This window comes from Notolepis coatsorum, assembly GCF_963971535.1.
Source record: "Notolepis coatsorum genome assembly, chromosome: 8".
Classification (NCBI taxonomy): Eukaryota; Metazoa; Chordata; class Actinopteri; order Aulopiformes; family Paralepididae; genus Notolepis; species Notolepis coatsorum.
This window is the reverse complement of record NC_140172.1, coordinates 65,674,973-65,819,151: the sequence shown is the minus strand read 5'-3', so window position 1 is coordinate 65,819,151 and position 144,179 is coordinate 65,674,973. Positions and strand designations below refer to the sequence as shown.

The window sequence follows — 144,179 nt, the reverse complement described above, 5'->3', positions numbered from 1 at the left end:
TTTCAATGAAAACTCAAATCGCCAGCAAGCCATAAACGCTTCTGGAGAGCCGGCGTACAAGATGAGTTTTCCAAAGGCCAAAAAAGGTGGACACACAATAAAACCAAGGAAAATCCCAGCGACATTCAGTAAGTAAAAATATCAACATTTATTATTGCACACACATGACCTATATAAATAGAAAAATATTTCCACTTACAGTGGAATACAATAAATTGAATAAATAATAACCTTTTTAACATGACAAAACAAATAACAATTTCTCATTTACAGACTATGTCAACCAGCTGATGGCGCTACTCTTTGACTTCGTCCTTCGTGACCCCCAACAATATATCCAGGTGGTAGAGGCGATTGCCATCCCAGAACCTTTGTGCGCACAGTTCGACAGGCCTTCCATGGAAGAAGCGGTTGCCGGCTATGTGTCACGATTCAATCCTGTACCGGTCTGAAGCCAGTATAGACACCATCAACATCCGGAAATTCTGTGCGGATTCGAACCACGACACAGGATGGGATTACTACTCTCACTCTGCGGCCTAAGTAGCCGAAGCACCACGCGACAAAGCATCTGTACGCGATATATCTGAAACGGCTGAAGAAAATCAAGTATTATATTTATGCACAAATAAAATAAAATAAAAAGCTGGGAAATAACCATTTGTCATGTCATGTCATTGGACAGTAGCAAGCATTGATTATATGTGATGTGCAATAAGGATTAGATTGTGTTTGCAAGAAAGATTAGTATAGTCTGAGAGATGCAAGATGGAGAAACACCTGTAAAAAAATATATAAATCTGTAATAAATATTATTTACTTATTGATTCCGCTTTCTGGTATCCGGCCAAAATCTGCCTTGTAGATATTAGTTGCCATTTGGATGGTATAGGGGTTGAAGCACACTGGATCCAATCCCGGATGATCAACCATGCACAGTAGTCCAGTTGGTTCCTGGTTAATTCGACGTCTGACCTATATATATAGAAAATTAAATCGTTAGCCATATGCATGGTTTTCAGTGCTACCAAGATGCAAGTTTGTGTTACTACTTTACCTGTGGAACTTCCATGCAGCATACATTCTCAGTCTCTGTTGGCATCCGTTCACAATTTCCGCACGTGCACCTAGTAGATTTGAGGGTGAATGAAATTATCAATCAATGGAGGCCAGAGAAAGACTTTCGTCTTGTTTACATCAGGGTCCCCCAATTTCAATCGTCATGGTAACATATAGATAGACAGTACTGCTACATCTCTATATTTATGACATACTATATTTCTATTGCTACAGTATTGCTCAATACCAACAACTGTTATGATGGAGGCCAGAGAAAGACTTTCGTCTTGTTTACATCAGGGTCCCCCAATTTCAATCGTCATGGTAACATATAGATAGACAGTACTGCTACATCTCTATATTTATGACATACTATATTTCTATTGCTACAGTATTGCTCAATACCAACAACTGTTATGATGGAGGCCAGAGAAAGACTTTCGTCTTGTTTACATCAGGGTCCCCCAATTTCAATCGTCATGGTAACATATAGATAGACAGTACTGCTACATCTCTATATTTATGACATACTATATTTCTATTGCTACAGTATTGCTCAATACCAACAACTGTTATGATGGAGGCCAGAGAAAGACTTTCGTCTTGTTTACATCAGGGTCCCCCAATTTCAATCGTCATGGTAACATATAGATAGACAGTACTGCTACATCTCTATATTTATGACATACTATATTTCTATTGCTACAGTATTGCTCAATACCAACAACTGTTATGATGGAGGCCAGAGAAAGACTTTCGTCTTGTTTACATCAGGGTCCCCCAATTTCAATCGTCATGGTAACATATAGATAGACAGTACTGCTACATCTCTATATTTATGACATACTATATTTCTATTGCTACAGTATTGCTCAATACCAACAACTGTTATGATGGAGGCCAGAGAAAGACTTTCGTCTTGTTTACATCAGGGTCCCCCAATTTCAATCGTCAAGTACAGTTAGTGTCAGTCAGTACAATCTAACGTTAGTGAGTGTGTGTTTTCGACGGGCCGCGCGCGACAGAAGTACACAACTATTATATAACAGTAAGTAACTAATAGTGCAATTAATCAACTTACCAATCGGAAACGATGTAACGTAAGCCTCGATCGCTGTTGTTTGGGGGTTAGTGTCAGTACAATCTAACGTTAGTGAGTGTGTGTTTTCGACGGGCCGCGCGCGACAGAAGTACACAACTATTATATAACAGTAAGTAACTAATAGTGCAATTAATCAACTTACCAATCGGAAACGATGTAACGTAAGCCTCGATCGCTGTTGTTTGGGGGTTAGTGTCAGTACAATCTAACGTTAGTGAGTGTGTGTTTTCGACGGGCCGCGCGCGACAGAAGTACACAACTATTATATAACAGTAAGTAACTAATAGTGCAATTAATCAACTTACCAATCGGAAACGATGTAATGTAAGCCTCGCTGTAGCAAATCGCCTTCTTCTTCTTCTTCGGGATCAAACTGTGGGTCGCTCTCTGGATCCCAAACATAATGTACAGCCATGTTGTATTAGTTAGTAAAATCGGTATATGTTTTTGCGTGTCGAAATAAAAACCTGAAACCTAAGACCTCAGACCTCTACCTGGATGGAATGACGGGGAGATGGGCGGAGCTATTTGGTGGGTGGCTGTCACTCAAAGTGTGGGTGGAGCCAAGCCAATAATAGCCTGATTTCATGAGGCTGAAAAATGCTGGTTTTGAGTACAAGATTAGAAATATAAAACAATGCGGGCGGCTAGGTGGTGTAGTGGTCTAAGGCACTCGCCACCAGTGTGGAGACGCTAGGATTCGCGTGTTCGAATCCAGCTCTCCACATTGTTTTTCAGTTTGGCTGGTCGTCCGCAGTAATACACATTGGCCGTATTACGGGGAGGGAAAAACTGAAGGGTGGGGATCGAACGTTGTGAACAAGCGACTCCTACAAGTCGGTTGGTGCGCCTGCGCAGTAGAATCAGGAAGTGTCGGGGGCAGCGTGAGCCTCCCACGCGTTACTCCTCGACACTGAGAGGTCGAGCTGCGCAGGTGAAAAGATGCGACTGCTGTTACCTCAAGTACCGGAGGGGACTTGTGCTATGTATGACTTAGTCCACATTGCAGCCGGCTTGTGGGAGGCAAGAAACAGCGTTCGTGACAGGGGAGGGTTGAATTGGATGATACGAAATTGGGATGGGAGAAAAATATAGAAAAATGGGAGAAAAAGTGGATCAAAAAAAAAAGAAATATAAAACAATGATTATTTTTGGAATAAAAATTACACATGTGTTACATAGACTCACAGGAAGTGTGTAAAGTTGCCCAAATAGTGCTAGGAATAGCACTGCATGACACCTTTAAGTTAATATAAAACCATATAGTCACATTTTAGAATACAACTAGAAACACTGTCCTGGCCTGCTTCTAAGTTCAGTGGCCTGACAATTTTTTTTTTTTTTTTTTTTTTTTTATCATCTTGCTGCATCTGGCTGCTCGCGGCCCACCTTTGAGTCGCGACCCCGACTTTGGGAACCACTGTAATATACACGACCCCATTTTATTTAGGATATTTTTGTATCGTGTAATTTCAACGTGGAATTAAGGAATATCAAAATAAAATCACACGTTGTTGAACTTGATCATGCATATTTATTAGAACATTTAATTACAGCACTATGTTATCAATACACATTTATAAAACGAGGCATATTTAGCCAAAATATGTTGCCAGAACATAAAAGAAATAAATAAACCCCCATGTGACCCCACTGTCACCTACCCACGAGTCACAACCCCACTTTGGGTTGCGACCTGTAGTTTGAGAACCACTGCACTAGAGCACCAGCATGTCATTTAACCAATCGGGTGCATTCCACCGTGGGAAATGGGAAGTGCGACCAGAAACAGCAGTGGCCAATCAGAGCGTGAAACGCGAACGCGGAAGCATAAACCGGTTGCCTTTCGAATAGACGCGGAGGGCGTACATGCCTGCAACATTTAAACAACATTAATTTTGGATCTGCAAAACATTTTTTAAATGATAAATTGTGACATGTCTTGGCTTTTAGAATATCAAACACTTTCCGCCATGGCAGGCAGGGGCGTAGCTGGGGGGGGGGGGGGGGGGGGGTAGCTTAGGATGATTCCAAGGGCCCAGCACTGGGGGGGGGGGGGGGGGGGGGGGGGGCAAAAAAATTAAAAATTATTTTAACTAGACATCACTCGGGTATATTTATTGATGTTTGTTTCTGAAGTGTGTGTGTGTGTGTGTGTGTGAGAGATATATATAGAGAGAGGGGGGCCTATTGCATTGGTCCATTCATTGAAGATGAACGCAATGCGACATCCTTTACTAGGCTCACCCACCAACAGTGCAGGTGCTGAACTGCTGATCCGAATGTATAGGTAAAAACCATATTATGCGTTTTCACCAATAAATAAATGGCCAAATTTTTTTTTGCTTGCGCGCTTATGCGCGCTCGCATTCACTGGGGGCCTACAAATACATTTTTTCCTGGGGCCCAGAATATACAGCTACGCCCCTGAAGGCAGGGATAGGTTTGCATATGATTTCAAATAAACAAAGTCTTGGCCTTCAGAATATTTCGATTTTATCATCAAATTCAGATTATAAATGAATGGTTGCCGCTTGTAAAGCCATGATGACAAGCGGAGAACAGAGAAATTTAACAACTGCAGCACTGGGCTGTTTCTCCCCTCTTCCCCTCCCCTTTACTACAGGTGTCCCTGAAACAAAACCACGGATGAATGATACGTTTATAACACAGCAGGGTCAAGTTTCAAGATCAAGTTTCTTTATTAGTTGTCATAGTAAAATACAGAATACTTTTCCATGAAATGCTTTTTTCTGTATGAGCTCATGGGAGTGTGCTAGATAAAAAATAGATAAAGTATAAAATAGAAAGTCAAAAGTATGTAAACAAAAAGTGTTCAGTCAATATACATATATACAATATACAATACAGAGTGAAAAAAAAGAGTAACAGTGAGTTACAGTACAATACAGTATACAGTACAAGGATGAGGTATAATTTAGGGTAAGGTGCAATGAGGTATGAATTGTAGTGCAAATCTCTTTACCAATCAATATAAAGTGTGTTAAAGTGGGTAAAGTGTGTGTTACGGTGAGTGTTTATTTAAAGTGAGTGTGTACGTGTGGATGTGTGTGCTGTGAGTGTAGTTGATGTTTTGTTGTTACATAGTGTCATTGTCATTGAGCATCCTGATGGCCTGGGCCCAGGAGTTCAAAACTTTTAATCCCTATCTGATCAGATCAGATTTGGATTGTGGGTAGTTTAAAACCAAAAAACAGGATCAGGATCACTTTGATATCCGATCAGATCAGGAAATCAAATCCAAGCTTTAATCTGGATCAAATCTTCAAAACGGGTATTTCAATCCGACAACACAGGATTGGGATCAATTTGATCCCAAAAAACTGGGTGGATTTCCAGTGGATTACCAGAGCAAAATGTACTATACAATTTATTTAAAAATATGTTTCAATATAAATAAGATGGCAAAGTTTGTTAACTGAAATAATACACAATTCTTAGCAAATCTATTTTATTTTAAACTGTTTTGGTCACATTAATGGTGGCCTATTTTGTTTTCAACCAAATGCTGATGACATAATGGTTTATGCTCATAAAAGTATCACAACAAAGATTGTCAATCACAAATGTAATTTAGATTAAAGAAAAAATATCTTCAACAAAAAAAAGTCCATTATTCTGTCATCACTCATCACCTTCAGCAAACTGAAATCTCACTTAGAATTCAGCTCCTCAAAGCACGTCTGGATGATCCAGCTGCCTTTGAATGAATGTTTTTTTGTTGTTACCCTAGTGGGAGTATTTTTTTTTTTTAATTACAATTCCATTATGATTTTATGTCCTTTATGTATTTAACAATAGAATTAGACATTATAGATGTCTCTGCAATGTGATACTTGTCTTCCTTTTTTCCATATCCACTAGATGGAGATCGGTATGATTAAAGCACTGATATTCAGGATCTAGTCATCTTGAAAAGTCTGAATCTGGATCAGGGTGATCTTATCCTGGATTGCTTTGAAATACTGGGACAAAATCTGGCCGAGTTGTCTGATCCTGGATCACAAAAAATGGGATTTAAAAATCTGATCGGATCAGATGGGGATTAAAAGTTTTGAACTCCTGGCCCTGGGGATAGAAGCTCCTTCTGAGTCTCTCTGTACTGGCCATGAGACTCCGGTATCGCTTGCCTGACCGCAGCAGTTCAAATACATTACAATAGGCTCAAAATGCTCATCTTTTTCTTATTTGCCCAATAATGTTAACTGCGGGAAACACCCACACCCACACAAACCAACTTTCTTGTGTAACATTCCCTCACAGCTGATCCGCGAAAAAAATGCAACCCTTTAGTTAGTCTAATCAATAGGATCAATGAATTCACGTAAATAGTAAGACTGTTGAACACCAATATTATGAGAGGGGCAGCCCTAAAGAGCAATGAATTCTACTGATCAGCGAATACTTTTTGACAGCACCTGTTGATCCATGATGAGCTGGTGTGCGGGTGTGCACGTGGATATGGCCATGCACGTGGACATGTACAGTACATGCATGTGTGTGTGCACATAAGCATGTGCTCAAACATGACCAATGTGAGTATGAGCAAGCACATGGGAATGGGTGTGCCCGTGTGAGTGCCTTTGTTCCATGGATTGATGTGTGCAAGTGACAAAGGGAGAACGGTATAGTGTGTATATGTGTTTGTCAAACATGTGACAGTCAGTCATTATATAATGACTTTAATAATTAATATTTGGAGTAGAAAGACAATATTGATTGATCATTAGAAAGCTAAGAATCATCTGTCCAACAGTGTGTCAAAATATGTTTTGGGGTCAATGTGACTGAAAATGATAGAGCAAGTCACAATTCATTAATCAATACTTTTTTGGGGAAAAGCAATACTTTTATTCTGCACCTTTTAAAAAGCTGTATGAATGTATTATATATATATAAAAAATATTACTCTACATTAAAATGTTATCTATAGCACCTTTAATTGATCAACCAGTAGATATGCAGATTGAGTCATGGCAGGTTATTTTCTGTTTCAGTACAGATGCAGATTGAGTCATGGCTGGTTATTTTCTGTTTCAGTACAGATGCAGATTGAGTCATGGCGGGTTATATTCTGTTTCAGTACAGATGCAGATTGAGTCATGGCGGGTGCAGAAGCTCTGTGACAGGATTGAGAGCAGTGATTCAACAATAGAAGAGCTTAATTCCCTGGGAAATACTGTGGCTGTTTGCACTGAGAGCTTAATGTTTTTGAAATGTCATGAAGTAGGGCTGTTTCAAGATTGTTTGTGGCCCTACTCAAAATCTTTGTTAGAGGCCCCCCTATCTCATTCTGGTATAGGGGGGAAAATGCTCTGGCTTGTTTGCATTTCTTTAACCACAATTGCAGCGACGGTGCTCTTGCCAAAATAGTGTTGCAGATAGCGAAAGGGGAGGATAATTCTGACTGAAATAGTCGGTCAATGACATGCTTATACCAACAGTCTCATTAATATGTGGGCTACCTATAGTGGATGAAATCCACCAAGTGGCATAATAATAATGTATGCAGTTTTTCCTGTCCACTAATTAAAAACAAATTTAAACTAATGCTGTCAGGCGATTAAAAAAATGTATCTAATTAATTACAGGATTTGTAATTAATTAATCAATCTAATTAATCACATTTTAATCACATAACCATTTTACGCCTGATATTCTATATTCTATAATCATATTTCAAATTGCATGTGTCCGGATGGCAGAATTCAGTACTGTATCTACAAAACCTTCTGTTTAACCATCTTCCATTTATTCATTTGCTTAGATTTTTCAGGTCTGGTAAATTTTAGCATGGTGTTATTCACAGTCAAAGATAATAAAAAAAATTTGAATTGATATTCTCATTTGGTTCATTACAATTTACTCAAGCCTAGTAACAGACACAGGGCTAGATCCACAAAGAATGGATTGCACGATGCTAATTGCACCCTTACTTACAATTCATTATGAATTGAAAATGAGGGACCCTGATGTAAACAAGACGAAAGTCTTTCTCTGGTCTGCATCCCCTTAACAATTGTGTGTATTGAGCCATACTGTATTGTACCCATTCTGCAATATGTTAATAAAAAAGTAAAACGTGCAATCCATTCTTTGTGGATCTAGCCAACAGTATTTCTGACACTGGGAATACATTCCCTGAGATCCATAGATGTCCCTAGAATCAGATACCAAGAACATGCAAATGGATTTTTTTTTAAAAGTCTGTAAATGTTTATTCTATGTTATTATGGAATGAATGAGATATAAAAAATAAAATACATTTAAATATCTTTTTTTAAATTAATTTTGCGTTAATTTTCATAACGCGATAATTTGCTGTGTAATTAATTAATCTAATTAACGTGATAAACTGACAGCCCTAATTTAAACTTCTACCTAAAGCCATGAAAGATTAGTGCTACATCTGATTACCAGTTGTACATGGTCTCTCTGCTCTCTCCTCTGTCTCTCATACACATCTCTCTCTCTCTCTCTCTCTCTCTCTCTCTCTCTCTCTCTCTCTCTCTCTCTCTCTCTCTCTCTCTCTCTCTCTCTCTCTCTCTCTCTCTCTCTCTCTCTCTCTCTCTCTCTCTCTCTCTCTCTCTCTCTCCTCTCTCTCTCTCTCTCTCTCTCTCTCTCTCTCTCTCTGGGACATACCTACAGTATTAGCAACCCACTAGCATGCTACTGAATCCACCCATGTGGCTGTAGCAAGCTAACGTGAACTGTTACAAAGACAATGCAATGGCAATTTCTTTCCACAATTTAGTCCTGCCTGCCTCACCAACTGCAAACCATGCAGCTTCCAGGTTATGTTGGATTAGCCATGTGTAGCACTTGTGTCACCTATAACAGCTGTTCGCCACGGGCACAGTTCTATGTACGAAATGAGGAGATGAGTAAATATGCACAATATAAGAACAATGACCAGAGACAGTTATAATAATAACCGGAATTTATTAAATGCGCGCTAGCTAGACATACAGACATACAGACATATAGTAGTTCAAGGTAGTAGTTGTTTGAAGTATCCCTTTTAGGTTCTTTCTATAACCTCTCCTTTAAGGAGGGTTAGTTCGATATCAATTCCTAGATTGATTAAATCAACACATTAGGTTTGGTTCAGACGTCTCTGAGGTTATCTCTAGCTAAGCTAGATTCAAGGTTTGATATTAAACATATCCTTTTATCATCAGTAAACTCTATTTCAGTTTATCATTTCACCAGGTAAGTGTTTAAACATTAATTTAAACCTTTAAATGTGCAGGAACGCAAGTACCTTAACAGGTGAAATGCTCCTTTAAACTCTTCCTTGGAAGGTGTAACACAACAAAAGTACCATTTGAAATATTCTAGGTTAGGGGAATGCAATTACCTTTTTAGGTGAAATTACCCTTTATGGGTCCTTTACCGTCTGGAGGTTCAGTTTCCTGTAGTCTATGCATAGTCTGACATCGCTGTTCTTTTTCCTGACGACTACAATTGGCGACGAGAAGGGTGATTCAGATTATCGGATGACTTCAGTGTCGAGGAGCTGTTGAATGTGGTTGCGCACAGCTTCAATATCTTGAGGGTGTATAGGTCTCGCCCGATGTTTGAATGGCGTCTTGTCATTGAGATTTATGTGATGCTTTATCTAGTCAGTGCATCCGAAGTCAAGATCGTGGTGTGCGAAAACTTCTTGCATGGAGTTCAGTCGTTCAGTTATCCTCTCTTTCCACTCTTGAGGTACTGGAGAGTCTCCAAAGTCAAACTTGAGCTTTGATTTTTGGTTAGGGTCTGTCGATAGTTCTGCGTCAAGTGACTTGAGGGATTGGACACTCATAACTGCATGTATCTCGGCTATCACAGCCTTCGGGGACAGGGTGATATCGTGGTCGGACTCGTTCTTGAGGATGACTAGTATACAATGTGGCAGTTTTCGTGGTAGCTCTGCTAAGCCATCCGATACCAGTATTCCACCTGGAAAGGCTGTTGACCTTGGGGACTCTATCATCACCCATCTTCCTGCGTTGGTTGCTCTGCAATTCACTAATCCCTTGAGGACTTTGGTCTGACCTGGAGCGATAGTTTCATGGTCTTTGCATAGCCTCCCCAGTGATATGGACCCTATGCAATTTGCATACAGGACATACAGGTCCACTGACGACGCGGTCTCCCAGGTACTGCACAGCACCCTCTCTCACCTTGACCGCCAGAAGGGGGACTATGTGAGACTGTTGTTCATTGACTACAGCTCAGCGTTCAACACCATAGTCCCCACCAGACTGGTGGACAAGCTGATCGAGCTGGGTCTGAGCTCCGCTCTGAGCGCCTGGGTACTGGACTTTCTGAGTGAAAGACCCCAGGCGGTCAGGGTGGGGGGTCAGACCTCCAACACCATCACCCTGAGCATCGGGTCCCCCCAGGGCTGTGTTCTAAGCCCCCTGCTGTACTCACTCTACACACACGATTGTGTGGCCAAGTTCAGCTCCAACTCCATAGTGAAGTTTGCAGACGACACGGTGGTGGTGGGGCTGATCTCGGACAACGACGAGAAGGCCTACCGGGAGGAGGTTGAGGTACTGGAACGCTGGTGCCAGGACAACAGCCTGCTCCTGAACATTGGTAAAACCAAGGAGCTGATCGTGGATTATAGGAGAGGACAGCAGGAGACACACACACCACTGAGGATAAACGGGGCTACCATGGACAGGGTGAGCAGCTTTAAGTACCTGGGGGTCCACATCTCAGAGGATCTGACATGGTCAACACACATAGACACAGTCGTAAAAAAGGCGAAGCAGCGCCTCTAACACCTGAAACAGTTAAGGAAGTTCAGAGTATCGGGAAAGATACTCCAGTCCTTCTATGCGAATACTCCCTTGGCGCTGCTGTGATGGCTGCCTTTCTGATCGCTCCGACGAGACTGTGCTCTATTTTGTTAATTTTTATAGTATTAGGAGTTTTATTTGCACCAACTGTTGGTGCATTATATGTGTATGACCGTCAGTCAATCATTGACATTGGATTACGGGAAACTTACCAACTGGATTACTCGCTGGATCAACTTTCCGAACCACATCAATGGCCGGAAGAAATCCTCCGGAGACTAGGACCGGATCCTTTGTTCCTAGACCCCAGGAAAAGACGTCGAGGAAAAAGGTCTGGGATCCGAAACAGGCTGAGATCCAGACGACACCGTACACCACTTCCCAGTATATTGCTAGCCAATGTACAATCAATAGACAATAAACTGGATGACATCCGAGCAAGGATTCAATATCAAAGAGACGTTAGGGACTGCAATGTCCTTTGCTTCACCGAAACTTGGCTAACACCGGAGGTTCCAGATCACGCGATTCAACCAACGGATCATTTCTTTATCCATAGGAAGGATCGGACACAATCAGAGTCCGGTAAACAACGTGGTGGAGGTATTGCCTTCATGTTTAACAAAAATTGGAGTGATCCAACGAATGTGAAGGAATTATCCAACTACTGCTCCCCAGAACTGGAATATATAACCATCAAGTGTCGTCCTTTCTTCCTCCCGAGGGAGTTAACGGCGATCGTCCTGGTCGGAGTGTATATTCCACCGCAAGCCAACAACAACGCCGCGCTCTCCAGACTCCACGACGAGGTAAATAATATACAAGCGACGAACGTTAACGCCGCCATTTTAGTACTGGGAGATTTCAATAGCGCCAATCTGAGAAAGGTATTGCCTGATTTCTACCAGCATGTGACTTGCAACACCAGAGGCGGTAACATCCTAGATCACTGTTACACGCAATTTAAAGGTGGCTACAAGGCTCATTCTGATAGTGGCTTTGGCAAGTCAGATCACGCATCCATTTTCCTTACACCAAAGTACAGACAAAGAATTAAAAGTACTCCCGTAGTCTCGCGAGAGGTGCAGAAATGGGATGTGACGTCAGAGGACACGATCCGGTCAGTGTTCCACAACACAGACTGGATTGTATTCCGCGACACAGATAACATTAATGCCTACACGGAGACAGTGCTGGACTATGTCTGTACTAGGGTGAAAGAAACAATCCCCACTACCAAAATGAAAGTTTACCCAAATCAAAAACCCTGGGTAGACAAATCCGTCCGTGAAGCTCTGAGAGAGCGCACCAAAGCATACAATGACGGCCTAGTGGCAGGCAACATGAATGACCACAAGGTGGCGCAACACAACGTAAGGAGGACAGTGTCAGAGGCCAAACGGCGCTACAGGGATAAAATTGAACTCCAGTTTGAACAAGCTGACTCTAGAGCTATGTGGCAGGGGCTCAAAACGATGACAGACTACAAAGGCGCCTCCCTCAAACTGAACAATGACATCTCCTTAGCAAACGACCTCAATACCTTCTATGCGAGGTTTGATGCTGGTAATAACAACACCAGCTCACAAGCCTCGGCAATGGGGGGGGGGGGGTCGGCTGCTGATGGAGGCGCAGTGTTCAGGGTAACAGAGCATGAGGTGAGGCGGACCTTTAAAAAAGTGAATATCAGGAAGGCAGCAGGTCCGGACGGCATCCCCGGCCGCGTCCTAAAAGTCTGTGCCGACCAACTGGCCCCAGTATTCACTGACATATTTAACCTGTCCTTAGAACAGGCTGTCATCCCCACCTGCCTGAAGAAGTCCACTATTATCCCTGTACCCAAAAAATCCAAGCCTGCTTGCCTCAACGACTACCGCCCTGTAGCTCTCACCTCCATAGCCATGAAGTGCTTTGAGAAGCTAGTAAAGGGCTACATCTGCTCCTCCCTCCCCATCAACATGGACCCCCTGCAATTTGCATACCGCCCCAACAGGTCCACGGAGGACGCCATATCCCATGTGCTGCACACAGCAGCATCACACCTGGACAAGAGGCAGGGGAACTATGTGAGAATGCTATTCATCGACTACAGCTCGGCATTCAATACCATAGTCCCCTCCATACTCATAGCCAAGCTCAGGGACCTGGGCTTGGGCTATGACCTCTGCCAGTGGGTCTTGGACTTCCTGACTGGCAGACCCCAGGTGGTGAGAGCAGGCAACTGCACCTCCTCATCCATCACCCTCAACATAGGGGCCCCCCAGGGCTGTGTTCTGAGTCCCCTCCTCTACTCCCTGTACACACACGACTGTGTGGCTCAGCGGAGTAGCAATACAATCGTCAAATTTGCTGACGACACAGTGGTGGTGGGCCTGATCTCTGCCAACGACGAGAGGGCCTACCTGGAAGAGGTCAAGGTCCTGGCGGGATGGTGCCAGGAAAACAGCCTCTCCCTGAACGTCAGCAAAACAAAAGAGATGATTGTGGACTTCAGGAGGTCGGGGGTCAAGGACTACAGCCCCCTCAGCATCGACGGGGCACCGGTTGAGAGAGTCAACAGCTTCAAGTACCTCGGAGCCCACATATCCGAGGACTTGAAATGGACCATACACATTAACAGTGTGGTGAAGAAGGCACGACAACGCCTCTACTTCCTCAGGCGCCTAAGGAAGTTCCAAGTCAGCCAGAAGATCCTTAAGAACTTCTACTCATGTACAATAGAGAGCATCTTGACCGGCAACATCACCTCCTGGTTTGGGAATAGCACTGCAAAAGACCAAAGCAGACTACAAAGAGTGACACGTTCAGCCGAACGCACAATTGGAGGGGGGCTCCCCACTCTCCAGAACATTTACAACAAGCGTTGCAAGGGGAAGGCTAAGAGAATTATTAAGGACTCGAGCCACCCGAACAACTGCCTCTTTGAACTGCTGCCGTCAGGCAAGCGACACAGGAGTCTCAAGGCGAGCACAGAAAGACTCAGAAGTAGCTTCTACCCCCAGGCCATCAGGCTGCTAAACGAACAATGAATGAACACTACACAACAACAACCACCAAACACACATAGCACACACATCCACACGCACACACTCACTTTAAACAAACACACTGTAGCACCCACTACACACACTTTATAGCACACACCCACTTTAAACAAACACACTGTAGCACCCACTCCCCACACTTTATATTTATGGATGAAGGATTGCACTACAACTCGTACACCTTACTGTAAATTGTACCTAAAATTGTACCTCATCCCACTTCTGCTTTGCACTAGATAGTACTGTACATTAGTACACTGCATAGTATTGTGTATTGTATATTATATGGTAACTCAGAACATTGTACATATGTCTATACCGAACAACTGTGACCTCATTCTTCTTCTAAATTCATGCTATATTATGTTATTATGTTATTTGATACTATCTTGTCTAGCACAGTCTCTGGAGCGTAACAGTAAGAAGCATTTTGTATGAAAGTATTCTGTACTTCTGTATGACAACTATTAAAGAACTTGAACTTGAACTTCTACTCCGGAGCTATAGAGAGCATCTTGACTGGAAACATCACTACCTGGTATGGAAACAGCACGGCACAGGACGAGAAGGCCCTACAGAGAGTGGTGCGCTCAGCCGAGCGTACCACGGGTATTGCACTACCGCCCCTGCAGGTTCTATACAACAAGAGGTGCAAATCCAGAGCCTGCAGAATAATGAAAGACCCTCACCACCCCAATAACAGCCTGTTCCAGCTGCTGAGGTCAGGCAGACGCCTGCGAACCCCAGCTACTAGGACAGAGAGGCTTCGGCTCAGCTTCTTCCCCCAGGCCATCAGAGCCTTGAACACTGAACACTGAGTGCCACAGAACACTGAACTCTCCACACACAAGCACACATGAGCACACACACGACACGCACGCTGTACACGCTCGCACACTAGCAGCCACTTTAACATGAGCAAGCACACACTCATGCTGCACACGCCCACACTTATGGCCACAAAGGAAAGGTCACTTTAAAAATAGTATAGCAACAGTAACAGTGTATTGCACTACCAAAGGACCTAGCATGTCCTTCATGCTCTGTAAATAACTATGTACAAATACCGAGATGCCCTACTATGTTACCTGTTTATTGCACAATGTTGTTTTATTGGATTCTATTATATGTTGTACTACTGTATTGCACATCGTTGCGGGCAAGACCACCCGCATTTCATTGTATACTTGTATGCCATGACAAATAAAACTCTTGACTTGACTTGACTTGACTTGATGTAGTTTCACTTCGCCCATACTGGAATCCTCAGACTGTTTATGTCTGGCTCCAAGGGTTTTCAAGACTACCTTGTAGCCGTATGGCAGAGATTGGTAGATCTGAGATGTGGTGTCTGCGTACTGCTTGTACAGGATATCTAGGGCGTTTGTGCCTATCAGCGCTGATGACAGTGAGGAGCGCATATCAGGTACAATCAGCGCTAGGGTGGGCGCTTCGATGTCTACTCCGAACATGCTCTTGGGAAACTTGATTGTAGTCTTGACGTAGCCGAGGTAGGGAATTTCCTGACCGTTGGCTCCTTCCACTTCAAGCAGGTCGTATAAGGAGTGGATGGGTAGATGAGACATGTTCTCTTGATAGAAGGAATTCGGGATCGTTGTCACTTGGGAGCCTGTATCGAGTAAGCAGCTGCACTCTTTACCTTCTATGGTTACTTGTGCAGTGCATTTAGCTCCAACCAGTCCTTTTGGTAGGGCTACTTCTTTGGTATGGGAGGTCGAGCACATATTGGAGGCTCGCCACTTCCGTCTGGGACGTCTCTCTCGTGACTCAGTTCCCGCCTGTCCCTCAGCAGAAACTTAAAGTTTAAATCAGGCTTGGAGGCTTTGTTTTCAGCGTCCCATGCATGCTGTTTCTCCTCTAGTAATTTATTTTTCGAGACCACCAGAGAGGGGTTTGTTTCACTCTCGCAGTGGGGTCTTATGTGTCCGTCTTCTCCACATCTGAAGCAATACCAGGGTCTTGGTCTATTGCTCGTGTAGTTCTTTGGGTTTGGAGCAGTAGCGGCTCGTACTATCTACTGTTGGGTGGTCGCAGCCGGGGGTTCACGTTAGGTCGAGTTGAAAATGTAATGCTCTGAGATGCTCTGGAGCAATCTCTCTCTCTGTCTCTCGGATCAATCCAATAAAATAATTAACACATGTATATGTTTTCATTTTAAACAACTCACCATTCATTCATTATGCATCAGCAGCAGCTAAATTAATGTTATAGTTCACAACACAGAAGAGCGTTTTGAATCGCTAGCCTATTATCGTCTCAGCAAGCACAGTCAATACTTTCCGTAGCCGCATTTCTCGGAGACAGCTGTGTAGCGAGAGCGCGAGAGAGAGAGAGCGAGAGAGAGAGAGAGACTCACTGTTTAGTCGAAACGTCCAGGGCAGGAGGGCTTGATAAAGTGTATAATCCACTGTTGATGTATATCCAGACCACTGTCCACTGTCCAGACTGCATCCGCCATATAGCTTGTTAGCCAAGTGTTAGCTGTTAGCACCACACAACACAAGTACTTTGATGATTTCTTTGTCCATTTCCGCGTCGAACAGACTGCAAACTACCTGGCGTTCTATCGCCATGCTCTAAGACAAACTCTAACCTTAACCAACTTTGAAAGAGTGCCTAAGCTTAACCGTCGAAAGAACTTGCCGTCACGCTCTAAGAGAAATAGCTGCATCACAACAACACAACAGCTAGCATAGAGTAACTATCTACAGTACTAACCAGAAACTGGCGTTGGCCAATCAGAGAGAGCGTCTCCGCGGAATGCGGCTACGAAAAAAAAAAATGACGTCGGCCAATCAGAGAGCGTCTCCGCGAAATGCGGCTACGGAAATTCTAGACGCTGCTACGGCTGCTTGCCTAGACCGCTTCAAATCGCGCCCGGCTTCCAACATAATACATCATATTTCAACGCACAGCGCGTTACGCACTGATTGGCTGCGACGGATACAGCGATGACGCACTCAGAGCGCTATTGCGTCTAGCCCGGGCGAGAAATACGGCTAGGAGCCGCTAGGAGAAATGCGGCTATGCGCAGTGAGTCACTTCCTGTTCAGGAAAACGATTATTTTTTATTTGATATATTAACGTTATATTGTGCATTGGAAACACAAACATACTTAAGTTAAAATGAGTAAATATTATTGTTGTAAATTCCCCATTATTTGTTATCCTGTGTATTGTTATTTCCAGTCAGGCACTTCTTTGATGGCCCAGGGGTCCTATTATTTATAGTCTGGCATCTCTCTGGACAGCCCAGGGGTCCTAATGGGTTTAAATACAGCGGCCATCTTGCCGCCCATGTGTTCCATTGCTGTCTGCTTTCCCAGTGAGAGAGTGCGTTCATGAACTAAGTAAGTCACCAATAGCCTACAAATATAGTGCCTATGGTAATGATAGATACATGTCATATGTAGCCTGCCTTATGTGTTGAGATGCTGTGACATGCATGTGTGACTATGATTTGGTTTGCTACGTTGTGTTAATTCATGCTGCTAATTGAGCTATGCTAATGCCAATAATGCTATAGCATCTCTTCAGTTGTGTGTTCTGGATGCCATTGCATTCTGCCATTTACATTATGTTTGGTCCATGCGGCCAATGCTAATATGCTAGATAGCATCTTTTCAGTTGTGTGCATTCTGCCGATTACTTGTTATGTTTGGTCCATGCGGCCGATGCTAATATGCTAGATAGCATCTTTTACTGTGTGTGTTCGGGTTATGATTAATAAGTATGTACCTCTGTTAATTATTGTGTGTTCTGCTTATCTGTTGCAGAACACCACTCACTCAATCTTTGATTGCTCCATCCAGCCCTACGACCTGGATGGAAGCATTCTTGAGATATCGCTCAACAGAATCCTTAATAAATACGAAAGGACTGTTCTCTGTGTCTGCGTCCGCTCTCTGACCGGGGTGTGCCGTTCTGGATGAAGTGGCTCCAGCAAACTTTGCAAACAAGCATTATATCTTCAATAATTATTCATTTTAAACATGTTTATATTATTTATAGGGCTATAAAACAAAAAACTAATTTTTTTTCTTCTCTCTCTATTAACAGGGGGGTCGGCGCCCGAGCGCCCCCAGTGGCCAGCCGCCACTGGTTTGGAGTCTCTGACTTTTGGAACTTGGGAATACCTCTGTCAGTCGTCGGCTTCGGTTTAACTGATGCCGGGGCTTCGTGCTTGGGAGCTGGCCTCGCTTGTCTTTTCTTGTCGTCGTTCGGTATTCTTGTGAGCTGTGTCTGTAAGTCTGCAACTAGAGCCTTTAAACTTTGGACTTTAGAGCTGGTGTCCGGAATTGGCTGTGAAATGCATTCCTCTTCGCATTGGTTCCAGATGCCTTGGTAGTTACTCGATACCCTTGGCTTTGAAACTGCTCCACCAGAGGGAGGAACACGCTAGACCACTGTTATTCCCCGTTCAGAGCCGGCTACAAAGCGGTAGCAGCTCCGCCACTGACGGGGTCCACAAGCTCGAGCGATCACGACTCCATCTTGTTATTCCCCGCCTACAAGCAAAGATCACGTGATGCCGTCGTGTCACGTGAGACAAAGAAGTGGACTGACGAATCAGAGGCCACGCTCCGGGACGTGCTCGCAGACACGGATTGGAATATGTTCCAAGGCAGCGCCAGTGACGTCAGCGAGCTCGCAGACACAGTGGTGAGCTATATAACAACAATAGCTGATGGTATTGTTCCCCACGAAAAAGGTGCAGGTTTTCCCAAACCAGAAACCGTGGGTGGACAGTACTATTAGAGCAGCTCTGAACTCTCGCACCACCGCTTACAACCTGGGCAGAGAGTCAGGAAACATGGAGGAGTATAAGGCTTCAGTCTATACTCTGCGCAAGGCTGTCAAACTTGCTAAGAGGACATATGCTGATAAACTGGAGACACAAATGGCACATAACGACACAAGAGGCTTATGGCGGGGACTGAAGACAATAACTGACTACAAAGTCAGCGCCCCCTCAATGGGGAGCGACGACGCCTCTCTCGCGGACAAGCTCAACTCTTTCTACGCTCGGTTTGGTGTAGACAGTGGCGCTGCTAGCTCTCCGGCTAGTGACGTCACTGGCGCGCCGGCTGTTGTGGAGGGGGGGGGGCAACCGCGGGGGGGCGGGGACGCTCTCTCGTTGTCGGAACACAGTGTGAGAAGAGCATTTATGCAGGTGAACACCAGGAAGGCTGCTGGCCCAGATGGTATAACAGGACGCATACTCAAGTCCTGTGCCAACCAGCTAGCCCCGGTGTTCACCGCCATATTTAATCAATCCCTGGCGGAGTCAGTGGTCCCTGCCTGCTTCAAGATGTCTACTATCATCCCTGTACCGAAGAAACCCTCCCCAACATGTCTCAATGACTACAGACCGGTGGCACTCACCTCTGTGGTCATGAAATGTTTTGAGAGGCTGGTCAAGGACCACATTTGTGCCTCCCTCCCCAGTGATATGGACCCTATGCAATTTGCATACAGGACAAACGGGTCCACTGACGACGCGGTCTCCCAGGTACTGCAAAGCACCCTCTCTCACCGTGACCGTCAGAAGGGGGGCTATGTGAGACTGTTGTTCATTGACTACAGCTCAGCGTTCAACACCATAGTCCCCACCAGACTGGTGGACAAGCTGATCGAGCTGGGTCTGAGCTCCGCCCTGAGCGCCTGGGTACTGGACTTTCTGAGTGAAAGACCCCAGGCGGTCAGGGTGGGGGGTCAGACCTCCAACATCATCACCCTGAGCATCGGGTCCCCCCAGGGCTGTGTTCTGAGCCCCCTGCTGTACTCACTCTACACACACGACTGTGTGGCCAAGTTCAGCTCCAACTCCATAGTGAAGTTTGCAGATGACACAGTGGTGGTGGGGCTGATCTCGGACAACGACGAGAAGGCCTACCGGGAGGAGGTTGAGGTACTGGAACGCTGGTGCCAGGACAACAGCCTGCTCCTGAACATTGGTAAAACCAAGGAGCTGATCGTGGATTATAGGAGAGGACAGCAGGAGACACACACACCACTGATGATTAACGGGTCTACCGTGGACAGGGTGAGCAGCTTAAGTACCTGGGGGTCCACATCTCAGAGGATCTGACATGGTCAACACACATAGACACAGTCGTAAAGAAGGCGAAGTAGCGCCTCTACCACCTGAGACAGTTAAGGAAGTTCAGAGTATCGGGGAAGATACTCCAGTCCTTCTACTCAGGAGCTGTAGAGAGCATCTTGACCGGAAACATCACTGCCTGGTATGGAAACAGCACGGCACAGGACAAGAAGGCCCTACAGAGAGTGGTGCGCTCAGCCGAGCGTACCACGGGTATTGCACTACCTCCCCTGCAGGTTCTATACAACAAGAGGTGCAAATCCAGAGCCTGCAGAATAATGAAAGACCCCCACCACCCCAATAACAGCCTGTTCCAGCTGCTGAGGTCAGGCAGACGCCTGCGAACCCCAGCTACTAGGACAGAGAGGCTTAGGCTCAGCTTCTTCCCCCAGGCCATCAAAGCCTTGAACAATGAACATTGAGTGCCACAGAACACTGAACTATCCACACACAAGCACACATGAGCACACACACGACACGCACACTGAGCACGCTCACACACTAGCAGCCACTTTAACACTTTAACACTTTAACATGAGCGGGCACACACTCATGCCGCACACAACCACACTTATGACCAAAAGGAAAGGCCACTTTAAATTAGTATAGCAACAGAAACAGTGTATTGCACTACCAAAGCTACCTAGCATGTCCTATATGCTCTGTAAATAACTATGTACAGATACCGAGATGTCACACCATGTTACCTGTTACCTGTTATTGCACAATGTTGTTTTTATTGGATTCTATTATATGTTGTACCACTGTATTGCACATCGTTGCGGGCAAGACCACCCGCATTTCATTGTATACTTGTATGCCGTGACAAATAAAACTCTTGAATCTTGTTGAGGTACTGCCTCATGCGGCTTTCTTTGGAAGAGCGCTCGTCTTCTGCTGTGCGGAGTAACAGGAGGAACTCTGCAAAGGTAGGTGGGTTTCTCTTTCTCTGTTCTAACTGCAGCTCGGTTATCATGGTGTTGTCCCAGCAGCCTCTGATGAATTGTCTTAGAAGTTGCTGATCAAGATTGGTTGCAGCTACTCCTCCTCTTCTGTAGGTGGTGTTCAGCATCACCTGTAGTCGTGGAAGGTAAGCTGAAGGTTTCTCTCCATTGTTTTGCATTGTATGGAGGTACTTTGCAAAAAGGTCATCTCCATCTTCGACGGTTCCGAAGGCGGAGTCGAGAATCTCCAGGTACATTCCTGGGGGACATTCAGGTGTCAGGTGTCTTATGATGTCAATGGCGGGTGCCATGAGGCTATCTAGGAGTTTCCGGGACTTGTGTAGATCAGACCATTTTGTGTCTTTGAGGAGAAGCCCCACATTGGAACGCCATGTCTCGTAGTCTACTTCTCTGTCGGGCCGAGGTCTTCGCCCAGAGAAGAGTCTGAGTCTCAGTGATGCTTGGCTGTGCATAGCTGAGTCTTCATTTCGCACTATGTGCTCCACAATCATCTTTTGCACCTCAGGTGGGTTGACATCGGAGAGTCTCAGAGCAGGTTGTGCTTTCTCTTGAGAGCGCGCTGGTGAAGGAGACCGGCTGTGCTCTTGTCGGACTTGCTGCTCTGGGATTGTTCTGGGTGAGGGGCTAGCTTGTGTTGCAGCCTCTGGAACATGTTGGTCTGCCATTTCAAATAGTTCCCCACCTGTTTCTTCGTCGTATAATTCTCGTTCTGTTTCTTCGTCAGTTCGGGGTTCAGGATCGTTCAGGGTGAGGACGTCGCCGATGGTGGAGAGTTCTCTCTTGAGGACTTCCGCGAGGTCTTCGCCACTCTGCTTCGCTATCTCTTTTAGGTCTGAGAGATAAGTCTGTGTAGCCGTGTTGCTGACTACAGGTACATAAACGCTGGCTAAGTCTTTAATGAGATAACTAGCTTTAGCCGTGTTTAGTCTAATTGGAAAGTGCTTGCAAGGCTTCGCCACTTTCGTATTCTATAATAACACGTGGTTCTGGCTCTGACTTGGAAGGGTCTACGGGGAGCCTTCTACGAATGGAGCCGTGTTTCACCAGAAAATCATTTAGTTCATCGTCAGTGGTAATGTCGATTGTACCGCTGACTATGACTGAATTAGGGATTTTTACGCTGCTAGTTTGAACTACGTCCATCGCTACACGCTATTTAGGTTTCTGACTTAAAGACTGGTCCTCTTAATTGTGATATACTCCTCCTGGCTGGCTCGCCAAATTTATGTAGCACTTTTGTCACCTACTTGTAACAGCTGTTCGCCACGGGCACAGTTCTAGGTACGAAACGAGGAGAGGAGTAAATATGCACAATATAAGAACAATGACCAGAGACAGTTATAATAATAACCGGAATTTATTAAATACACATTTTGAGTAAAAAAATTTACTTTTAACATGTGCAATGTTCAATGAAATAGAAAAATAAATAATAAAATTTGTTGATTAATCCCACTGGTCACAATGGTGACCGTAATAATGTTTTTGTTATAAGGCTCTGCAAATGTTACTGAATGATGTAGCAATGTATTTCCAGCTAAATTGAAATAATAAACAAATAAAGGGTCTCAATTAAATATGTGGTAGTAAAAAGAACCTGTGGGAGGATTTCAACAAGATTGAGATTGAGGTCTAACTTGACTATAAGGATTTCAACAAGATAAATGCGACAACAGTGCAAAATATTTCACTATAATATTTCAAAGCAAATTTTAATTTTTAATTTTTTTTATGCTGTCCCCGTGTGCCTATGAAAATGCCCCTGCGTACCTATGCAGGCACGCTTGCCTAGGGTTGCCTACCCCTGCTCTAGGTTATGGGAATGCAAATACCATTTTAGGTGAAGTTACCCTTTAACCTTCTTTCCTTACATGAGAACCATCAGTGGTTCGAGTAGCAAATTAAATCAAATACAAAAATACAATATCAAAGTAACAAAAGGTGAACTGGGCCGAAGCCTTGGAATGTCCTTGTGCTCTTGTTCAATCAGTTCAAGTTCTTATGGTTCAAGTTCCTACAGTTCAAGTTCTTATGGTTCAAGTTCTTTCAGTTCAAGTTCTTTCAGTTCAAGTTCTTTCAGTTCAATCCTACCAGACTGTTGAAGCAACGGGGATTGTGCAACAGGGGTATTCGAATCAGGCTTGGGTTAGCCTTGAGCTATATCAGAGGTTCAATGGGTTGGCTCGCCATCTTGTGTCATCTAGCACAGTGGTTCCCAAACTGTGGTGCGCGCACCCCTTGTGGTGCGCGAGCTACCTCTAGGTGGTGCGTGACATGAAAAGGCTAATGGCGTTATTTTACTAATAAATATATAACTAATATACATTATTTCAAATGGGGATTTTCACTGTATAAATCATGAAATTCGCTTCGTCTGTGCTGATGCGCTCCGCTCTGCCTGGAGTCTGTCTCCTCAGGTCTCCTAATATGCGGGCTAACAGCGGGCCGATGACAGTAGCGAGCGTGAGCCAGTGGACTTAATAACTTCCTGCCAAAAGCGCGGGACCAGCGCGGGATTGTGGCACTTACAACATGCAGAGCTGGCTAAAAACAGGGAAACTGTCAGGTGAATCTAAAGTCAATAAAAGTAATGAAAGAGGACACGAGGAATTGGAGGCGAGAGAAGCGGAGAGCAGCGTTAGAGTGGAGACAGAGAGTGATGATGACAGCTGGAGCACAGACACAACAGCCCGGCCCTCCACCAAGAAAACAGGGTAATAATGACAACAATGTGTGTTCTATAATTATGATATGTGTGTAGTGTTCTGATAACGACTATTGGTGAAGCGATGTCGAGATTCATTTGGTTTGGCAGCGAGAGCTAGATTTGCGAGAAGCATGCAGCCGCAGAGCAGACAGTTGTGCGCGCACAGTGCAATACTCCAATTCAGCCATTGGCAATTCAGCTGTTGGGTGGGTGGCGCTGCTGAGCGGCCCCAGACCGGGATGAGAGCGCCGCTGGCTGCGGCTCTGCAGTTTCATACTACTGGTATGTTCTTCGTTGGGACTGGGAGGCGGAGATATAATAGTCATCACGCAACGTTTATATTTCACGATAATGTTGCCGTCTCTCTCTGCCAAATTTCTCAGTTATTCGCTTGATATAATTAATACAAATGTCCAATATAACGAAATTCGTTCGCTCATAAAAATGTGATTATAACACACTGCTGTTTATTAATGTCAGGCCGACTGCCCACAGACACCTATTTGATTTAAAGTCAGCAGCAGCACGGAGTCTCTGGACTTATTTATTTATTATTTTTTTATGTTTGCATTGGGCGAGCTAGGTCGGCAGGTGACAGGGGGTGCGCGGCCAAAAAAGTTTGGGAACCGCTGATCTAGCACACCGCCTCCTTCCCTCATGGGCACACGTGGAGATGGATGGACTCCTGGGCCCTCATTCATCAACGTGTTCTACGCACAGATTTGTGCTTACCCTGTGCGTACGATCATTTCTAAGCAAAGAGTGGGATTCATCAATTTCAACTTGAACTTGACTCCGTGCTTACGTCTACGCACAGGTCAGACCATGCGTACCTGGCGCCCAGTGGTAGAATATATTATTACAACAAGGAAATGAGCTTCTGTGCATAATAACACTGGCATGTTCTGTACGAACCGTAGTTCATTATAGTTCATTGTAAAATAGCAACAGTAGTGTAATTATGGTCAAAACCCTATAAATAGCATTTGGAATAATAGATCTTTCTCTCAGAATGAATGCAGCATGGTTTATATAGCGTTATCGGAATATATGGGGTGTAGGCTACTGACTGACTGCGCTCCGCGTAGCTTGATTGATTGATTGATTGAAAAGTTTATTAACAGATTGCAGAATGGGTACAGTACAGTACAGCTCAGTACATACAATTGTTAATTGGGGATGCAGACCAGAGAAAGACTTTCGTCTTGTTTACATCAGGGTCCCCCATTTTCAATTCATCATAAATCATAAAGTTCAACTCGTTATTATTTTGCGCAGACCGCAGAAACACGGGAACGTTTTGATTATATTTAAAAGGCTTTACGTTAAACGAAACAAGTGGAATTTCGAAGCTGTAAGCAGAATACAAGTCATATAAATATAGTGTTCTTCCCCCTTTTTACTGTATAAGAAAGAATAGAAAACGCATTGCAATGACACCAGATAGTGGACAGACTATGTATATGATGGGATTCAAGTTCGCGTTTTTGTTGATCATAGGCATGCTGTCAGAGTATGATATCTTAATCAAACATTCTAGAACATTTGTCGTCACAGATCATGTCCTAATAGAACATAGGCTATGGCATGGATCGTGATATTGTGTGGACTGTTATTATTACTGTACCGGTACCACCCATTGTGACAACAGCCTTGTGAGTCCCGCACACAAACATGATGGAATTCAAGTTCATGTATTGAAAGGCAGGCTACATCATACATGCAGTGAGATTCATTGTTCTTGTATATGCTCTCGTATTATTGTTTATATAGGCTACCCAATACTGACATCAAAATAGATTGTAGTATGCCTCTAGAAATCATATGCAGCAGGTAGGAAATTGACGGGAGATCCATCGCGATTTGGAATAAAATTGAGGAGAACTTTAATCCCTGGGTATTAATCAAACAACACGGGAAAAGGCAGTCATATTCCAGCGCGGTATTTATTAGTGTTTGCGCTGCCCAGGCAGCAATGGTTAATAGATATCATATCCGACATCACCGTAAGTGTACACGTCTGTCAGCCTGTCTCATGACACGCTTCCCTCGGCTTAGTCCATTTTTCCACATTTCATGGGTGTATTCCATTACCGTATATGGTTAATCGGGGCGTTTCTGGTATGCAAATACGTGAAAGTGTGCACGAGCCTCGGCGCAGAGCCAAGGTGGGATTCATCATGACAGGTGTGCGTAGAGCCTGCGTACGCACGTGTGATGAATCCCGACTTCCCTGTGCGTACACTGGTTCTACATTCCGTGCTTACGTGTGGAAATAGAACATGTTCTACGCACACATTGATGAATGAGGGCCCTGGGACTGCTCCCAGAGTAGAATGGAGTGCTGGGGTATCCTATAAAACCTGGCCAAAACCGCAGCTACAGCTACTTTACTGCAATGCTTCTTCGGTTTTGCAACTGGGGGAATCTTCTATAACTGTTTGATAACTGGTTTTATCATACTATTTAGTCTAGTTATTCAGCAACGTTATCATGCGTGTTGTATCAACGGGGATCTGTCTGCATCTGCGCAGTTCGAGGCTCTAACGTTGAGGTGCTGCGAGGCAAAGCGTGGCTGTCGTAACGTGGCTGTTACGTCATCACGCGAATTAAAGGGACAATCTGTAATTTAAAGGGCTTGGTACTCAATAATATCAACTATGTTCTTACATAATAGCCTTAACTATTCAGGTCCTTATAACTTAAATAGGTACGTATATGAAACCTGGGTTACACATGCAACATTATATTGTCCTGTCTTACAGCTGTATATAAAATATAATGTTCACTATTGCTCTCTTGCGTTCACTATCGCCCTATTGCGTTCACTATCGCCCTCTTGCGTTCACTATCGCCCTCTTGCATTAACTATTTGGGTTTGATTGATTGATTGATTGATTGAAAACTTTATTAACAGATTGCAGAATGGGTACAATACAATACAGTACAGCTCAATACACACAATTATTAAGGGGATGCAGACCAGAGAAAGACTTTCGTCTTGTTTACATCAGGGTCCCCCATTTTCAATTCATCAGGATTCATCTGTACTCAATGGCGCCAGCGTTATTGACCATTTTAGCGATGTTTGCAGACCCATCGTGTGTTCTGTATTTTAGCTATGGAGACAATAGTATGGCTCATTTGACAGGCATTGTTCACAGTCCATCACTGACTAATCAGTTCATTTCTACATACTGTAGTTTTTGCACTATTACACGCTAAACATCTCCCCTTTCCAAAATAATCTTTTTTCATAGATAGCGAGATATGACGCGTTATATATGCAATATGCCCAAATCGTTCTGGTTGATTGCCTGAAACCCCAAATACTTCCAAATCAAAGGTGTATATATACCATGTACATATGTGTCTTCACAAAATCATCAAGGGGGGGGGGGGGGGGGGGTCGTTTTAACTAGAAACCGCGATCGTGTTTGTCGAGCATGTTTTATGTCCGGTAAAACACGACACTGTGATTGTTACAGAAGCATATTATATATATTATAAAAATACCAGCAGGAGACCTTACTTCAGTCAGAAAGTACTCCAAAATGAATAAATCCCAGTCGATCCCATGGCGATCGCAATTACTTGTGTATATTGGCCATGTCTACCATATGGGAAAGAATAGCTCTGAGGCACCAAATCTTCCGCCGATTGCTATGTTGTGATCCACTCCTAGGCGGAAAGAGCCAGAGGTAAACTCAGTACTGGCCCAGGCTGGAAGACAACTGATATCCCCAGTTCAAACGGTAGGCGATACTGCCACCTGGTGAGATTCGATCGTAATTGCAATTCCAACGTAGCCAGATGAGCCAGAGAGACCTAGAGAGCTCCGGGCGAGTGTTTAGAACAGTGATCAAAGGAAAAAGATCAAAGGATCTAAAACCGAGATATTACGTTTTTGGCACTCAATGCTTGGCGGCAAAACACGATATATTACGTTTTACGCACAGAATGAGTTAAAAAGGTGTAACATAACTTTCTACTGAACTGTATGTATTTCAATGGACAATAATGGAAATGAATAAAAAAAGAAAATACTTGTTGCCCAGTGTGACTTGATCTGCTGTCAGCATGCACAACTGATATTTAGGCTGATTGGCCCAGTAGTATGCGATATATAGCTGCTGCACACACACACTCACACACACTCACTCACTCACTCACTCACTCACTCACTCACTCACTCACTCACTCACTCACTCACTCACTCACTCACTCACTCACTCACTCACTCACCCAACTGAAAACATAATCCCCGCCCCAGGCATCGTCTGGCAGAGATAAAAAATAAATAAAAAAAAAACAACAAATACAGTAAACCTTTTAAAGGGCAACATCACACATTTAAAAAAGAAATATCCCTGTGGCCTAGTACAGTGCAATCAGCATTTATGAACAAGAGAAAACCAGAGAGCTAAGACTCAGACTTGTGATACCAGGTATAAAGTCTAGTGCTGCTCCTCTATAGGCAATGGGAATTGGGAAAGATATTAAAGTTGGCAGGGATGGCCTCTACGGTGCACTAGGCCTCCTCGGGATACTGTAGAACCAAACCCTCAAGGAGGACAAACCCCAACACAATCATAATACTTGATTTTGTTGGGATTTCACCCTTCGCTAAGTCCCACCCTCCTTAGTTACATCAACCTACGAGTCCATCAAAGTTTGAGTTCCTGAAGAAATACAGCATAATTTTGTACATGGATAGTTGATTTAAAAGAGAAGCAGACAAAAATGTCTACATTATTGTAGCAGTCGACCCTGCCACACGCCACCTACAAGTGGCTTTTTACAGGGCTCTCCGACACAGAGACACAGGCAGAGATTATGGTGAATACAAACCTGTTTATTGAGAGTGGCAAGATGTAACAACAACCCAGGAGCAGATATGATGTTGTCATGACAAAGGCTCTCCTCAGTGTGTGTGAGGATGGCTGATTTAAACCTGTGCTCACTGATTACGTCAATGTGCAGGTGCGCAACCACATCTGCTCCCAGGTTTGATTAGCTTGACCCAGGCTAGCCATCCCCACACCACCATGACAACAACAGCACCTTGCACCAGACACCTTCTAGGGGAGCTTCAAGAGAACATCACTAGGGCCAGAATGAATTTCAAGCCATCCAAATCAAGAAGCATTTCTATAATCAAAAGGCAAACTGACAGAACAAAGATTCTTCTTCAATCAAGAACCTATCCCAACTGTGTCAGAGAAGCCAATCTACCAATCTCCAATTTACCAAAGTCAGCCCACATTACCCCACTTAGAGAGCTGCACTGCCATTGCCGCATGAATCTGCTTCAAGGTCCTTTACCTGGTATACCGTGCACCAATGGGAACGGCTCTGTGGAGGAAATATAGAGCTCTTCTCTCATCCTACCTCAGCCCCTCAGTCTATAACCCCTCTCCTTCCCCCGTTCGACCCATCTTATGGGGTTCCCCCTCCCCCTCCTCACTATAAAGGAATCCTCCCCACGTCATTCTGGTCTTCTCGTCTGGGTCTCCTAGCTAGTGATCTGGGCGAGAGCCACTTAGCCATATTCTCTCCTTGTTGTAACATTTATTCCGATCTCAGTTAAACTTTTAAATAGTGCCAGATAAAGGGCAACTATCGAATAACTGATATTTGGTTGTTATATTATTGATATTCGATAACCGATATTTGTGGTTTTTGGATATACTATTATATTATACTAGTATATTTGGGTATACTATTCTAATGTGGTGTTGCCAGACATCCTGCTGTGCAGGTACTTTACTGTATCTTTTATATTGTGTATCTCCTCTGTTTGGAGTTGTGTTGTGTCATGTCTGTATGTATGTGTCTGACTGTGGCTGTAGTGGGTGTAAGCCCAAGACAAATTTCCCAGCTGATGGGACAATAATAAAGTGACTCTTGACTCTTGACTCTTGATCTTCTCTGGTTAATAAAGCCATTTATTAACTGGACCCACTTGACTGAGTAAGTTATTCCTAACATTTATATCTCCAACAGCTCCCTCCTACCTTCGGTCAACTGTCTCTAACTACACACCCTCAAGACCCCTACGCTCCGCATCTTCTGCCTGCCTCAGACCCACTTCTATTCAAGGGGGGTCATCAAAGCAAAGCAGCTATTCTCTGTCCTTGCTCCACAATGGTGGAATGAACTTCCCACCACAGTCAGGACAGCCGAAACCCGGAAAATGTTCCACCATCAACACACTTCTTCACTTATATCTAAAAATAATTATAATAATAATAATAATAATAATAATAATAATAATAATAATAATAATAATAATAATAATAATAATAATAATAATAATAATAATAATACTTCCCTGCCTTTTACTATTATGCACTTTGCTAAGTAAAGTAATCGACCTTGCCTATATTACTACCTACCTACTATGCTAATATGTCTATTCTACTATGCACTCAAGAGTGTACTGTAGCACTCAAGTTCGACACTGTTTACATTGTTTGATGAACAATGTTACTTACCATTGTACCCTTCCTGCTGACTTGTTATACAGAACTTGTAAGTCGCTTTGGATAAAAGCGTCAGCTAAATGATGCTTAAATGTAAATGTAAGCCCATCAAAAGTCTGGGAAGATGGTACAACTCAAAACTAAAGGACACTTATCAGGCACATGAGGCAAGAAATCAGGTCCGGAGGTCTGGAGAACATCAACCGATCTATGCTGCCCAGCAAGCTGAAGACGTGGTGCCTACAATTTGGGTTACTACCTCGCCACTATGTGGCCACTAACCATGTATGATATCACCATCACAAGAGTTGAAAAAATGGAAAGCTATTATGTGAAAAAGTAAAAAAAAATGTTAGGTGTTCCTCTATGCCTCAGGAGTATTGGCCTGTATGGTCAGGGGCTACTCCAGATTGAAGGTGAGAGACAAAAGGTGAATGGATGGGGAATGGTAATAGATGGGGGGGGGGGGGGGGTTGAAACATGCCTGGGGGATTGTTTGAGGGGGGGAGGGGTCTATTCTCCGACAATAGTCACTTCTCTCTCATATCATAAACGTTGGTATATTCATTCTACAATCAATAGGATGTGAGATAAAGGTATTGCAAAATAATATTTACAATAGACATTAACCTAGTGATTAATGAATGAAAATTAAAAATGTAAATGTTAACCTAGTGGTTAAAACCGAATGATTCTTCCCAATTACAAAATCGTGAGGCTTGCCCTGCTTGCCATTAAAAACTGGATGTAGAAAAAACGTTTCTACTCCTTAAACCATTCAGTTTCAACCACGAGTATAGTCGGGTTAACTCGCCAGCGCTTGAGTGCCAATCACGAGTATAGTCTGGTTTTAATCGTTATTTCTTTTATTAGCGATATCCATTAATTTTTCATCCATCCAGCCTGACGTTATCATTGGGAATGGGTCTGAGCTCGCAAAAGGCAAATACCGCCACCTATCGTCTCCCGGATGGTATTGCACATCATTGGATTGGCTGGGACTGTGCATCAAAAAAATAAGTCCGGTCCAGGTTTTACTTCTCGGGCATGCAGCTGGATACTATTGCATTGACTGGGGGACTGGGAGCATCGTGGATCATTGTGTTTTGGACTATAACATTGGATCAATGGACGCGATCGATATTTGGAATGGCGATCAGGAATTGGATTAATCTTTTTGCATGACATCAGATGTGAGGTAAGGCCTTTATGTTATAAATCTTGGGGTAATCAGATGTTCCTTTCTCCGCCATCGGAGCGTGTGTGTGTGTGTGTGTGAGGTTCGCGCCGACCAAAGTACGGAAGCAATTTTTCAGACCCCGCTTCTCTTCGTACATGAGGACACATATACTATCGATAATCTAGCGTTTATTTGAAAACAATTCATAAATCAGCCGGAAAATGACAACGTGTTTTGTGTATTCCACTAAAGAGCTATTATCGTGTCTTTCTCTGGAATTACTAGAAATCTCAAACTATACTCGTATTCAAAACGGTATAAAACGGAAATGTACAGATGAAAAAACAATCCGTTTTGTACATGTTGACTGCAAGCAAGTCATTGATAAGCCACGGGTGTATTAGACCCATAGCCATAATTTAAGATATAGTTTAAGCGTTTGCAAATATCCCTGTCCTCCCATTGATTAAAGCGGTGGCAATCTAGACCTAATTTGGTCATATGAGCGTGGCTCTGAATTAGTTAAGGCAGATAAAACTGAGATGCTAGTCATTGGCCCCCCAAATCAGAGAGACCTGGACATTTCCCTCAACTTTGACACTTGTCATGTCTCTCAGAGCTCCACCATAAAAAAACATGGAGTATTTTTTTATTCCTCCCTCTCATTTAATGCACATTTTACCAAAATGTCCTTCTTCAATCTCCGTAATATTGCAAACGTTTGCCCTATTTTAACTTTGGCCAATGCTGAAACCCTAATTCATGCATTTGTTTCAGTACATTTAGATTACTGTAATGTGCTTTTTTCAGGCCTACCTAACTCAAGTGTCAAAAATCTTCAACTTGTGCAAAATGCGGCTGCACAGATACTAACTAAAACTAGAACATTTGATCATATCACCAATTTTGTCCTCCCCACTAACTTCCCATCCAGGCCAGATCTGACTTTAAAGTACTGCTCCTCATTTACAAAATTCTAAATGGGATCACACCGCTCTATCTATCCAATCTCATTATGCGATACTCGCCCGCTCGTGCTCAAAATCTGGGGCTCCTATTGATTCCTAGGGTAAAAAAGAAATCCACTGGCCACAGAGCCTTTGCCGCCATTGTCAGGGGCGCCTGCTCTGTCAAAGTTTTTAAATCTTCGCTTAAGACCCATCTTTTCTCTCTCTCTCTCTCTTTCAGCCTAATCAGGGATAATCTGGTTATTTCAGTTAGGATGTCTGTTTATTTGCTCCCATGTCTGCTTATTGCATGGCTTATTGATTTTCTAACCCCTGTCCCTGTCTCTCTGAGTGGATGTCTCAAGATAGTGTGTCGATATACAGTTTGCAGTGACTGTTCTACCTCATACTGGATATGAGCACCACTGGCGCCATGGATCTGCTTCATGCCGCCTTCTGTCCGACCTACAATGTCTAACCATGCCCGTTCTACTTGAACCTGTTCTTGACCCTGAACTTGAACCTGTACCAGAGGGAGCTCCACAAATCATGTTAAACCCAGATTCGGCTCAAACAAGGGACTAAACATGTTTAGCAATTATGCCACATCAATGTGGAACGCCCTACCCACAGCTGTAAAGGAATGTGAATCACTACCCACTTTGGCCCCTGTAAATGTCCTAACCCAACCCCCTCCAATGTACAGTAAATGTCCTAACCCAATAATACACAAGACCCTCTTCTTGGGACCAAGTAAGGTTTCGTCGATAATCCAATGTACAGTTACCCCCGCCTACCCCCACCCAACCCCACCCACCCAACCACCTCCAATGTTGTGTGTATTGAGCTGTACTGTATTGTACCCATTCTGCAATCTGTTAATAAAATGTTCAATCAATCAATCAATGGTTCTCCTGCCCCCCCTACCCCCTCCTGCCCCCTTCCCTGTGCTGCCCTTGATGTGGCTAACAGCGCCGACTGCAGCGACTATTCATCCTCAAAACGGTTCTGACTACCACAGGCACCATGTATCCACTCTACATCTCCCTGAGTTTTCCTATGCTTTTCTTTTTTTTGTCCTTAGCTCTATTTATTTTAATTAAAAAAAGAATCGTATGTACCTTAGATACTATTGTTACCTTGTACAGTATATATATATATGTGTTTCATTACATGTATATACATTATTCGCCTGTTCTAGTCTCCATCCATCTATCATCCATTGCAACACTTATCACTGACATCCAAGTTGGGGGATCCCTTTGAACAGCCCATCTGAGGTTTCTCTCCTCCTCCTTTTTTTTTTATAAAACAAACTCACTAGGTTTTTAGTGAGTCGTTCCTTATCTTCATTGGGGAATGTCTGGGAGTGTTGCATATTTGGATTTTATGGTGGTTTTTGTTTTTGATCTTTTGTGATGTTTCTTCTTGACTTGTACAAGAAGACTTGTACAGCCCATAGGGGCTATTCCATGTGATCTCGGGCTATACAAATACATTTGATTTGATGTTGCAGACTGATTGCCAGAGCAAACTACTTTTAACCATATTCACCACCGGTCGCTAGGTAAATTACGAATGCTTTGGAAAAAACTGTATTGAATGTCCACTCAAGGGAGGCTTAGCAAAGGATGAATTGTTCCCCATGTAAGCACTGTAATGACTGGGGAGGGGGTCTAGGTATGGCCAGTACCCTCTGGAAGTCGGCAGCTGTGGCAGACGGCTAGAAAATAAGAGTTGGAGCCTTGAAGAGTTGAGGAGTTGATAGGTGGAAATTTAACTTTTTGGAACTAATCTTAACAATCAAGAAACTGAAAAGTTATACTCCTGTTTACTGCAGAGCGGAGGGACTTGTAAATCGCTTTGGATGAAAGTGTTCAGCTAAATTACTAAATGTAAATGTAAATGTTGTTAATCTGAAGACTTCAAACCCCGGCCAAATGGCAACAAGTACCTATGTAATTCCCCCCCAGTGCCTAAATAACATTTTACATTGAAGCCAATTCCATACAAAGACTAACACTAAATAACATTTCAGACTGCTAAATCCATACAAAGACTAGGCAAACCCCATTTTCCATTGTTGTGGAATATTTTAAACGAGCCAAGATAGTGAACTGTTAGAAATTCAGATGAGTCAAATTGTATAAAAATAGAACATTTGATTCCTGTTTCTGTGGCCACAGAGAGAGAGTGTGCTGCTCAGTTTACAATCAGAGTTGTCTGACCAGAAAGTGAGAAAGAGCTCTGGTCAGACTTACAATAAATACATAATTGACATGACGAACATAAGATGAACAGATATGACAAGAAAGGTAAACAAAAAATTAACAAAGATGAGAAAATTAAAACAAAAGATGGGTTTAGGGGCTTTGTTGTGTCTCACACAAGAACTGGAGACAAGGCCAAATGTCATATCTCCTCCTGGCCCTTGGCTGTTGTTTTAAGAACATTGTTAAGACTGTCGCCCTAATGTCTGAGCTGTAGCTGTATACTAGTTAACTATATTAAGTCAAAGCTGTACAGAGATTTAACACAGAGCTATGGACATGATAATATTTTCGATCACACCATCAACCATTTGACTAAATAAGGTATGTACATCAAGTTATTTCAGCAATGTATGTGGTAATGTTAAAGGGGAAATATATTTAGGATATATATAGGATTCCCCTTTAACATTACCACGTACATACTGAAATAACTTGATTTACATACCTTATTTAGTCAAATGGTTGATGAAGGGACATCTTTCTTTCTTCCTCAGTGCTCACTTTCACTTGTTCCTAATTTCGCAGCAGGTATCCCAAAATGCTGTGCGATCGATAAAAAAACCCTGCTTCAATTCAAATTCACAGCACTTGCGTTCCTAGTAATGTTCCTAAAAATTACCCGGCATGCATCCGCAAAACATTAACACGTTTATTGTGAACCCTGGTGATTTTTAACAGTGCATAATAGTTATCTTATTTTACTTTAGTTGGTTTAAAAAAGATATGTATTGGGCGATCCCCTACAGAGAGGCTAGGGCTGTAACGTTTGTGGTTTTGCTCTCCTCAGGGAGCAAAGCCCTAGCGTTACCCGATGGTAATTAACCTGTTTTTATTACATGGTGTTTTAACATTCGCCAAAATGCTTGATTGTGATTGGTCAATAGCGCTCGGTTGCCCCTGACAGCGGTCAGTTATTTCTCGATAACGGACCGCTGCTATGGGCAACGCACAATAATGACCGCTGATACGGGTAACACAGCGCTATTGACCAATCACAATAAAGCATTTTGGTCGCAGACAGTCACGAAAGCTAAGCTCAGCATATGCACAGCTGCACTCATCAGGTAATCAGACCACACACCTGCCGGCTGCCGGCGATGACAGAGGAGCCACAGAACAACTGCGTCTGCATTTGATCTCGTCTTGTCGATGGTGTAAAATTAATTAGGTATATTGTTAGTAAGTTAGCCATGTAATAAGCGGGATAATGTATAGATATACTCTGTCATTGTCGCAAAATAATTGACCTTCACTGCGTTCTAAACTCTGTCGGTCAATTATTTTGCGACAATGACCTCGTAGCTATACATTATCCCTTACATATGCCCTGATTGCATTCATTGATACCTGGTGTGTCTAGTTAGGTTGGCTTTATATGCTCTTCCTGGTTACCATTGAGACTGTCAGTCGATCACTGAACCTACCCGTGAGTACACAGTTGTGAGTAAACGCTTATCGCTCCTGCCATGGAGGATAAGTTAATTCGTCGTTTATAGTATTTACCATGCCTTGCATTATCGTTTTTGTATAACCTTTTCATGTGCTTATGTAGCACCGTCGTCCAACATGTTTTGTTTTGTGCTATGTTTTGGAGACAGTGTTTTCTCCCCTTTGCTCTCCCCATTTTTGCTATACAGTTCAGTTTATATCTTTGTGCAATAACGTGTTTTGAATTGATGAATTGAAAATGGGGGACCCTGATGTAAACAAGACGAAAGTCTTTCTCTGGTCTGCATCCCCTTAACAATTGTGTGTATTGAGCCGTACTGTATTGTACCCATTCTGCAATCTGTTAATAAAGTTTTCAATCAATCAATTCAATTTTGGAGACTAGTTTTCTCCTCTTTACTTTCCCTCTTTTGGAGACAAAAGTATTCTCCCATTTGGTTTGTGCGCCGTTGTCGGCGTGTATGCCTTTTGATATCCAAACAATAAATAAGTACCCTTTTGTTTGAGAATCAACACCTGCCTCTTGTCTATCCGTTCTGCACTGCACCTGGTGCAGTGGTGCAGTGGTGATTTCATAAGAGGTTGCACTGTGTTTTAATGATGTCACACGCACTCCCGCGCACATGCACAGAGGACCGTTTCCTTCTGAAGCACAACTTAAGAAATGTCTCATCCTTCCAGTCTGGACCATTTCTCACATAGTGAGAGGTTCCACAGCTCAAGCAAACCCCCACCAATTGGTACAGGGATTGTATTTTGGTTTTGCTCTTCTTGTTCTTTCTTATGCTATTGCTATGCTATTGTTATGCAAAGACAAATAGCCAGGTACTTGGCGCACGGCACGACGAGTCGAGTGAAAGTTGTGAAAGCATTTTCTGTGCACGCACGTGCATGTGCGTGCGCGTGCTTCTGCTCAGAAAGGAGGTGGAACGGCGTGGTACCGCGTCCCATGAGCACTGCACCACTGCCTGGGTCCAACACACCTACCCAAATCGTAACAAGGCACTAGGCACAGTACTTGATTTGTCACCTACAGAGAGGCTAGGGCATGAGGCACAGTACTTGATTTGTCCCCTACAGAGAGGCTAGGGCATTAGTCATAGTACTTGATTTGTACCCTACAGAGAGGATAGGGCATTAGTCATAGTACCTGATTTGTCCTCTACAGAGAGGCCAGGGCCAAAGGCACAGTACTTGATTTGTCCCCTACAGAGTGGCCAGGGTACTAGGCACAGTGCTTGACTTGTTCCATACGGAGAGACCAGGTCCCTATGCACAGTACACCTTTTAGCACCAGTTCCCTCATTGGCTGTTAAGTGGTTCTGAACCGTTTTGGTTTGCGGCCCCTGTATGTCGTGTATGTCATAAATGTCATGATGAATTGAAAATGGGTGACACTGATGTAAACAAGATGAAAGTCTTTCTCTGGTCTGCATCCCTGTTACGTACCCCAGTGGGGAGACGCAACACAAGGCCACAGACAGGGGTGAGGGTGCAGTGACACAAAACGCAGGAGACAATTTGCAAAATAATAATATTTATTTCACAAAATTCAAATCAGCAACACAGAGAGCAAGGAGGACTTACCAGTGAGCACCAAATGAAATATCAAAAAGAAATAAAAGCCCACCCCCCCTTACAGGCGTGGACGCCCCAAAGTACAGGTGGTGGTGCTCACTTTTTTTTATTTTTTTTTATTTGTCTTTTTCCCCCTCCATTTTCCTCCGATTTTCTCCCATCCCAATGTTAGTCGTATGCCAATTCCTAGTCCCTTCCTGGTCGCTGCGCACTTACCCCCCACAGTCAGATCATCTGGGAGAGTGGAGGCTACCACGTGCTTCCTCCGACACACGTCCAGCCAATCACCGCTTCTTTTCACCTGGCAGCGCGGATTCTCATCGAGAGGGCGTAGCGTGTGGGAGGACCACACTATCCCCCTCGAGTCCTATCCGCGCTTAGCAGGCGCCCCGACCGAACTGTAGGAGTCGCTGTTTACAACGACCCGGACCCACCCCGCCAGCTTCTCCCACCCTCTAATACAGCCAATTGTATTAGTGCAGACGGCCAGCCAAGCTGGTGACAACCCCGGAGCTGTGAGCTGGATTCGAACAGGCGAATCCAGCTCACAGCTCCGGGGCTGGTGACGAACGCAATCTCCGCTCGGCCACCTAACCGCCTGGTGGTGCTCACTTCTAAAGCTGGTGTCTTTAACAGTAGGTCACCTACGTCCTACGTGATACAAAATGTAGACCCAGGGTATCTTCCTGTCCTCAATGTCCCTGTGTGCAAAACAAAAGATTAATAAACAAGAAAAACAATCACCATAGGCTGGGTGACGAGGAATAAATATACACAAGTTAGGAACAAAACAGAAATGTACAAATACCAAACTAATGCCAAACAGGCCACAGCTCTACAGAACACAAACAGCACAAAACTATACTAAAGTCCTAAACTAACTGACAGCACAAAGTGCCAGAGCCTTCACCAGCTCTATACCAAAGACACACAAAGATGAGCTCCCACACAGACACAGACCAAGTATAATTACCACCACACACAGACCAAGTATAGTTACCACACCACAACCAAATGAACCAGGGAGCTCCCTAACAGACACAAAATGGGTATATGAAGGGAGAGTGGATGTTGATTGCAGAATCAGCTTCACCTGCCGTTGCACTGGGGTGAGTTGCTGATTGACCAGCTGCTGCTGCAACTGGGACTGGGAGACACCTGAGAATGGGGATATGTAGACACAAGAGGGAGACAAAACAACAACAAACAAAACATGCCTATATATACAACAGATAACATACATTACTCCCTCTATATATATACATACATAAGGACACCGTCCGTAACCCCCCCCCCCCCCCCATAAAGAGTCAGCCCATGGCTGGCGACAACACAACATACAATCCAAGTCCCCCATTTGTTTTTCCCAAAGAACACACATCATAACACAAAACAAAACATCCACCACTGCCATCAACCAACCAGACCATCACCTTCCGCTTCTTCATACCTCTCTTGGTAGCATTTGATATGATCAGGGGTGCTGTTGACACAAAATGTCCAGGGGTACAGCAGTCCCAACGCCAACATCAAAAGTATTAAGACCGTGGTCTGAGAAGGCACCTCACAAAAAAAAACAGAGGGATGGTCCACGGTTAAAACGCACAATGGCAGACTGCTGCCCTCTTCCTCCTCACAAAGAAAAACACATAATACAATGTGAGAAAGTCCACACAGCACAGCACAAAATGCAGCGTCACAATACACTGAGCAGCAGAGAGACCCCCCCCCCCCCAGAGACAGCACTAGCCTCATGCAGCCACTGTTCAAGCCTGCACACACAAGACAACAAACCCCTCACCTGAGGTTTGTTGTGAAGAGTCTCTCCCATCAGCTGCTTCCTTAACAGCCTCAAAGGGCCGCCTATTGACAGAATTTTATTCACAACAGAACTGACCACCTCTCTGCTTCCAGCTATCCCTGGAGCAGGAGCAGTAACTGAATATGTGGCCAAACCAGCGTCTTCACTCTGGGCAACTACCAGCTTACCACGAGTCCTGGGTAACCGTGTTGCCTCAGAGGCTAGTGTACCCCGCCGAATCGTCACCCTGTCACTCGTCACAACTACAGGTTGTGGAGCACGGGTGACCGTACACACTGGCAATACCTCAGGGAGCAACGGAGCAAACACATCAGGGCACAAAACAGTAGGGTGATCCAAAACGTTAACACATGGCATAACTCTGCCACCAGCGATGTCATTACCTTAAAAAAAGGTGACACCTCCCACTGGTAATGATGGGCGCACGCCCACCTTGAACACCCCCTTTGCCAACCCGCAGGTTAAATGTGTCTGATGGAGGGGCACCGACACAAAGCCCATGCCGATCCCCTGCACCAACACACTAGAGCCAGTCGATGACTCATCACAAAACGGTAACATGTCTGATACGATAAATGACTGTGCTGCCCCAGTATCCTGCAGTATGCATACTGGACGCTGGTCCAACTCACTGCCACTGAGCGAAACCAACCCGTCCGACATAAACGGATCGTAACTGGGACCTGGTATGTCACACACTGTCTGGACCAAACCAACTGCTTTAGGTCGTCCATCTGTCTGAGACTGCTCCTTGCGTCTCAAAACAACACAGTCACTTATAATGTGGCCCACCTGATGACAGTAAAAACACTCCCGCTCCTCCCTGTAGCGGGGAGACACTGAGCGGGGCGGACTAGTCTGTCCAACATAGCCACTGCAGCGGATCTGCGGCGGACTAACGTGTGACCTAGCTGGAGTGTGAGCAGAGGGATAAAAGGTCCTACCCTCATGTCGGAGAGTACCAAACGACTGTCGATGAGTTAGCACAAACTCGTCAGCGAGTACTGCAGCCTGAGCCTACCACTCAGGGCAGTATGGGGTAGAACACATAGTAGCATACTACAAGAACCTAGGCGTCCACAAAGACTACTTCAAACTGGAAATGGTAACTACAGATGAGGTACTCAAAAAACTGAGCGCCCTCCAACCAAACAAGGCCACTGGCCATGACAACATCCCCTCCAAATTCCTCAGAGACTCAGCAGCAGCCATCACCCCAGTCATCACACACATAATAAACCTCTCCATAAAACAGGGACACGTCCCCAAGGACTTCAAAATTGCGAGAGTAACACCCCTGCACAAAAAGGGCAGCAAATTAGACCCGGGCAACTACCGCCCTGTTTCTATCCTTACATCCATCTCGAAAGTCATGGAAAAAATAGTATACGAACAGATCGAAAAGTACTTTGCGGAAAAAAATCTAATCTACGAATTCCAATCTGGCTTCAGAACATCCCACTCCACTGACACGTGCCTTCTCTACTTGAACGACCACATCAAACAAGAGGTGAACGCGGGCAAATACTGCGGCATGGTCATGCTGGACCTACAAAAGGCCTTCGACACTGTCAATCACACCATTCTGATTGACAAGCTAAAAGCAATTGGTTTTGATAGTTTATCAGTGAGCTGGATACAATCCTACCTGGAGGGGAGGGAACAGATGGTGGAGGTAAACGGTACTCTATCCCCCCCCCCCTCACAGTGAGCTGTGGTGTTCCACAAGGAAGCATACTAGGACCGCTACTATTCCTAATTTATGCAAATGGCATGTTGTCAGCTTGTGACTGCAACTTGTTCCTGTTTGCGGACGACTCAGCCCTGCTGGTCTCTGACAAGAACAAGTTACAGGTTGAAAAGGCCCTCAGCTCGGAACTAGGCAAAATCTGCATATGGCTCGCCGACAACAAACTATCATTACACATGGGCAAAACAGAGTCCATTCTCTTCGGTTCAAATAACAAACTCAGCAAGACCGACGGCTTCTCGGTTACAGTGGGTGACAATATTATCACAAGGAAAGATGAAATTACCTACCTGGGTTCCATCCTAGAGGCTAATCTTTCCTGTGACAAAATGGCATCCAATGTAATAAAAAAAGTCAACCAACGAACGCGATTCTTGTACCGGATCTCCTCTCTGGTAAACAAGAATACCCTGAAGACTCTAGCAGGAGCACTCATTCAAGGGTACTACGACTATGCTTGCACCTCATGGTACCAAAGCACCTCAAAGGCACTAAAAAACAAATTACAAACGTTTCAAAACAAGCTAGTCAGACTACTGCTTGACCTGACTCCTAGAACCCACCTCACCCCTGCCCACTTTGACAACGTAGGATGGCTTAGAGTAGACGACAGAGTACAGCAACTTGCAATGGGCCTGGTCTACAAGATACACTACGCGACCAAGGTACCCATGTACATGTCAAAATACTTCCCAAAGGTCAGTGAATACCACGATCACAACACCAGAGGGAGCTCCACAAATCATGTAAAACCCAGATTCGGCTCAAACAAGGGACTAAACACGTTTCGCAATTATGCCACATCAATGTGGAACGCCCTACCTAAAGCTGTAAAGGAATGTGAATCACTACCCACTTTCAAAAAACACCTACGTGAGACTGCAATTCGAAACTGGCCCCTACAAATGTCCTAACCTAGTTGTACAGTAAATGACCAAGTAAGGCTTTGTCAGTATTCCAATGTACAGTATAAAATGTGTGTGTCCCCCCTACCCAACCCCCCCCCCCCCCCCCCACCTCCAATGTACAGTTTCTATGCCAAATGTATATACACTCTTTTTCTGGACACTTTTGTATCACAAACAGTACTGTATTTGCAAATCTGATATGTCATAAATATATAGATGTAGCAGTACTGTCCATCTGTATGTCATGTATGTCATATATGTTATGATGAATTGAAAATGGGGGACCCTGATGTAAACAAGACTAAAGTATTTCTCTGGTCATCCCCTTAACAATTGTATGTATTGAGCTGTACTGTACTGTACCCATTCTGCAATCTGTTAATAAACTTTTCAATCAATCAATCAATCAGCCAACGTACCCACTTTTTGCTCATTCAGATATGTAGCCAAACGGTCATTCAGTCAACTCCTCCAGCAACAGTAACTCAGACAGTGTATAGGCAATCATACGAACCACAGTTGCCTTGAGGCTCCAGGTAATGCGTTGTTTAGTCCGACACGCTCCGAATTGCAATCCAAAAGAAAAGATGACGCTGCTTCAATGTACTTTCAAAACAAACAGGATTTATTGGGAAGCAAGTCACAACAGCCCCAATAGCTGCCTACCACTATAAAATAAACAAAAAGGGTTATGTAAATGAACGTAAACTGTCAATCAAATGCGAATTGAGTGCGGTCAAAAACTATATGGTACCACTATACCTGGGCCTGCATGAACTCTAAATCACCTGCCATGTTATAGGAGTGGTTAGGGGGAACGTGGGAAAAAAGGAGAGTTGACCAGGTAAGTCTCCATCTTGGAATTCATTGACAAATATTAATAAACACAAAGCACGAATACCATAATAAACTATATTTCTAAGGGGGCAATAAAGATACAATTTACCATCATAGGATTTGGCTCCTACAGACAGTGCATTAAAATCAGACACGTCACTCGCCTTACACCACCGAAAAAACAGAGACTCCTTCTCACGAGCGAACTCCACAAAAGTCCTGCCAGGCAACTTTTTGTGAGCTCGGAATTTTTGCCTATATGCCTCTGGCACTAGTTCAGAGGCTCGAAGTACAGCCGACTTAATTGCGTCATAAGACAAACTGTCACTGAGAGGGAGGGCAGACAAAATCTCAGGACTCCCAGCTTTAGCAGCCTCGAGCTCCAGCTGCTTCATTTTAACCTCTGCGTCTACCCGGTGGTTATATCAGCCTCCAACCGGCGGTTCTCAGTGTCCAGCTCCATTTTTCTAATAGCTAACCGATGACTATATTCTCTCTCTCTCTCCTCCTTCCTCTCCTCAAATTGCAACCGTGCTAAACTCAATTTAAGACTGTCCTCCTCCCCAGTACTCCCACTAGGGAAGGGTGAAGCACGTCTGGGCATTGGAGACGGGAGGGGAGGCCTATCCTCCAACCCGTCTGTAAGTGGTTCTACCATCTCAGCTACTCCTTCCTCCTGATCCTCGTCTGAGCCAGAACGAGAAGGAATAGCAGACGCACCTTCACCTGCACCGAGCACCTTCTTATACACCAGTAGCCGTACTACCTCCTCTCTCAGGTCAGCCTTCGCCAGACTCTTTGCAAGGCTGACCTGAAAATGTGAGGCGATAGCACATGGATCTTCCTTCCTACACTGATCCAAATGATCAACTGAGGGATCACTCAGAAACTCCTCCACACTAAAAGACGTCATGTCTACAAAGAGACACCAGCGCATACATACACAGATCAAATTACTACCAAAAACCAACCTATCCAACGTGCCCACCGCACACCAACACCAACTGTCTGTTGCCCACTAACGAGCCCCCATTTATGTTACGTACCCCAGTGGGGAGACACAACACAAGGCCACAGACAGGGTAGGTGAGGGTTCAGTGACACAAAACCTCAGGAGACAATTTGCAAAATAATAATATTTATTTCACAAAATTCAAATCAGCAACACAGAGAGCAAGGAGGACTTACCAGTGAGCACCAAATGAAATATCAAAAAGAAATAAAAGCCCACCCCCCCTTACAGGCGCGGACGCCCCAAAGTACAGGTGGTGGTGCTCACTTCTAAAGCTGGTGTCTTTAACAGTAGGTCACCTACAGGGCGGCTAGGTGGTGTAGTGGTCTAAGGCACTCGCCACCAGTGTGGAGACGCTAGGATTCGCGTGTTCGAATCCAGCTCTCCACATTGTTTTTCAGTTTGGCTGGTCGTCCGCAGTAATACACATTGGCCGTATTACGGGGAGGGAAAAACTGAAGGGTGGGGATCGAACGTTGTGAACAAGCGACTCCTACAAGTCGGTTGGTGCGCCTGCGCAGTAGAATCAGGAAGTGTCGGGGGCAGCGTGAGCCTCCCACGCGTTACTCCTCGACACTGAGAGGTCGAGCTGCGCAGGTGAAAAGATGCGACTGCTGTTACCTCAAGTACCGGAGGGGACTTGTGCTATGTATGACTTAGTCCTCACTGCAGCCGGCTTGTGGGAGGCAAGAAACAGCGTTCGTGACAGGGGAGGGTTGAATTGGATGATACGAAATTGGGATGGGAGAAAATATAGAAAATGGGAGAAAAAGTGGATCAAAAAAAAACAGTAGGTCACCTACGTCAGTGTTTCTCAACTGGTGGGTTGCGACCCAAAAGTGAGTCGCGGGGCCATTTTGAGTGGGTGTAAAGTGTGTAAAAAAGAAAAAGAAAAAAGTTAAAGAAAAAAAATATTTTTTTATACTTTTTTTTGCACTACCTATCTTTGTGAAAGTGGCTTCTCAGCTCTGGTCCAGCTGAAGACAAAGCAGAGGAACAGATTGGACATTGAGCATGACCTCAGAGTTGCTTTGTCTACCATCACCCCAGACTTTGAGACTCTTGTCAGGAGCAAACAACATCCCCAGTTATCCCATTAGTTCCATGGGATGTTAAGCTAAGAAGTCTGCTAAGAAGGATATATTATTTATTATTATTATTATTATTTTATTTCATTGTGTTTTTAGCCCTAGTTGTACTTTTGTTGCAACCCCAGTTATCCCATTAGTTCCCCCAAACGTAGGTCTGTTATGTTAAGATAAGAAATATGCTAAGAAGCATATTATTTATTATTATTTTATTTCATTGGGTTTTTAGCCCTAGTTGCACTTTTGTTGCACTTTTTTGTGTTTATTTCATGTTTTTAACAGTGCATGAAAGATTGTGTATTACTGATTATTATTATTTTTTTATAAATCATAGTGGTTAAAAAATGTGGGTCGCGACTTAATGACGGAAAATGTTGGGTCCCGAGGCTAGACCAGTTGAGAACCGCTGACCTACGTGATGCAAAATGTAGACCCAGGGTATCTTCTTGTCCTCAATGTCCCTGTGTGCAAAACAAAAGATTAATAAACAAGAAAAACAATCACCATAGGCTGGGTGACGAGGAATAAATATACACAAGTTAGGAACAAAACAGAAATGTACAAATACCAAACTAATGCCAAACAGGCCACAGCTCTACAGAACACAAACAGCACAAAACTATACTAAAGTCCTAAACTAACTGACAGCACAAAGTGCCAGAGCCTTCACCAGCTCTATACCAAAGACACACAAAGATGAGCTCCCACACAGACACAGACCAAGTATAATTACCACCACACACAGACCAAGTATAGTTACCACACCACAACCAAACGAACCAGGGAGCTCCCTAACAGACACAAAATGGGTATATGAAGGGAGAGTGGATGTTGATTGCAGAATCAGCTTCACCTGCCGTTGCACTGGGGTGAGTTGCTGATTGACCAGCTGCTGCTGCAACTGGGACTGGGAGACACCTGAGAATGGGGATATGTAGACACAAGAGGGAGACAAAACAACAACAAACAAAACATGCCTATATATACAACAGATAACATACATTACTCCCTCTATATACATACATAAGGACACCGTCCGTAACAATCCCCTTAACACTTTCAGAGCCCAAGCTTAATCTTGATTTACCGCTTGAATGCCCACCATCCACTTCAATGTTAGCGTTAATAACTGTGTGTGTATTGAGCCATACTGTATTGTACCCATTCTGCAATCTGTTAACACTTTAATCGCCGGGAACGCCGTAACTCGTCTTTGCTCGCCATGCTCATTCTGCCGAAGACGCCGTAACTCGTCTTTGATATCAATATTTCAAAAATCTGTGATCGAAATCATATTTCTCCTCCGGAGACATGAGATGTACTGGTGAGCTCCACTCAACTGTCTAACGGTTCAAGAGCGCCATCTGGTGGCCGATCGGCAGATCGGCCAACAGGACGTGACGCGCCAAACAGGAAGTGCTCATCCATATTTCGTCCGGGCACTCGCGATCGTTAGCCGGACTCCATCTCAACACACTGGATAATCAGTCGCTCGCCCTAACTCAATAAACAACGTTATTTGGACGTATATAGTATTATACAACCTGGAGATGGTTCATCTAAATCAACATCCCATAATCGAAAACTGTCTACTCCAAGCTGATCGTCCAACGGCGCGAGGAAGATACGGTGAGTTTCAACGTTATTTTCTAACGTCTTCTATACTAACTGATCTGATGATCATATGACCCACCCTAGATGAATGATATAACGTTGCCCACGGAATTATAAACGACCCCCCGCCCATCCGGTCAATATCAGATGATACGTAGTAACTTCTAGAAGTACCTCCAGTTGACATTTTTCATCTGGCACTGATCGCTACCAAACTGTATTTGATCATCAATATAATGCATTTGGGGCTATAAATCAAGTTCTGGAGAAAGCTGCAGAAAACGATAAAAACATACTTATACTTTAGACCATATTTTAGTATGAATATGTGAATGAAAAAGTATAACGTTGCTACACCCTGAACAATGGATATAGGACATTGAATGGGCCATAATAATGTCAATTTAGCAATAGAATTTAAAAAGTTATAGCCCTGCAAAGGGGAACTTCTCCATAGACAAATAGAGCTGGCTAGGGATGGTAAATTATGAATTTAACCATGGCGATCAAAGTGTTAATACAATTTGCAATCAATCCCTAAAAACAGAGGGATGCTTGTTTAACTTGATTCATTATTGGAGGAGGATTCATTATATACCAAGGATTAAGAAAATGAGTATGTAGGCTATTTGTATGTTTTTTCAACTCCCAGGTTGTGAACCACTGGGTTCCAACTGAGTTTAGGTAAATCACAATGATTCACTGTTGATTTACCAGGCGCAAAGCTTCAAGGCAACACCACCCAATTCATGTATCTAGATGTTCCAGTATTCATTCTAATCTAGACTATGTCACCATATTCATATAGAGTAGGACAGTTTAATGTAGGCTACATGATCAACCCAGTCCCAAAGCCTGTAGCAGAGTGGCCTATTGGTGGCCTATTCGCCCTTTAAGGGGAGACACTGCAGGTGAATAGGGTAAAAAAATGTACTAATAGATATCACAATGAAACTTCCCCAGTTGATTACTTATATTAAGACAAGACTTTTTTGTATTACAAGTTTTCTGAAATTGTATGTTTAAATATGCAAATGAGGCATGATCTACTTAAATATGCACTAATTTGCATATAATTCCAGGACAGAAATCTGAACATTGGATAAAGCAATTTTCTAAATTATAGTTTCATTTTGTTGACATATTAGAGCCAAAGGTTATTACAGAGGGGATTTTGGATATCTCTTTTTATCACTCCATAAATCAGAAAATACTCCATTCAGTCAATTTTTATGGTAAAATTCCATATTTCGCCATGTTTTTAGGAATAAAATGTGATATAAATCAGGGTATGAATGCGATATCAACAAACCCTTCTGTAAATACCTTCAGAACATATATATGAATAGAACTGGAAGTGTTGGTGTATGTGAGTGCTACTGAAGTGGAGATTTCTGGCTCAGAGTATGAGGAAAAACTCTTAAAACTCATTTTTGGGAAAACGCATTCAAAGTTCTGTATTGTAAAATGCCATACTTTTTTTTTTAAACAGATATTTACAAACACAATACCTAATCAAACCATTAGTAATAGACAACCTAAACACATGCCTGATAACTGAATAATAATAATAATGATGTTATTGAACTGAACAGAACTACACACAGGCTACAAACAGTGTAGTACAGTGTAGTACCCCCTAATAGGCAAAAAATATTTGAATAGATATCACTATGAAACTTTCCCAATTTGTTATGTACATATAAACTAAGAAAAAATATATTGCAAGTTTTCTGAAATGTATGTTTATATATGCAAATGAGGCACTTCCCCATTAAATATGTGCACAATTATGGATGCAATAAGGCAAAATGATGTAAAATAAACAACTAAATGTATGTTATTGACGTTTTATTGTCAATAGTTTCATAGAAGACATGTTTAGGAAGCAAAATATAACAAAATCTCAAAATCAACAAAAAAAGTATATTTGACTATTCACCTGCAGTGGCTCGCCTTAAGATGAGCAGTCTAATTGCCATATAAGCCCTCAGCTGTTGATTGAGTAGCAGAGCAAGTAAGCAGAGCAAGGGAGCAGAGCAAGAGAGCAGAGTGGAGTGAGAGCAAGAAAAAGACAGAGACGAGTTAAAGAAACAAAGAAAGCAACATTAACAAGTCGGTTTGGAGGAATCTGTAACACAATTATCATGTGTTATCATGTATCATGTGGCACATGATATGGCCGGTCAGAGATCCCTGCATCACCATTGAAGAGAAGACACAGTGCTGCCAAGCTGATTTATTTGTGGAAGGTTAAATATTCTGTCAATTATCACCTTCCTTTTCACTTCAACTACTTCATTGATGATATGTGATTCATATGATACCTTTCAATCCGGATTCCGCACCAGACACAGCACCGAAACCGCACATCTAAAGGTCACCAACGACATACTCTGCCGACTCTGCAATAAATCAGAAATCATCATTATCGGTCCAAACTCCCTCACCAGCCACACTCAGGATTTCTCCCTAAATATTGATGGTTCCATTGTCACCCCCTCCACTCACGTCCGTAACCTTGGCATCATCCTGGACTCCACCCTTTCTTTCCTCCCCCATGTGAACCACATAACAAAAACGGCACCTCCGGAACATTGCTCGTCTCCGCCCCTCCCTATCACTCTCCGCTGCTGAAACACTGGTTCATGCATTCATTTCATCAAGACTGGATTACTGTAACAACATCCTCTACGGCTCACTAAACACTATCCTCAATAAACTCCAATATGTCCAAAACTCTGCTGCCCGCATGCTCACCTCCACCCGTCACTCTGATCACATCACCCCTGTCCTCCACGACCTCCATTGGCTTCCGATCAAATACAGGATACAATTTAAAATACTTCTCATCACATTTAAAGTCCTCAACAACCTTGCCCCTCACTACCTGTCCGACCTCCTCCACCGTCATACGCCCACCCGTCGCCTTAGGTCTGCTGATGCCAACCTCCTAACACCTCCCACGACCAAGCTCCGGACCTGGGGCGACAGGGCCTTTGCTGCTGCTGCCCCCTCCCTCTGGAATGCCCTCCCCAGCCATATCCGTGATGCAAACACCCTGAGATCTTTTAAATCAGCCCTTAAACCTATTCAATCTTGCTTTTGACCTCTAATTCTGTCGTTTTATTTTATTTTGTCATGTATTATTTTTGTTCTGTTTTTGTTTTGCCATAGTTTTGTTTCTTCTACCCATGTAAAGCGTCTTTGAGCATCTGGAAAAGCGCTATATAAAATAGATGTATTATTATTATTATTATTATTATTGAACTGTCTCCAGTCTTCAAACCCCCAAATACCCTTGACCACACAAGGATGACTTGACCACATTGCTCTTTGAATCACTCAAGGTCTCCATTATCCCTGTTCTCCTGGCTTCCCCTACAAACAATCTCCAAGCTCTCCTCAACCACCACTTCAGCCTACCCCCAGCCTGCTACCATCCCCCCCCCCCCCCACACACACACACACACACTAATGATGATCTAATTTACTGATTTTCCTTATTGAACCGTGATTTGTTTTACTTGACTTGAATACAGTAGTATATACTACAGTACTACTGTTGCCTGCCTCTTCTTCAATACCGTTACAATACGTTATCACAAGCAGTTTTTTTTTGTAGTGGAGGTTACTTCTGAGCTAACCGGTAGATGACAGTAATCTTTATTTTAGCTTATTTCATTTGTTGACAGGTTTAGCCTGTCTGGCGCCCAAAACCATAATTGCATTATTTTAATATTTGATTATATTGGGCTGACCAACGTCAAAAAAGTCAACCAACGAACTCGATTCTTGTACCGGATCTCCTCTCTGGTAAACAAGAATACCCTGAAGACTCTGGCAGGAGCACTCATTCAAGGGTACTACGACTATGCTTGCACCTCATGGTACCAAAGCACCTCAAAGGCACTAAAAACCAAATTACAAACATCTCAAAACAAACTAGTCAGACTACTGCTTGACCTGACTCCTAGAACCCACCTCACCCCTGCACACTTTGACAACCTAGGATGGCTTAGAGTAGACGACAGAGTACAGCAACTTGCAATGGGCCTGGTCTACAAGATACACTACACGACCAAGGTACCCATGTACATGTCAAAATACTTCCCAAAGGTCAGTGAATACCACGATCACAACACCAGAGGGAGCTCCACAAATCATGTTAAACCCAGATTCGGCTCAAACAAGGGACTAAACACGTTTAGCAATTATGCCACATCAATGTGGAACACCCTACCCAAAGCTGTAAAGGAATGTGAATCACTACCCACTTTCAAAAACACTCTCAAAGAACACCTACGAGAGACTGCAATTCGAAACTGGCCCCTACAAATGTCCTAAACCAGTTGTACAGTAAATGACCAAGTATGGCTTTGTCAGTATTCCAATGTACAGTGTACAGTGTCCCCCACCCACCCACCCCCTACCCAACCCCCCCCCCCCCCCCCCACCAACCCCACCCCACCTACCCAACCTCCTCCAATGTAGGCCTACAGTTTCTACGTCAAATGTATACACTCTTTTCTGGACACTTTTTGTATCACAAACAGTACTGTATTTGCAAATCTGGTATGTCATAAATGTATAGATGTAGCAGTACTGTCTATCTGTATGTCGTGTGTGTCATATATGTTATGATGAATTGAAAATGGGGGACCCTGATATAAACAAGACGAAAGTCTTTCTATGGTCTGCATCCCCTTAACAATTGTATGTATTGAGCTGTACTGTACTGTACCCATTCTGCAATCTGTTAATAAACTTTTCAATCAATCAATTAAGACCACTGCTACAAGCCAGAAACTAACTGAGACTTGGGAGAAAGCCTACAACATTTAGAATGACGGGGCTTGACTAATAATGGGTTGCATCAGTCAAAAGATACATTTCTTGAGATTTGGTGACAAAATCTATGCAAATTGTAGATGTCTAGCAGTCAGTTGTTTAAACAAACAACCTTACTGTAGGGTCGGCTATTAATGGACCGTATATAATGTAGGAATTGAGGTATCACAAAAATGTATCTATCTTATAGAGAAACAGGCAGCAGACGAGGTAAAACAAATAAATGATAAGCACAATCAGGTTTCCAGACTGTAAAAAAATAGTTTTCAAAGAATGACGTAATGTATATAAATAGGACAGTCGACCATTTGTTGGGGGGTGGACTATATAAATGACTACTCGTTTCGCTTCTGTCAGGTGAGCTGACCTCCCCTGCTTCGTGTCGTGTAATGGTACCGTCCGCAGGCCGTTCAGAGCGGTTGCCGAGGAGGTGCCACAGTTCGGCAGATAACGGTGTCGCGCGCTACCGTGTAGAAGAAACGACACTGCTTGGAAACATGTTATCGTCTGGTCACTGGAATTACCCCTGGCACCAGCGCAAGATTGCCGTATTTTACCTTTTATTGTACAGCGTTAAAGGTAGGTTAACTTATGAATTTAAAGGTCACTATGTACAGTATGCGTTATATTTAACCTGCTGCTAAACAGAAGTTTTGTGCAACACACAAGACGCATGTCTCGCGCCTCTGTCTCCCGAAAGTATGTATTTATCCCCTGGAATTTAAAAAAGATAATGTTAAGTTTCATGCGGAAAAATCATTGTTTGTATCGGCGAAGGGTGTCTTTATACCAAAGGAAACTTGCTGGAAAGTTCAGTTGAACGCCTTTCGATGCCGTAGATGATGGTGTGCCGCCGTGATCCGCGGCTGCCATAGAAACATTCCGCGAGAAACCGCCGAGGATCAGAGCCGTTGATAAGCAGAGTTTGGTCAAAGATTAATATCTTTTGTTTAGGTCGTTGCAGTTTTGACACGTTACCCCCGCAGGCCTGCTACGCGGCATTGTTAAGTAACATACAATTATAAGGAACCTTCTTTTTAAGAATTTCTGGCATTGGCTGTATTGAGGGCAATATTTAATATTTGCCACCAATTCTACTGCTTAGTTCCAGATAACGGGCAGTAATATGGCGCCTATAGTGGCCAAACTCTTTTTTATCAAGGGCTCTTCTGGGGAGGAGAATGACGTCATTTATAACTAAGTGTGGACACTTGGTACTAGGGATGTATTGAGAAGAAGGGTGAGTTGCATGGGATATCCATGGGAGTTCGTTGTGGCATAGATGCTGGAATGAGAAGATCATCATATCTTCATATTCCATGCTTTTTCCCCCTCTATGTTTGAAACAGGAACAACTGCATACCAAAGTTGATTTGGCTACCAGTAGCTTGCAAACAAAGACACCCACTAGATATTGCACAAGGAAAATACAAGGACATTTTAATTTTCAAACCTTTTATTTACACTCGAAAGGAAACTGAGGTTTCCCCAATTTACGGTCACATCAAGTGTACATTCAGAAATAAGAACCAAAAAAGCATATAAAATAAAGAGACAAGACGAGGCAAAGATCAATGATAACAAATAAATTAAAACGCATACAACTTGATGGAGAATGGTTGTAGATCAAGGTTTTAAACTGTTCATTCCATGAGATAGGGGCATCATAGCAAATAGCAGATTTACCCTGTTCTGAGCAAACTCGGGGGACCTTAAGGACCAGCCAGTCACTATAGAACGGGTTCCATAGGTTCCAAAATTCCATTCCAATAATGATGTAATATAAGGAGGTAGCTAACCAATAAGACCAAAAGACCAAATACCAGTGTTTGTTATGCCTCTCTGTCAGAGAGGGCCAACCAGCCTTTTCATAAAGGACACAGTGACGAGTGTAATTTATAGCCTATCATTAGTGATGAATCTGAATGACCTAAAAATATAAAATATACTGGACAGAAAATGTTTTGAGTTTGACACTTAAATGGGACCAGCCATCAGCCAAAACAGTTTGTTTGGCATCAGACTATGGTAAGTGAAAAGAAAACCCAACGTTTTCATACCAGGATAGAACACTGGTTAATTTAGTAAAGGTTACTCTCCAGCCAGACGTAGAGTGCAACAAAATAAAAGATAGGCCTATATGATCGCCTGTTTGTAGGAGTGCACTTATGCCACTTTCTCACAGCCGATACCAATTCAGAGTCCTTTTAACTATCGGTCGATCGATAGCAAGTACCGCTGCACCCCTGACTCACTAGCCATACCTCATTTCCACTTGGCCACTTTACGCACGTCAGACAGCTGTAGAGCCAAGTGTAACAATGCAACCAAGATGCATTGGGGCTAGGATTTAAATCTTGTTTTCTCAAACCACTTCGGCAGGTGGTTTGAGACGCATTGGGGCCACAAATTGGTCAAGTGTAAATGTAGGCTTCTACACGAGCCAGAAGCCACAATACACAAGGATCATACAATCAACCCCGCCCAAAACAAAGATGCAATTTGATATCTATTTGACTAATGAAGATGCATCGATGTGGCCGGATATAAATGTAATGTTAGTCTCTCTTAACTAAGCAAAAGATCACAAGATGATTTGACATTATAGATTGAACCTACCTGATTTGTGTCAGTTAGTCTAACACTTTCTGCCTTTGTCTCATTTTACTAGTTGAAAAAATTACTCATAGTTGGACTCATAGCTAATAGGCTGTGAGATAGGCAACTGATGGCCTGTGGGCTGTACTGTACCAGGCCCCTGCCCCCGACAGTTTAGCCCCTGGATTGATCTCTGTAAAAAAAAGAAACTGACCAGACTTGACGGATGGTATTGAAGGCTTTCGCTGTTCACCACAACGTTACGACAGCAGTATGGTGACCGGGGACTGACCGCTGTCTTGGTCTTCAATTGGCCTATCATTGCATTGCCCCTGGCAGCTCCACTGCCCGGAGAAGAGAAATATAGATGTTGGTGGTCAGTCAGATAAAAATAAAATCTGTAAGAAATATCTTAATCAATAGCTGTTTCCTCAGCACATACAGGAACCAGTACCAGCACATGCAGGATGGTGTGAGGTTTGTAAAAGGCATTATCTTTGCAGCTCAGTGTGGAGAATGATACCAACACTGCCAGGTTTAGGGCTTTGATTGCCAACTGGGCCGTCCATTAGGGTTGGGCGCTATCCATTTTTTCAAACAGTCTCCAAATATTACCTGTGTACACAGTATAGTAACTACATTCTGTACACTTGCTGGTGGTATAAAAAAAATAGCCAGATTTAAAATAAATTTGACTACAATTCTAAATTCTACCTCCAATACAGTTTATACTCAAACCAAGCTCTGATAACAAAAACATTTGCTACACCCACGTTCGCCTCCAATAACAATCACTTTGCCAAAGCAATATTAATTTAACTCGAACACCAACATCATTTCAGTAATATGAAAAAAGCACACACGCTTGAGTCATTAAATGTAGGCTATAATCTGTAATGCTGTCAAACAGCGACCTCTAGGTGAAAGAGCCCTGCTTGGTATTGCGCTTTGTTTCCTTTTTTGTTTTGGTCTGACGAGTGGGTTTCACTTTAGTAACTTATTATACTGTGAAATATGCTTCATTGTCGGCTGTCACAGATATTTTGTGCATATGAGCTAGACCAGCATATTTCCACTGCAGTTCAAAGAATGGGTTGCAGTTGGAGCTGAAACGATTCCAAAATCATCAAGGCAAATTACCTTTGCCTCAAGGCCCGATTTAACCCACAGTGCACTGTGTTTCATACGGACGCTGTGGAATCTGAGGTGAAGAGATTTCAGGCGCGGATTGCAAAATGGAAGAAGATGGCTTGTTCAAAATTTGTAATCCCTATCTGATCAGATTGGGATTTTGGATAGTTCAAAACAAAAAAACAGGATCAGGATCACTTTGATATCCGATCAGATCAGGAAATCAAATCCAAGCTTTAATCTGGATCAAATCTTCAAAACGGGTAGTATAGTTCAAACCGACAACACAGGATTTGGATCAGTTTGATCCCAAAACACTGGATTCTCTTGATCCGACCAGAGGGGTGGATTTCCAGTGAATTACCAGAGCTAAATGTACTATTATACAATTTATTTAAATATGTTTCAATATAAATAAGATGGCAAAGTTTGTTAACTGAAATAATACACAATTTTAGCCTTCATGGCAAATCAATTTTATTTAAAAAAGGTTTGGTCACATTAACACTTTGAGTGCCAGCCACGAGAAATCTTGTTAGTTCATGCCATGCGTTGAGTGCCAAGAACGAGAAATCTCGTTATTTAATTGTTCAATCTAGCCTCACGTTACCAGTGGGGATCTATCTGAGCTCGAACAGGGAAAATACCGCCCCCTATCGTCTCTCCGGATGGTATTGCACTCATTGGATTGGACTGAATGAAATGGATGGGAAAAAAAGAGTCCGGAATCCACATTTTACTTGTCAGGCATGTAACCGGAGACGATCCCATTCATTGCCGTTATGATTTTATGTCCTTTATGTATTTAACAATATAATTAGACATTATAGATGTCTTTGCAATGTGGTCCTTGTCTTCCTTTTTTCCATATCCACTAGCTGGAGACCAGTAGGATTAAAGCACTGATATTCAGGATCTAGTAATCTTGAAAAGTCTGAATCTGGATCAGGGTGATCCTATCCTGGATTGCTTTGAAATACCGGTACAAAATCTGGCAGAGTTGTCTGATCCTGGATCACAAAAAATGGGATTTAAAAATCTGATCGGATAGGGATTAAAAGTTTTGAACTCCTGGGCGGCCATCAGGGAAAACCGCTCCCACCCACTATACACAAACTTGGCTGACAGGAGGAGCATGTTCAGTGCTAGGTAGGGATGGGAATCGAAAACCGGTTCCCGTTGGGAACCGCGGTATCGCTGTTACATCACGGCCACCGCAGAGTAGGCTGAATACCGCGTCACCGCTGTTTTTTATAATAATAATAATAAATTACCCTCCTCTCGTTGGGCTTGCGGCTCTGCAGATATACCCTACTCCTCTATCGAGATTCCAAGCGACCCTATTGGGTACCAGAAAAGTCACGTGAAACATTGCAGACCACTGATTGGTCAGAAGAGAGACGCGTCACACGTTTTTTACGTCCTGAATGTCAGCTCATCACAACACGGCTAATAACGTTAGCTTTAACTCTCCGCCGGAGTGGACTACCATCGCTCTTCAGGAGTACTAAACGAGACATAATGATTTTACTGTCTGCAACGAATGTTATAATAAAAGCCCTTCGTTCTATACACTTGTCTGATTGAAAACTTTATTAACAGACCGCAGAATGGGACAACTCAGCAGCACGCTCTGAGCAAAGAAAGGAACTGAGATATGAATAGAGTATTGCTTGCCTTGGTAAATACGCTGATGTTATTGAACGTATAACTATATAATGTTAATGCCACAAAACGAATGCCTTTATTATAAAGTAGTAACGTTATAGTAATAATAATAAGAAAGGGTCGGGGGGGTTAGGGGTAACCACCCCTGCCCGCGACACCGAGTGAACTGCGCACGACCAGAGGGGAAACTTCGAATCCGTGTTTCACTTTCAATAACTAATGCGTGCTTGCCGAATCCCAAACAATATTCATGCTGCAAAGTCATCCTCTAAAGATAGACATTTAGACTAGAGGCAGGCTATATGCTATAAAGAGTAGACTACTACTACTAAAAAAAAAATGCATTCAAACTTTTTTTTTTTAATTTTTTGTGTGCGTGCGGTAATAACCGCGGCGGTAGGAAATATTTTGCAAATGTGTGCGGTAAGGAAAACATCAATACCGCGGCAGCTCTACTTCTATGTGCAGTGAAAACTACTTGAATGCTTTAGAACCTAGTCATTGATTTAGTTGAGGGTGAGCTAAAATTAGCCGCGGAGCTAACGCTATCTAACGTGAGCTAACGCTATTTAATCAAGCTCACAAATAGAGATAAACAGCTGACAGCGGATAGTACAGGTACAAATACAATAAAACAGCAGGTGTGGGCTGTTGTGTAAACCTTGTACTCTTTAGTTCACATAATAGACGGAGTGTTTGTTTACTTCTGTACTCTGTAAGCCAGGAAGTACAAGTGGTGCAACATGCAAATGTGTCCGTGTAGCAACACAAGCCAATACCTTATAGGACAGGGGCCCGGGGAGGGAGCTCTGTGTGTGTGTGTGTGTGTGTGAGACAGAAGTCAGAGGAATAACGACCTGTTATTCAATAGATTAAATTAGTTTAAGAATAAAAAAATAAATACATTTTAAGAGAATCTCAAATACATTATTTTATTTAAGTGTGTAGGCTATAGTTAATGTTTTATTTTTTACAGTTTTTGTATTTTTCTGACATGGGGGCTCAACAATAAATGACAATCAGAAATGTCAAGTTGCATGTTGTTATTCTAAACAGCTTAGACCCCTACGCTCTGCATCTTCTGGCCGCCTCAGACCTACTCCTATCCAAGCTCCGGGAGGGTCATCAAAGAGAAGTCGCCTATTCTCAGTCCTTGCCCCACAATGGTGGAATGAACTACCCACCCCAGTTAGGACAGCCGAATCACGTCCAATCTTTCGCCGTCGACTAAAGACTCACTTCTTCAACCATTATCTGAATAAAAAAAAATATATCTAACCCTAACTAACCGTACGGTCATGCACTTGTCCTAATAAACTAACCTACACTGTAGCACTCAACACTTTGATGAACATTGTTGCTCAGCTGATAGAGTTGTGCCCTTCCTGATGGCTTGTCGTACAGAACTTGTAAGTCGCTTTGGATAAAAGCGTCAGCTAAATGACTAAATGTAAATGTAAATGTAGTTCTGTTGCATTTCCAATTTATTTATGTAAATTATAAATTGAGCAGGTATCGATAAGGGTATCGATAAAGAATCGAATCGATAAGCAGAATCGATAATGGAATCGTATCGATAAAATCCTATCAATTCCCATCCCTAGTGCTAGGCTCACACTACCTAAATGCAGCACTGAACGGCATAGGAAGTCCTTCATTCCAACAGCCATCAGACTAGGGCTGGGCGATATGGAAAAAAATCATATCGTGATAACGATATGATAATGTTATCATATTTCTCGATATCGATAATTATCGAAATTGTTATAAGTATAAAAAAAAAATCTTTTACTTTTTTTAAACTTTCTTTTTATTTATTTTTTAAACAACAGATGTATGTTTTATTTTGCAGCAATTCTTTGTCGTTGCCGCCATCTTTAGTGTTACATCCCCTCACACTCCAGTTCTCAGGCTGCAGCTGGTTTAAAAGCTAAAGTAAACCGGCTTCTCTGCTGGCTGTGGCTCCAGGGGAGTTGAACAGTTCTGGCTCTGCTAGTTTATTTTCGATCTTTTGGCGCTTTTTTGGTGGACAAACCAGCGTTTCCGTTAGAACATATTCGTGCCGGTCTGGGTGTCCTGCAAGATTTCTATCAACACTTTACACTTTATATTTATTGATAAAGGATTTGCACTACAACTCGTACACCTACTGTGAATTGTACCTAAATTGCACCTCGTCCCATTTCTCCATTTCTGCCTTGCACTATATAGTATTGTATATTAGTACACTGCACAGTATTGTATATTGTATGGTAACTACGTCTATTCTGCATCGAACATTGTACATATGTCTAAACTGAACACTGTGACCTCATTTTTTTTACTTCTAATTTTACTATGTTATTTTATTTCATACTTATCTTGTCTTGCACAGTCTCTGGAGCGCAACAGTAAGAAGCATTTTGTATAAAAGTATTCTGTACTTCTGTATGACAACTATTAAAGAAACTTGAAACTTGAACATATTCAAGATATTCCGGTCAGAGTTTTAAACAGCAGTCTATTATAATCACATTTTTATGAGCTAACGAATTCCGTTATAATTGGACATGTGTATTAATTACATCAAGCGAAGAATGAGAAATTGATTTGCAGAATCAAATTACTATCTCTCGCCTCTCAAGTTAGTGCGATACGCTACCAGCATCAAGCTCCCGCCCCGCAGGCTTGCGCTGCAGCAGCTCTGTCACACGCACCCCCAAATGAATCTCGAGTAGACATCGCTTCACCTCGTTGTATCAGACACGTCACACATATCATAATGTTCAACTTCACACACAGCAAACTGTAGTTGATCATCACATTGCCTCGTTTCTGTAGCTCGTCGCCACATGCAGAGAGGACGAGCCACATGCGTGTAACGCATTTGTTAATTTCATTATAGGTTATAGCCTACATTTAGTTATAATCAATAATATGCATTACTATGTGACACGGCAGTCAACCAACAGTTGCATATGATTAAAAATGTCAACACTCACTCACCCCGTCTCTCGTTGTGCCTATCCGTTTTGTACCTGCGACGGCTGCGAGAACAGCGACTTTAGTTGCTGGTTCGACTTTAATAGATCCCCATTGGAACAGGCGAGGCTCGCAACGGTAGCAGCAGACTGGGGATGCTCTTTGTGGTTCAATCAATAAATTAATAGTAAAAGTACGCTCGACATTTTTGTTTCTTTTCCGCGGGAGCCACCACGGCATCAGCGTCAGCGGTCTCTGTGACTTCAAGTTCAGAAGACTCATCTTCGTTGTCATTATTAGACCTGCTTGTGCTTGGTTTCATGAAATATTTACTAAGCTTAGCTTGTTTCGCCATCTCTCTCTCTTCCTCGTATACCTGTTTGTTGTTATGGTGGCCAGAGCGTGCAGGCTCAAAAAAAAAGAAAAATAAGTTTCACATCTGAGCAACAATTAAACTGAAAATGGAATTATTGTTTCGTTCATCGCATAGGCTATTTAATTTTAGCCGATTTTAATACAATTCAAATAATAAAATTGTGCTTAGAGGAATTATTTTCACCAAACATTAAGACCGGAGAGATTTAAATATTCGGACTTCAACATATTTTGCCGGTCAAATACCGGTAATTACCGGCTAACGGAAACGCTGCACCGCACATGTGCACCGTGACTCGTGACTGGAGTCTAGTTCTGCTAGCACACATAGCCTACTGTGTACAGACGGTTTCAAACTGTATTTTAAATTAGAAAGCAAACAAAATAAATGGACAAGAGAAAAATAAATCTCAATTTGGTCAGTATTGTCATTTGGACAAGCAAAGCCATTACTCTAAGTTGCAGGCAAGAAAGACAAGTCTGTCCACTGTCTCTGGTTTTAAAACTGCCCTGTTGCAGGTCACAAAAAAATAATATATATATATATATATATATATATATATATATATATATATATATATATAATAAAAAAAAAAAAAAAGATTTTTCGACTTTATTTTATTTCGATATTCGATATAGATTATTAAAATATATCGCGATATTTATCGTTATATCGCCCAGCCCTACATCAGACTATACAATGCATCACTGTGATGACACAAGAATGACACAAGAGGCTTATGGCGGGGACTGAGGACGATAACTGACTACAAAGTCAGCGCCCCCTCAATGGGGAGCGACGGCGCCTCTCTCGCGGACAAACTCAACTCCTTCTATGCACGGATTGGTGTAAACAGTGGCACCGCTAGCTAGGGCTGGGCGATATGGCCTAAATATGATATCACGATATTTTCTGACCTTTCGGCGATACACATCACGATGTTTTTCTTTTTTACCCCAAGCAATTCATTGAGGCTTACCAAGACAGTATTTGAGTTTGCAAGCTAACATTAAAGACAAAATAAAATACCCATGCATTTAGCATTTTTATATTAGATTTAGATTATTAGATTATATATTGCATATATTTAGCAATGAGATATTATGATTTAGATATGAAATATGATGAATTGAAAATGGGGGACCCTGATGTAAACAAGACTAAAGTCTTTCTCTGGTCTGCATCCCCTTAACAATTGTATGTATTGAGCTATACTGTACCCATTCTGCAATATGTTAATAAAGTTTTAAATCAATCAATAGCATTTTAGCATTTTTATGAAACTACTGTATATATGTATGTCTCTAAATGTTTTGATGAATTGAAAATGGAGGACCCTTATGTAAAAAAGCCGAAAGTCTTTTTCTGGTCTTCATCCTCCTGTACTGTATTGTACCCATTCTGCAACCTTTTAATAAAGTTTTCATTCGTTCATTCTGACGGAAACATAATAATTTTGATTGACAGTCGAGTCTGCCAATTACGTCACAGCGCTTGCACCCGCCCTGCTGTTCTTAGCACCAATCGGCAAGCGCTATTCGTTTTTTTTCTTTTTAAACTTTGGCCATTTCCCTGGCTCTTTTATACGTTTATCGCATTTATACTTGGTCAAGTTCGACCGACAGAAGCAGGCTGAAAGGGTTCAGATGGGGGGGAAGACACTCTGGGAAAGGCACGGCTGCAGTCCGGGATTCGAACTCGCTCAGCCCCAGATCCGTGACGAGCACGGTTGTCCACGGCGCTGAAATAGCACTCGCGGTACGTGGTGAGCTACTGGAGCTCCCCTGCGCGCTATTCGTTTTTGACTTCCTGAATGTCCTGTGTGCTGAACATCAACAAAGCTACTAACGTTAGCTCCCCGCGGCCGTCGAGTAGGAGACCAGTGCTCCACAGGATGACTAAATGAGGCATAATGATTTTACTACAACGATCTGTCTGATTGAAAACTTTATTAACAGACAGCGGAATGGGCATATCTCAGCACGGGCTGAGATATGAACGAGTAACGTGTGGACAGATTGACGCGACACAATCCTCTTGGCCAAAACATCACGATATCCATGATACGTTGAAAAAGTGTATCGTTAATGAACTGTACCCGATATTTATATAATATCGTCATATCGCCCAGCCCTACCACTAGCTCACCAGCTAGTGACGTCACTGGCGCGCCGGCTGTTGTGGAGGGGGGGGGGGGGATCCGTGGGGGCGGCGGGGGGGGCTCTCTCATTGACGGAGCACAGTGTGAGAAGAGCATTTATGCAGGTGAACACCAGAAAGGCCGCTGGCCCAGATGGGATAACAGGACGCATACTTAAGTCCTGTGCTAACCAGCTAGCCCCTGTGTTCACCACCATATTTAATCTATCCCTGGCGGAGTCAGTGGTCCCTGCCTGCTTCAAGATGTCTACCATTATCCCGGTACCAAAGAAATCCTCCCCAACAGGTCTCAATGACTACAGACCGGTGGCACTCACCTCTGTGGCCATGAAATGTTTTGAGAGGCTGGTCAAGGATCACATTTGTGCCTCCCTCCCCAGTGATATGGACCCTATGCAATTTGCATACAGGCCAAACGGGTCCACTGATGATGCGGTCTCCCAAGTACTGCACAGCACCCTCTCTCACCTAGACCGCCAGAAGGGGGGCTATGTGAGACTGTTGTTCATTGACTACAGCTCAGCGTTCAACACCATAGTCCCCACCAGACTGGTGGACAAGCTGATTGAGCTGGGTCTGAGCTCCGCTCTGAGCGCCTGGATACTGGACTTTCTGAGTGAGAGGCCCCAGGCGGTCAGGGTGGGGGGTCAGACCTCCAACACCATCACCCTGAGCATCGGGTCCCCCCAGGGCTGTGTTCTGAGCCCCCTGCTGTACTCACTATACACACATGACTGTGTGGACAAGTTCAGCTCCAACTCCATAGTGAAGTTTGCGGACGACACAGTGGTGGTGGGGCTGATCTCGGACAACGACGAGAAGGCCTACCGGGAGGAGGTTGAGGTACTGGAACTCTGGTGCCAGGACAACAGCCTGCTCCTGAACATTGATAAAACCAAGGAGCTGATCGTGGATTTTAGGAGGAGACAGCAGGGGACACACACACCACTGAGGATAAACAGGGCTACCGTGGACAGGGTGAACAGCTTCAAGTACCTGGGGGTCCACATCTCAGAGGATCTGACATGGACAACACACATAGACTCAGTCGTAAAAAAGGCGAAGCAACGCCTCTACCACGACGTGAGACAGTGAAGGATAGGGATGCACCGAATGGGAAATTCTTGGCCGAAAGCCGAAAGGCCGAAAATTATTAATAGAATAGAATTTTTTTTACCAATGTTGTGGAACATTATGATTATGGAAAAATATGATTATGGCAAAACTTAACTTAAATAATAAATAATCACTATTGGGTTCATAAAACATTTATTCAGCACTTCTGAATGCATACAGTACATTAATTCCATCTTTTCTCTGGCTGCCGCAGCAGACATCTGTGCTCTACTGAGCGCACCTTTCTAGTCCCCAGCTGAATGTGCTCGCTTGACTCGGCACAGTAGACGCGCGACAGACGGCGTCAATGTGAGAAACACAATCCCCCCCCCCCCTCTCGCTCTGAATAATATGCATATTAAATCACTCAGTGATTAACCGCGACGGGCATATAGTAAATAAGGATATGAAGGCATGTTAAAGATGCATTTATTGGACGCGTTGCGCACAGAGTTTACATAGAAACAGCGTGACTCCCGACAGTGCGACATCATCACAACAACACGCGAATAATATGCATATTAGATCACTCAGTGATTAACCTCGACGGGCATATAGTAAATAAGGATATAAAAGCATGTTAAAGACTCATTTTTGGACGCGTTGCGCGCAGAGTTTACATAGAAACAGCGCGACTCCCGACAGCGCGACATCATCACAACAACACGCAAGGTTGTTAGGTTGTTTCTGTTTCGGTGATATATTTTCGGTGAAAAAACTCTTTCGGCCAAAAGCCGAAAGGCCATTTTTTGCCATTTTTGGCCGAAAACTTTCGGTGCCGAAATTTCGGTGCATCCCTAGTTAAGGAAGTTCAGAGTATCTGGGAAGATACTCCAGTCCTTCTACTCCGGAGCTGTAGAGAGCATCTTGACTGGAAACATCACTGCCAGTGCCTGGTATGGAAACAGCACGGCACAGGACAAGAAGGCCCTACAGAGAGTAGTGCGCTCAGCCGAGCGTACCACGGGTATTGCACTACTCCTATACAACAAGAGGTGCAAATCCAGAGCCTGCAGAATAATGAAAGACCCTCACCACCCCAACTACAGCCTGTTCAAGCTGCTGCAGTCAGGCAAACGCCTGCGAACACCAGCAACTAGGACAGAGAGACTTTGGCTCAGCTTCTTCCCCCAGGCCATCAGAGCCTTGAACACTGAACTCTCCACACACAAGCACACATGAACACACACACAACACACACACTGTACACGCTCACACACTAGCAGCCACTTTAACATGAGCACACACACACTCATGCTGCACACGCTCACACTTATGGTCACTTTACAAAAGGAAAGGTCACTTTAAGAATAGTATAGTATAACTTGAGATTTTATAATATAGCATTGTATAGCAGTGTACATAAAGACCCAGTGCCTCATCCGTAGCTAACTGTGTATTGCACTACCACAGGACCTAGCATTTCCTACCATGCTCTGTAAATAACTCATGTACATATACCGATATGCCCTACTTTGTTTACTTGTTTTATTGCACAATGTCGTTCTATTGGATTCTTATTATATATTACTATTGTATTATGCACAATCGTTGCGGGCAAGACCCCCGCATTTCATTGTATACTTGTATGCCGTGACAAATAAAACTCTTAGACTTGACTTGACTTGACTTGACTGTGCATCACTGAGCACAGAATGACAGTTACCATCTTCCTGGACTCTTACTCTTGAAACAGCACTGTGCAATATTACACCTACTGTAGACCTCAGTATATTTTTACTGTATTTATTTACTGTATATTTTATTCAACTCTTATCATAGGCAATTTGATTTGTTTTGTTATTCTTATTCGTGACCCGTTTTGTCTAAATGTTTAATGTTGAGCGATTTGCAGTGTCAAATTTCCCTCTGGATAATAAAAGTAGGGCTGGGCGATATGGCAAAAAATGATATCGCGATAACGATATGATAATTCAGGGAACAAACGTAACTTTTTGACTTACCAGCCATTTGGCTGGTAGATTTGAAAAACTACCAGCTGGGCAGATTTTTTACCAGCCAACAATTATAAATAGCTTTTTAGTATATCGCCATGTGTTGTTATTACTATATAATACACTCGTATGCTATTTTCAATTAATATCATAAACAACATAAGGAATATTAGCATAATTTTGAGTGGACTGAAGGAATGAGTCAGTCAACTGGTCGTTATTCCTCTGTCTTTCCTCTCTGTCAGCGCGCACACACCACACACACAGACGGCTCCTCCCCCGCTAGCCCCCACCCTCTTCTAGTCAGCCTGCTGTTCTCTGTCTCTCTCTCTCTCTCTCTCTCTCTCTCTCTCTCTCTCTGTGTTTATGCGGAGCAGCGTTAGCTCCACACGGCTAACGTGGAGCTAACGCTAGTTTGCCCCGAATTAAATGAATAACTAGGTTGCAAATCATAGTAGTTTTCACTGCACATAGAAGCAGTCAAACAGCGGGAGCATTTCGGGAGCATATGACCAAAACCCAGGCAACTTTGAGCCCTTAAGGAATCAAATAGTCTGCTCTATGGCTGCATGCTGTGTATCGCTGCTCTGCTCGGCTTTAATGGAGCAGAAGCACGGACTGGGGCGGATATGACTCGCGGAGTTGCTACAGGGTTTTTCAAAATAAGAGTATCATATGAACGGAAAGTTTCTAGCTGCCGGAGCCCAGATATTATGACTGGAGCTGCGCTTGGGGCGGCAATGAGACCCGCGGGGTGGACGGTATAAACGGTATACGGTATAAGCGGTATTAATTTGCTCTACGGTATGGATTTTGACTATACCGTGTAACCGGTAGAGAAGCTCTAAAATAGCAATGACGTCATGTAACAGCGCGACTATTTCAATCGCATTTGCCCCTAAAAATAGATAGAATTAGTCATAGATAATAGATATGTGCAAACTGGAAAAAGTTATTTAGGAGGCTTCGCGCAGTGGGCGTGTCAACACGCAATTGTCATTTCATAATAAACACATATCACCGCGGCGCACAGCAAGTTTCAATTTCAGTTCCTGGCATTTTTAACCAGTGGAGAAAGGTAAGAGATGTCCCTATTGTTTTTCTTATATGAATTATTCTGTTAATAAAACATACCTGGTGATCAACTACAGTTTGCTGTAAACATTATGATATGCGTGTAGTGTTATGATAACGACGGCTGCAGCGGGAGCCGGGAGGACGGCAGTCCTCCACAGTGGATTTGCGAATAGCATGCAGCTGCAGAGCCGCAGAGCCAGCGGCGCTTTCAGGTCAGGTCCGCTCAACAGCGCCCCCCCACCCAACAGCTGAAAGCTGTGACCAGACCTGAAAGCGCCGCTGGCTCTGCGGCTCTGCGGCTCTGCGGCTCTGCAGCTACATATGCTTCTAGCAAAATCCAGCATCCAGCCTGGCTGTTTGCAATGGGAGCAGCACGGACTCGGGACTTATTTTATTTGGAATATAATGACTTTATACGCAAAAGTAGCCTAGTTTTAAGTTAAAATATTATAAATCTACATGCCTTGAGGATGTCATTCTTTATATAGCCTGCCTATCAGGCAAAAAAAATTATTCTAACGGAAACACTGATACCGTGATATATACCGTTACCGTCTATGCTTCAAATTATACCGTGATATACATTTTAGACCATACCGTCCACCCCTACCGCACAGGATTTTCAAAATAAGAGTATCGATATGAACTAGACGCCAGATGGCGGGCAGAGCTATTTATTTTTAGTCGCCAGACGGTAAATCTACAGGCCATTGGCGAATGGCGTGTAGTTATTTTGTTCCCTGAATGTTATCATATCACTCGATATCGATAATTATCGAAATTGTTATAAGTATAATTTTTTTTTCTTTTTCAACAACAGATGTATGTTTATTTTGCAGCAATTCTTTGTCGTTGCCGCCATCTTTAGTGTTACATCCCCTCACACTCCAGTTCTCAGGCTGCAGCTGGTTTAAAAGCGAAAGTAAACCGGCTTCTCTGCTGGCTGTGGCTCCAGAGGAGTTGAACAGTTCTGGCTCTGCTAGTTTCTTTTCTATCTTTTGGCGCTTTTTTGGTGGACAAACCACTGCACATGTGCACCGTGACTGCAAACAAGAGAGAAATAAATCTCAATTTGGTCAGTATTGTCATTTGGACAAGCAAAGCCATTACTTTAAGTTGCAGGCAAGAAAGACAAGTCTGTCCACTGTCTCTGGTTTTAAAACTGCCCTGTTGCAGGTCAAAAAATTTGACTTGATATTTTTTTTTCTTCTATCAATTATTAAAATATATCACGATAATTATCGTTCTATCACCCAGCCCTAAATAAAAGTATTTCTATTCTATTCTATAGAGAAAATAGCGATGCGCAAAGAGTAGTTCTAATCCATGTAAAAAAGAGTAGCCTAGGCCTAACAAAATTTTTTTTGGTTCCGGTTGCCGACCGACCCTGCCGATTTAGGTGCGACCCAAATTATTTTACGAGTAAAAAAAAATTAATATTTCTTTTTAACAATAAAGTTTAGTTAAATCTTAGTCAAAAAGTGCAGTCCATGTCAATAATGAGAATATATAAAAAGCAAGTATTTCACAATATTTGCACAGCTCTCTGACGTCAGGATATTTAGTGAGTAGTATTTAGGGGTGGCATTTTTAATACTACTACTACCTTTGTACATTGTACTTTTGTAGTACAGTGTCTTTGTATTTTAACCTTTAGTATTATGGATATTAAACATGCTGGCAGAGTACATGCATCCATGTTGTCGTGAACATTTTAATTAAATAAAGAAATTCCCTATCCATAGTCGCCATGGGAAAAAATAAAATAAAAAATAAAATAAATTCCCTACCTACCCATGGCCTTAACTGACAACCAACAGGAACCAAACAATTTATTTTGTTAGGCCCTATAGTAAATGTATACACACGAGAGAGGGAGAATAGCTTATAGCAGACATAATGATTTTACAATATTTTTGCTAATGAAGTGAGATATTATCATCAACTATCCAGTTAGTTTTTATAGTGTAATACTACTTTAAGTCATTGAACATACAGAGAGAGAGAGAGAGAGAGAGAGAGAGAGAGAGAGAGAGAGAGAGACAGGCTCACCCCCCTCCCCCTTTCCTCACTATTTGAACATCACAAAACTGATGTGCCTGTGAGCGTTTCCAGGGTTAGCTAGCTTAGCCTAGTTAGCGTTAGCAGCTGCATGTATAGCACATGCATGAGTCTGGTCTCTTTTGAAAGGTAACATTCTGAAGTTTCCTACACAATAAAGAAAAATCACTTTGAGTGCTAATGAAAGAGGTTTGAACACACTGAAGTAAAAGTTGTGTACTCGCATTTCTGTTTAGTGGTTGCCAGATGCCTGTTTTTAAGTTTCAGCTGAGAGGTAGGAGCTGGAAAACATAACTGTTCCATAGCCTGAAGTCTTATGTAGTACAGGTCCAAAGTTCCTACAAATCCCACGGAAAATTCGTTTCACAAAGGTTTTTGTAATGTGTGTACCGGTAAAAATTCTGCGTGATTATCCAAAATGGCCGTCCACTTCCTTCATTCAGACGCACGAGTCAAAATAAAGAGCTTGTTATCTTCGTCTGCCCCTTCTTCTGCCCCTTTCTCCTTGCAATCAGAGCTTGTCTGGGGTCGCTTTCGGAGCAGACACTCCTCGGCTACAACGGTGGTCAATAATTTTTTCCATCAGCTGTGACTGGTCAGTTCAGGACCATTTACCACTGGACGCGGTCACTTGTCGGAACGGCTTGTAAAATAGAGTAAAAGAGAAGGAAAAAATCATAGTTAAGTCTTGTACTGCTCCTAACACATTTTATTATTATAAGAAAAACAAATATACTATGATATATACTGTTGCGGTCCAACATTTTAAATATACGTGATATAAAATTAAGGCCATACCCCCCACCCCTACGACCAAGCTCCTGAGATGATAAATGGCAAATACGGAAGTATGTCAGAGGAACACGTACACCAGGGTTTCCGTTAGAAAAAATTGTTGCCGGCCTCAGTGTCCGGTAGATTTCAATCTACTGGTCAAATGAGAGAAATTCCGGTCAGAGTTTATTGAGCTTAAAAACAATTGATAGGCAGGCTATATAAAGAATGACATCCTCAAGGCATGTAGATTTATAATATTTTAACTTAAAACTAGGCTTTTGCGTATACAGTCATTATATTCCAAATAAAATAAGTCCAGAGACTCCGTGCTGCTGCTGACTTTAAATCAAATGGGTGACTGTGGGCAGTCGGCCCGACATTAAACAGCAGTCTGTTATAATCACATTTTTATGAGCTAACGAATTCCATTATATTGGACATTTGTATTAATTATATCAAGCGAAGAACTGAGAAATTTGGCAGAGAGAGACTGCAACATTATCGTGGGTTTGCGTGATGAATCTCCACCTCCCAACCACTTATTTGCGAGAGTATGCCGCTGCAGAGCCGCAGATTCAGCTGTTTTCAGGCCCTATCTGGGGACCGCTCAGCAGCGCGCCCCACCCAACAGCTGAATTGCCAATGGCTGAATTGGAGTACTGCACTGTGCCGGCACTGCTGGTGGGTTCTGTGGCTCTGCAGCTGCATGCACTCGCAAATCTAGCAGCAAGCTCCCGCTGACACATTGTTGTCATTATTAGACCTGCTTGGTGAAGCAACGATGAAACAAATGTAATGATTGTTTCATTCATCGCATAGGCTATTTAATTTTAGCCTATTTTAATACAATTCAAATAATCAAATTGTGCTTAGAGGGAATTATTTTCACCAGACATTATGACCGGAGAGATTAAATATGTCGGACTTCAACAGATTTTGCCGGTCAAATACCGGTAATTACCGGCTAACGGAAACCCTGACGTACACAGCCCAGGGCAACGGCCAATAACAGCTCTGTGCTGTCCACGTCAACTTGCGTAGATTTGACGCAGTTCCAGCTGCATGTAGGCCTCGGTAGGCTTGCAGGAGTGTGGTAGGCTCGCTGCAACGACCCGCATAGCAAAGTCACCACTTTGAAGTCTGAGTATAAATTAGACATGAGGGGTGGCCAGCAGTGGTTAACCCCTCCCCTTACCACTGAAATCTAACCCACACATCAGACAAAGACTGTAAACAAAGCGCCATGTTGTCATCTTTTGCCTAGAGGTCACTGTTTCACAACATTACAGATTCTATCTAATTACGTTAGAATGAAGGTTAACTCAGTCATCATGCTAGAGAATCCCAATGTCCTGGACGTGTGCTCCGTGCATAACGTTAGTTGTTGAAAATGTCAGGTTTGCAAAAGTTGCAAAGCACAGTTTTGTTTCTGGAATAAATGCCACAGAGGTGTGTGTGTGTGTGTGAATCTTCACAGAGGTTAAGGTACAAACAAAGTTTACAAACTACTTTTTTTAGGAGATAATTATGACGTGTTCCAGTGCAGCTGCCTTTTTGCTAATCCCTCGTCCATGCGAGAGCACGGTAAAAATGCACTGGTGGAAATGGGCTGTGATTGGCTCTCAAGGCATGTGGGCCAATCACAGCACTTGCTGATTACCGTAATTCTTTGACCAAACGGGCAGTTATAAACTGAATGGGGTGAACAGTGGCAATGTATTACACAGATGCGGAGCAGAAATTATATGACTTATTGAAAAGGATGGTCATTATTCTCAAATATTGTGATATACCATTATATCAAGTTTTCAAGTTTGTTTATTATTTGTCACAACAAAATACACAATACTTTTTTTTTTTTTTATCCACTTTTTCTCCCATTTTCTATTTTTTCTCATCCCAATTTTCATATCATCCAATTCAACCCTCCCCTGTCTTCGAACGTTGTTTCTTGCCTCCCACAAGCCGGCTGCAATGTGGACTAAGTCATACATAGCACGAGTCCCCTCCGATACTCGAGGTAACAGCCGTCGCATCTTTTCACCTGCGCGGCTCGATCTTTCAGCGTCGGGGGTCTGGGCTTTGGAGGGGCCCCGCCCCGTCGCTTCTTGATTCTACTGCGCAGGCGCACCAACCGACCTGTAAGAGTCGCTGTCCACAACGCCCGATCCCCACCCTTCAGTTTCCCTCCCCGTAATACGGCCAATGTGTATTACTGTGGACGACCAGCTAAACTGAACGCAATGTGGAGAGCGGGGCTCGAACAGGTGGCATCCTGTTCGAGCCTAGTCTCCAGCATTCGTTGCGAGCACCTTGCCCACTGCGCCACGTAGCCGCCCAAAATACAGAATACTTTATGATGAAATGCTTGTTTCTGTATGAGCCCCTGAGTGTGCTACATACAGTAAAAAGAAAGTAAGTAAAGTCAATATACAATAGTCAAATGAGTAACAGTGAGGTACAATGCAGAGGTACAAAACTTAGGGTAGGGTGCAAATGAGTATGAATGTAGTGCAAATCTCTTTAATAATAGATAAATATAAAGTGTGTTAAAGTGAGTGGTAAGGTGAGTGTTTGTTTAAAGTGAGTGTGTGGATGTGTGTGCAGTGTGTGTAGATGATGGGTTGTACTTGTTACATAGTGTCATTGTCATTGAGCATCCTGATGGCCTGGGCCCAGGAGTTAAAAACTTGTAATCCCTATTGATTGATTGACAATTTTAATTAACAGATTGCAGAATGGGTACAGTAGGCTTGGGCGGTATCATTTTTTTCATACCATCATACCTTGATGACTTTCATTTTCATGCTGGGGGGGGGAGGGTGGCAACCCGTGTTACCAAGTAAACAAATCACGGAGTACTACTATCGTTAGCTCTCAGAATGGTAGCCAGAAGCCTGCAGCATCCAGCGGCGGAGCTAACAATATACTCGTTATTATCACCATACATAACACTTGCTTATATTGAAACACGTTGAGATTAGGGCTGTTCTTTCAACCTGAAAGTGCACTTTCTTCAACCTCGAAGTAAACAAATCACAGAAGGTAGCCAGTAGCCACTGCCGCCTGCCGCCACCATCCAGGTATCGACGTGAGCTAACGGTAGCTAGTTAGCCTCGTATCAACGTGAGCCAGTTGCATTATGATTAAAAAATGTCAACACTCACTCACCCCGTTTTATATTACATTCCCAAAGAAGTGCCTCCGTCTCTCGTAGTCTCGTTGTGCTGGATGAAGTCACTGGCGACTCGTGGAGGCGAGGGTTTTGCTTAAATCCGAACAGACTCCAGTCCTTTAATTGTCCAAATGCGACAGTGTGTGCAACTTTAGTTCGTTTGACAAAACGTTAGCCATCTGTCGTCAGGGAGCTCATCGTGGGCTGGAGTGACGGTGGTTAACTTCGACGCTTCATCGTTCAATTGTAACGTATTATTATTATTGCTTAAGTTTAGCAGTCTGCTCAGAGATAGAGGAAATGCATACAGGTTACTGAGGTTAGTGTGATGCACCTCTGTGTTCTCCTCACGTGACTCACAATAGCCAATCAATCATTAGGAAACTGCCCTCTGCTGGCCGTGCTGTGTGTGTGCAGTTCCCGTCGAAACTCTGTTTCAGTGTAAATATAAACTGAAACCCAACTGATTGACAGTATTGATTTTCAATACCGTCTGTATTTCTAAATACTGTGGTATACCGTCATACCGCCCAAGCCTACAGTACAGTACAGCTCAATACACATAATTGTTAAGGGGATGCAGACCAGAGAAAGACTTTCGTCTTGTTTACATCAGGGTCTCCCATTTTCAAATCATAATGAGTTGAAATGAATGAATCTAAATCTGATCCGATCAGATCTAGGGATTAAACGTTTTGAACTCTGGGCCCTGGGGATAGAAGCTCCTTCTGAGTCTCTCTGTACTGGCCATGAGACTCCAGTAGCGCTTGCCTGACTGCAGCAGTTCAAAGAGGCAGTTGTTTGGGTGACTCAGTTTGGGTGATTATTCTCTTAGCCTTGGCCCTGCAACGCTTGTTATAAACGTCCTGGAGAGTGGGAAGCCCACCTCCAATTGTGCGCTCGGCTGAATGAGCCACTCTCTGTAATCTGCTGCGGTCTTGTGTGGTGCTATTCCCAAACCAGGAGGTGATGTTACCAGTCAGGATGCTCTCTATTGTGCACAAGTAGAAGTTCTTGAGGATCTTCTGACTCACTTTGAACTTCCCTAGGCGCCTATGGAAGTCGAGGCGTTGCTGTGCCTTCTTCACTACACTGTCAATGTGTGTGGTCCATCCATGTCAAGTCCTCGGATATGTGGACTCCGAGGTACTTAAAACTGCTCACTCTCTCGACTGGTGCCCCGTTGATGCTGAGGGGGCTGTAGTCCCTGGCCCCCGACCTCCTAAAGTCCACAATCATCTATTTCGTTTTGCTGACATTCAGGGAGAGGCTGTTCTCCCGACACCATCGTGCCACGTCCTCTACCTCTTCCAGGTAGGCCCTCTCGTCATTTGCAGAGATCAGGCCCACCACGACTGTGTCGTTAGCAAATTTGATAATTGTGTTGTTCCGCTGTGCCACACAGTCATGTGTGTACAGCAAGTAGAGGAGGGGGCTCAGAACACAGCCCTGGGGGGCCCCTGTGTTGAGTGATGGATGAGGAGGTGCAGTTGCCTGCTCTCACCACCTGGGGTCTTCCGGTCAGGAAGTCCAAGACCCACTGGCAGTATAGGGAGGTGTAGTCTGACGTCACTGGTTGTTCCACCCGTATAGAGATTCATCATTGGGAAAATGGATTATCGGCTATTGTAACAATTCTGCCGCATGCACATTGGCAAGCTTTCCATTTTTGCACAAAATGAGTTCCCTTCTACCACCAACATTATTGTTTAAGCATTTTTGGTTGAAATAAAGGTAGTTATAAGGTTTTTAATTTGTCGTTAAAAAAGAACTGTAAACACTTACCAGTAGGCAGCCTGTTCAGTGTTGTCGCCTGATCCACGTCACAGCCAGCAAGCTAGCTAGCTAGCTAATGTTAACGTTACCTCGCTAAACGTACTAGACGTTAGCAATGTCTACTGTCGTTAACCATTTTAAATCGGGGCATGTAGAGGCGTTTCTGGACCGAGTAAAATGTGCAGGTCCTCTTCTCAGACCTGTGCACTGCATGCATCATGCCGGCTAGCAAGCTAGCTAGCTACACGTCACGGCCATAGCTAACTAACGTTACAAGCTCAAAAACCTTATAACTACTACTGTTGTGTCCATAAGTTCCCTGGCAGAATACTTTGTCTGTGTGGACAAAAGTAAATAAGAACGATATATATAACGCTGTATAGCATATTCTCTAAAAAGTATACAAAGAGGAGATTTAAATCGGGGCATGTAGAGCCTGCCGTAAAAACAATAACGTTATACACTATGTACAACGAAACAATGATTTACATTAGTATTTACAGTGATTTAATATGCAGTGAATACAAATAATGATAACGTGGTTGTTGCTTTTAGAAATGGTGTTTGGCTTCATCTGATAAATGGATATGATTGCCAGAGAGATGCTAGCCACAGATTCAGGGTCAGTTTCCTGAATGTAAGGGAAATCTGATCCTAGGTCTGTGACTAAAGCTAGGCGTCTACGCTGTGGTGACGTCAGTCAGCAGCGCCAAATAGCAGTGTAGTTTCCCAGCGAACAAACACATAAACGTTGTTATTTTGCTACCTTTACGATTAATTGCGAATATTTTCATGTTGAGCTATAGATTGTGGATAAATACGCACAGAAAGGTACACCATGCCAACGTTAATGCTTTATTTATCTAAAACGAGCCGATTTAGAAATGGTCAATGGGGAAATACATTAAGTGGAACAGAGGGTGGAACAGGAAAAAAAAACGAAAATTACGTAACCACTACACCTCCCTATTGGGGTATCACCCAACCATACCCCAATACTACCATCCATCAGGGCTGCAACTAACAACTATTTTCATAATCGATTAATCTTTAGATTATTACTTCGATTAATAGGATAAACAGGGAAAAAAAGCAAATTTGTATGCAAACAACTAAACATTATTCCTCATCTTGTACAATGCTTTTTCAAACAACCTTCAAATTGACAATTATAAAACAAATTATAAGAAAAAATATAGGTTTTCTTTTTATAAAGTGCATATAGCAGGTCTTTTTACATTTGTTCTTAAAACAAAAACCGGTTAAGTCTTCAGTTTGAAAGGTGTTGAACGGTTTAAATAATAATAAAAACATAAAACACAAATTTGACAAGTTACTATAGGCTACATCAAATGGCTTCAACAACAGGCATCATACCATAGACCCAACTAATCCATTGTGAAAAGAATTGGCAACAATTCTTTTTATAATCAATTAGTTGTCGATTAGTTGTTGCAGCCCTACCATCCATACTACTAAAATGCACTCACAATACTGTAAAGTGTCCACCAAGTGGCAGATGTTACGTTATGTCATCACGGATAGGTGAGAACTCGATGTGTATTCTATATCGTGTCGGTTGGAGAGCCTATCGGGGCACCTATCGGTCGTCTAACTCCTTCAGCGCCATCAGCAGCACTGTGATGCTCTTGTCTTCCCTCTCACCAGATAGCTACACACTGCAACATGCAGGCTGCCACTTGCTGCCACGTGAACGGTCCATGTGAAGGTAGCGTTGACTGAGGGAGAATGAGTAGTCAAGTCTCCTGGGAGCAATACGTCCTTGCTGTCAGGACACCCAGAATCTATTCTGTGTGTGTGTGTGGTGTGTGTGTGTGAGTCTGTTTAAAAACTAGGACCAGCTCACATACTGTAAGGTCATCCTCTCCAAATAAAACAAATTTATAGAACTTGCAGTTTATTAGAATAATTTCACTTAAGACGATAAAAGGCAACAGATGCTATGAACGTATTGTCATTTCATTCATACCTCTTGTGTCTTGGAGGGGTTTTATTTTAGATAGCCTATTTAACTGGTATGTAAAAATAACTTCTATTCAACATCACAGTTCCCATGGCTGCCTTTTAAGCATTGCTGTGGTAAAAAAAACGCCGGGGCGGGCAGCGTGCCAGACTATGCTAGAAATGTTAATGTCCCCTCACCTCTGTGTCCCCTGAGGCCTCCCAGCTTGACCGCAGGCCCAGTGTCTCTCTTGCTCCTGCAGTGATGAATTGATCAGTCCTGCACGGTACAGGCTAGGCTAATTCTAGCAAACATAAGGTTAAACGCTCTGACATGGTCTCCCGTGGTGCGGTGACTTTCCTCATCAGGATTTGGTGTTCTGTGCAGAGGCTGCCTAGTTTGGCTAGCTTGAACGCTCGACCGTCCAGGAGAATTTATGACGTTTTTTGATTCGTCACCGTGGTCGTACCTAGCGCTTTGCATAATGATGACGACGTGTCCTCAGTAGGGATTCACCAGTACCACTTTCACCGATTCTGAATCCTAAACTTCACGCCTAACGGCCAGTACAGAGTTCTGATCCATGACTGTTACTGGACGGCAGGCTAGACTTCGGGACACTGCTATAGCTGTAGCCTATTTTAATATGCATTTCTCCCCCAGCTGTGGTAACAGACAGCTAAGAGGGGCTGAGGCCTGAGGGGCTGCTGACTGGCTCAAATCACCCTGTCATTGCACTTAATCTTGACACACACTAACACACACAGACACACTAACACAATAACACACACGCTAGTATTCACACACAGACACATACACAGAGACACACTAACACACACACACTAACACACAGACACACTAACACACACACGTACACACTAACACACACACACTAACACACACACACACACACACAGACACACTAACACTAACACACACACACACACAGACACACACACACACACACACACACACTAACACACAGACACACTAACACACACACACTAACACACACTAACACACACAAACACACACACACACACACACACATAGCCCCACTCACACACAGAACCACTCACACACAGACACACTAACACACACACACACAGACACACACACACAGACAGACCCACTCACAAACAGAGACACACTCGCATGCACATAGAAAAAGGAGCCCTATGAAATATCCAGAATGTTTTTCTGAGTCATCCTCATCCAGATGGCTAATAAGTAGCAGAGACTAGTACTGTAGTAATTAACCTGGTACTTATACTAATAATTAGACTAGTATTTAGGCCTATAGCAATGGGCTTTCCCCCCTAAACAATGGTATAGGGCCGCAGCGTCACTATGACAACGTGCCAGCACCACCATGCGTTTAAAAAAAAAAACAAAAAAACTCTGGACCGCCCCCTAGATGCGACTCAGCTCCATCTTGTTTGAAAATCCTGGGAAAAGCCCTGATTAGATGATTACATAATTAGTATGATTAATACTAGTCTAAAATATTAATATACAGACTACTAGGATATTTTATAGTTATTCTCTGTAGTGTAGCGCTCCTTCCCTCACCATGCTTTGTTTACCTTCCTCTTCTGTCCTCTGACATCATAATGATGTCATCCTTTGTTGTAGTTCAGCCAAAATTATTACAGTCAACTAAATGTTAAAAAAAAAGGATTCTGGGGAGAAGAAAAGATCAATTAATCTGAAACTACAAGCTTTTCTTATAACTTCAATCAAGAATTAGCCATTATTATTATTATTTTTTTTTATATAACATATCCCTTACCTACTCTTACTAGTTACGCTGCTGGCCAGTATGACTTACTACCATATTGTCTATATACCTTTATCACTGTACATATTAATCAGGGTTTCCGTTAGAATTTTTTTTTGCAGGTCTGAGTAGAGCTGCCGCGGTATTGATGTTTTCCTTACCGCACAAATTTGCGAAATATTTCCTACCGCGGACGGTATTACCGCAATAATAATAAAAAAAAAGTTTGAAAGCATTTTTTTTCCTACTCTTTATAGCATATAGCCTGCCTCTAGTCTAATGGCTACTGCATATTACCTACTCGACCCGCTTTAGGTACATGGTACTTCGTTCCTTTTCCACTGCAGGTACTACTCAGTTTGTCTCCGTGTGGGGACGCTTGTGTACACTGAAAGCTCCGTGAGCATAGCTATGTCCGAGGGCTGCAGCAAGCCAGACTTTAACACAGTTTCAATCAATCAATCAATCAATAACAACATTAACCAGACTCTCGTTGTGTCTATTCTGCTAAAGCTAACGTCACCTCTTATTGTGTCTATTTTACCAAGCAACCCAGGTTTAACGTTACCTCTCGTGTCTATCTGCTGACGTTAGCAACAACAACAACAAGTTTAACACATCAGCGATATTTTTCACTAAACTCTCCGCTCGGTGGTAAATTCATGGGTTGATGTTGGTTTTGTTTCATCAATAAATGAGGCAGAATACACAGTGAATCCATCCTTTTTTGTTTATTGCACGGTCCTGTTGCAAACAAATCCTGAATGAATCCTTACTTAGCGAGCCAGTAAAGATGGCGGCGTTCTGCTTTTGTGCAGGACGCTACAACGTGTGACGCGTCTCTCTTCTGACCAATCAGTGGTCTGCAGTGTTTCACGTGACTTTTCTGGTGCCACTTCTACCCAATAGGGTCGCTTGGAACCTCGACAGAGGAGTAGGGTATATCTGCAGAGCCGCAAGCCCAACGAGAGCAGGGAACCTTATTATTATTATAAAAAAAAGCGGTGATGCGGTATTCAGCCTAACTCTGCGGTGGGCGTGATGTAACAGCGATACCGCGGTAATGCGGTTATCGCGGCAGCTCTAGGTCTGAGTGTCCGGTAGATTTCAATCTACCGGACAAATGGGATAAACTCCGGTCAGAGTTTATTGAGCTTAAAAACAATTGATAGGCCTATATAAAGAATGACATCCTCAAGGCATTTATAATATTTTAACTTAAAACTAGGCTACTTTTGCGTATATACAGTCATTAATATATTCCAAATAAAATAAGTCCCTCGAGACTTCGTGCTGCTGCCGACTTGAGGTGTCGGTGGGCAGTCTGCCCGACATTAATAAACAGCAGTCTGTTATAATCACATTTTTATGAGCTAACGAATTCCGTTATATTGGACATTTGTATTAATTATATCAAGCGAAGAACTGAGAAATTTGGCAGAGAGAGATGGCAACATTATCGTGGGTTTGCGTGATGACTCTCTCCACCTTGGTGCTGGTCATAATGTCCGGTGAAAATAATTCCCTCTAAGCACAATTTGATTATTTGTATTGTATTAAAATAGGCTAAAATTAAATAGCCTATGCGATGAACGAAACAATCATTACATTTGTTTCATCGTTGCTTCACCAAGCAGCCGGTCTAATAATGACATCGCTGTTGTCAGCGCGAGCTTGCTGCTCCTAGATTTGCGAGAAGCTTCCAGCTGCAGACCCACAGAACAGCTGTGTTTTTAGGTCCGGTCTGGGGACCGCTCAGCAGCGCCTCCCACCCAACAGCTGAATTGCCAATGGCTGAATTGGAGTACTGCACTCTGCCGGCAAAGCTGGCGGGTTCTGTGGGTCTGCAGCTGCATGCTTTTCGCAAATCTAGCAGCAAGCTCTCGCTGACACAGCGTTGTCATTATTAGACCGGCTGCTTGGTGAAGCAACGATGAAACAAATGTAATGATTGTTTCGTTCATCGCATAGGCTATTTAATTTTAGCCTATTTTAATACAATTCAAATAATCAAATTGTGCTTAGAGGGAATTATTTTCACCGGACATTATGACCGGAGAGATTAAATATGTCGGACTTCAACAGATTTTGCCGGTCAAATACCGGTAATTACCGGCTAACGGAAACGCTGATATTAATACTACAACTCTGATTAGCACTATTACTCAGTAGTACTAATTTATATATTCTATATACAGTTTAATCACCTGTACATTCAAACCTTTATTTATTCTCAAAAGGACAATTGAGGTCACCCTCACAGGGACATGAATGGCACCCCTGCGGGCCGCCCCATCTTTCCCGGTCCCGGCGACCCCGTCACCACGAGGAAACCAGCGACTCCCACGCCCCGACCCCCAAACTCCACGGAGGAATGACAGGCCACGCGCCCCACATTGTATATTACTATTGATTAGATTAGATTAAAATGTATTGTCAACTCATTATACAGCAGAACTGCAAAAAGAGGTTTGGCATCCAACCAGAGTGCAAAATGTAACAGTAAAGAGTGTAGTGCTAATCAGATGTATAATAACATATTTGTAATATTAATATGTACAGTGATACAGGTATAAAGACTTGTATAGTAGTAGTCATACTGGCCAGCAGTGTAACTAGTAAGAGTAGCGGATATGTACAGATATAGATATAGTATCTACGGATATGTAAAAAGATTATGTGCAGGTATGTACCAGATATGGTCTATGGATAGATATCTACATGGTAAGAATAAATATATACAGCATTATTGTACATATCATACAGAGTAATATGGGTTATCTGCAGGTGTATAAGTAGGTAGGATTATAATTATGCAGGTATATTCAGACAGTATATATATATGCGGTACATAAAGGTGTATATATGCAGTATATAATACAGCACTGTCGTACATTTTTTTATTTTTTATTTTATTTAACCAGGAAGTCCCATTGAGATACAAGATCTCTTTTGCAAGGGAGACCTGGCCAAGATGACAGCAATAACATTTGCAATATATCAGACATTTGCACTCTGGTTGGAAGCCAAACTTATTTTCGTTGTACTGTGCTGAATAATGACAATACATTTCAATCTAATCGAACCTACTATGAACTAACTTATTAACTCTTTTGACACGGTGTCCTTGTCCATTTATTTTTAGATGCAAAGTACCTCTATGACTGGCGATGGACCTCTCGAGTGTGTTGTAATCTTTCTGCACAAATAATATGAGAGTCCAGCCTCTACCTGTCTCCTGCTCCGATGGGAAAAGGAGCGGGTTATTAAATGATCACCCCTCATCTATGGTTCCCATAGGCTCTTTAAAAACCAGCTTAGCATTCCAGTACAGGTCCCCCGACGTCAGCGGCATCAGTGCGTTCTCATAGTGGGGGCGTAATTAAATTGTACCATCTGCTCCATCTTTTAGTTTTAGCAATGTGGCTCTTAAAAATAGGCTAGTTTTAACAAAACATATAAACCTCCTGTAAAACATCATTTTCGCCTCTTATCCCAACTGCTCTGTAAAGGAGAAAATGATTGTAAACGGCAAAGGAAAACTCACCATAGGCATGAAAAAATGCTGTTGGAGCTTTAAATTGAGACTTAAAAAAAAAGATTACTAAAATAACTTGGGATGTATATGTCACTCACTCACTCACTCACTCACTCACTCACTCACTCACTCACTCACTCACTCACTCACTCACTCACTCACTCACTCTGAGGTGTGGCCAGCAATACAAACACCTCCCCTATAGCCACTCAAATCCAACCTGCATCAATCAAACCAAAACAAAGAAATGGAAACAAAGCACAGTACCAAGCAGGGCTCTTTTGCCTAGAGGTCGCTGTTTGAAGGCATTATAGATTTTAACCTTTAAACTGCGACTAGGCAGTAAATAAAAGTAAAATAATTTTTATTAAACACATATCAGTAACAAAATAACCGCAAGATTGTAAACACAAATCAGTAACAAAATAACCAAGATTGTGGAGGCCCTGAAAAAACATGTATTATATCTGGCCAGATCAAGGGTCACAGTGTGTGGGCATTTTTAACAGAGAATACTCTGGGAAATGGCTGTTTTTCTTGTTTTGTTGGCAGTCTCAGGGAGGTTGGGCCACGGACAAATCTGTTGCTGGCAAAACAACAATAGAATATTTGGAGTCAGTTGCCAAGCGATGATGGCAGTTTGTGATGACGTCTTCCATCGCTTGTTGCAATTAGCAGTGTTGCTGAAGGGTCTGGGCCACGCCGTTATGTTTTTGCTTTTATTAATGTATGACTCCACTGCTCCACTGGTTGTTATTAGCAGAATTAGGCAATACAGTGCATTTCCTGTCATCTGCGTTTCATATCCCAATCCTACTACTGTTCTCTCCTCCTTCCTTCTGCCGTTTCCGCCCTTCTTTTTTTTTGCGCTCTCACCAGTGATGTCATCATGTCAGTGTATTAGCCTACTTCCTTTTCCCCCCTTTTTTCCCTCCTTTCAGTCTCACTCTTTCTATCTCTAAATCTCCTCCCTCTCTCCGTTGAGCTCATGTTGCATCTGGGTGAGCCAATGTTAATGATTAGAGAGGGTGGTTTGACTGAGCCTTTTCAGGGGAAATTCCACATTTTCCACAACCTCTCCAGAGCTTTGGTTTGTCCTCCTGGGTTATGAATTTTAAAACATGAGCTCTCAAGATCAAGGGAAATGCAATCCTATGATGTCAATGGATTGCCTGAGAGTATAGCTTATCCTAGATAGGATACATCTAGGATACCAAAACAACAGCTGTTTGTTTAATATTGGCACCCTGTTTGTTTTAAAGGTGCTGTAAGTGGTATTTTCTTGCCGTCATCTCGTCTACATGTTAAAATAATAGTTCTACATTCTGACAGCCATCACTGATAGATATAGATTGTCAGTAACATGGGTCTCTCAGTTCCTCCACTCTGCAGTAAACAGAAAATTCATTTTCTGGTATCCCTTCCCACTTTATCCAATCAGGAGAGAGAACTCCACACTGCAAAAATGGTCAAGAATTTATAAAAAATAAGAAATACAAACTCGTTTTAAGTTTGTTCTTGAAACAAGTACAATAATCTACCAGTGCAGTAAGCAAATCTGGCTTAGCAAGATTTCTTAAAATAAGTTAAAAAAAATATATATATATATATATATATCTAGGGTTCTCTCTCCTGATTGGATAAATTGGGAAGGGATACCAGAAAATGTATTTTCTGTTTACTGCAGAACGGAGGGACTTTGTTACTGACCAAACACAGAGCTGTTTAACACTTATTTTAACAAAGAAATACCACGTACAGCACCTTTTAATATAGGCACCCGAGTATGAATGAAATGTAATAGTCTTGTCTGTCTGGGTGTCCCCTCTCTCTCTCCTCTCCGTGGCTCCAGGTGCGTGGGGCAGTCAGGTGCTGGTGCCTCAGAGAGTGAATGCTGTGCTGGGGAAGAACGTGACCTTGGAGTGCCGGGTGGAGGTGGGCGCCAACCTGAGCCTGACCCAGAGCTCCTGGGAGCGTCGGCTGCACTCAGGCTCCGTCACGGTGGCGGTCTACAACCCCGTCTTCGGCATCTCCATCCCCCCGGAGTACGCCCGCCGCCTCTTCTTCCGCTCACCCTCCTCCCACGACGCCACCATTGTCCTGGAGGACGTGGGCTTCGCTGACATCGGCGTCTATACCTGCAAGGTGGCCACGTTCCCCCTGGGAAACACGCAGGCCTCCACCACAGTCAGTGTGCTCGGTAAGTCTTTCAGCGTAGGTTTCAGACACGCACAGTGCCTCTCATCTAGAGCCACATCATCTCATCTAGAGCAACATACTCATCTAGAGCGACATACTTTCTAATCTAGAGCGACATCATCTCATCTAGAGCAACATACTCTCTCATCTAGAGCGACATCATCTCATCTAGAGCAACACACTCATCTAGAGCAACATACTCTCTCATCTAGAGCGACATAATCTCATCTAGAGCAACATACTCTCTCATCTAGAGCGACACCATCTCATCTAGAGCAACACACTCATCTAGAGCAACATACTATCTCATCTAGAGCAACATACTATCTCATCTAGAGCGACATACTCTCATCTAGAGCGACATCATCTCATCTAGAGCAACATACTCTCATCTAGAGCAACATACTCTCATCTAGAGCAGGGGTTCCCAACCTTTTTCCCCCCAGGGACCCCCAAACATCTCTGATGAAATTCCTGGACCCCCCTCCTAATAAAATACCATAACATACTTTTTTTGGTCATTTTAACACTTTGACTGCCGGGACACGTCTTTTCACGTCTTTGCTGGCCATGCTAAAGTTGCCGGGGGACGCTGTACAGCGTCCTTATATCAATATTTAAAAAATCTGCCATCGGATTCATATTCCCCCTCCGCTGGCCTGAGATCCACCAGCAGGACCCACTGAGCTCTCTGGCGGTTCAGGAGCGCCATCTGGTGGCCGATCGGCGCAATCGCCACACAGGATGTTGAATAGAGGTTGTCATGACGACCGTAGTACTTCCGGGCGCTCGCTATGGTTCATGGGACTCTGGCTCGTCACGCTACACGGTGATCGATTGGCAATAACTCGATAAACAACATGATTTGGACGTATATACCATTATACAAGCTGGAGATGGACCGGGTAAAAATATATCCCATAATGATAAAATTTCTACTCGACGATGATCGCCCAACGGCGCGCGGAGACTGGGGTGAGTTTTAGCGTGTAACGTTACCGTCTTAGATACTAACTGCTATTATCAACATTTGACCCACATTAGATGATTGGTATAATGCTGCCCACGGAATTATAAACGCCCCCTCGCCCATCCGGTCAACATCAGATGACGTGTAGTAACTTCTAGAAGTACGTCTAGTTGGAATTTTTTATATCGCGCTGATTGCCATCAAACTGTATTTCATCATCAATATAATGCATTTGGGGCTATATATCACGTTCTGGAGAAAGCTGCAGAAAGAGATGAAAACATACTTATACATTAGACCATACTTTACTATGAATATGTGAATGAAAAAGTTTAACGTTGCTACACAATGAACAATACATATAGGACTTTGAATGGGCCCTAATAATGGCAATGTAGCAATAGAATTTAAAAAGTTATAGCCCTGCAAAGAAGGGGACTTTCTCCATAGACAAATAGCGCTGGCAATCTATGGTATATCATTAATTTAACCCAAGGCAACCAAAGTGTTAATACTTTTTTTTGTCAATTTAATAACAAACTGCTTATACACAGGCATATGCATCATAATTAGACCCACTATGCTTCTTTGACTTGTGCCTTCAATCAACAAATCTCATGCACCATATGTATTTCAAAATGTTTGGCCAATATTCAAATCCTGTATTCATCCTCTCAAATCAGGCCCTAATGGTGAACGGTTTGCATTTATGGAACAAATCAATGCAACAAATTAAACAAAATATGAGACAGGAAATTCCAATCAGTAGTTCTGAATCTGTCCTAGCTGGGTGTGACGAAGGTTCATTAATGTGAACCTTGGGCTTGCATGTGCGCTGCCAGGCCTGAGATGTCAGGTGTAATGTGCGTGACAGCCATTCTGAAGTCATTGTGTACGTCAAGTCTGTTGCACGCTTTTGTCTTGATGGCGACAAGTGCACTGAAAGCCGTTTCCGATAGATATGTGGTACTGAACGGGAGTATAATCCTGGTGGTGGCATGCAGTGGTTGTTCGCCTTGAGAGACTGTTCTTTCCTCAGAAAAAAGTCTGGATCCTTCCCAACGGTTTCTGGGTGCTTAGACGCCTGATGTCTCTTCAGCTTGCTGGGCTTCAGGCTCGAGTTTGCCAACTTTTCTCCACAAATCACACACTCAGGTCGTTTGTCTGGTCCCTCAGTGAAGCCCACTTTTTTTGCAGATGAGCTGCCGTCATCTCCTTTTCGTTTGTCACACATTTTCGCTTCTGGCGGCTGACTGCAGACGAGCCGAGAAAGCTAACTAGCGTGCTAGGCTAGCTACGGAAAGTGATACAGTCAACTGATTCGCGTTTTAGTGGCTACCCGGTAGCCTACTGTTAACGTTAAAAAAAATCATGTCTAGATGTTTATTTATTTATCTAAATTTGTTATTGTAGTGGAGAGACTATTCATGCTTCTGATGATACAAATATGCTAATAAAATATTTCTCTGAAAGAAAAAAAAATGACAGAAAAACTGGTGAAAATAGACCTCAAATCATCTGCTGTCTGGCGGACCCCCTGCGCCCCCTGGCGGACCCCAGGTTGGGAATCACTGATCTAGAGCAACATACTCTCTCATCTAGAGCAACATACTCTCATCTACAACATCACCTCATCTAGAGCAACATACTCTCATCTAGAGCAACACACTCTCATCTAGAGCAACACACTCTCATCTAGAGCAACATACTCTTTCATATAGAGCAACATCATCTCATATAGAGCAACATACTCTCATCTAGAGCAACATACTCTCTCATCTAGAGCAACATTAGGGCTGAACGATTAATCGATTTTAAATCGAAATCGCGATTTGGAATGATGCAATTATCAAATTGCAAAACAAAATTAATTTTTATTTTTGTAAATGTATTTAACCAGGAAGTCTCATTCGGTTTGGGAGAGGGAGGTAAGGGGTTTTAGATTGTGTGTTGTGGAGTTTAGACTTCAGAGAGGGAGAGTAAAGTACAGAAAAAAGGGTACCGTTGGGTACCGGTATCGATTCCCAGGTAAAAAGAAACATTTTCAGGCTCGGTGTCCTGAACAGACCCACCGCGTAGGCCAGATGCAAGCCGCATTTTACAATAAACCTCTGTGGGGCTGCTTAAAAAAAGAAAATATTATAATCGCAAATTTAATCGCAATCGCAATATCTGTCAGAAAAATCGCAATTAGATTATTTCCCAAAATCGTGCAGCCCTAAGCAACATACTCTCATCTAGAGCAACATCATATCATCTAGAGCAACATACTCTCATCTAGAGCAACATCATCTCATCTAGACCAACATACTCTCATCTAGAGCAACATACTCTCATCTAGAGCAACATACTCTCATCTAGAGCAACATCATCTCATCTAGAGCAACATACTCTCATCTAGAGCAACACTATCATCTAGAGCAACAGACTCATCTAGAGCAACATCATATCATCTAGAGCAACAGACTCTCACCTAGAGCAACATACTCTCACCTAGAGCAACATCCTCGCATCTGGAGCAACATAATCTCATCTAGAGCAACATCATATCATCTAGAGCAACAACATACTCTCTCATCTAGAGCAACATACTCTCATCTAGAGCAACATACTCTCATCCAGAGCAACATACACTCTCTTCCAGAGAGCCAACGCTCTTCTTCCTAAGGCTGTGTGTGTAGGTGATTTATGAGTTGGTGAGATATGTAAATGTGTGTACATTTGTGAAGTTGCTCTTGTGAAATGAATCAATAATGCATGGAGATATTGCGTGGGAGAGACAATCCACTGACGTCACCGGGCCAGAGGGAGAGAGCGGGCTGGAGAGAGAAGAGGGAGGGAGAGCTGGGGAAGGAACAATGTTTCTTTTATCCCTGGTGCCGTTATCCTGTTGAATGTGTTACTTACTACCATATCTAAACTCTGTTGTGTGTGCGTGTCATTGGGGTTTGTGATCGCATTGTAGGTCTGAATATTTCATGTTCGACTTATGTATTATTATATCTGTTTGCTTTTGAAGGGACAGTCCGCATTTTTCAGAAGCCTGTCTTGATTTCTCACGAACCAGGAGTCCTCTTGGTTCATCTCAAAAGCACTCGACAGCATCTTTTGGTTTTTGAGATATGTGAAGTGGAAATAGTTGGCATTTGTCTGTGTTGTCCTAAGCATGCCAGTGGAAGTCAATTAGGGCCGTGAAGCACGAATATTGCTTAGCGATAGAATTTTTAAATGCTTTATAATGCAAATCGGATGGGCTCCTTTGAAACGTGGACTGTCCCATTTAACTAAGCACAGTGAAGCAAATGTGGACAATGAAGTTCTGTCCTATAGATAAGATGGATGGATAGGCAGGTACTGTAGATCAGTGTTTCTCAACTGGTGGGTCGCGAGGCCATTTTGAGTGGGTCGTGGATGTGTGTAAAAATAAAATATAATATTTTTTTGCACTATCTATCTTTGTGAAAGTGGGTTCTCAGCTCTGGTCCAGCTGAAGACAAAGCAGAGGAACAGATTGGACATTGAGCACGACCTCAGAGTTGCTTTGTCCACCCCAGACTTTGAGATTCTTGTCAGGAGCAAACAACATCCCCAGTTATCCCATTAGTTCCCTGGGATGTTAAGCTAAGAAGTCTGCTAAGAAGGATATATTATTTATTATTATTAGAAATTTATTTCATTGGGTTTTTAGCCCTAGTTGCACTTTTCTTGCAACCCCAGTTATCCCATTAGTTCCCCCAAACTTAGGTCTGTTATGTTAAGCTAAGAAATCTGCTAAGAAGCATATATTATTTATTATTATTTTATTTCATTGGATTTTTAGCCCTAGTTGCACTTTTCTTGCACTTGTTTGTGTTTATTTCATGTTTTTAACAGTGCATGAAAGATTGTGTATTACTGAATTAAAAAAAAATAATAATCATAGTGGTTAAAAAAATTTGGGTCGTGACTTAATAATGACTAAGGAAAATGTTGGGTCCCAAGGCTAGACCAGTTGAGAACCACTGCTGTAGATAGATAGATAGATAGATGGAGGGATGAATGGATGGATAGATAGATAATATCATATCAAATACGTTTTTTTGTTTATTTGCATTTACAAACGTACATTCTGGAATAAAAGAAGAACAGTTCAAATGTACAGGAAAGGTCAAAAAGCATAAGGGCTTATAAGCGACCTCCCCTCTTAAACCTATATAGGATAACTACACAGAACCCCCCCCCCCCCACATTATCCATAAACACACATGCGCATATCCCTCTCTCATACACACAGATACATACAATACAGCATTATACAACAATTATAATGGTGGAAAAAAAAAGACTGCTCACAAATACACATGGATACTATAGACTACAGGATCTGTAGTTATTTTTTAAGCTTGCTTTTAACTGGTTCGGGGCCAACCACGTATATACGTGTTTGGGAGCCGACGCTTGAAGGCCAACCACGTATATATTTGTGTTAAACTAGTTTTTGCTTTTATTCCATTTTAATATCCTACTCAATGTCACGGAGCTGTATTTTGGCTGGAAAAGGCATATTGGGACTCCGAAAGTGCAGTACCGGCCAGATCCTGGTAGTGGCGCTGTCTCTAGAATGCAGTAATCCTTGTTTCAACCCTGGTGTAACTGTTTTTCCGCTCCGGGTTAGCTTTTCTGTTAGCCTGAAGCTATGGCTTCACCAGATCGCCTGGAATTCTTTTTGCGATGCCGAATTCTGTATGCAGTAAAGGAATATAGCATCAGCCAATCGACATATCGATCTACCGGATGGCGATCAAATAACTGGGAAATTCTTTTTGGAATCCAACCGGCCACAGGTAAGAGCGATTTGACATCAATTTCAGCCTGATCGGGCCTTGTTCTCATAGCCATGCACCCGGTCAGCGTATGTTGTTGTAATAATGAATGCCGTTATTGGTATTAATCAGAAACGACTTCCCCCGCCCCCCCCCCCCCTTTCATGCATTCATGGTGGAACATGATACCGATCATATGCATTTAGATTTTTAACTCTAGCTTGTGTAGGGACAAAACGCCATTGATTTAACGTTATTAGCTTAGCGCCCTATAACTAGCGTTGCAGGAATTATCCCCGACCATTCCGATATAATGCTCGTATTCACGACGCTATAGAACGGGAACGCATTGATGAAAAAATGATTTCTTTATGGCATATTGAAGGTAAGATTTATACTGTCAATTGACAATGGACACATAGCAATAATATAAAATATAGATTTAGCTCTATGTAGCAACCTGGAAAATATGCCTATTATTCAGATGTGCTGACTTGCCTTTTATCTCCCCTTTGTGCACCAAGACGTTCTAATTAGTTTCCACTGATATTCTCACGAACAATGACGCAAGTTCCTCCTCCTTCTATCGCTGGAATATGGATTATGAACAGGGTTACTGGACCATACTCTTATCAGTCTTTTCCCTGTGTGACTAGTTGGCGGTACCAGCAGGGGGCGGTGGCAGGCAGAGAGTGTTTGAGCGAGATGGAAGGAAATATATGGAGGCGGAAGAGGGAAGGCGAGTCTCTTCTGTTTGGGATGTTGCTGTGAACGGTCGCAGCTGCACGGGAGGTGCTTTGGAATAGCCCCGTTAAAGAACCCCCAGAGAGCCCCGCCGGAGCGAGCGACGGGTTATCATAGGAGTATCCGTGATAGTGCGTGAGTAAGAGAGACTGAGCCACGGGACTGACGTCCATAGTTGTCGGGTTACAGTAGCAGTGTGACGGTATAATTAGCGTGCGGCTAACGGCTATATCGACTCCAGTGCAACCCTAGCGCGAGGCGCTGAAGAAGACCGGTGGTATAGTCAACCCTGTTGCGCCACAGTATAATCGTGTAGCAGGTGGGCTGTTTGGGACCCAGAGTGTAGCTTCAGTGTGAGTGAGGGCGAGTTATATATGCGCGCCGTCGACTCTGCACCGGCTGTTTACAACCGTTCTGCACCGGCTGACTTCAGGCCAACACGGGAGATCGTCCCGACCGGCAGAGGTCGCCAACACCCAGCACACGCTCTCAGCTCACTACTGCCCCTGCCCCAGCCCCGCTTGCTAGCACCTGCGACGAGAGCGTTCGACGCCATCTTGCCACCCGGACGGTGGTGGTGCGGCGCGGCCGCCATTTTGGGTTGAGTACAATTGAGCATCAATGCTCCGGATCTATTACACAGTACACAGTGTGGTGCAGCCTGCGGGCGAAGCTAATGGTTGCTAACTACAGTTCTAGGGGTACCCCATTAACGATACATGCCGGCATTAGCCTAGGACTTTTGTTAGGTATTTGTGGGCCCACATTTTTGGTTTCTTTGAGTGTGATAACATGTTTGTGTTTAATAATATTTTCCCATCTAATTAACCCTTTCCCTGTGGGGAAGTTACAGACCTGGTGCAGTATAAATAAAGCCTAGAGAGGTATTATTCTTGCCGTATAATTAAAGCCTGTCAGAGGTATTATACAGGGTGAAGACCCAGACGTGGGCGATGAGTCAAACACATTGAAGTATATTAACCCAAAGGTGGGTGTATAATATACGTGTTTATGAGGTATGGAGTTACAAACGGAACTATAGTGGGACTTCAGTCAATTTGGTCACTATTATTAAATCAGTGTAACTGACCAGCATAATTACCATTAAAGAATTAGATGGGAGTTCTGTGTGCGTGTCCCTTCATGAGCCGTTTAACAACTCTTTTGGTGTGGGTAACGTTAATCCAATTAAGCCCTTCCTATTCCACCTTTCCCTTTTTATTGTAAGGTTTCTAGTGGTCATCAAGGGAGGGTACTGCTTGCGGGAGGGACGAATCTATTTAGGCATATCAGTCACTAGGTGTGGGAGGGCCCAAGGAGGTAATCAGGGAAGTGAGAGCGAGTTGGGGAGTACTGCTGACCGCCCCGGAGAGGCTAGGAGGACCAGAGTACCAAACCAGGTTGGTAAATCCCGGGCCCCATTCACTCTCACTACCGGGTCCCAGGTTGACGCTCCAGGCCCAAAGACGAGGGTGCAGTCAGACGGAGCTCTACTGTGTCCAGCTACCTTGTGACTGCCAGCAACCGTTCCCACGAAGCAGGGATAATCCACCCTGCTACATCTACAAACAACCTCACGCACAGTGAAAAGTTGTAATGAAAAGCCGTCTAATCGAATGGCCTCGAATGTGTTAAATGTATTTAAAGTGGAACATGTTTCTGTTAGATTTTGTATATCATTCCACATCACTGCACCTTGATAAACAAATGATAATTTGGCAACAGAGGTCCTACAGAAAGGAATGCGTCCCGATAATTAATTCTGTAGTGTCTTTAGCTATGCACGTTTGCTGTTATGTATACTTTATGTTTCGTTCTGTATATTTTATTGCCGCTGTAATCTTTGTCAGGTCTCCCTTGCAAAATAGATCTCATATCTCAATGGGACTTCCTGGTTAACCTGTTCCACCTGTGGAATATTTTCGCCTAAAATATATACCTAGGTAAATGGAATATTGCTCCACTTCTACAAGGTCCATTTGCATATTCTTGGTATCTAGGGACATCTATGGACCTCAGGGAATGTATTCACAGTGTCAGAAATATTGTCTATTACTAGGCTTGCTTAAATTGTGATGAAACAAAGGAGAATATGAATTATGATTTTTCTTTGCATCTTTGACAGTGAATAACACCATGATAATAATGACCAAACTTAAAAAACTGCCACTGATCTCGTTCAGTACCCTCTTGAGATCATGTGTAAAAAAAAATCAAAGGAAATTAATAAAGGGAAGATGATTAAACCGAAGGTTCTGTAGATACAGTACTGAATTCTCCGATCCGGACCAATGCAATTTGAAATATTATTCTAGAATATAGAATATGATGCTTATAAATTACCTTTATTATAGCCAATTTGCACATTTATATATATATATATACATATATTATCTTTCAAATGCCCGAGTTCAATTTGGATTTAGTATCACCCGGCATGCATAAGAACAGATAATGAAATCTACTGCAATCTACTGTACTTTTAAATTTTCCCCACAGTGCAACCGTTTTGAAACTAATTTCAGATCTAATTGTTCCTACATGTTAACAATAGGGAAGAGAAACTAACTGCGTTTAAAAATGTGTCAAAAACCTTACCTTTTGTGGCTTATTATCCAGAATAATAACAGTTATTGAAATAATTCATACAGAGCTCTGAACCTTGAACCCCATATAATCTTCCAGGAAGTGTAGTTCAGAAAAACGCTGATCGACAGCTGTGCACCCCCTCTACAAAATGGCCGCAAAAAGACTACAATTCCCACGGTTCAAAATTTCCAAAATGGTCGCCCTCGCGACTAGACTTCATAAAATCGAAAAGTTAAATCTATCTAAAGGCACTTTTAACCTATTGCTAAACTAACGTATTGATGATAATATACATTCTACATGCTTTTGTGACATGTTAGTGATGTTGATACTTTAAAACGTTTGATATTAAAATCTAAATCGGGCCCTAGGTGGCTCAATTTGAAAGATGTATGTAACCTCTTGACAGTGTGGATTTGATGTTTTTTAGGAACCAAAACCGTTGCATGTACAAAGCTTGGCAAGGCAAGGTTGTCCCTTGGCGCCTCATTGATTGCGGTCTCTCCTTGCACTATACAGCCTTTTGAAACACATTAAAAAGGAATTAATTGTATTATTATTAACACTGCAACCCCTTTCCCCCTCCATCCTTTGCGCCCTCTCTGGATCTAGTGGAGCCCAAGGTGTACGTGTCTGCAGGCTCTGTGGCCCTGATAGACGGTGCCAACGAAACAGTGGTGGCCACCTGCATTGCAGAGCGGGCCCGCCCCCGCGCTGAAGTCTCCTGGGAGTCCAACTTGTTCGGCCAGTCAGAGGTGCAGCTGTTCGACGAGGCCAACGGAACCACCAGCACGCAGGTGCGATACCTTTGGCACCCCACCCGCCATGTCCAGGGCCATGGGCTCACCTGCGTGGTGCGCCACCCGGCCCTGCAGAGTGACTTCAGGATTCCCTACCAGCTCAATGTGCAGTGTGAGTGTCTGATTGTGGGCTAATATAGCAGCTTTCAACTGTGTCGTGGTGGGAAATGTGTATGAAGTATAAGAGGAGAGATACTGAGAAGGGGAGTGTCTTCCATCTGCAGGCTGGATATTAGCTTGTATTATATCTAGTGTCCACTATTATTACCTAAGTGCGCTTTACAAGATATTGATCCATTGCCTGTTCCAGAGCTGCTGCACGGCAGTTGACTCTGAACTTTGACCTCTAATGGAATGCATGTGTTAAGAGCTGTGTGTGTGTGTTTTTATTTTGGAGAGAAATGGGTGGGGTGGGGGGCTACTTTAAACATTGGCCAATATGTAATCTTTGTATATTCAGACAAAACTTTGATCTTATCCGTAGTGTGCTTGTCTGTTGTTCTCTGGTGAAGGCAGGAGACACATTTGTCATAAAGACCACTAAATGTCTCAACTTGAAACTACTGTGGTCCAAGAATGCTGGGATGTTTCATCTACAAACAATATCCTGTGTGTGCTGGTTCTGAAAGTTTGGCAAACACCAGGAAAATCGAGTGCTTTCAGAAAATCCCTCCAAACTTACACCAAAGACATGAACCATAACCATGAAGAGATGTTAACCGCTTGTTAAAAGAGTGATGTGTCACACTTTTGCAGCATAGCATTCGTGAGAACATTTAGTTTCTAGTTGTTTAATTATGTGTGCAACGCCTTTGTCCACTTAGTCTCCTTCATTTCTGTCCAGTGACCCAAACTGATGAGTGGTCTACATTGTAGAAATAACAGACCTGATAACTTCAGACCAGCTTAAAATATGTATCGGTGGTGTTAAGTGTAAGTGTTAATATGTTTGCATGTAACTGCACTTTAACTGTTCCACAGTAAGAGGGCGCTATGGGCGTAAGGAGACGCAGCTATTGTAGCTGACGTCAGGTAGCAGGTATAAGGGATTGTTCCCTCTGTCTCTCTCTCTCTAGCTCTCACGGAGAGCAGGTCTAGTGGTGCAATGTACATGTGAAATAAACCACGCCAGTTAAGGCTAAAGAAGACCTCGTGGTCATGACCAGTTGTTGCTTCCCATGTGACTCTGTCAACAGGTGGCTTTATTGCTTCCCTACATTGGCAATAAAGCACGGTCGCCTCGTTGTTGAGGATAAGTCTGCAGGCTCTTGCTATAAGAATAACATTGTGTTTTACAGGACAGTCATGATGGTGAATGGGTGAATGTGAGGCATAAGTTGTAAAGCACTTTGGATAAAAACACTATATAAATGCAGCCCATTTACCACATCTGTCACACAGATTTGGCAGGAGAGAGGACTTTTAGAGTCATACAAATACTGCATGTATAGAGAGTTGGAAATAGGCCCAAAACCCTTGTGGATTACTATTGATGAACATTACATATCTGAGCCTCTTATCCACAGGCATTCAAAAATTACTTGTTAAAAATAAATGATTGGCTGCTGTGTTCCATAGATAAGGCTGCTCATAGACCAGTCTGGACTAGTGTTTCTTTAAGTGTGGATCGGGGACCCAAAATTGGTCACATTTGATTTTCTTTTGGGTGACAAAATTACATGACAAAGAGTAGTAACATGTCTTAGGGTCCTGAAATTAGGAAAATTTACTCCCATTAGGTCCCAGGCTGAAAAAGTTGCAAAAGAAACCCTGGGCTAGACAATTGATGTATTGTATTGTAATATGTATTGGCTGATTTGAGTGCATTTGACCGGAAATTACATTTATGCATTAATTATGCATCCTTGATTGATTGACAGTGCATCACGGCCCAATACATATTTAAATTAACTTTGGTGTAACAGATTAACTTTGGTGTAACAGATTTGAGTGAGTGAATGACATTGTTGGTGGCAAACCTCATTACAATAAAAGAAACCAGAATTGGCAAAAGATAACAAAGTCAAGAGGAAGAATAAAACAAGAGAAAAAATTATATTTTTGAGGAGAGATTTAAAAGATGATACTGGATTGGCTAGTATATATAGTATAGCATGGTATGTCATAAATGTATAGATGTAGCAGTACTGTCTATCTGTATGTCATGTATGTCATATATGTTACGATGAATTGAAAATGGGGGACCCTGATGTAAACAAGACGAAAGTCTTTCTCTGGTCTGCATCCCCTTAACAATTGTATGTATTGAGCTGTACTGTACTGTACCCATTCTGCAATCTGTTAATAAAGTTTTCAATCAATCAATCGGTTTGGCATTCCAAAGCCTAGAGGCCCTGACGGCAAACCCCCAGTGACCTTTTGTCATTAGCCGGGATTTTGAAACAGTCTGGAAGTTGGGGGATGCGAGGGAGGGATTATCAGTGTTTACATTTAGCTAGATTTAGCGACCATGAATAAAAACAGTGAAACAAAGGCATAGAGCTAAGACAGAGAGAGGGAGAAAAACAATGGTACTACATACAAACATTGACCTAATCAAAACACTGCCTGTCCAATGTTTTCATCCTCCTGTGTTTAAAGGTGCTATTTGATGGGCCGACATCACTGTGTTTGGGAGATCGTGGCTCAGTTTTAGAGCTAGAATGAAGATGGATGTGGTTGTATGTGGTTGAGTACATGGTGGGGGAGGGTATCGATACAGCGATATATCGCAATATTTTGCGTGCTGATATTATATCGATACAGTACAATACAAAAATAAAAAATCAATCTCATTTTACAATAAAATAAAAATTATTCGAATGAGGTGAACAGACCGAAAATGCTATCTTATTAGATAAAACAGATGTATATATATTTCTATTGCAGATACAATGTTTTCCATTTGGGACATAATTATCACAATATATGGCAATATCGTGATATTGTAATACGGTGACCTAGTATCGTGATAATATCGTATCATGGGCTCTCTGGTGATTACACCCCTATTACAAACAATTGAAAATCGTGCAAATTGCAGTTTGTTAGGGGTAGTATCTCACTAGTATGTTGTGTCTGGCTATTGAACTGTATTGTGTTCATCTCATTGGAGGGACTCTGGCCAGGGTGCCATTTGTGTGTCACTAATTCTCCTCCTATTACCCCCTCTCTGTGCAGTTGCTCCAGATATCTCAGTTGTTGGTTATGATGGAGACTGGCATGTGGGGCGGGAGAACGTCCAGATGACCTGTGAAGCCAACGCAAGCCCACCAGCCAACCACTTCAGATGGATCAGGTAGGTGTATGTATGTGTGCAGGGATTTCCCCAGGATTTTCAAACAAGATGGTGCAGAGTCCCTGTGTCCCATAGGCAAACAAATTTGCAATAAAGAAAGCCATTTGCTGTAATTTCCTGCAATTTAAATAAATAACTTATTTAGGACTATTTTATTGAAATTATGTTTTTAACCTAGCCATATTTTCAGAAAATTTGCCTAAAAGTGCATACCTAAGTAAATGGAAGATTGCTCCACTTCTACAAGGCCCATTTGCAGGTTCTTGGTATCTAGGGACATCTATGGACCTCAGTGAATGTATTTCCAATGTCAGAAATATTGTGTCTATTACTAGGCTTGAGTAAATTGTAATGAACCAAAGGAGAATATCACATTTATATTTTTTCATCTTTGACGATGAATAACACCATGCTAACATTGACCAGACTTCTTGAGATCACGTGTACAAAACATCTAAGCAAATTAATAAAGGACCGATGATTTACAGGGAGTTTTGTAGATACAGTACTGAAATGTGCCGGACACATGCAATTTGAAATATGAATATAGAATATCAGGCCTATAAATGACCTTACTATGGCCAAATCATACATCTATGGATCGGGCCAAATCTCCTCTTTCCAATGGCAGAGTTCAATCTGGATTTAGTACCACCATGTTCCCCTGACAGGGCAGCAAAAACTGTGAATGAAATCTACTGTAAGTACAGTTACTTAAATTTTTTTTGGGTCTACTTTTTCTCCCGTTTTCAATTTTTCTCCCATCCCAATTTCGTATCGTCCAATTCTACCCTTCACCTTCCGTGAAGTCTCTGCGTTGTGTTTATTTGTTGTTGAAGCAATCGTTCGGTGGAAATTCTGTCCTCCCACGAACTGGCTGTAACACTGTCACCCCGATAATGCATCCAGACAAAGATCTTTATCAGAAGAAAGTTGTTTATTTGGATAAACCAAGTTTCTATTACAGCATGAAACTAATTGAAAGGCTTGAAAGTTTTTCTAAAAAACGGGGCTTTTGAGGTGATTAAATCACTTCACCCAGGCAGCAGTGGTTCGGAAAAAAATTATTCTGAGTATATATCTGCTTAGAAAATGAAAATGTCTAATTTATTTTTTAATTATTATTTCTCCACATGGTAAATACACAGGTCACAACATGTTTACGGGAATGTTTTGGAGTTGTATTTGGAGTGTATTTCGTGACTGTTGGGAACTAGGCTACACTGGCACATCTACTCCCAGTGAATGGCGCTAAGCTAGGCTAACGGTGCTGCTGTTCCCTAAGCCTAATGCATGCACAGAGAAGAAAATGGTATGTATCTGCTTGTCTAACTCCAGGGTAGATGGCAAATAAGCTAATTTCCCAAAAAGTTGGCGTGTTCCTTTAATTAAAAGGTGTACTTCTGTTATAATTTATTGATCTTTTTCCCCCTCCATTTTCCTCCGATTTTCTCCCATCCCAATGTTAGTCGTATGCCAATTCCCAGTCCCTTCCTGGTCGCTGCGCACTTACCCCCCACAGTCAGATCATCTGGGAGAGTGGAGGCTACCACGTGCTTCCTCCGACACACGTCCAGCCAATCACCGCTTCTTTTCACCTGGCAGCGCGGATTCTCATTGAGAGGGCGTAGCGTGTGGGAGGATCACACTATCCCCCTCAGGTCCTATCCGCGCTTAGCAGGCGCCCCGACCGAACTGTAGGAGTCGCTGTTTACAACGACCCGGACCCACCCCGCCAGCTTCTCCCACCCTCTAATACAGCCAATTGTATTAGTGTGAACGGCCAGCCAAGCTGGTGACAACCCCGGAGCTGTGAGCTGGATTCGAACAGGCAAATCCAGCTCACAGCTCCGGGGTTGGTGACGAACGCAATCTCCGCTCGGCCACCTAACCGCCGGTGTACTTCTGTTATAACCATAATGAAAACTCTCTTAGAAGTACAACGATTTCATGACAGCTTCCTTTATTTCCGTCTAATTCATCCGGTTTCCGCCGGGATGCGCACAGATATTTATAAACTCATATTTCACTTAACACTTTGATCGCCATGGTTAAATTTATAATTTACTATCCCTAGCCAGCTCTATTTGTCTATGGAGAAGTTCCCCTTATTTGCAGGGCTATAACTTTTTAAATTGTATTGCTAAATTGACATTATTATGGCCCATTCAATGTCCTATATCTATTGTTCAGGGTGTAGCAACGTTATACTTTTTCATTCACATATTCATACTAAAATACGGTCTAAAGTATAAGTATGTTTTTATCGTTTTCTGCAGCTTTCTCCAGAACTTGATTTATAGCCCTAAATGCATTATATTGATGATCAAATACAGTTTGATAGCGATCGGTGCCAGATTAAAAAGTTCAACTGCACGTAGTTGTAGAAGTTACTACGTATGATCTGATGTTGGGCGGGGGGTCGCTTATAATTCCGTGGGCAACGTTATATCATTCATCTAGTGTGGGTGATATGATCATTAGAGCAGTTAGTATAGAGGACATTAGAAAATAACGCTGAAACTCACCGTAGCTTCCTCGCGCCGTTGGCAGATGAGCGTGGAACAAATTTTTTTCTATTATGAGATGGAGAAATACCCGATCCATTTCCAGTTTGTATAATAGTATATACGTCCAAATCATGTTGTTTATCGAGTTATTGGCAACGGATCGCTATGTATTGTGTCGAGCTCGAGTCCCGGGACCTATAGCGAGTGATCGGACCGAATTGAAATGAGCACCAGCTTCTACATCCTGTTTCTCCCCTGGGCGATCCCCCGATCGGCCATCAGATGGCGCTCTTGAACCGTTAGAGAGTTGAGTGGAGCTCAGCAGTATATCTCAGGTCCCCGGGGGACCTGAGATTTTTCAAATATTGATATCAAAGACGTGTTACGGCGTCTTCGGCAGAATGAGCATGGCGGGGAAAGACGAGTTTCGGCGTCTCCGGCGATTAAAGTGTTAAAATCAATGGTAAACAAACGTAGTGCTAAAAATATACAATTTGACTGCTGTTTTGATAGGGTTAGGGTCTTCACTCTTGGCTACATTTGAAAAAGAAACGCAACATTAATTAATACGGACTGTATTGATCTATTTATGGCATGACTTTGATCTTGTACCGTTCAGGCTTAAGGGGCTAAGTACAGTGTATAAGATTGCACAATAGTTTAACGTTGAACATGAAAACACACACACACACACACACACACACACACACACACACACACACACACACACACACACACAGAAAAAGAGGACTAGAGCTGCATCCCTATACCATTGTTTAGGGAAAGCCCTGTGTGTGTGTGCACATTCTTGCGCTTTTATTCCTGTGAGGATCAAATGTTTTTTTATGTGTTAAGGTTATAATTCGGGGTTCTGGAATTAAAGTAATTTCAATAAAACAGTAAAAATTGTGTATAGTTTGTAGGGGTTTAGTACGTACCTCGGTTTTGGGGTCACGGTTCGATACGAGTTCGGTACACAGGAAAAAAATATTCATAATTATTATTAAATATATATATATATATTATTTTTGTTATACTTCCACCTAGAACTGTTCAGTAATGTTGAATGGCGATCCGTGTTGTGAATAAATCGTGTTTCTATTGCTTCATTGACTGATGGAGTGGACCTGTCAGCTCCTTGCCAACATCGTTAGTGAAGATAACTTGGCCCGTACTGTAGATTGTGCCGGTGGATAGTCCATTCATCACTGCAACATAACCATGAGTCACAGCACACAACCTTTGATCCAAAGGTCTGTTTGGAAACTTTGTAATGAAATCCGTCATTCAGGTGATGTCACTTCTCCTGTCATTTGACTGTTGCAGAGATCTGAAGGGAAGACGCTGGCTAAGTTATGGGAGGGTCGAGCGAGGTCATGTGATTTACATTGCGTAAAATGTTTTTGTAACACGTTTTAAAATTAATAGCCAAGTGCTCCTGTCCGTGTCTATTCTGCATGTTTTTCCATTGGGTTTATCTCATTTTCTGGGGAAACCCTTGGGGGAAACCCTTGCGAGCACGGGAAAAACATGCAAACTCCACACAGAAAGGCCCGGGAGATACCCCACCTGGCAACCTGGTCTCCAAGCGGGAATCAAACCCAGAACCCTCTTGCTCTGAGGTGACAGTGTTAACCACTACACCACTGTGTCGCCATACATTTGTGATGTCATCTGGTATAAAGTCTGAAGCTGCTTCTTTTATTCATTGCTAATGGAGCAGTTCCAGACTTATATATATACAGTATATGGTAATAATAAATAAATATGTATATATGGTATATACAACATTATTGTACATGCTATCATGCAGAGCCATATGGGTTATATGCAGGTGTATAAGTAGGCATATAGAATAATTATATGCCGGTATATTCAGACGGATATGGATATATATATATGTTGTAAATATAAATATATAAATGTATATATACGCTATATACAGCAGTATTACTATACTATTAACCCAGCTAACCAGTTATATGGGTAGACTATAGTATGAGGTAGGTAGTTATGATTACTATGATTACAGTGTAGGGCGGTTATAGACGGTGAAAGCAGTGGGCAGATATAAATTTAGTATAGGCAGCATTGAGTTCTTAGGTCATGGAAATGGCATATTTGACTTCTTGATTTGGGTTGGTGTTCCCCTTTAAATGTACAGGCTACCGTGAGACGCCCCTCCACCATATGTGACATATCCACGTGGGCACTCTCCTCCCATCACTCAAAATGCAGGCATGTTTCTCCTGCGGTTTGCCTTGGTTGTAACTTTCCTGCAAGTCATCCAAAAGACTGCTCTGTAAACAGTCTGATTGATTGATTGATTGAAAACTTTATTAACAGATTGCAGAATGGGTACAGTACAGCTCAATACATACAATTGTTAAGGGGATGCAGACCAGAGAAAGACTTTCGTCTTGTTTACATCAGGGTCCCCCATTTTCAATTCATCGTAACATATATGACATACATGACATACAGATAGACCAGGGGTGGGAAATTATTTTTCCCGGGGGGCCGAATGAGCAACTGAAAATATGTTGGAGGGCCGGGCCAAAATTCCAAACTCAATTATGCATAATATACATTTTATTTCTATATAAAAAGCAGTAAATGGCATTGTTTTGACCCCTGGTAAGAGTGTATGTTATTATTTGGCAATTAAAAGGTGAGGTTAGCTTTAAAAAATATCATTTATTCAAATAGAATTTATTTCCAAAATGATAAACAAAATGTGAAACATTAATAACAAAGGGCATGTATGAAAAAGTGCTATACAAATAAAGTTATTATTTTGAGTTTCATATACTATTGAAACAAGGATTTTCTTAGCTTTCTAAAGACATCACATCATCTTATAGCTAAAATAAACAAGACATGTCACTGAACTGTGTAAAGAAAAGTGTCCCAGTAGCCTTTTTTACTTTACATGCCTATATTAAACATTTAATGTTTTCAGAACTGTGCAAAAAAAAGAAAAAAAAGATATCAAGTGTCCCATTTCACTTGCTATATTTCCACATTTTAGTGTTCTTCAGCTTTTTTTTTTTTTTCATTCAGTGTGATAAATCCAGTCTCTGTTGAGCTTTAACAAGTCCATCAAAGTCAGGTTGCATGTCTGAGGTGGAGATGCGAAGCACAGCTGCCAGATGTTCATCAGTGAGAGAGGATCTGTACCTGGACTTGGTAAACGTCATGACTGAGAATGTCTGTTCACATATAGGTGGATCCAAAGAGAACCAACATCTTCTGAGCATGTCTTCTCAGTTGTGAAAAAAGAAATCCAAACTTCAAATAACCACACTTTCGACCGTTTTCGGCTTGCCCCGACTGCTTTGTTGTTGAATCAAGTCAAATCCTAGGTAAGCGTATATTGTGCGTGTGAACGTTGACATGAAAAAAAAGAAGTTTAAAAAAAAATAAAAAGTAGGAGTGGGTGGGGGACACTGTACAACTGTACAAACAAAACTGTACATTGGAATATTGACAAGACCATACTTGGTAATTTACTGTACATTGGAGGGGGTTGTGTTAGGACATTTACAGGGGCCAGTTTCGAATTGCAGTCTCCCGTAGGTGTTTTTTTAGAGTGTTTTTAAAGTGGGTAGTGATTCACATTCCTTTACAGCTTTGGGTAGGGCGTTCCACATTGATGTGGCATAATTGCGAAACGTGTTTAGTCCCTTGTTTGAGCCGAATCTGGGTTTAACATGATTTGTGGAGCTCCCTCTGGTGTTGTGATCGTGGTATTCACTGACCTTTGGGAAGTATTTTGACATGTACATGGGTACCTTGGTCGTGTAGTGTATCTTGTATACCAGGCCCATTGCAAGTTGCTGTCCCCCCTCCCCTCCCTGTTGCACTACTACTTGATAAAGTAGGTGCAGATGATTGGAGCTTATATACAGCCGGCCTTGTTCATTCATCACTCACCAGATTCCATTCGTGCCATGGTAATCGCATGCAGATTTTGAATGGAAGTGTGGAGCTTACTCTGAGTTTTACAAGTCCAAACAATGTTCCAAGAATGCTATGGATGTTGCAGTAATCCACGTCTTATTCCCAGCAGTATCTCTCTGGATATGATCGTAATTGAAGTAATGTGATTATAGTCCTAGTGCACAAAAAAATAGAATTTGTCGCAATAATCCATGTATACTTATTCACAGTATTATTTCACTGAATATGATCTCAAATTAAGTCATAATTAGAGTCCTAATGCACAAAAAAGATATATACAAATATGAATGAATGATATAAAAACAACATCATTGTAATGGTTTGTACTATAGCCAGAACCCAGATGCAGACATAAACAGGCAGAGACGATGATGAATCGGAGATAACCCAACAGTGGGTATATTTATTATATAGGGTAAATACGGTAACCGGGTTCTCAGACAGTCCAGGAGCTACACAAGGAGAAGAGTAATCGGGCAGGCGAAGGTCATACACGGGATCCAGAACACCGGGACAGGGAGAGGAGCCAGGTAGAGGACTGTGAGCAATGACGAGACTGGGTTAGACAAGGCAAACGGATAAAGGACTGATACAAGAATGAGTGCTAAATACAATGACGATGATGACATCTGAGCCAGGTCTAAATAGGTAAAGAGAGCCATTCCAGTTATCCACAGCGATCCTGTCTCCGACGTTATCGGGCATTGCACATGAACGGGCAGGCGGGGTCAGTTGTCCAAACCATCCCTGTGTTTTGCCGGAGTGTTTAGGACCCGCCCCCACGCCGCAGCTCGGTAGAGAAAATAAACGACCCCGTTTCTAATGGAGTGCAATAATGGCAGAAGGCGTTAGAGGGCGGTATAAGACCGTCTGCCAGCTCAGACACACTCGGAACAGTATGCACAAGGTGCCCCGCTGAATTATGAATGGCAATAGCGAATAAAATAAATATCGTAAAAAAAAAGTAGTTCTACGTTTCCGGCACCCAATGTGTTAAGAGGATAAGATAAGTTATTCCTTTATTGATCCCCTTGGGGAAATTCAAGCATCATATCAGCATGGGTGGGTACAGGTAGGGCAGGGTAATAGAAGAAAGACATAAATATAGGCAAATAATACAATTGAATCTGAATATAAAATATGAGAAAAATAAACTGTAAACAAAGGTATAGATGAGGGTCTTTATGCCCTATCGGTTATAATGTATGTTTCAATAAATAAAAATACAAAAATGTAATCTGAATATACAGTATATACTAGGGGTGGACGGTATGGTCTAAAATTTATATCACGGTATAATTTGAAGCATAGACGGTAACGGTATATATCACGGTATCAGTGTTTCTGTTAGAATAATTTTTTTTGCCTGATAGGCAGGCTATATAAAGAATGACATCCTCAAGGCATGTAGATTTATAATATTTTAACTTAAAACTAGGCTACTTTTGCGTATAAAGTCATTATATTCCAAATAAAATAAGTCCCGAGTCGAGACTCCTGCTCCCATTGCAAACAGCAGGGCTGGATTTTGTTGAAGCATATGTAGCTGCAGAGCCGCAGAGCGAATTGAATTGAATAAGAATTGAGACAAAGGTGCCACTCATCCTCAGCTTTAAGAATTGACAATTGTGTCAACAAATTGACACATGTGTCAACAAATTGACACATGTGTCAACAAATTGACACACAAAATGCTTAGCGACGATGGGGGTCAGAACGGCGCAAGGGTGGGGGGGCGCTGTTTGACGGGCCTGTGACCAGACCTGAAAGAGCCACTGGCTCTGCGGCTCTGCAGCTGCATGCTATTCGCAAATCCACTGCTGCACGCCTTCCTCCCGGCTCCCGCTGCTGCCGTCGTTATCATAACACTACACACATATCGTAATGTTTACAGCAAACTGTAGTTGATCACCAGGTATGTTTTATTAACGTAGAATAATTCATATAAGAAAAACGATAGGGAAATATCTTACCTTTCTCCACTGGTTAAAAATGGCAGGAACTGAAATTGAAACTTGCTGTGCGCCGCGGTGATATGTGTTTATTATGAAATGACAATTGCGTGTTGACACGCCCACTGCGCGAAGCCTCCTAAATAACTTTTTCCAGTTTGCACATATCTATTATCTATGACTAATTCTATCTATTTTTAGGGGCAAATGCGATTGAAATAGTCGCGCTGTGGTTACATGACGTCATTGCTATTTTAGAGCTGCTCTACCGGTTAAACGGTATAGTCAAAATCCATACCGTAGAGCAAATTAATACCGTTTATACCGTATACCGTTTATACCGTCCACCCCTAGTATATACTATGAGTAAATGGTATACACAAGGTGCAGGTGACGGTATGTACCCTATCGGGCATAATTAAGCAATAATACAACCAGTGTTATGTCATGAATATTGCCATGGCTGTGATGCGCCTGCAGCCACGAGAGCGAAGCTCGAGTGGTATAGACATCACAGAGTGGCAATATTCTTGACATACCACGGGTTAGTGTATTATTGCTTTTATACAGCAAGTTGCACCATCGGGAAAAATATAGGATGAATACAGACAAATCTAGGGTCTTTTATATCGATTTCAGTGAACTTGGCGTAGAATTTTTTTTCCTAAAGATGTCTCGTTGTTATGGAATATCAAATGGAGTAGGCTATCAACAAGCTTGGCAACGCAAATTAATGACGTATTAGTCTAATTTAACATACCTGTTAACTATAAACAAGTGGATAGATATAGAGGACGGGCCTACATCTAACGGTATTCATAAAAAACAGCATTATTAGACATGCCAATCCAACGGAAGATGAGCTGGACGCGCTGGAGAAAAGCCGCAACTAATCCTTTAACACCACCAAGTCAACGGCATTGAACTGGCCCAACTCCCGGAACTGTCAGAGGTGCCGATTACTTTTTCCGACATTCGCTTGCATTAGACTCCTCTATATCTATCCACTCGTTTATAGTTAACGGGTACGTTAAATCAAACGTAATGTTGTCCGCGGAGTAGGTAATGTTGACGGTTTCCGTTTGATCAGAATCAGAAAGGTCTTTATTGCCAATGTAAGATTCTGATCAAACTGGCCAGTATCACGTCTTCGTCTGTTTGGCCCTCCATCCAATTCCTCTGCGTTGTGTACTTTTAATGGTCCTGACGTCTCCGATACTGGTAGATAAGATCCTTATCTTCCCCCGTTAGTGCAATCCATAAACCATAATACTCCTCCACTTCCGTAAGAATTTGACACTTCGACAACGTGAGATACCTTGTGAGGAAAAGGGTTGTTTTATTTCTCTAAACAGAAACCTCATAATCAGATGTTATCAGATGTTATCAAATTGTATCGTCCTTGAAGAGTCTATTCTAATGATCTTTCGGTGTGTTCAGATTGTCCTTTTGTGATTCAGTCCAATAGTGTTCAGGCCTGTTCGTTAGCCTAAGACCATCCTTGTGGTAGCCGAAGCTACTGATGTCGTGGCATTCTTCCTCCCCCCCCCCCCCCCCCCTCTCTCGTGATGAGAGGAGAGAAGGTCCTCTGTGTGATCTCAGTCCTACTCGCTCTCGGTCAGATTCTAGTCTGACTTACACCCGGAAACACCGTTCGACTCATAGATGTTCGTCGTCGCAACGACGGCCCCGCCTTCTGGTTGTCATGCGACGTGTTGTCATGACAACTGCATAACCTTTAACACTAATAAACTCACGTTTCATTAAGATGAACCTCTCTCCCTCCTCCCCTGGGAGACGGTACACTCTAATCTCAGATGTTCTTCTAAGGAATTCATAACAAAACCCTCGCTGACGCGGCCTGTGCCTGTGAAACCACTGGTTCCACCACCGTTCTATCACCGTCTCCTGCTTCCATGCACATTTCGATCTACCATTTTAGCTGTGGTCATCTCTCCCCAATCTATACATCACATACATTGAAAAAGCACCGTTTTCTCTCAATCCCCCCTTGATTCTTATCACCCCTCAGAATCATAAGACTACTTGGTTTTTCAATTAATTATACACAAAAATAGACTCATAACAATTAGGGCCCCGCCGTCTGGTGTTTTCCTTTTGTTTTCCATTACCCGCATCACACCCAAACCAGAAAGGATAAACAACGGTCATGGAGGAGAGAGAGAGAGAGAGACAGAGAAAAACACAGATTGCAACTTTTCAGACGACACACCTAAACCCTTCGGCCCCCCTATTCGGTACCCCACGTCCAAATCAGAGCGCTCCCTTCCCTCTCTTACAGTACACCTCCCATCTCGGGCCGGTCCCATCTTCTAGGGCAAGGGCCCCTTTCAGTGACGGCTCCTTTCCTGAGCTGGTCCCCCCTCCAGGGCGCGGTCCCCTAGGCAAAAATGTCTCCCCTGGTCTGCTACTGCTCAGTGTCTCTGGCTGTCCTCTCCACATCTGCTCCTCCACCGCCGCCGTCTCCTCTCTCTCGTCGTGGATGATCTGTGTACCAGGCGTCGGTGCCTGGCCCCTGCGGCTTCCTCCTCCTCCAGTCTGTCTCCTGGTCATCTCCATCGCTGTCGGTGTCATTCCCCCCTTGAAAGCAGAAACACAACACCGGCAGTCGTCTGTACCTTCGACTTCCCTTGTTTTGCTATAAGTCTACCATGGCTTTGGGCCTGCAGCTCGTTCTCTATATATTTTTTTTCCTCTGCAAGCCCCTGCCATGGCCACGCCCTTTCAGACTGTTGGACGGTGTGAGTGTCCTACAGCCCATGGCGCTATTTGTTCTCTATTAGTCCCCCACCTTCTCAACACCCATATCTAATCCTACAGGGCTGTTCCCTGTTTTGTTGTCTTCCGGCGTGACACCAGCAGCTAAACGATACCCACTCGGCGCTCTACGTTTGTCCCACGGTTGACCCCCAGCGCGCGCCAGTTCTTTCTGGTGACGTGTCCCCTCAAGACTCTGCCTATTTATTAGGTGTGAGAAGGCCCCACTGGAGATCGAACTCCCTCTTATTTCATAATTAAACTTATTTAATTAACCTGTATATCGATCTTATTATTATGATAATAACATACAACCGAGCATCGCTCTAACATACAACAGAGCAGGTTGGTTCCCTGCTCCTAACTCACATACGTACTCGTACTATCATCTAACATACAACAGAGCTGTCCGTCGCCCTATACCCTACGGGGCTGTCTACCGTCGCCCTGGAGCTGTCACCGTTGCTCTATACCCTACGGGGCTGTCTACCGTCGCCCTGGAGCTGTCACCGTCGCTCTATACCCTACGGGGCTGTCTACCATCGCCCTGGAGCTGTCACCGTCGCTCTATACCCTACGGGGCTGTCTACCGTCGCCCTGGAGCTGTCACCGTCGCTCTATACCCTACGGGGCTGTCTACCGTCGCCCTGGAGCTGTCACGTCGCTCTATATACCCTACGGGGCTGTCTACCATCGCCCTGGAGCTGTCCCGTCGCTCTATATACCACACTTTGAGTTCCTTTACAAAGTTCTCACATACACCACCGTGTATACACACAAGCAGTTGGTAATTTTGAAAAAATTCAACTCCTTAATTAACTTAAACTCTACATATTCGCCTATGGGTAATGGAAACTCCCCAGCACTACCCCCCCCCCCCCTCCGCAATTAAACTCCTTAATTGAATTAAACTCTAAATATTCCCCTATGGGTAATGGAAACTCCCCAGCACTACCCCCCCCCCCCCTCCGCAATTAAACTCCTTAATTGAATTAAACTCTAAATATTCCCCTATGGGTAATGAAAACTCCCCAGCACTACCCCCCCTCCGCCACTAGGTGGCGACCTACTCCTCCATTTGCCTGTATTATCCCACTGCCCCCCTAGATGGCGGCCAAAACTCAGTCTAGAGGATTGTAGGTGACGTGTCACTTCCTGATTCTAAACCCCTCGTGGCTCTGCGGCCATTTTGACTCGGTGCAAATGGCTACTCTCTCAACAAACGGCCGCTGCCCTTCCTTCCAAGGCCTGAAAACACCGCTGTTTTTCCTCTCTTTCCTATCCATTATCAGGGGACGCTTTCTCAGACTAATACTCTTGCCTGATCGGACATAATACACACTGGTACAATCTCCTTTCGACTTTCCTTCTGTTATGAAAACAGTCCCGCCATAACAATTTTTCGATCTGATTCAAGCGCCCCCCCCCCCCTTTCCTCATCTCGCATTTACCCTCCTTAAACCAAAACTGTGCAGCCTGCCTCGTTTGCTTTTCATTCTCTGTAGATAACACCCTCGATTTTCACCATGGTTCTCTGCTCATATTATTACAGCTGGCATTCTCTCTGTCGAACTAGAAATGTTTACGTTTACGGATTCACTATCTGTTCGTTTTTATTTGGCTTAAAATCAAAACAACCGTGTGCACAGTGAACTCACATTTTTGATCGGAGCGCTGTTTCCCCTACAGCGCTGGTTTGCCTCCTGACCGCTCGACTCGCCGCTCTCTCCCAGGGCTGGCCGGCCTTGCTTCGATCATGATTCTCCCACACATTGATGACTGTTGTCCACTGTCGCCCCATTATTGAAAAAGTCTTTATCCGTTGTTCTTATCTCTTGCTTTCTGGCTGTCATCAACAACCAACTGTTCTCGTTGTTTTAATCTCTTGCAAATCCGGGTCACGGCACCAACTGTAAGATTCTGATCAAACTGGCCAGTATCACGTCTTCGTCTGTTTGGCCCTCCATCCAATTCCTCTGCGTTGTGTACTTTTAATGGTCCTGACGTCTCCGATACTGGTAGATAAGATCCTTATCTTCCCCCGTTAGTGCAATCCATAAACCATAATACTCCTCCACTTCCGTAAGAATTCGACACTTCGACAACGTGAGATACCTTGTGAGGAAAAGGGTTGTTTTATTTCTCTAAACAGAAACCTCATAATCAGATGTTATCAGATGTTATCAAATTGTATCGTCCTTGAAGAGTCTATTCTAATGATCTTTCGGTGTGTTCAGATTGTCCTTTTGTGATTCAGTCCAATAGTGTTCAGGCCTGTTCGTTAGCCTAAGACCATCCTCGTGGTAGCCGAAGCTACTGATGTCGTGGCATTCTTCCTCCCCCCCCCCCCCCCCCCCTCTCTCGTGATGAGAGGAGAGAAGGTCCTCTGTGTGATCTCAGTCCTACTCGCTCTCGGTCAGATTCTAGTCTGACTTACACCCGGAAACACCGTTCGACTCATAGATGTTCGTCGTCGCAACGACGGCCCCGCCTTCTGGTTGTCATGCGACGTGTTGTCATGACAACTGCATAACCTTTAACACTAATAAACTCACGTTTCATTAAGATGAACCTCTCTCCCTCCTCCCCTGGGAGACAGTACACTCTAATCTCAGATGTTCTTCTAAGGAATTCATAACAAAACCCTCGCTGACGCGGCCTGTGCCTGTGAAACCACTGGTTCCACCACCGTTCTATCACCGTCTCCTGCTTCCATGCACATTTCGATCTACCATTTTAGCTGTGGTCATCTCTCCCCAATCTATACATCACATACATTGAAAAAGCACCGTTTTCTCTCACCAAGTATAGTTTTCACATACAAGGAATTAGCTTTGGACGTGACTGGTGCGACATTAGCAGACAGCCATTAACAGACGGATAATACAATAAAGTGGTGGAGTAAAGTAAAGTTAAGCACAATAGAATAATATATTTATGAAATAAAATATAGGCCAGGGCTGTACGACTGTATAAGAGGTTGAATAAAATGATGTGGGATATAAACTAAATTAAATATAGCTCAATAGATAGATATAGTACAATTATAAGTAAAAATAGAAAAGGAGTAGGCCAGGGCTGTGCAACTGGGCAGATGTGGTCAATTATACAATTATATACACTAGTTAGAATGAAGTAACAATACAGTGGGCAAGTATATAGTCCAGTAGGGTGTGTTAATGTAACACAGTGGGGGGTGTCAGTGAGGGTCCCGAGCCTTATTGATGAGGCTCACTGCAGAGGGGAAGAAACTGTTCTTGTGGCGTGAGGTTTTGGCCCTGATGGACCGCAGCCTCCTGCCAGAGGGGAGCGACTCAAACGGGTTGTGACCGGGGTGGTAGGGGTCGGCCACAATCTTACCTGCACGCTTCAGAGTTTTGGAGGCGTACAGGTCCTGGAGGGATGGCAGATTGCAGCCAATCACCTTCTCAGCAGAGTGGATGACACGCTGCAGCCTGCCTTTGTCCTTGGCCGTGGCTGCAGCGTACCATACTGTGATGGAGGAGGTGAGGATGGACTCAATGATGGCTGTGTAAAAGTGCACCATCATCGTCTTTGGCAGGTTGAATTTCTTCAGCTGCCGCAGGAAGTACATCCTCTGCTGTGCTTGAGGAGGGAGCTGATGTTCAGCTCTCAATTGAGGTCATGGGAGATGATTGTTCCCAAGAATCGGGAGGACTCCACAGTGTCCACTGGGGAGTCATAGGGTGATGGGGTTGAGTGGGGCTGGGTTCCTTCTGTAATCCACCACCATCTGATGAATGATGAATGGCAGTTGAAACTTTCTACAACATTCTAAAGCCAGCGCAGTGGTATATTCATGGTGATTTAACCGTGAGTGTATCATGAATATACTCATGACTTAGAACGCTCTCGACCAATCACAATGCGTGGTCGGACCTACCTGTTGTATAATATACATTATAGTCCGTGTTGAAGCATAAGCCTATTATTTAATACATGTACACATGCAGAAGTAATAGTGGAATACTAACATTTGTTTGTGTGACCGGTCGAAATCCAACTGGAAACTTTATCCGGAAAAAGGTCATTGTTGCATCAACTCGGGTGCGTTTTTACATTGCAGACTATGTTGTGGTCTGTGTGTGTAGCTGTTTTGTGTCTTTTACGTTTCTCAGACTGGACAGCGAGATGCCAGAGGGAGTGCAGACGGTGAACAACACCTTGCTGTTCCTGCGGCCGCTCCACCGCAACGACTCTGGAGTTTACAGATGTGAAGTCGCCAACGACATCGACCTTCGCAGCAGAGATGTGCGCATTCTCATACAAGGTGAGCGGAATGCACCGCCTGGAACACGTCTGCCTGGAACACATCTGACTCCTTATTGCAGTCTCTTTCCTCAAGAAGAACCGTGCAAACCCATAGTTATGCCCCTCATTGAAAGTGTCATCTGTAGATACCTTGTTGTACCCATCTTTCTGTCCAAGCATTACCTAGTTTTCTGTTCAAAACCACGTAAGCTCATCATGTCTGTCTACGAAAAGGCAGTGTATTGGTCTACATTATTTTCATTATCATTGGGAATGAGGGCAACCTCAGTGATATTACGATTATTTAAAGGTCTGATTTCCTCCCATCAGAATCTAATATTAATTGCAGGCAGATTGGCCCAGATGTTTTAACAGGTGAACAACAGGGCAGGTCTCCAGATGTTTTAACAGGTGAACAACAACAGGGCAGGTCTCCAGATGTTTTAACAGGTGAACAACAACAGGGCAGGTCTCCAGATGTTTTAACAGGTGAACAACAGGGCAGGTCTCCAGATGTTTTAACGGGTGAACAACAACAGGGCAGGTCTCCAGATGTTTTAACAGTACATCCAATCTCTCGAGGCCTCTTCATAGTACAAGGTCACAGTTTCTCCTCTTGCTTGTCGTGTCTGTGGTTCAGAGTGTGATTCTCCTCTACATCTCTCTCACGATGTGATTCTCCTCTACATCTCTCTCTCTCACGATGTGATTCTCCTCTACATCTCTCTCTCTCTCTCACGATGTGATTCTCCTCTACATCTCTCTCTCTCTCTCACGATGTGATTCTCCTCTACATCTCTCCCTCTCTCTCACGATGTGATTCTCCTCTACATCTCTCTCTCTCACGATGTGATTCTCCTCTACATCTCTCTCTCTCTCTCTCTCACGATGTGATTCTCCTCTACATCTCTCCCTCTCTCTCACGATGTGATTCTCCTCTACATCTCTCTCACGATGTGATTCTCCTCTACATCTCTCCCTCTCTCTCACGATGTGATTCTCCTACATCTCTCTCTCACGATGTGATTCTCCTCTACATCTCTCTCTCTCTCACGATGTGATTCTCCTCTACATCTCTCTCTCTCTCACGATGTTATTCTCCTCTACATCTCTCCCTCTCTCTCACGATGTGATTCTCCTCTACATCTCTCCCTCTCTCTCACGATGTGATTATCCTCTACATCTCTCCCTCTCTCTCACGATGTGATTCTTCTCTACATCTCTCCCTCTCTCACGATGTGATTCTCCTCTACATCTCTCTCTCTCTCTCATGATGTGATTCTCCTCTACATCTCTCCCTCTCTCTCACGATGTGATTCTCTACATCTCTCTCTCTCTCTCACGATGTGATTCTCCTCTACATCTCTCTCACGATGTGATTCTCTACATCTCTCTCTCTCTCTCACGATGTGATTCTCCTCTACATCTCTCCCTCTCTCTCACGATGTGATTCTCCTCTACATCTCTCTCTCTCTCTCCATCTCCGTCTCTTTTATTTTTGCGTGTCACGCAGTGAGAGGCAAAGCCTGCAGCCTGACGGAGAGATGATGTCCCAGATTCATAAAACATTCACTAGTTCTTTTCAACTCCTATTTATTATTTATTATCCTTTTTTTCTCTTTCTCTTTTGAGAGAAACTCTGTGCTTGTGCGCACACGTATGTGAGTGAGTAATGTATGTTATCTGTGTAAGTGCCCACGCACATGTGTGTGTGTATTTGTGTGTGTGTGAGTGTACGCATGCTTGGATGTGTGTCTCGCACTGTGGGTGCGCCCACACGTTAGTGCAGTGCATGGTGTCACATAATTAATGTAATTCAGTTGGAATGCACAGGGCCACATCGTTACTTCAGTGAATGGGAATTATTATCACTCCACATCTGGCCCGGCACGGAGATGGAAGTGTCAACACTGTCAGAGGACCTTTTATATTAGAACTTTAATATACTTACTTTTACAGGCTCACAGAGCAACACGGTCTCATCAGAAAACGTAGACAGGAAAATATGTACATAATGTATGTTATAGCCATAAGTAATATATCTACTGATATATGACTGAAGTCATATATTCACATACATTTTGTATCTGCGAAAGTCCAAAATAAACCGCATAACTGCGAGTCGAACTAACAATGCTTGTGTTTGGGGGCGAGTGCTCTCACCACTAGACTAAGCCACCCACCCGCCCTGATACAAACGCAGCAATACTATGATGATGATGATTCATTTGAACGGTTATGGTTAAGATAGAAAGTTAGGGTTAAGGATAGAGTTAGGGTTAAGGTTATGGTTAGATTAAGGTAACAGTGTGGTTAAGGTTTGACTGTTATGGTTAGTTTAACACTTTGGATGCCACGGGTCCCCGTCTCAAAACATGGTTGAATGCCAGCACCCACTTCAATGATAGCATTGTGAACGCATAAACTATGTCTTAAATGATGTGTCTAATACGCCCGTCGCTTATCAATGACTTGTTTCCAGTCAACATTGTTGAAACTGATTGTTTTTTAATTGGTTCATTTCCGTTTTATACCATTTTGAAAAACGCATGTTTTTTTAAACTTCCACGGAAAAAAATTGTTTCTGCAGGAATCGTGCTTTACTGGAATACACAAAACACGTTGTAATTTTTCTGCCTATTTATGAATCGTTTTCAAATAAACACTAGATTATCGATAGTATATGTGTACTTATGCACGCTAGAGAAGCGAGCTGAAAAATATATTCTCATTTCCTGATCAGCACACACACACGCATATGGCACATGCTGATATCTCTGTGAAAACAGCTCTGATTATCCTAAGACTGGTAAAATAGATTCCTTACCTCAGATCAGATGTTCTCCAAAAAGATTATTCCAATTCCTGATCGCCATTCCAAATATCGATCACGTTTATTGATTCAGCGCTGGGGCCTAAAAGAAAAGAAAAAAATTCCGGTTGCCGACCGACCCTGCCGATTTAGGTGCGACCCAATTTATTTTCTGAGTTAAAAAAAAAAATGTATACTTTTTTTTTTTTACAATAAAGTTTCATAGAAATCTTAGTCAAACCTTTAGTATTATGGATATTAAACATTCTGGCAGAGTACATGCATCCATGTTGTTGTGAACATTTTTATTAAATAAAAAAATTCCCTATCCATAATCGCCGTGGGAAAGAATACAATTTAAAATTAAATTAAATAAATTCCCTACCTACCCATGGCCTTAACTGACAACCAACAGGAAACAAACAATATTTTCTTTTATGCCTGGGTACTGGAAATATGTATTCCACGCTGTTTTGCGGCTCGGCAATTACTTGGATCTCTTCGGATGGCTTGCCGGAGAAGTAAAATGAGGAAACTGGATTTCCCCCCCCCGCCCATCAGTCTAATCCAATGGGGTGCAGTACAACGGGGAGAGATGATAGGGGGCGGTATTTTCCCAATGGAGCTCAGAGAGTTTGCAGGACTAACGTGAGACTAGATTGATGAAATATTCATTCAAATCGCTAATAAAAAAAAAAAGACAAAAAAACGCTATATGTCGTCGCTGGCATTCACCGGTCGGCATGAACTAACGACATATAGCGTCGTTGGCACTCAAAGTGTTAAGGTAACAGTGTGATTAAGGTTTAGGTAAGGCTATCAGAAAAGTGTCTCGGTAGTCTTGAGGTAAAGTCACTTGCCTCCCATGTGAGTGTCCTGGGTTTGTTCCCCAGCAGGGGAACTCAAATATCTTCTGAAAATGTAATATGTAAAATATGTACTTATTTGTAAAATGAAAATCGTAAATATGTCAATATGTCAATATATTACTTATGGCTATAACATAACATACAATATGTACCTTTTTCCTGTGGTCAATAAGTACTTCATTTACATATTTTAAGTGAGATCGAGCTGCCTGGGGGGACACTGACCATAAAATGTTCACTTCCAGTAATAAAAACAATCGACAATGAATATACATTCATCAGCAAGTGATTAATCTAGAGTGTGGGGTTGGGCTTAGTTGTGTAGTGTGTATTCAATCAAGATAACATATTGCTCCAAGCACTGTCGCAGCAGCAGCAGTTGTCATTTTGGATTCCTAAAAAAATCTCTCTGGTTATTGGGGGAGAAGTGCTGCTGGTGTTGTGAGTGTTGCTGCTTTTCCACAGTGACATTTTGTTTCAGTCTCTAAGTTCTTTGATATGTCTTTTATTTGTAAACTCACCTGTGACGAGGCTGGCCATACCAGCCATACGTCTTTAATGTCCATAAAAAGCAAGTTACAAACACATCCCTTGGCAGGTACTATGCAAGCTCACCATGAACACCATGAACAGTTTTGCTTGTACAGTTGTACAGTGTTCCCCCCCCACCCCTCCTGCCCAGCCCCCCCCCCACCCCACCCCACCCACCGTACCACCTACAATGTACAGCCCCCACCCCACCTACCCAACCTCCCCCAATGTACAGTTTTTACGTCAAATGTATATACTTTTTTCTGGACTCTTTTTGTATCACAAACAGTACTGTATTTGCAAATCTGGTATGTCATAAATGTATAGATGTAGCAGTACTGTCTATCTGTATGTCATGTATGTCATATATGTCCTGATGAATTGAAAATGGGTGGCCCTGATGTAAAGAAGACGAAAGTCTTTCTCTGGTCTGCATCCCCTTAACAATTGTGTGTATTGAGCTGTACTGTATTGTACCCATTCTGCAATCTGTTAATAAAGTTTTCAATCAATCAATCAATACACCTGGTTTAAAATCAAGGCTTGGTTTATCATCAACTAATCAAGATCACCTGCATAAATTAATTCCCGACAAACGAGACATGTCCAGTTACTGTTTTAAGTTTTGAAATTAACGTAGCGCTGGATTGTTGTGACGCATGAATAGTGAAATATAAACAAATCAGACATAGCCTACAAACTTGCTCAACAATAACAATTTACAATAACACTTACAATAAAACGTGGGCGTATGAAAGAGCCCCATGAAGGAGTCTCTCCTTCACACCATCTTGTCAGTGGAAGCCCCTGTCTGACCCCTTTTGTTTGATCTGGTTGTTGAATGACCTTTTCACTAGTTCACTATTTGTTTCTGGGTTGTTGATTATAACAAACTGTTTCCTTGTGAAGGTTGACTTGTGAACGACATCCTCTTTCATGAGAGGTCACATGTTGGAATGGGGGAGGGGGTGTGGTTTGAAAGTTGCACTTACTCACAAAGCAAATTGGGATTCTAATTTAACCCTTTTCTCGCCAAAGACGTGTTGCGACGTCATTCTCCGCCATGCGTAATCTGCCAATGACGTCGTACAGCGTCTTTGAGATCAATATTTCAAATTTCTGTCATGGCAATCATATTTCACCCACGGACACTTGACGGGTGCTGTAGATCTCCTCTCAACTCTCCAACGGTTCAAGACCGCCACCTTGTGGCCGATCGGCGAGTTGCCAAAACCGGAAGTGAGCGGCCGGAAGTGGTGCTCACCCATATTTCGTCCGGCCACTCGCTATCGCTCGCGGGACTCCATCTCGACACACTGGACATGGATCCGTTGCCATAACTCGATAAACAACATGATTGGACGTATATTAGTATTATACAACCTGGAACTGGACCAACTAGATCGACATCCCATAATAACGATCTTTTTGCTCCAGTAGCATCCCCCATCGCTACGAGGAAGCGGAAGGAAGGAGTTTCAGCGTGTTTGATTATTATTATCCATACAAACTGCTCTGATCTATATATCACCCATACTACATAAATGATTTAACGTCTGCCACGGACTTATACCCCCCCCCACTCCGGGCACCAGCAGATGATAAGTCATAACGTCTAGGACCACGTACAGTTGAAATTTTTTATCTGGCGTCAATCGGTATCAAACTACATTTGATGATCTAATATATGTATTTATGGCTATAACTCACGTTCTATGGAATGCTGCAGAAAACGATAAAAACATATTTATACTTTAGGCCGTATTTTAGTATGAATGTGTGAATTAAAAAGTAGAACGTTGCTACATCCTAAACGATAGATACTTGATGTTGAATGGGCCATAGTAATGTCAATTTAGCAATACAATTTAAAAAGTTATAGCCCTGCAAAGAAGGGGAACATCTCCATAGATTTACAGTACTGGCAGAGAAGGGATTAAGATGAGAATAATCTCCGGCAGATAAAGGGTTAAGGGCCTTTATTGAAAACCTTACCTGAAACCTATATTCAACTGTTTCTCTTGTTGTCATAACAACCACTGTAACTTGTTTTTCAGTCAAATTACTCTGGAGCAGGGAGTTTGTAATTAATTATGTAATTCACAGTATTGAATGTTCTTATTGATCAATGTTGTTGTTGTTGTTGTTGTTGTTGTTGTTGTTGTTGCCTTAGTCCTCTCTGGAACTCTCTGTGCCGAGCAGGCAGATGCTCTGTTCACCTACAAGACATCACTGCAAGTAGAATCTTACAGTATTTTAATCTATAGTTTATTAATCACCAATATACTTTCATTGCACATGGATATAAACTTTTATTGAACACAGTGTAGCTTAAATTAGGCAGTCCTACACAAGGAAGACAAAGTAGGCTGTATGGAAATATCTGATTATACTCCAACCCAACCCTCTTCCATATCTTGAGATTGACTGCTGATTTGACTGCTGATTTCCTTACAAATATTCAACCTTTTAGTTAAACACACAGTCTGCCAGTGACAGAGTTTGAATACCTGTCACTCTTGCCTCTGGTGTTAAAAGGAAACCGTATTTCCGCTGTACCAACTCAGAGTCTCAGACCATGTAATGGAGCACTGGGCCCTGTTTCTTGTACCTGGATAACTGAGTTAGCCGGATAACTTTAGCTGGATAACTGGGTTAGCCGGACTTTCCGATTTCATGTACCTGGATTTTCCAAATCACCATGACAACATATCCAAAAGTTTGAGCCTGGTCGAAAGCAGAGTTCAAGTTCAAGTTAGCCTGAACTATCGCCACGCCCCCGCAAAGAAGTGACAGCCCGTTTCCTGAAACTATTCCCACAGTCTACGATCTGCATTATACCATTCTGAATTACGTTTTTGTGCTCCATTCTTCCAGAGGGGGCTTTTGAAATGTAAAATAGACCCAAAATGCTGATATTAAATTCACTTTGTCCTAAATAATGCACGTTATATATACCGTGGCGACGGTGGCGCTCGCTCGTGCGATGTACACATGATGTGGTTATTTTAATTGTAACTGGGATTAAGATGTCTGATGAGATGCGCTGTTTGACGGATTTGAGAAATTGAATGAGCCGTTGACGTCACATTAATGAATGAGGATAAAGAGATAAACTTCATTCAAAACAAAGGATATTCTAAACACGGGTCTCTCGTTCATTAATGTATAAACAATGAATTTATCCGATCTGGCCCAGTGGCCCAGCGGTAGTGCTCAAGGCTGCCAATCCAGCGACCGGGGTTCAAATCCCGGTGTTTCCAATATGATTTTTTTGAATATAATATTAATGATTATACGCCAAAGTAGCCTGGTTTTAAGTTAAAATATTATAAATCTACATGCATTGAGGATGTCATTCTTTATATAGCTCTCAACGTGCACCAAATTGAATTATTCCTATATTGCAAAAAGAAGGAAAAGACGGGTCTTGAACCCCGGTCGTCCGTGTGAAAGTCAAAAGAAGAACCCGTTACACCACAGAGAAGATAAGTTAAACATTGACTATACATCAATCAATGGGCAAGAAAGCCGTCTCGTAATTCTGTATAACAGTTAACTAGTTATTTTCGCTAGCAAGATCTCATTTGATTATTCAATCCAGCAGGCAAGTTTAAAGAAATATAATCTGATTGATTGAGGTAATGAGGGACTTAGAATTAGCCTATAGATAACGCATTTAACTTGTCGGCGAGGCGATTGAGCCTATTGCAATCTGTCAATAAAGTCTTAAATCAATTAATCAATCAATGCCGTTGAGAATCAGGGTCTCTGCCATCGATACGTGCTGGCTTTCCACCTAAAACGGGAGCGCGCATCTAGCCTGACTTGAGCCTGACTCTCAAGTCTGGCTTGAGTTAACGAGACTGAATCCTCCTTTGTGAAACAGGAAAATCCCGGCTTTGAACATCGGGTTAACTGAAGCTGGATAATGGACATGTTGATCGACTTAGTTGAACCACGTACATGAAACAGGGCCCTGGTGTTGAGCACCCACATCAAACGGCATGCTCAGTAAGTGGATCCTGAAAAGTGAGAGAAACTCTTCAAGGAGGCGCCGTATGGTTTATGCACATTCCACAACGTAGCGATGGCACTAAGAGTTCTCTTTGCATACTAGTGTCCAAGGAGAATGGGACCTAGAGATTCTGGTTGGCTTTTCACGTAATGCAGTTACTAAGCTGCTTCATGTCCCCATAGAAGAGAATGCTGAGGCATGATTGGAGTGGGGATAGTAATACAGTATATTGGTATTCCGGGTGAAACGCTTTCAGGATTTTGTTTGCGTAGTCCTTGGCTGCCAACCTGACAATTAATCTGTCACAGAGGTAAATTGCCTAAGCAACTGTCCTCAGAAAAGTGGCAGGCCAGGGAAAAGTCCAGCCACTCATGATAAAGATAGACTATCAATAAGACTACCTTCATTTAGTGGGGGAAAGTAAAGTGGCATCCAATATTTAATGATGTTGAGACAATCTTTGAGATTAACTCAACGGTTTTCTGTCATTAGGCTTTAATGGGAGCTATAGCTGGGTATTATCAGCGTAACAATGACATTAAGTAGCCTATATCACTTAAAGGGGACATATTGTGGAAACTGTATGTAGTCTTTGTATTGATTTGGCAGTCCGTAATGTTATTAGGTGCTGGGGGAAGATTACATAGGAACTCCTTGCAAGTTTTTTTATTTTTTGATCTACTTTTTCTCCCATTTTCTATTTTTCTCCAATCCCAATTTCGTATCGTCCGATTCTACCCTCCCCTGTCTCGAACGCTGTTAGGCCATGCCTCCCACAGGCCGGCTGCAATGTGGACGAAGCCCTGCATCATGTGTGTCCTCCGGTACTCGAGGAGGCAGGCGTCGCATCTTTTCACCTGCACAGCGCGATCTCTCAGCGGCGGGGGTCTGCGTGAGAGGGACATGCCTCCCCCGTTGCTTCCTGATTCTACTGCGCAGGCGCACCAACCGACCTGTAGGAGTCGCTGTTCACAACATCCGATCCCCATCCACCAGCTTCCCACCCCCTAATACTGCCAATTGTATTAGTATGAACGACCAGCCAAGCTGGTAGCAATGCCGAGAGCTGGGCTCGAACCCAGCATCTCCTGCATTAATGGCGAGCGCCTTGCCCAACTGCGCCACTTAGCCGCCTTCCGTTTTACCAAGGTTTGAAGTCTTCAGATGAATAAGCCTAAACAAGATTGCCCTTTGTGATGTAACATGGGGGATACAAGCAATGAATTAGCTTTAATTAAGTAATTAACCGTGTTTTTTGGAGTCAGCACTGCCTACTACATTAGTACTGCCCAGTTTGTAAACGTTTTTTTACTCTTGGTTGTGGGCCAGGCAGGGAAGTTAATAATAATAATAATAATAATAATAATAATAATAATAATAATAATAATAATAATAATAATAATAATAATAATAACAATGCAAGGGAAGAAAGAGGTCTCGTGTTACTAGACTCTAAAAACTCTTCAGTTTGTGTTTTTTTTTTTTTTTTTTTTACTTTGGACAACAACACTACTTTCCGACAGCAGCCTTGACCGAGGCTTGAACCGGTGATCTTCCGATCATGAGTCAGAACGCTGCCGGACTGAAGAGAGGGAAGGGGACACTGGCCTTGGGAGTATGGAGAGGTGGGGGCTGTAGGGCGCTCACGGTGTGAGATTCAAGCTATTGTCTTAGAACAAGGAAAGGGATTCCTCCGCACAAGCCTTGGGTTTTCCTATAATAGCTCTATGAAGCAGGGATAGTATAAGCTTGTGAACTCCTGTTTCCTACTTAACAGTTTGGGTGCCACGCCTCTTCTGGGAAGTTATCGCCTCATGCCAACCATTAGACCCATGTAATCGGTCACCTTGTTTGTAGAGCTATAACCATATTCTATATTATAGCTATGGATACAGTACTATAGTCATTTGACACTGGGTTTCTTCCGGTCAAAAAGAAAAAAAAAATCCATCCATACGTTCCCGTGTTATACCGTGGTGAATATAAGTATGGTTTTAGGGCGGTCTATCGTAATCCATGAAATGCTGAGTTATAGTCCTACATGTCGATTACATTGTGGACTCTAGCGTTCCTCGCCTGAACCCACTATTGTTCCGGATTCAAATCCACATTACCGGTATTATGTTCCATCATGAATGCATGAAGGGGGGGGGGGGCTTTTCTGATTATTCTAGCGTTGGTAACGGCATTCGCATTGAACACAAAAAACGGTTATCAGCCCGATCGCTATGAAAGCATTGCAGGATCAAGCTAGAATTTACATCAAATCGCCCTTACCTTTGGCCGAAAGTAATCCAAAAAGAATATTCCAATTTCTTGATCGCCATCTGGTAGATCCAATCCCCATGTTATAAGCGACCATAACATACGGATCAAGCATAGTTGCCGGGCTTCGATGTAACCAGCTAAACTGTGCGCCTCCCTGAGAAAAAAAAATTAAATCCGAGACCTGGGGTCATTCCACAGCCCAGGATACAATGTTAGAAATGTAGCTCGATGCGGCCGGTACTGCACCTTCGGATTTCCACTATGCATTTTTCAGCCAACGCACAGCTCCCTGAGATTGAATAGGGTATTAAAATCGAAAAAAAAGGAAAAACTACCCAGAAACGAGAATTCTTGTTTTTGGCAATTAATGTATTAATGCACTTGTTGCAACGGTAACAAGCTGGCTACACCTGGTCAGTTCAGTTTGCTTTATAATGCCCGATGGGAAACTTGGCTTGCAGTCAGGAGTTAAAGGAAAAACAATATAAAAGAAACCAAACGCTGCAATAGAGATGCACCAATAGAGGCTTACTGTACATGCCATCCAATTCACATGCACCTCACGATGGTTCACGTTGCACACACAGCGGCACAGACGCTAACGTCACAACCACACACGCGTAGTGTAAACATAATTTAAAGGTGCTATAGATAAACATTTTATGTAGAGTAATCTTAAAAGAAAATTATAATACTTATAATACATCATCAAATCAAATTTATTTGTAAGGCCCGACAACACACGTTAATGTCCCCATGGGCAGGACACGTCTTCAAGAAGAAACATCACAATAAATCGAGAACAAAACAAAAACACCACGAAATCCAAAATAAAATGTAAAGTAAATAAATGAATGCAACACTCCCAGACATACCTCATGCGAAGGTAAGGAAAAACTCACTAAAAACCTAGCAATAAGAAAAAAGCACCACAGGCAATGTGGAGGGGAGAAACCTTAGAAGGGCCATTCAAGGGGGGATCTCCCTTCTTAGATGATCGGTGATAGTAGTGTTGCTACAGTATCAGCAAGGCAACCATTCAGCAAGGCAGTGTGTCCCCCGGGTGTCAGTCCCTGCACACACAGGCAGCAGCAAGGGTTGGGGTAATCTGGAATTAAATGAATTACTAATTTACTGATGGTTATAGATTTTCTTTTCCTCTGTCAGAAAGATTCGTGGCTAGTCAATAAACATTGGGGGACTAAAGCTCCGGAGGCTTGGTGTTGCCACCACTGGTGATAAATAAATAATGTACACTTCAACATTTTCAGATAATTATAATTGAAAATATGGTTAATCTGAAACTCATTTGTTTACTGTTGTTGTGTAATTAAATCTGCTTGTCAAAGCTGTATTTTAACGTACATTTAGAGTAAACATGCCCACCTTTACCAGGCCGGTGTCTTTTATAAAACCTTTAGTTGGTTTTATGTGTTTTATGACCCCCCTGTCTGATCGCTTCTTTCATAATGGTGTGACCTCTTTTAGTCAACTCTTTGAGCAGGTTGGCAAATGTATACCAGGCAAACGCTAGTAAAAAGGAATATACTCTACTGTTTTGGTTGGGAATATTTGGAAGCCTGTATGTCCCCATCTATGCCTGTCCCAATTACTAACTTTTTGGTAGCCTCCTTCCTTCCGAGCCCCTCCCTCTATAAATATTCTTCTCCTTCCTCATCAGTTCCATTCACTCCCTCACATGCTCATTGATGACAGCATCACACCAAATCTCATCGTGAAGCACAAGCAGCAGTTGTAGGTTTTTTGTGTGCGTACATATTCTGATGTAGACTCATCGGCTTAAAAAATTCACTGTTATAATATAAAGGGATTCTTAAAATAACAAAATGTATCTCAATGTATTTTGCCGATTTATTTTCCCATATCAGATATGAATTAGCTTTTTCCAAACTCACCGCCCCACCAATAGGCCGCTGTCCTTTCAGCACCATAATTGCACAGAGATGGATGTTCACTTTCATTCATCTGCTGTGTCTGATCGTCTATGTCTGTTTTTAATACATTTTTAACAAGTATCCGCTTGTTGGACAGTGTTAATGTTGTGTCTCTGCCAGATTTGTGTCCGTTTTGATGGACAAAGGTTTAGAGAGGGTGAACTGACAGATACGTTACCATCCGCAAAGATGCTATTTCTGCAAAGGCACGATTACATTAGGTTGTAATTTTTTAATAAACCAACGGACAGTAATACCTTCCGTCAAATGTATGTCTGTTCATTGCTGGATCAATAGTTGCATACCTTTCACAGCCTAGTTGCATAACATTATTCATTATGCAGCACAATCTTCAATCCACAAGGTACAGGCTTTTCCATTGCTTATTATAAGGGAGCGGTGACTGGCAGAATAGCAGCCTCTACAGGCAAAAAAACGTATGATTACCGATTACTACTATTACGTTAACGGAGAACACGTTGAAAGTCCGTAGTTTAGTCGACACATTATCTCACATCCCTAATAATTAATGATGAGTATAGTTGATGGTAATTCCACCTACTGTAGCGTTATGTTGCCATTATGAAAAGCTTGCTTCACCTCAACTATGCTGCTAATGACGCAACTAATTGCCAATACTTTACTACCCATTTACTAACCATTTGGAGGACGTTCTGTGTCCAGCAGATGATGTCGCTGCTCGTCTTGCTACTAATCTCCCTCCTTTGTGACCTTCAGTAGTTACATCAGTATTCCTTTCTCGCTTGTCTTCCCATGGTGATGTAATTTGTTTACATTATGCTTATTTTCAAAAGCCTTCTGTTTGCTATTGCTCAGCCTTAAGTGTTCAACCAAATCAACTCAATGTCATGACCGCAAAAAAAATCTGTCATGTAGCGGAAATTTTACAACTTGATGATGAACATAAATTATATTCATCAATAATGACAATTCAGATAACTGAATTCTGAATCTGAATCGCCATCATTTTTGTGAGGTAGAATCTATATAAAAGCTATTAATCCCAATGTGATACTATGGCTATTTAACTCTTTACATGCCATATAATCATTGTCAAAGTCAGAATAAAACATTTAAAATTTCCATATTTAGTTACACTCACTTTATTTAAATTGAACAAAGATAGGCTCATAAAGGAAAACAATATTAGTATTGCAATTCAGATGTATTTTCAGTACAAACTCAAGGCTTTTGTGATGTGCATGTAAATTAGTATTTGTTTAGTAGTGTAGTTGATATTAGTATTCCCGTGTCATCCAATCCCTTCCTAGTAAAATGCTGATGTAGTTGGCATTGACATGCTTTACTTTTCTGTCCGTCTGTCCCTCTCCCTCTTACCCCAAACCTTTCCTTCCACCCCTCTACTCGTTCCCTCCCTCCCTCCCTCCCTCCCTCCCTCCCTCCCTCCCTCCCTCCCTCCCTCCCTCCCTCCCTCCCTCCCTCCCATTAGATCCTCCCATCATGCCCTCCACCATTACTGTGCCTGTCCTAAACGGCGCCACATCCTCCCCCGCGGTGGTGGATGATAAGCGCCGCATCCTCTTCAGCTCCCCGACGCTCGAAGCCCTCCCCGAGAACAACCTGGGCTCCATAGTGGGCGGGGCTGTGGGCGGGGCCTTGTTCCTGCTGCTCCTGCTGTCACTGGCCGGGGTCTGTTACCTGCGGAAGCAGCAGACCTTCCACGGGAACTACTACACCAAGCAGTACATGGGTACGTCCGACCTCCAGAAGGTCCCCGCGCAGCATGAGCTCCGCCCCGCCAAGACCGACGACGACTCCCACCGGCGCGACCACGACCGGGAGGAGTGGGGTGGTCGGGAGCCCGCTCACGAGCCTCGCTATGGCGATCGTGGCGTCGGGGAGAAGCAGTACTCCCCCCACAATGGCCACACCAGGGCAATCAGGGAGAGCGGTCACCATAAGAATCACCACAGCAACCATGATCACCGCGATCACCTCCGCTATCCTGCCCCGCATCAGACAGGACCCAGACATACCCGGTACCCCTCCCCGCCGAAATCGCTGACCAACGGCTCCCCGTACTTGTCGGACGACTGCTATGACAGCGGGCCAGAGGGGGACTATGTCTCCCACATGGACGGCTCGGTCATCTCTCGCAGGGAGTGGTATGTCTGACCTGCCACTCCCGCGGTCCCAGGTAGAGACTCTGTAAGCCTGAGGGAGGCGAGACTACAGAGGTTCATGTATTATTTAAGAAAAGAAAATGCACTTCTCTTTCTCACACACACACACGCACGCACGCACACACACACACACACACACATACACTCTTGAACATAATGTCTGTTCTGTGTTTTCATCAATATGTTCAAGGATCCTGGTAGACACTTGAGATGTTTTGTTTTTGTAATATGGACCACGTCACGGACACAGTGTGGACTGCCTAGATGCATTGAAAGACTACATATAAAGTATATGCTCTCACCCTGCACTCGAGGGACGATATATAGCTAGTTTCTTTGTTTGTATGCAGGAACATAAACTCACTAGACATTAGATTAGGGATGGGCTTTTTTATAATTTTTTCTCAGATCGATATGCGTTTATAGAGATGTACACTGACAACAGTTTTTTATTTGATGACTGTGGGCATTGATATGCGAAAATTAAATAAGCAGGGTTTATTTCTATTAAAATAAAAAAAGGAAACGCATACACCAGTGGGGGCGGGGGGCATGTCATACTCTGCGGATGCCTCAACCGCAGCAAGCCTTATACTGACACAATACTCAGTACTGGTAACATCTTCAGTTGTCAGCCTAGTATGGTCAAGTCGTTTCCTAACGGTTCTGTCTGGGGGTGTTGTGGCGGGATGCCCAGCGTTTCACTCAGCAAGCGCTGAAGCTCCTGCTCTTCAAAGCACACCATACATGCACTCTGGAATGCACCATTTATTGTTGTGCGTTTATCAAAACAAAAAAGAAAAACTGCCAAAATGTGATTTCGACGTCCATGTTGAGTCACTGAGTAATCATGCCCATCCCTACTAGAAATGCACTACTGTCACTGCCTTGTGGTAGAGTTTAGATTCACAGTAATTCCCAATGATTTTTTTTTGTTTTTAGTTTATTGTTTTTTTTATAGACAATGTTATGTGAAAGGTGAATGAAGAAACACTCCTGATTTATTTCAGCCTCTTTAGATGAAACTGCACGTAGTTATCCTGAAGAGAAACTATTATTATTTAATTTGATTTGCCATCAATGCCAGTATGAAATTTGAAATTATTTGAATGCCTATATAATATCAGTATGTGTTGACATCTGGAGTGAGACTCCTGCCCTGTGACTTGGCTGTTTAAGCACCTCTACAGCATGTTGGTAGGTGGATAGCATAGAGAGAAAACAAGTTCACTTGAAACATTTTGAGAAGTGTTTCAGTTCCTTTTAAAACTGTTAATTCCACACTTCCAGGGGTTGTAAAAAAAACCCAAAACTTTTAGCTTTGATGCACCCAGGACTTGGGTTTTAGCTCTGGGTGTGTGTAGTTAACAGTTGGAAAAGGAATACATTTGGCCGGTATAGTCTATTTAGATATACTATCTAATTTCTCCGCCATGTATGTTTTGGAAAATGTGTGTTGAGATTTTCAAGCTGCAACTTTCCGCTCAAGCCTGCCTCGTTGACAATGTTGCTATGACTACATGTCAATAGCAGTATAACGTGCCAGTAATCTGCGTTCTTTTAGTTCCTTGTGAATGTATACACAGTCCCATGCAAAGTTGCAGAAACCTCATCCATAGTGAACGTACTGTACAAGTGTGTAAGACGCCTTTTGTCCTCTCCGTAAGAGTTAGGGATGAGGAAAGACGGCAGAGTGAACTAAAATGGAAGACGGGAGTACAGGGAGGGGGGAGGGGGGGGGCCGGGATAGAGCTGTGCTCCATCGTAGTTTACAGACTGTGTTCAGTCAAGCCTCACTATCTAAACTCCCTGGGAAACTGTCAATAAACGTGTGACATGATGGACCTTCCCTCTTCAAAACACCCAGGTAAAAACACAAGAATATATAGGAGATATAGGAGATATATATATATATATATATATATATATATATATATATATGAATTAGGGCTGTCAATAAGAAGGAAATTGACAGATACTGACATTATGAATCTACTAATTACCTACTTTTGCCCATATCTGTATATTAGGTAAATGCATTCCTCCAGTGCATAAGTGCATTTTGTGCCCCTTTTTTTATTTCATGTGAAAGTATAACAACCATCACATGTTGACATGAGGGCCAACATGGTGGAGAATGTGGTATTTGTGCACTGGTGTGTTTAAATTTTTTTCTTTTATTATGGTATAATTTATCGTTGCAAAGTAAATGTGATAATATAACAAGACATGGATTGCAGGTCATACCGACCAGCCCTGATATGAATATGAATAAATCTAGCACTTTTTTACAGATCATATCTAAATTAAATCATATCTAGGGAGCTTAAGATTTAGCATGTATTCCTTTTTGGGAAATGCTCAATAGCTCACGTATTCAGTTAGCCACACAGTTCCCACAAGTTCTACCAGACTGCACGCTGGCACTAGACTCGTATCAGCAGGGATGTTGTTCAGGTTCAGCGTAGCAATAAACTTTCAGCTGACAACGGATGACATTGGCCTGATGTCTTGTTACCAGTCACCAGCCTGGTAAATTTGGCCTATGGCAGGTTGTGGCCTGTCTGGCACACAGTGAGCGTCTCCATTGTCTTTAGAACCTGGCCAGACCAGGCTGGACCCCGGCTGAGACAGACACCTTTCACAACCTGGCCAGACCTGGCTGGGACTGTTGTATCATCATGATTTAGCGTGTGTACCACAGTTGGTGGTGTAAATTTGGAAAGGTTACCTAGCAACCGGAGAGGTCATTGTGGCCAAAAAAGAAAAAGGAAAAAAAAGTCCTGCCCTATGTGTCACCGTATTGGAATGTGGAGAGTGCAGTTTGGGCGCCCTGCCTGGGGAGTAAGTGCAGAGGGGCATTTGAATGTTAACAGTAGCTAATTAGTATCACGATAAATAACTAGGCTCGCTAGCAAGCTAAACACCACTCCATCACGGTGAGAGTATCCCTCCTCAAGGCCACAGCTAAGCACGGTCGTTTCATAACATAGCTAGTTAAATAATAAGATAGTTAAATAACCATAATTCCTCGACACTGTCATCTTCCTGTCACATCTGTCATCTGAAATGTTCATATTTAGTTTAGAACAAAGACATGTAAACAAATAGGCATGAGACGAGATGGTTTATCACTCCAGTTTTGTGAAATTTTTGGCAGATGTACATATTTGTCACCATTGGTGAACTGCTTGAAGGAGTAAAGAAAAACAAGTAATTTCTACTGTTACACATGAGTGTTGGTAAGTAAATACAACTTTAATAGTACAACCAGATAGTGTTTTGCAGCAAGCGCTTAGTTTAGTAATTAATATGGTGTTGACCGTGTCTCAGATATGGTCTTATTGACAATTCTAGTTGATAGTTAGTTGATGTCATCTCTTCCTAAAGGACTTTATAGACCTATATAGAAATAAAAGACTTCAGGCCTGTTAGATCTCACAGTAGCAACAGTTATTATTACGTTACATTATAAGGCATCGTCTCCTGTTTGTGTGGCTGTATTTGCGGGCGCAGTGATTAGGCTGCAGTTTTCCTAGTGGGAATGATTAATTTGAAGGCTACCTTGCAAGCAGAGAGGGGGTCCCATAACATCAGTTTAATCTGTTGAGTGCAGTACAACTGATCCCTCATTTATCCCCAGCCCTCTGCAGTATGCTTGGACTGGTCAATTCACTTCCTATTAAGTGTTGTAGAATCTGCAGTCTATTTTCTCATGATTGATCATTCGTTAGCCATTATTTCTTAGTTGTTTGTATAGGATAACAGGTACCTTTTTACACCAACTGTTCTCCAATTTTTGAATTATTCACTTTTGGAACTGATTAGATAGAAAGTCAGTTTTGAGATGTGCTGAAACTCAAAATAGACGACACGTATGCACATGCATTCTGAAATGTTGTGAACCACTTTATCTGCAGATTTGGTTGCATGGATAAAAAATTCCAATAACCAACATACTATATGTTCACATTGTTGTTCTCATAACCTCTCCCTGCCCGTCCCTTTTCGTAGGCTTGTGAATTTGGGAGTCACGCATTTCGACAGAGCGACACGTCAGACCCGCACAGGGTCGGGAAGGTTACCTTCAGAATGTAATCCATCACAGATTACCTGCTGAAAGTTTTAATCAATCTGGTTAATCCACTGAATTGCACCAACTCCAAATAAGATGTTTTTGTCCATAATGCCTTTTTATACTATTGAGCATGTTTCTTAGAAATCGAGAATTTTTTCAAAATGATCAGTAATCTGATGACTATGTTTAAAAGTCATCAGATTACTGTAATACTGTTGCATGTAATCAGTTACCTGTGGAAACCTACACAAGCTATGTGTCGTAGTGGGCATCCAGGGGTCTGGCGTGTCAGGCTAAGGTTCTGGTTGACGACGTTCCTCTGTACAATTCATTATATAGAACAGTCATCATTGTTCCTTGCTTTCAGAGAATTCCTTCACCACTCGGGGGTTCAGAAACCGTTGCCTTATTATCCCAGCAGAATCACTTTTAGAGTTTGTTTTGGTTTTGTATTCCTTTTTTGTGTGTGTAAAGACCCAAACGAGATGATGATTTGTTGCCTTTTTTCTTTTTTGTTCTTAAACCTTTTTTTTTTATCTCGTCTCCCAAGCATTGCCATAACAACTCACCTGTGCCATATCCAATCTTCTGTCCTTCGACTCCTCACCATGAAGTTTGACAATAGCACATTTGCTAACTTGATGATCTTTTGAAACGGTTAAGTCGTGGAACACGTAAAGGAAGCTCCCTGGAGTAAACTGGGCGTACGTACAGTATGTAGTAGAATAAACAATGTTGTGCTTCACAGTTATTATTAGTTATGTTTTTCAAAGGTTTTGTTTCTCTCGAAGCGATAAGGTGTGCAAGAACGGAGGCAAAGGGTCTACCTCGGTCTCGCAATGTCCTCAAGAGCACCTTCCACTTGTATTCATGTTTGTTTTGTATATATAGAAGTACTGTAAGTTTAAGTAACTGAAGGATAAAAAAAGAATGAATGCATTGATGATGATGGCAGAACATTATTTTGTAAATCTTTTTTGAGATACTTTCTTTTGTTCAATAAAGCACCTTTTTCTGTGACATGCTTGTTTCCCTGAATGTTTGTCAGCTCGCTGGTTAGGCTCCTCCCCCAGCAGAGGCTCCTCCAGCTTCTAAAAATGACATCATCCTCTTTTAGGTCCCTGACTCACAATACTGCACAAGCACTTCTAAATCCAGTCTGTGTGGCTATGTAGGCCACTTGTACTAGATGTAACAAAAAACAATGCTTCCCTCAGGTTAATCCAGTTAGGTCATTCATCGCAATGTATTACTTGTTGCCACGTGGTTTTGCTCTTTCACCTTCCTTCTCTGGGCCAGTCGTTTCCACCTGCGTTCACAGAGGCAGTCAGGAGAGATCAAGGATCACCCCCATATAGTTTTCTCTTGTTCTGTCCTTGTTCGCTTTTGTGACGGGACAAAATGGCTCTCCCTCCTCCCCCTAGAGCGTTTCTCCTTTGTGACCCCCCCCCCCATGCTTCTCTCTCAGCTGGTGGAATTGAAAGCGGGAATGTGTTTACGTCTGCCCCCGAAGTCCCCGTTCTCCAGGCCATTGACTGTGTCCCCATGGCAACCGGCTCATCTGGAGCCGGTGACAGAGGCTGTCTTCTCGGCAGACTCTCTACCTGGCCGTCGCGACGACACAGAGAAAGACGAGCCGGGGGGAGAGCAAGGTTAGGGGGCTGGAAAAGCACAGTAAGATGAGAGGATTGGATATTGGAATTTGAAATGCTCCGTAATCCCCCTCTGCCCTACAGAGGACGGTGCTGGCCGGAAGAAATTGTTGGTCGGTGTGACCTTGGCGTTGTTTAAGGCCTTGGGAGTCTTAACGCCTTCTCTCAATAGATCTCGCTATTGAACCGTGGCGGTTCTCGCTGTGACCTTGAGGTAGAGCGTGCTCGGTCTGTAGCTGCGTGCTGATTTTTGCAGACAAATAAGGGCAAAGCAGCACTCTGGCAGTAATGATTTTTAGTCTGTAATGCTTGAATTTCATTATACGACATTCATTTAGAAGTCAATCAATTGACTTGATTTATCTGTCCCCTTCAGCACATAATAACCGTTTCCAAGGACACATACGGAAGGATTGGAATGTGACTCACTAAACGAGCCTAGTCGTAGGTCACCATCTTGATGAATGTAACTTCCTTTTGGTTCTCTGCGTGCTACTAGAAGTGGAGCTGGATGTTCACCGACGGTGAGAGACCACCAGGACTGGTGTTCGATAGGAACAGAGGAGGAGGAGGGATGGACCACTTACTGTAGCCGTACTCATCTCAACATCTGTGTGCTTTACTTCTTTCTGATATTCCCTGTACGTATGTAAAGAGAGACACCAATATAATGCATATAGAATTTTACTTCCAAAATGATTGTTACTTATTTTTTTTTTACAATCTGACAGAATAGTTGCTACGATGAAAGTAAAACTCACTAACTGAAACTTGATTCACTCTTCGCTTCTGAAATAGTAAAATTCGAGTGGATGTAGTCGTCTGACATTTGGAAATAATTGGAAATATAAGGGACATCATTTTGGAATGAAATTCCTCATATTGTGATTTGACCATTATAAAGTAATTAGCCTAAAGCAGATGAAACACAATTTTATACCCATTTTGTCCGATCAAGAAGTATGTTAAAGCACATTTGATTAGATTAGATTCAAATGTATTGTCATTGTACAGTACAACAAAAAGAAGTTTGGCATCCAACCAGAGTGCAAATGTAACAGTAAAGTGCAATAGTAATATACAATGTACAGGTGATTAAACTGGATATAAGATATATATATAAATTAGTACTACAGAGTATAGTGCTAATCATATTTGTTTACATAGTTGAAGTATTAGTATGTAGTGATACAGGTATAAAGACACTATGGTAGTAAGTCATACTGGCCAGCAGCATAACTAGTAAGAGTAGGTAAGGGATATGTACAGATATATAGTATCTACAGATATGTAAAAAGGATTATATACAGGTATGTACAGACAGATGTGGATCGATATATATACGGTACGAATAAATATGTATATATATTAGTGCTGTCAATCGATTAAAATATTGAATCTGATTAATCGCATGATTGTCCATAGTTGACTCGATTAATCGTAAATTAATCGCATTTTTTATTAAAAAATGTATCTACCTTAAACGGATCTTTTTCAAGTTCCAAGTTTTAATACGCTTATCAACATGAGTCAACAAATGCTTGCTTTATGCAGCCATTTAACACAAAAGGATGACTCATGCATTGCAAATTTGCATCAAATTCAAAACAGAGTGATGCACAAAATAACTTAAAAGAAAATAATAATTTAAAACAATGAATAAAGTGCATGAAATAATAGGGGAAAGTAAACATTAGTAACTTGTTACATTCACCCACACAAGGGCTGAGGACCCCTGCCCCGCCCCCCCCCCCTCTCTCTCACACACACACACTCCCAGCTCTCGTTCTCTCTTGCCCCTTCCTCATCTCTCTCATCCCCCCCTCTCTCTCTCTATCTCACACACACACACACACGCACACTTTGAGTCAGAAACAAACATAGTATCAATGAGAGTATCAATAATACACCTGAGTGAAGTCTAGTTGAAAAAAAAAAGCTAATCACGAGTTTAAAAAAAATAGTGGCGTTAATAGAATTCTGCGTTAATACCACGTTAACTTTTACAGCCTTAAAAAACACTTTGGGTGCCATGGGTTAAATTCATGATATACCATAGATTGCCAGCTCTATTTGTCTATGGAGAAGTACCCCTTCTTTGCATGGCTATAACTTTTTAAATTCTATTGCTACATTGCCATTATTAGGGCCCATTCAAAGTCCTATATGTATTGTTCATTGTGTAGCAACGTTAAACTTTTTCATTCACATATTCATAGTAAAGTATGGTCTAATGTATAAGTATGTTTTCATCTCTTTCTGCAGCTTTCTCCAGAACGTGATCTATAGCCCCAAATGCATTATATTGATGATGAAATACAGTTTGATGGCAATCGGGGCGATATAAAAAATTTCAATTGGACGTACTTCTAGAATGATCTACGTATGATCTGATGATGACCCGATGGGCGGGGGATCGTTTATAATTCCGTGGGCAGCGTTATATCATTCATCTAGTGTGGGTCATATGTTCATCATAACAGTTTATATGGAACACGATCAAAAATAACGCTGAATCTTACCGGATCTTCCTCGCGCCGTTGGACGATCAGCGTGGTGTAGACCGTTTTCGATTATGGGATGTTTATCCTGATGAACCATTTCCAGCTTGTATAATACTATATACGTCCAAATCATGTTGTTTATCGAGTTATTGGCAATGGATCGCTATATATTGTGACGAGCCAGAGTGCCCGGAAGTAATATGGCCGACCAGCACAACCTCCACAGCACTTCCTGTTTGGCGATTGCGCCGATCGGCCACCAGGTGGCTCTCCTGAACCGCCAGAGAGCTCAGTGGGTCCTCCTGGTGGATCTCAGGCCAGCGGAGGGGAAATATGAATCCGATCACAGATTTTTGAAATATTGATATTAAAGACGCTGTAAAGCGTCCTTCGGCAACTTGAGCATGGCCGGGAATGACGCTGTAAAGCGTTTCCCGGCAGTTAAAGTGTTAATATATACATACATTTACACGGTATATACAGCACTATTTTACATACTATCATACAGAGTTACAGTATATGGGTAGACTAGTAGTTATGGTTATTATGATTACAGTGTAGGGCAGTTGTAGACAGTGAAAGCAGTAGGCAGGTATAAAGGCAACAGAGTTCAAAGTTTGTATAGTATGGGTAATAGAGGGTATAGGCAATGGAGTTCAGAGTTTATATAAATGTCATCATGGTTCAGAGTTCAGAGAGGGAAAGAAGCTGTTCCTGAGTCTACTTGACTTGGAGCGGAGGTTCCTGTAGGTCAAGGTAAACTTTATTTATATAGCACATTTAAAACCAACCGAAGTTGCACCAAAGTGCTTTACAATATAAAAACAGAAATACTAAAAATACAAAATACAGTATACACAAAAACAAAAGTTACAATACATTAAAACAGTCATGACACGACCGGGGATGTATGGTTTACCAAGCCTCAAAAAGCCAATGAAAACAGGTGAGTCTTCAGTTGTGCTTTAAAAATCTCTTTGGTCAAGACTCTTGACTCAAGAGCCTCAACTGAAAAAGGAGCCTTTATAACTACAGACACAATTTGTCTGTCAAATTTTAAATCACTATCAAAAGTGACACCAAGGCTTTTGATAAAAGAGTGTTTTTTTGGCATCGAGGGGCCCTAAAACACCAGAAGAGTTTTTTAAACAGTCCAGATGCCCAAACACAATAACCTCTGTCTTACCGTCATTAAGATTGAGGAAATGTAGGTCCATCCAAGTCTTAATGTTGGTAAGAGCAGCTAGCAGAGGCTCAAGACAATCCTTGCACTTTACTTTTAAAGGAAGGTAGATTTGGACATCATCTGCATAACAGTGAAAAGAAACATTATGCTTATGTAAAATTGAACCTAAGGGCAGTGTTGTGAAGGGCCAGATTAACATTGAGAATCTACGTTTTATTGTTTTATATAACTTGTATATTATTTATATATAAGCTATATCCCTTTAAGCCTCCGTTTGAATCATAGTAATATTCGCTTTCCTCATTGGATAATGCCCTTGACGTTCTCGGCGCCAAGTACCGCGCCCCTGAGTCAGGTTCAAAGGCGAGTCTGGACATGTTGGGACATGCCTGGTGCCGGCGCATTTATTCCAGACGAGAGCTGAGGCTTGGCACTAGAAAGCCCCTTAAGTATATATATCGTGGAAGGCGCAGCAGCAGTAGTGTGAACCTAATGTAGTGTGTGAACCTAACGTGCGAAGTGAACAAGTGAAAGTGTCAGATCTAATGCAGTAACGTCAAGTTCGACTTAGCTTAATGTGAAGTAAAGAGTCGTCATTTAGTGTGAATCGTGTTACAGCAGTTTGTTCGGTGTGTAGCATTACCAAGCAGTTCGTTCGTTTAGTAACTAGTGTAAAACCTTAGCAAGTGTGCGTGGACTTAGTAATTAGTGCAGCACACGAGGAGGGCCTAGTCGTGGAACTACTGGACATGTGCATATTGGAACCTACTGCGGCGATTGCAGAACCAGTATTGGTTGGATTATAGTGATTGTGGAACATACTACCGTGGAGAAGAGCATCGTTAATACCCACTGTCGTTTGGATTTAACCACCTTTAAGATCTTACCTCGGGCTAGCTTCGAGGACCGAAGCTGGCTGGCTATCATCATTGCTATCGAGCAATTGGATTACAGCTATTACCTTGCTACTGAGCATTTGGATTATAAGGACTGGATCCGTACGAGACCCCTTTTCTTCAAGTGAACAGACTGAGTATCCGAACATTCTTCCTTCCTCCAGAGCTTACATCTCTGGGAGGATACCCCCTGTCTCCAGCGGTACCATCGTTTTGCCCCCTATAGTGCCATCCCACGCCAGGCGGCGTTTGGTCTAGTATACCCAGCTTAGGAATCATTCATTCCAACTGACTTTGCTACTCACTGACTTTATCCTATTCTTCGCCATAAAAGCGTGATCAATTAATTCCCATTCTGTACATTGCTGCATAATAATAAATACTATAAATGATATTTCCTTGTCACCGTGCCGTCTATTCTGAGTGTCTGCCATATAATAACTGTACTGTCTGGCAAGTAATAATAATAATAATTAGCAGTGGTTTAATCTATCACAATCTTTAATACAGTCAGGGTTTTGTAACCCCTCAGTTACAGGCAGCATATAGAGAAAATAAAGGGCCTAGGATGGAGCCTTGGGGGACACCACAGGTAAGAGGGGCCACATTTGAGAAGAATTCACCCAGAGAAACTCCTATCGGTCAAGTACGACTGAAGTAACATAAGGGCAGCACCTCTGATGCCAACACACTGTTCTAGGCGGGATAAAAGGTTCTTATGATCCACAGTATCAAAGGCAGCGGTCAAGTCTAATGTTACCATGATAGCAGCACACCCAGAGTCCACAGTTAAAACAAGATCATTGAACTTTCTTAAAAGAGCAGTTTCAGTGCTATGACGAGGTCTAAAACCAGACTGAAACTTCTCACAGATGTCATTTTTCTCTAGAAAAGATTGCAGCTGGATAGAGACTACTTTCTCCAACACTTTGGACAGAAAGGGCAGTTTAGAGATGGGCCTGAAGTTTGAGAGAACAGAGGGGTCCAAATAATTTTTTGGGATTAGTGGCTGCACTATAGCATGTTTAAAAGGAGCTGGGGAAATTCCTGAACTAAAACAAGCATGCACCAAAACAAGAATAAAAGAGCCAACTGAGTCAAATGCCTCTTTTAAAAAGCGAGGGGGAACACTGTCAGAGAGGCAGTTTGTGAGCCGCAACTCACGAACAACATCTCTCAGGAATTTCTTTTTTTATAATCAGTATTTTATAGATTTCTTCCCCCCAGCACAACCTGGACATATCAAGTATCTCCATGCAACAGGGCGGAAGTCATTGAGGCTCCTGGCAGAGGGTTGTCTTCGGCACTGGCCCGATGGAGGCAAGATGGAGGTTTTAAAGCACACTGGGACAACTGCCTGGGCTAGTGACAGGTTAAAGATGGGGGCAGGATGGAGGTTTTAAAGCACACTGGGACAACTGCCTGGGCTAGTGACAGGTTAAAGATGGGGGCAGGATGGAGGTTTTAAAGCACACTGGGACAACTGCCTGGGCTAGTGACAGGTTAAAGATGGGGGCAGGATGGAGTAAAAAAAATTATAATAATTTGATCTTTTCCCCCCTCCTTTTTCCTCCGTTTGTCTCCCATCCCAATGTTAGTCATTATGCCAATTCCCGATCCCCTTCCTGGTCGCTGCACACCTACCCCCCACAGTCGGTCTGGGAGAGTGGAGGCTATCACATGTTTTCCTCCGACACATGTGCAGCCAATCAACCGCTTCTTTTCACCTGGCAGCGCGGACTCTCACTGAGAGGGTGTAACGTGTGGAAGGATCACACTACCCCCCTTAGATCCTTTCCTCGCTGAGCAGGCGCCCCGACCAAAACTGTAGGAGTCGCTGTTTACAACGATCAGGACCCACCCACCAGCTTTCCCACCCCTAACACTGCCAATTGTGTTAGTATGAACGACCAGCCAAGCTGGTAGCAACGCCGAGAGCTGGGCTCGAACCCAGCGTGTCCTGCGTTGGTGGCGAGCGCCTTAGGATGGAGGTTTTAAAGCACACTGGGACAACTGCCTGGGCTAGTGACAGGTTAAAGATGTCAGTTAAGACCTCGGTTAGCTGCTCAATGCAGTTCCTGAGCACACGGCCGGGGATACCATCAGGGCCAGCCGCCTTACAGTACGTGCATTAATCCTGAGGTCCACACGATGGTGGGTTTATAAGGTATGGTATGGTTTATTTCTTAATCCCAGAGGGGACACATGGTTTGCCACCAGAGCGAATACAAATACACAAACATGAAAGAAACAATTACATACAGTACACAGTAAGAAGAAGAGGAGAGCCTCTCAACACAGTCTTAGGGGGAGAGTTGTTGGTGGGTTTATAGTCTGTGATGGCCTGGATGCCCTGCCACTTGCGTCAGAGTTGTTGAAATGCTCTTCAACCCTTAGCTTGTGGCTGTACTTGTGGCCCACCTGATTCCCCTATTCTGGTTATCCCTAGCTGAACAGTAGGCCTGCTTGTCACCAGATCTAAAACTAAAAGCGGTGTCATTTGCCTTTAGTAGTGTACGAACCTCTCTGTTCATCCATGGCTTCTGATTGGAGAATGTAGTAATCTATTTTTAGGGTGGTGACACTGTCAATACTGGAGTTGATGGAGTTGTGGAGTTGATGTGGCCCTCAGGCCAAATTTTGTCTGAGGGCTTCACACGTTTGATGAGTGGGGTGTAAAAGGAACAAAGAAAGGTGGTCTGATTGTCCCGGGTGGGGGAGAGGAACAGCTGTGTATGTATCCATTATGTTGGAATAGACATGGTCTAGTCATCTAGTGTTTTGTCTCCTCTTGTGGGGCAAGAGACATGTTGGTGGAATTTAGGGAGCAGTCTTTAGGTTGGAGTGATTGAAATCTCCTGCAACAATAAAGGCTGCTTCTGGGTGTGAGTTCTGTTGTTTGTGAATGACGGCATACAGTTCCTTAATTTCCCGCTTGAATTAGCATCAAGAGGTATATAAGTATAATAAGCAGGGATGCAGTGGTGGGTGGACGGGGTACCACGCCGTCCTAGTAGTTCGCTGAGCAGAAGTACGCGCAATCGTGCACGGATGTTCACGCGCGCGCACACAAAAATGCATTCACAATTTCCACTGGACTCGTCGCGCCGTGCGCCAAGTACCCGGCGGCCGGCACTTATCTATCACCTAGACTTTGCATAATAATAGGATACCGATAGCATAACAAAGAACGAGAAGAGCCAAACCAAAATACAAGCCTGTACCAATTGGTGGGGGTTTGCTTGAGCTGTGGAACCTCTCACTATGTGACAATGGTCCCGACTGGAAGGATCAAGGATGAGGCATTAAGTTGTGCTTCAGAAGGAAACTGTCCTTCTGTAAACTAAGTTACATTGTTAATTTAGTTTGTATTTACTTTTCTAGTTTAACTTAAGTTCATTCAATTAAAGACATTGTAACTACAATTACATTTAAAACATTGTTTGTTTTTCAACCATATCTGTTGACAATATAATTTCTTTATATATTGAAGGCTACATCCTGCTACCTTTTTCAGCTTCTCTATTTCAAGGCAATATTTACAAAAACTAAACTAAAACTAGTAATTTCCTATACAAACATGTTTCCTACTATTTATTCTGCATAATAATCATCTTCTGTGCGCATGCGCGCACGTGCACGTGGCGTCCGGGCTGAATGAATGAATGAATGAAAACTTTATTAACAGATTGCAGAATGGGTACAGTACAGTACAGCTCAATACATACAATTGTTAAGGGGATGCAGACCAGAGAAAGACTTTCGTCTTGTTTACATCAGGGTCCCCCATTTTCAATTCATCGTAGTAGTTCCCATATTACGACTGCACCACTGATAATAAGTATAGATAGATAGAAGTCAAGTACCGTACGTAGACAAAAGTGTTCAATGTACATATATATACAATATACAATGCAGAGTAGAAATGGGATGAGGTACAATTTAGGTACAACAGTAAGGTGTGATGAGGTATGAGTTGTAATGCAATTTCTTTACCAATAAATATAAAGTGTGTTAGGTGTCTAAAGTGGGTGCTGCAGTGAGTTGTTTGTTTAAAGTGAGTGTGTGCGTGTCAGAGCATGTGAGCGGCGCGAAGGCCAGATTAAGAATTCAGAGGCCTCTGGGCCAGACTCTTGTGGAGGTCCCCACACACACATACACGTGCACGCACGCACAGTGGCGTTTTTATATGTAAAACATTGGTGGGGCAGCCACTAACCAAGGCTACATACCAGGCAAACTACAGTAATCAAAATGACAGTAATCGTTGTTCGCAAATTTCGCACCACATATCAGGCATAGGCTACAGGTAAGCCTGCATTGTTAGTCATGAAAGCAAATTAAAGGAAAACGCCAACATTTTGGGAAATTAGCTTATTTGCCATCTTCCCTGGAGTTAGACAAGAAGATACATACCTTTGTTGTCTCTGTGCATGCGTTAGGCTTAGGGAACGCGCGCTCCGTTAGCTTAGCTTAGCTTCATCACTGGAAGTGGGTCAGACTTGTACCCTCAAGTTCCCTACAGTTCCCTACAGTCACGAAAGGATCCGAACCGATTGAAGTTTATGGATACCATGACTTAAAATCCTCTTACCTTGACGATTAAAAGCCTCCCCAATTTAGAAAACTGTATTCCCATGGCTGGTATTGATATGCTGCACGTTAACGGAGCTAACCAACAACCAACCGGGCACTCAAGCAGATAACGAGGGTAATAACTTCCGGTCGGGGGGGGTTCCAAAATAAAAGAGCGATGTATATAGTAGCGGAAATACGTTTATTTTGTACATTATCTAACGTTAACACGAACCTAAACTAACGTTACAACTAACCTAAAGTTAGTTTAGGTTCGTGTTTTTGGATTTTTTGGAGCATGATGTAAATTAGCTTGATTTGACCAAACTACAACAGTCTGCACCCCCTTAACAATTGAGCCGTATTGAGCCGTATTGTATTGTACCCATTCTGCAATCTGTTTAATAACGTTTTCATCCATTCAATCTACGTTACTACGCTAATGTACGCTAGTAGCCGTAATGCTAACGTTTATAATGGCAGATCCCAATCACGTTAGCATGTAAGCTAACAACATCAGCGCTCTTTTTGTGAGACTAAACTCTCCGCTCTTGGTGGTACATTGTGTTGATGTTGGTTTTGTTTCATCAACAAATGAGGCAGAACACACAGTGAATGTATCCTTTTTTTATTACTTTGTTTCTTGCTGCAAATAAATGCTATGTTGCTAAATGGTTCATGCGAGGTAATTTAAAGATGGCAGGTTTCTGTTTTGACTGAGCAGGATGTGTAGTAGTGATGCTTCAACCCCTTCTGATTGGTTGAGAATGGCCTTCATGTTTGAACTACATCGCCACCTATTGCTTTGGCATTGTACTACATGTATATTACATCAGTTTAAACCACTGTGTGTACCCGTGATCGTGTGCACTGAGCGGCTCTGACACATTTTAAAAACCACTCCGCGCTCACTTCAAAACCCACCCGCTCCACTCCTCGCTCCACTCACATGCTCTGGTGCGTGTGGATGTATTTGATAGTTTGTTACATAGTGTTATTGTCATTTAGCATTTAGCATCCTGATGGCCTGGGGATAGAAGCTTCTTCTGAGTCTCTCTGTGCTCATTGCCATGAGACTCCGGTATCGCTTGCCTGACCGCAGCAGTTCAAAGAGGCAGTTGTTTAGGTGGCTGGAGTCTTTGATTATTCTCTTAGCCTTACCCATGCAGCGCTTGTTGTAAATGTCCTGGAGAGTGGGAAGCCCACCTCCAATTGTGCGTTTGGCTGAACGGGCCACTATCTGTAGACTGCTACGGTCTTGTGCGGTGCTATTCCCAAACCAGGAGGTGATATTGCCAGTCAGGATGCTCTCTATTGTGCATGAGTAGAAGTTCTTAAGGATCTTCTGACTGACTTGGAACTTCCTTAGGCGCCTAAGGAAGTAGAGGCGTTGCGGTGCCTTCTTGATAACACTGTCAATGTGTATTGGTCCATGTCAAGTCCTCTGATATGTGGACTCTGAGGTACTTAAAACTGTTCACTCTCTCAACCGGTGCCCCGTCGATGCTGAGGGGCACCGGTTTGTTCGCAATTTCATCACACCAATTTCACAATTGAAATGACGTACATTAGACATCCAGATATGACAGAAAGGTAAAACCAAAATATGCTGTTAAGAGTAAAGGTAAAATATCCTCAGTTGTGCTATTATGTGCTATATATATATCAATGTGTTCTCTGTATATATTACGAGTGCAGTAATGTTGTTGTAACACTATGGGGTGCTCTAACTAAAGGTAGAGGAGCACATCTGTTTCACTGTGCTGAGCCTATAAAAGGGGTGTGTGTCCACCTGCTCAGCTCTCTCTCTCTCTTTCTCTCTCAGCTGCACCTTGAAGTAGCAGGTGCACGCTGCAACAATGTTTATGACCAATGTGAAATAAACCAAGCCAAAAAGGCTAAAGAGTTCATCGTCTCTCATCGATTCCTTTCCTCTGAATGCAACGCAAAGATGAGCTGCAGTCATTATCTTAACATATGCCCAAAGGGAGAAATGCCTTGGCTAGGCGGTGTTATTGTTATGTCTTTAACTGGAGTGGGAAATAACCTTGCACACACTAGAAAGGG

The 144,179-nt window shown here is 42.8% G+C and overlaps 1 protein-coding gene across 1 annotated transcript; it reads left to right on the top strand.

Annotated features, from left to right (window-relative positions):
- The first annotated feature begins 52,066 nt into the window (after positions 1–52,066).
- LOC311233855 (nectin-3-like protein) lies at positions 52,067–128,878 on the top strand. Its single transcript, XM_084320905.1, has 6 exons — positions 52,067–52,193; positions 83,579–83,926; positions 93,643–93,942; positions 97,011–97,128; positions 112,471–112,622; positions 126,528–128,878. Exons 1-6 carry the CDS (start codon positions 52,112–52,114, stop codon positions 127,211–127,213), a joined length of 1,686 nt encoding a protein of 561 aa, XP_084177031.1. The 5' UTR covers positions 52,067–52,111; the 3' UTR covers positions 127,214–128,878.
- The last annotated feature ends 15,301 nt before the right edge of the window (positions 128,879–144,179 follow it).

Coding starts and splice junctions, on each gene's coding strand:
- LOC311233855 (XM_084320905.1), top strand. CDS start 52,112: ATGTTATCGTCTGGTCACTGGAATTACCCCTGGCACCAGCGCAAGATT. Junction 83,927..93,642: donor CACCACAGTCAGTGTGCTCG/GTAAGTCTTTCA, acceptor CTCTGGATCTAG/TGGAGCCCAAGGTGTACGTG. Junction 97,129..112,470: donor AACCACTTCAGATGGATCAG/GTAGGTGTATGT, acceptor TACGTTTCTCAG/ACTGGACAGCGAGATGCCAG.